Genomic DNA, 140860 nt, shown 5'->3' with positions numbered 1-140860 from the left:
GGTGAATCATTTACAAAAAGACATTACACAGATCAAATTTGATTTCTTAAGTTTATGTTACTTTGGATGTTTTTTACCCATTGATTTACCACTGTGTTAAACATGCAGTTTTGGTGCTTTTGTACATGACTGTATGTTATCATGCTCATACGATACACTTAACATTTGTTCCTGTGTCTCCATGTAATTTGTGTGTGTGTGTGTGCGTGTGTGTGCATGTGTGTGCACATGTGTGTGTGTGTGTATTAACACGCTCTATGTGGTATTGGTGTCTTCTAGGCTCATGTGGTTCAGCGCTGGCTTGTGCATCAGGACAGTAGTTTGAGTGCAGAGGGTTCGCTGGAGGCTCACGGTGGAAAATGGCTCTTTGGTGGAAGAGTAAATATCTTAGTTCTCCTTGCTGTGTTGCCTCTCGACACGTTAATTCTGTTTTTCGCCAGTTGTGTGTGCTAATGTGGATTTTTATTCATTTTTGTTTGTAAACCTCTTGTGTTTGTTGTACAACTGGTGGCAGATCTTGTGTTTGAATGTTGTGATGTGGCTAAATTACTTCAGTTAGCTCTTCCGATGTTCCTCTAGTGTTTTTTCACATTTCATTCCAAATGCATCGTTTTGTGTTGTGTATGTTATCCTGTTCATGTGTATGTTATCGTCCAAACACAAGATTATGTGTGTTTTTATCTGTTCAGAAGGTTTTTATTTAAGATTTTTTTGAAGAATTTTTAAGGGACTTTCCCCCAGCGGTGCCCTCTGATAGTTAAATCAATAAGAATATTAATAAAATTTTCTTTAGCCACTATCGACATTTACTACTGAAATTATAAAAGGTACTATTTATCTTACAATAAATCAGTTCAATTCAATTCAATTTTATTTATAAAGCGCTTTTCACAAAAGTCAATTGTTTCAAAGCAGCTTTACATAAATAGAAGCAGTGAAACGACAGATAGCACAACAAAATAAGATTTGCGCAACATATACAATACATACACTGTACAAATGTTGGGGTCTTGCTGCCATTAGATGCTTTTCTGAGAAAGCATCTAATCAGAAGTCATCCATATATAATGTCATACATAAGGAGCTCAGATGCAAAAGCCGCTAAGTGCCATCAAAAATGAGATAATGATATTAACCAAAAGCTTTCTGCATGTAATATATGTTCTTTAAATACCTTCGCTTCAAATCTGAATAATACCTGCGTCAAGCCATTTGGATGTACGCTTCCAAATTTATTGAACGCCACTTTGATTTTTCCACTAAGTCCTTTAAGTGCATGGAAAAGCTTGCAATTAGAGGGTTTTGCAGCAAAAACAGTCAAATTTGCTAAATACCAATAAAAAGACATTTGTGAAAATAAGGCATTTCAATTACTAACTAATAACCTTTTCATTGCCATTAAAGTGCAATTACTGAACCTCAATCCTAAACATAAGAGCCTGTTAAAAAAACGGCTAATTTACAAGAAAACATGAAAGATGCACTCGGAGGGTTTTGTATCTGAACTTCTTATATATGTAATATTATTAAACAACTGCTTGCGTTTTTATCATCATCTGACTACTAACTCATTGTTTTTAATTATTCACTTTTACTAAAGTATAGTCATACTTTTTGTAAAGATCTTGGTCCATAATAAGCATTTTTTTCAGTATGTCCTTAGTTTGTAGTATCTTTTTATATTTATACAAATCAATCTGTCAGGATTATTTTTTCTAGATTTGCATCAATTTAAGGAAATGACCCAAAACACATCTCACTCAATATCACAGAGTATATTAGTGACCCGCTAGATACAAATGAGTGAGGGTATGCAGTAAGTGCTGGAGAAATAGGAAAAATATGATGAAACAAACTTTATATTTATGTTTGATGACATTTTCAAATACATGGCCCATATACAGTAAGTTAGCAGATGTTTGTATGTACTGTATTTGTGCGTGAGGTATAGGGTATCATTTAGCACAGGGGTGCCCAACCCTGTTCCTGGAGGGCTACCGTCCTGCAGATTTTAGCTCCAACCCCAATTAAACACAGCTGAAGCATCTAATCAAGGTGTTCAGGGTTGCTTGATAATTACAGACAGGTGTGTTGGAGCTGGGTTGAATCTGAAGTCTGCAGGACGGTAGCCCTCCAGGAGCAGGGTTGGGCACCCCTGAGCTAGCAGAAAGGGAAGAAAACAGAGTTAAGAGGTTAATAAGCATTTGTTTGGATGGTCGAAGAATATGTAAGTAATTTTAAAACAAAGATTGTTATCTTAACTGGTGCTAAAACTGTAATTACCAATGAATGTTGAGTCTGTGAGAGATGTTGGAAAGTGCAAAAATAGGTTTCAGATTTTTAGGTGATTCAGCATTTGTTTCTAGTCACGTATGATGTGTATAGTGAGGTCCATAAATCCTTGACACAGTACACACACACACGCACGCATGCATGCACGCACAGAGTTACTGCACAACCGTGATGACAGATATGTTTCGCCATGCTGTCATTAGGAATCTGAGCAAATGAAGTTTGAAAATGACTTCTTCCTGCTCACTTAGTATTCCATCCACATCTTTCATTTGGGGCATACTGGCCTGTCAATCATCTGATGGCGCATAACAAGCCAGAACAGAGCGGGGACGATCGGAAATTTTTAAGACTGTGGATGATCTGACAAATCAATTGACAAGCTCAATATGACTGTGAGGACATCAGAGCGAATTGCATTAATGATCGCAATGGAAAGCCACAAAATATTACTCATGAACCTTACATACTGAGAAGCAAGGTGAGGAGTGAGGAATTGGGTACACTGTCAGAAACAAATTACCATACTGTAACTGAGACAGTACCCTTACAAAGGTCATAATATGTACCATTTACCATAATATGAACCACGTACCACTTCAGTGACAGCAAGGGACCATTTTTGATAGATTTTTGATTTATCTCAAAATAAAGAGGGCAATATAAAGTGGTATTTATAGTATATATCTTTTGCATTTAGAATCTGAATATTATTAGGATAATTGTAAATCTGTATATATATATATATATATATATATATATATATATATTTTTTTTGGAACCTTTATCATTAACACATCATTAGGAGAGATAGATTTAGATAACCTGTTATCTATAGCCGCGGAAAAAATAAGATATGTAGTTAGATGTAGCCTATTAGGTGTTTAAGTAAATGGATTACTGTTGCTTATTACTGTCAACTAGTGAAAACATTTCTGCCAAATTCTAAATAAAAACAATGTTTTTATTTGCATTTATTTACTGAAAATGTAATAAAACATGGTGTACAGTAAATAACAAAAAAGATTAATAAATAACAAAAATAACATAAATTTCTCTACAACAAAATACTTAAGTTTTTACATGTATTTTAGGAAAAAAATCTAAAAAAATGTACTCACATTTTTTATGGTCTCAGTCTTTTACATTTTCTGTTGCATGACTTAATGTCACTCCCGAGGCTTGCTTTTGTTGAAATTCAGCAGAACCTGGAATGAAATAGCCACAATACATCTAGAAATGATGATTAAAGTAAATATTGGAGTGGTCTCTTAATTGTTTCCATTACTGTATTTCACTAAGAAATGAACAGCCGGGTTTAAGAGTTTTTTTCATAGCCAGAAAGCTAAAGAAGTAAAGAGCAAGAGACATAACAGATTATGAATAAAGAATACAGACAGATCAGACTAATATAGAATATTAAAACCGGTTGCATAAACCTTTAAGGCCCAATCCCATTTCTCTGTCTTACCCCTTACCCCTACCCCTTAGTTTTGCACGTTCACGAGAGCGAAAGGGCTATCTCGATTGGTCCTTACTCTCACGTGAACATGCAAAACTAAGGGGAAGGGGTAAGACAGAGAAATGGGATTGGGCCTAAGACTAGTCTCAAAAGTAAGTTATGAACTGTTTTAAGTATGTTACATAGAAAGGTAGATTGGTCTAATTTAAATCCAAATAACAAGACTGATTAGCCCTAACTAAATGCTTGTTAGTCAGAATCATTATTAAGACGCAGTCTTAACGTCACGGCCGGCCACAGATCTAGCAAACAAAAAGAACTGGGTCTGAGATATCTTGTAAGACATGGTTAAGATGAGCAATATTTTTTTGATTTTTACATATAAAAAACTAGCTTGGTATCTAGTTTGTTTGCTGTTATATGGTCCTTAAGCTACTTGAAATTGGATATTCATCTCTGTGGACACGCTACACAGAGTGAATTCCTATTTAGACCTGTAAACCAGATCTTATCAGGGATGCTGTGGTGCTAAACATTAAAAGCCTTGATGTTGGACGTAATTTAGTTGTAATTAAAATTAGTTGTAATTTCCTTTTCCTTTATTCTCTGTTTTTCTCTCTCTCCCGCAGGCGGATACGTCAACCAGTTTCCTTCGTGCCGCACGTTCAGGGAATCTGGAAAAAGCTCTGGACCATATCAAAAATGGCATGGACATCAACACAGCCAATCAGGTGAGAAAAAAAATCCATCGTGCAATGTGACATCGGCACGCATGTGCACGGTGTTTTCCAAATCTAGCTTTACTAAGCTGATTTAAGGTCGTCTGGTGGATGATTAAACTGCTAAAATAATCCCCTGAGAAGTGACCTATATGCCAATTTAGTGACCAGAATAGCATTAACAATACCATACTGTAGCACCTAGAACACCCTAGCAACTCCATAGCATTAAGCTTAAAACTGCTTCTAGGAACACCTTAGCACTTGCGTGGCAACACCCTTGCTTATATAAAAAAGGTAAAAAATATTTTTACCTTTATGCAATACGCCACAATCACAATGCTCTTCTTCATACCTGGTAAGCCCAAGGTGACATTGAAGCCCATTAATAACTTTAGCTAAATTCAGAAATTGCTATTTAGAGCTTTGAATTTTCATCTTTTAGATCCACATCTGTTTTTGTGTGCCAGCATATGTGTGTGTGTATGTGTGTGTTTATGAGTTTTCCTTTATATGTATTTACCCCCCCATGGTTGGACATTACAGCTGTGTTTACAATATCAATGCAAAGATGTCTTCTATGCCTTAATCTCTAAATTGCTGTAATTAATCATGCCAGCATGCTGTCTTCCTCCTTTAACTCTGTCTTGCTTCATCTGTTACTTACCGAGAATAGCATATTCTTCTTTTTGCTATGTTTACATCTCAGATGGGTTAGTGAATGGACCCGACTAGTTGGCAGGCTGCCCACCTTCGAATGCTTTAACGTGAACACCCACTCTTTGCTAGCAGCCCAAAAACACACACACTAAGTACTACACCACCTAATTATTTACGGACAGAAATCTATTGAGAACCTGCCGTGGCCTTTGATATGCGACCCAGGCTAAATGTTAATGCTACTTGCATCTTGGGGGTTTATTATAGTAACATGTTTGGATTATCAGGTGCACATCCTGTGTATGTTACTGATATCACAGTGCGGATGTTTTACTCTCTGCTGCCGCGACACATTTTGCACGGGGCTTAGACCGGCCTGACAGTGAGACAGATTAAGCCCTCGACATGGGTGCTTTGGGACTTGTGTAAATGCGAGAATCAGCTAAATTTATTTTGAAGCCCAGGCTTTTCCCGCAGCCCACCTCGACTCAAAGGAGAGGTACTATTGTTAATAGGATTTCTAGAGAATTGATGATCTTTCCCTAGAGCGCAATATGTCATCATACTAAAGGTGATTAACTAATGGCTGTAAATTGCAAAATAATCCCATCGGCTATTTTTTAACAATCAGCCGATGTCCGATAGTTGGAAAAAAATGCTTTTATCTGCAGATACAGATTATCGGTGCATCCTTAAATGACACATTAATAAATAGGGTTGGCAGGCCTGTTAATGGATCTAAATAAACAGTTGGTTAAGTATAATATACGTAAAATAAAAAAAATGTAATGTAGTAATAATTGGCCTAACCTTGATCATAATAGTAATAAAAATAATTTCTTGATCTAGTCAAAATTTACATACTACAAGGTATATAGTCTTTTATGCTGAAACAATTATTTAATATATATATATATATACACACATATACATATACATATACATATACATATATACATATACATATACATATACATATGCATATACATATGCATATACATATATATATATATATATATATATATATACATATGCATATACATATGCATATACATATATATATATATATATATATATATATATATATATATATATATATATATATATATATATATATATATATATATATATATATATATATATATATATATATATATATATATATATATATATATATATATATATATATATATATATATATATATATATATATATGCATATATATATATATGCATATATATATATATGCATATATATATATATGCATATATATATATATATATATGCATATATATATATATATATATATGCATATATATATATATATGCATATATATATATATATGCATATATATATATATATGCATATATATATATATATGCATATATATATATATATGCATATATATATATATATGCATATATATATATATGCATATATATATATATATATATATATATATATATATATATATATATATATATATATATATATATATATATATATATATATATATATATATATATATATATATATATATATATATATATATATATATATATATATAGATATATAGATATTTTTTCTTGATGAGCAAAAAGACGTATATATATATATATGCATATATATATATATGCATATATATATATATGCATATATATATATATGCATATATATATATATGCATATATATATATATGCATATATATATATATGCATATATATATATATATATATGCATATATATATATATATATGCATATATATATATATATGCATATATATATATATATGCATATATATATATATATGCATATATATATATATATGCATATATATATATATATGCATATATATATATATATGCATATATATATATATATATATATATATATATATATATATATATATATATATATATATATATATATATATATATATATATATATATATATATATATATATATATATATATATATATATATATATATATATATATATATATAGATATATAGATATTTTTTCTTGATGAGCAAAAAGACGTAAGAAAATAAGTCTAGATACAATTTAAGTGATTTTGTGCATAAAACAAGCAAAAAAATCTGCCAATGGGGTAAGTAAATTTTTCTTGAATTTTTCTTGAATTTATTGTTTAAGAAAAATGTTCACGCTTTTTTTGCTTACCCCATTGGCAGATTTTTTTGCTTGTTTTATGCACAAAATCACTTAAATATTTTCTTGGGTCATTTTGTTCATCTAGAAAAAGCATCTTAATTTAAGAATTTTTTATATTTTTACTGAAAACAAGACAAAAATACTTAGTTTTTTTCTTGCAAATATATGTAAGGACAGTGTTATAAATTGGGGTAAGATAAGGACAGAGTTTTAAATACTGATCTTTGTGTGCATGTTTTTAGGTTGTTTTTACCCAGTAACAGGCTACCTTTTATTATGAGGCATATTATAGGCATATTAGGTATATTTATATTTGTATTTATTGCTAATTTGCACACCCGTTGTTGTTTATCTGACATCAGATGCGATTTCTAACATCAAAGCTACAATGTTGTTAGACCATGCATGTGTGATATTTCCCAAAACATTAAAATGCACGCCCGGAGAATATTAATATCAAGCAAGCACGTGTGGATATTTCACAGAGCTCCTCCCAACCGTATGCGAGCATACCGTCATCTCCATCCTCTCTCTCCGCATGGTCTGTGAGGCTGCAGTATGGAGCAAATTAGAGATGAGTGACACTGCAGTATGAAGGGGATTCCAGCCAAGCTAGCCGAGCAGAGCCCCCTCATGGCCACATCAAGCAACACACCTAGCTTTTCGAAAATTGCACATACCAGGCATTCTCCAGTCAGCCTGTACCTCTCCCTGGTTGCTGATAATAATCCTTGTTTTCTTGCAGTGGCATCCACCACTGTATTTATACACCCAGTTTAATGAGACCCCCACAGATCTGTAGACATCTCTTGGAGCTTCACTGTGTTATTTTTAGGCTGCTTCTTTGCAGCGAGTCATTTGACAGGTAGACGGGAAGAAATAAAGAGATATACTTTAGATTTGTCAGGGTTTTTTAAAACAAACTTTTTTCTGTATTTGCAGAATGGACTCAACGGGTTGCACTTGGCTTCTAAAGAAGGGCATGTTAAGATGGTGCTGGAGTTGCTTCACAATGGCATTGACCTAGAGACTACCACAAAGGTAAATTTACATTTTTAAGTTATTCAGATGTCCTCCAGAATGCCAATATGTTTGTGTATGTTTATATAATGTATATTTATATGGCTAAAATAAAATTGGATGAGATGCATTCCTGTCTGCTCTACTCTTAATTTGCAATATTTAGATGTACAGTACTGTGCAAAAGTCTTTAGCCACCATGCTACCATTAGATTTGTTGTTTTTGCAATTGTATAGTGATCATATATAATTATTTCTCAGTCTCTTAAATATAATTCAACCAGAAAATACAGGAAATCTGTATGTAGTATTAAAAACAGTATAAAAGTATAAGCTGAAGTGTCAATTATTTAGGGTAAACTCCTCTTATACCCCTTGAGCAATAGCAGGCAGCTGCAAGATCTCTTAAACCTAAATTAAATTAAATCCTAATTTCTAATTCTAATTGAAAGACTTGAGGACTTCAGTCTCCTCAAAAAAGCTCAAGATGTGTTTCGTGCAAAGGGAGGTCACACTTAATACTGACTGATGCCTGAAGAAGACATTAAGTTCTGAAAATTGTTTGAGTTTTAATTTTGTCTATATTTCCTGTATTTTCTGTTTGTATCTTAAAAAAGAGTGAAAAACAAATATGGATGGACATTAAAACTTTGCTAAAACAACAAAGCTGCTGATGGTGGCCTAAGACTTTTGCAAAGTACTGTATAATGATTTCTATATTAAAGGCGGGGTGCATGATCTCTGAAAGCCAATGTTGATATTTGAAATCACCTAAACAAACACGCCCCTACCACAATAGAATCTAGATCTTTTTTTGATAGACCCGCCTCACACATACGCAACCCAGGCAACAATGTTGGTTAGTAGACTCGACCCTTACTGCTGATTGGCTATAAGTGTGTTTTGGTACTCGGCCCGACTCCTTTTTCCAAAGTGTTTTTCAAAAATCATGCACCCCGCCTTTAATGCACTACGTTGCTTGGCATACCTGCAAATGAACGTACTTTGTAGAAAAAAAATAATTTTTTCTGAATACTACTATTAATAAACATAACTTCTGATTAATGATGAGTCATGTTGCACTCTGCAGTTTTGTCCAATCAGGTGTTTTCAAAAATGTAAAGGCCCCTCCCCCAATACTGCATTTGTATAACAAGGGGCATTATAGTTTAAGGATGTGATGCTGTATAACTATAACATATTAATGGCTATTTAAGTGAGAAACAGCCTATTTAATATTTTCTGTTTCAATAGGTAATACACAGCTCTTACGAAAATTAACAATGGTTTTATTACAGTAAAAGTGAAGTAAACTTTTTTTTTTGCAAATTATTAATTACTGTTTGAATAATGGTTACAGTAGCAAGATTATGATTAAAGGGATAGTTTACCCAAAAATAAACATTGTGTCATCATTTACTCACTCTCAAGTTGTTCCAAACAGATGGAGCAACATTGTCTTTCATACTAGGAAAAAATCAATGGTGCCCCAGATCTGCTTTGTTACAGTATATACATTCTTAAAAAAAATCTTCCTTTGTGTTCAGCAGAACAAAGAAATTTTTACAGGTTTGGGACAAAATAATGCTATAAATGATGACACAGTTTTCAATTTTGGGTGAACTATCCCTTCAAGGTGTGGTAGCCATGATTTAAAGAGCACCAATTATCCGATTCAAGATTTTTCATTTCCTTTGGTGTGTAAGTGTGTATCAATACATGTTAATGATAAGCAAACGGTACCCCAAAGTAAACGTAAATCTCTTTTCTTGGACTACAACAAACACACGGATTGTAGGAAACCGTTTACTTCCTGGGATTGGTGATGTAAACAAGACCGACATTATCATAATTCCTCCCGCTTCGGACTCACAGTCTGTAAGTTAACTCCTGTTAGCATTGCATTTTGACCGAATCTTTCAAACATGGTAAGGAGTGTCACATTTCCAGCTGACGTGAGAGGTATTCAGGCGAATCACAACAAACAGGTTCGCTGGCCAATCAGGGACACAGCGCTTTTCAAATCGATGAGTTTTGTACATGAATGATGGTCTTTCAGGAATTCTGGGGCTACAAAAATGTGCGGTATGTGGAAAATAATGTGTTTTTTAACAATAAACCATGCGAACACATTGTATTATACCAAATACACAAAATAATGTTGTTTATAACAACGAAATAGGTGCTCTTTAACTATTTTGGTTTAATTTTTGTTTTTACTTGTAGTTGAACCATTGTTAATTTTAGTAAAGTAAGGGGTCTCATTTCAGGGGCTATACTATATATATTGTAAGAGTATACAGTAAATTACGGTTTTGTTACTTTTCTGTTACATTTTAAGTTGCTATACAGTCTATAATATGATGCTGTTCTTATTCATCTTGGGCAGAAAGGAAATACCGCCCTTCATATTGCTGCTCTGGCTGGTCAAGAGAAAGTGGTTGCTGAACTGGTCAATTATGGTGCCAACGTCAATGCCCAGTCTCAGGTGGGTCTAAACCTCAAGACATTTGTCCACAAACTAACAAATGCATTGATGATAGTGTTTATTCACTTTTTCTATCGTGTTATCACATATACAGAAAGGTTTCAGTCCCCTATACATGGCAGCACAAGAGAACCACTTGGAAGTGGTCAAATATCTACTTGAACATGGAGCCAATCAAAGCCTTCCAACTGAGGTAAGTGGCTTACCGTTCAGCCAATCAGATAAGAAAGAACTGTGAACTTAAATCTAAATTGCCCCACATCCCGTATAATGTTATTTCCAGGATGGCTTCACACCTTTGGCGGTAGCTCTTCAGCAGGGGCATGAGAACGTGGTGGCCCTTTTAATAAACTATGGCACCAAGGGCAAAGTGCGTTTGCCCGCCCTGCACATCGCAGCACGCAACGATGACACACGCACTGCTGCTGTACTGCTGCAGAATGATCCCAACCCAGACGTCCTGAGCAAGGTATTCATTGTGTGACTACAGAGCTGCATCTCACCAGCAATTATACATCATGACTCACTGAGATCACATTACAGTCGCTCTTGGCTTATAATTGCAGTGATGACTATGCGACATAAACAAAGATAAACAAATCTGAAAATGAAACAAAAATGACTTTGGTAAAGATCCATCAGCGTAGGTGTTATACTATCTATTTAGCTTTTCCGTAGCTAGACTGATTATTAGCCACGCCAAGGTCATTGGTTTGATTTCCAGGGAATGCATGCTCTCATAAAATATGTATGGTTTGAATGCACTGTAAGTCGCTTTGGATAAAAGCATAAGTATAATGTCTCTTTGCAGACCGGCTTTACTCCCCTTCACATCGCAGCCCATTATGAGAATCTCAGTGTTGCACAGCTGTTATTAAACAGAGGAGCCAATGTGAACTTTACGCCTAAGGTCAGTTTAAATGTCATGTTAAATGCTGCCTCCTGCAACACATCCAAAGATTACAGAAATTCAATTTTTCTCATGTTCTCTCCTTGTTTTCTCTTTAAGAATGGCATCACTCCATTACATATTGCTTCCAGGAGAGGGAATGTGATTATGGTACGACTTCTGTTGGACAGGGGAGCTCAGATAGATGCCAAAACCAAGGTACAGTTCATCATGAGGGCAGTCATAGCCTAATGGTTAGAGTTGGGTATGTACTTCATCAGGGTGCGACTGAGGTGCCCCTTATCCCCAATTGCTGCTGGGTGCTGCAGTGATACTGTAGCTGCCCATTGCTCCGGTTGTGCATGTGGGGTACACTGCAGAGGTCACATAAAAATGTCAGATTTCGACTGTTGGCTACCAAACTTGACAATCACGTCACATTCACTTTCATCTGTAGGGCCATGTCTAACTTTCTGGCTGAAAATGTATCAAATAGTCATTTGGTGGACCATCCTGACCTATCCTTAATATACATCCAACCTAACCATTTCACGGCAGCGTTGTTTGCTGGCTGAGATGCAACATTTAACTGCTGAATGTGGTTTATTTAAGTCTGACCCATTTTTCTTCCTTCGGTAAAAACAAGTATTTTCTCAGTGTGAGCACACGCAGTGCTTTACTGATGAAACCTAAAGCTTTAAAATGCGGCTTGTTTAGGATGCAGTGAAACCATAGCTGATAAATTCTTTAAGCTGATCGCTGACTGTTTTCCGCAGGACGAGTTGACGCCGCTGCATTGTGCAGCCAGGAACGGTCATGTACGTGTTGTGGAAATCCTGTTAGACCAGGGTGCCCCCATGCAGGCCAAGACCAAGGTTTGTATGTCCATACTATAAAATATCTTATAATATGTTTCGAAGACACTAAGATGAATTTCCAGCATGTTCATTTCAACCATGTTTGTTGAAGTTTTTGAAAAGGAAAAAAATTTATTAGAATAGATCTAAATAAGGTGTAATGTTTAAAGTCTCACTGTAGTCAGGAACTGTAACTCATCTTTGAGCATCAAAATAGCATATGTAAAAGTTTTACCTGTCACAGTAATTTCGTCATGCTTTAAAACAGCTTGATTGTAACTCTACCCACTTGCCTCATTTAGTATACACGAATCTATTAATATTATTATATAATATTATAAATTTTTTCATGCATATTTGCAATGATTACTGTATGTAGGATATCAATACATTTACAGCAATTAAAAGCCTGCTATTTTTACTTCCATGACTGAAAGAAAGCGGCTTTTAATAATAATTTTAATACAAATAAAAAATATATTTTTTAACATTAATCTTAAACTGATGGTCTTCTTCCACCGCTTAGATTTCCAGTTTACAAATTCCGCTTTCTAAATACGGATTAAGCATGGCGCCAGTGCAACTGGCGTTTAAAGGGGATGAGAGCTGAGACTCTCATTGGTTTTATTGCACATTACGCCCAAAACACACCCATTACTCATTACAAAAATAGGAACAACCCTTTTAGTCCATGCGCTTGGCTCATAAACTATTTTTGCCGTTGTTAAATTAGCAAAAGTGGGTTCCGAAATGCCTGTTTAGACCGTCCCCCATGCACTTTAGACACTGCGCTAAGTTCATTAAAATTGGGCCCTTAAAGCAACACCAAAGAGTTTTTTTTACCTTAAAATAACGTTTCCAAAAAAGTTTCAGTGGTTCATCCACTCAAAACAGGGTGAATGGCACTTTCACATTCGCTTTGCAGCCCCTTTATCGGCCAAAACCGCACTAAAGAAGTTTCCAACCATCGTTTAGTGGTCCTGTAGTTCGAGTGAAAACTACAAAAACTTGCTTTACGGCAGACCTACAATCCAATCAGAGCCAGCTATGCTGCAGTATTTACGACAGTGGTAATGAACAATTACGCTTCTAACCTGTAGGGGGAGCAAAGAGCAATAAGTCTTTAGTGTTGCTTTAATCTGTCAAAACTTTAAAACACATGTAAATAATAAACTTTCAGCATGAGGATGCAATTGTCCGCAATAGATATGTGTTGTATACGCTGTTTGATGGGGATGTGAAGACGAGTCATGCTTCCTACACATATCTCTGTAAAGGCAAAGAGAGAAATCCAAATCTGCACGTCCAACGGGTTATAAAAATGCTCGCATTGTGTACAAATGGTCTCTAATTGCAGCCGCATTCAAGAGCCCTATAATGACAAAAGTAAACAGAAAGATCGGTTCATGAGATTGGCAAATTTAGCGAGTACCGATCGATTCATTTAATGCTGTTATCGTCCGATACCGATCCGCGGCCAATCGATCGGACACTGCATGTGTGAGCAGGAGAGAAGCAGAGCTGAAGCAGCCTTGCTGCAGTTGTTTTGGTGCTGAGTCTATGCGGCATCCATACATAATATCTATACTGTAAAATGAAGAATCTGCAATTATGCTGATCAGTTAAGCTGTTCCTGCTTCTGCAGAATGGTCTGTCTCCCATCCACATGGCAGCACAGGGCGATCACATGGATTGTGTAAGGCAGCTACTGCAATACAACGCAGAGATCGATGACATCACCCTGGACCACTTGACCCCGCTGCATGTTGCGGCACACTGTGGACACCACCGCATGGTCAAGGTGCTGTTGGATAAGGGGGCAAAAGCTAATGCCCGTGCTTTGGTTAGTGAGTCTATTGTATCTTTCTTATATGTGTTTTACTTTTCAGTCGTTTGTCTTATGTTATTTTACCTCTACAGTGGCAAATCCATTAGTATGTTAAAATATTCATGCATACATAATACATTAAAGTTATGTTTTGAACACTTAGTAATACATCACTGACAAGACTTGAACTGTACAGCTGAACACTTGACGCACTTGTTCATTTCTTTGGTGGATCTTTCAGAATGGATTCACCCCGTTGCACATTGCCTGTAAGAAGAACCACATGCGGTCCATGGACCTTCTGCTCAAGCATTCAGCATCTCTGGAGGCAGTGACTGAGGTCAGATTACTCTCTGGCTGTTGCTATGATGGATAGACCGGATTCACGCTGCACCAGCTGTGCTTTTAGCTTGAATCTTGTACATAGTACACAGAAAAATGATGTGCAAATGAGACCTGTTCAGGATATTTAAATACTGTATTACTTTACATTACATTACATTACTTGTTCTGTATGTTGTTTTCTCTTAGTCTGGTCTGACCCCACTTCATGTAGCTGCATTTATGGGGCATCTTAACATAGTGAAGAGTCTTCTTCAGAGAGGAGCTTCGCCCAATGCATCTAATGTGGTAAGAACTGTGTAATTTGTTTAGCACCTCAGAGATACAAAGCAATCAAATCCCAATAGCACAGATCTTCTGCTTTACAAACTGGCTAATGTCTTTAGGAAAGATTATAACAATGATCAAAGTTTTTGATTTACAACTTTTTTAAATGTGCCGTTGTAGAAAGTTGAGACCCCTTTGCACATGGCTGCCCGGGCGGGGCACTGTGAGGTGGCTCAGTTCCTGCTACAGAACAATGCACAGGTGGATGCTAAAGCCAAGGTATGGACATAATACAAACTTTGTTAATATCTTAAAGAGCATCATATTGTATTTCTCATTATGCAGCACCTATTTTAAACATCTGCCTAAAATACCTCCTGTCTCTTTAAAGAGAGTTAAACATTTAATTTTTACTGTTTTGGAATCCATTTGGCTGATCTCCGGTTTTGATGCTACCACTTTTAGCATAGATTAGCACAATCCATTGAATCTGATTAGACCATTAGCATTGTGCTAAAAAATAACCAAAGAGTTTCGATATTTTTCCTATTTAAATTTTAACTCTTCTGTAGTTACATCGTTTACTAAACCTACTATTACCGACAGAAAATTAAAAGTTGGGATTTTCTAGGCAGATATGGCTAGGACTATACTCTCATTCTGGCATAATAATCAAGGACTTTGCTGATGTAACATGGCTGCAGCAGGCGTAGTGATATTACGCACTGCCCGAAAATAGCCCCCTGCAATTGAAAGTTAATAAGGGGACTATTTTCGGCTGCTGTGTAATATCATTACGCCTCCTGCAGCCATGTTACAGCTGCAATGTCCTTGATTATTAAGCCAGAATGAGATTATAGTTCCTAGCCATATCTGCCTAGAAAATCACAACTTTTAATTTTCTGTCGGTTTTAGTAAACAATGTAACTACAGCAATGTAACTCTTTGGTTATTTTTTTAGCGCAATGCTAATGGTCTAATCAGAATCAATGGATTATGCTAAGCTATGCTAAAAGTGATAGCGCCAGACCCGGAGATCAGCTTAATGGTTCCAAAACGGTAAAAATCTAATGTTTAACTCTAGGAAAGCTGGAAAATTAGTATATTTAAAAAAAAAAGTGGAATGTCCCTTTAAACCACTCTTTTGAACGTCCAGTCTGCTCTGTTTGGTTAAATCTTAGATTTCGTTTCTTTGCTTTCACAGGATGATCAGACGCCCCTCCACTGTGCTGCTCGTATGGGACATAAGGAGTTGGTGAAGCTGCTGTTGGAGCATAAGGCCAATCCAGACTCGGCCACCACGGCAGGACACACCCCTCTGCACATTGCTGCCCGTGAAGGACACGCCCAGACCACACGCATCTTGCTTGACGAGAATGCTCAACAAACCAAAATGACCAAGGTTCTTTTCTCCTCGTCTCCTCTCATCTTCTCGCCTTTGCTGAACTCCATTTTAAACTCATTATCAATTCATTATACCTAATGAATCTATTTCCATTTTACCGAAAATCACACTGCATACAGAAATCTCCAATGCATTTTTATGTAAAGTTCTGTATAGCCATGCAAGCAACACTAAACAAGTGCGCATAGGTCATTACATCACATGACAAGGAACTTCCCACCTGCCTTCTGAGTGTGTATTTGTGTTTTCTCACAGAAGGGATTTACCCCTCTACATGTAGCATGTAAATATGGTAAAGTGGATGTGGCGGAGCTGCTTTTGGAAAGAGGGGCCAATCCTAATGCAGCCGGAAAGGTAATACATCAAAACGAATATCTGATGTCTCCTTCGTATATCAGATGACAGACAGAGGGGGTTGACTGAGGCCATGTGTATCCTCTTTGTCCTTACAGAACGGACTGACGCCTCTGCACGTGGCTGTCCATCACAACAACCTTGATGTAGTTAAGCTGCTGGTCAGCAAGGGCGGCTCTCCGCACAGCACTGCGAGAGTAAGATATGCATACAGTACACAGAAATACCTCACGGATCTTGACATTATCTAACAGCTCACAGACTTTCTCTGTTTTCTTACAAGGGGTGGGGTATAGTATGATCAGCTGATAAACGTATTGATCTTGTTTAAGATATAATGTGAAACATTTTCGAATAAATTCACAGCCTAGAGCTAATATAATAGATATGTGCTCAAAATGTTATTTGAATTATGATGAAATTTAATAGTATGTCCTCTATGCAAAGGTGACGGCACATAACTTACGCGCTGATATAATTTCCAAAGTAATTTGTATTTTTGGCCTCAAATGGTGTATTTGTTGCATTTGCAGGTCTGCATCAAATGCTAATCAGCTAGTCCCTATGTTTAATAAGCGTATCTTTGGTTGCTTTGGATAAAAGTGTTTGACAAATTACTACCTAATCCATTCCTCTTTATGGCAGAACGGCTACACAGCCCTGCATATCGCAGCCAAGCAGAACCAACTGGAGGTGGCAAACAGTCTGCTGCAGTACGGAGCCAATGCCAATTCAGAATCACTACAGGGCATTACCCCACTTCACCTGGCATCACAGGAGGGGCAACCTGACATGGTGGCATTGCTCATCTCCAAACAGGCCAATGTTAATCTTGGGAACAAGGTGATATACTGTTTAGTTTCGGATTTAGGACAGAGAAGAATAATTGGAAAAATTAAAGGAATCCAACAACATCCAACCCATTCCGTGAATGCCCAACTAAAGTGACATTTAGTCATTTACTGTTTTCTACATAAAATCATCCTACATAATGTAAATAACAATTCTGTGAAAATATAATCTTGATATATTTAATATTGACTAAGACCAGTGGCGGCTCGTGACTGCTCATCCGAGGTGCACAAATTCATGTGTTCAGAGTGTCATGTGTGTTGCTCGTGTTTTCAAAATATGTGTTTGTTGCGTCATGCGAACCATGTGCATCACGTGTTTTGTCAAAATAAGTGCCTGCTGCACACGCGTCAAAACCATTTATGATGAAAGAGACGCTCACGTTCACAAAAAACACGCAAGACACTCCCTTAACAGTAAACTGTGATTATGCATGAGATTATGCAAGTTTCTGGCAAACACGAGTGTCTCTTTTATGATAAACCCTTTAGACGCGTCTGCAGCAGGCACTTATTTTGATGCACAAACTCAACACATGATGCACATACTGAAAACATATTTTACGAACCACACACATGATGGGCTACATACATGTTGTGACGAACTTCCCATCGAGCGCCCTAGGAAAAAGAAGTCACCGGCCGCCACCGACTAAGACCATGTCAAAAATTTAAACCAGTGCCAATCAAGCCAAATTCTGTTTTGATGCCCCTAATCTCATAATTCGATAATGAGACCTTAGCCGAGATTTCCCAGACAGGGTCACATACAGCAGTGGTTCTTAACGTTATTCCTCGAGGCCCACTGCCCTGCACATTTTGTATGTCTCCCTTATTTAACACACCTGATTCAAATCATCAGCTCATTAGAAGAGATCTCAATGAACTGAACTGAGTCTGCCAGATAAGAGAGACATACAAAACATGCAGGGCAGTGGGCCTCCAGGAATAACGTTAAGAACCACTGACATACAGTATGTTAAGTTTGGCACATATGAAGATACATTTTGTATAAGCAGTTACATTTGACTTTGTTTTATCCTCTTGTGTGTGTACAGAGTGGGTTGACACCTCTGCACCTGGTTGCTCAGGAAGGGCATGTGGGCATTGCAGACATGCTGGTGAAACAAGGTGCATCAGTCTATGCAGCCTCAAGGGTAAGAGACTTGAGTACACACATATACACACATATACACACACACACCATCTGTGAAATGTCCTAGAATTGAAACCCATTAAACTTGAAGCACTGCAGAAAACACTACTTCAAAAGTGACAAATACAACTAGATTTTCACACTTTCCCAAGAGACTAGAGAAATCTAGTAGAAATCCCAATGCTGTAACAGTAGGTTACTAGGGCGTTGCTATGCAGTTGCAAGGGTGTTTTTGGGGTAATTACCTATTGGCCCAAGTTGGAAGAGACTACAAGTCTGTTAACTAAAATATGGACAAACCCAGCTGTTGGGTTAACTTTACCAAGTAAATGGCCATATTTGACACAACCAGAGGTTTAAGCGATCTAGAATTTTGGGGTAAAACAACCCAGCACGTGTTAATTCAAACCCAACAGTTGGGTTTGTTTATATTTTATGCAACCATGGGTTAAAACAACCCAGAATTTATTTAGAGTTTTGGTAATTCTGTGTCTGGTGTATCTCTGTCTCTACTTTGTAGATGGGCTACACACCATTACATGTGGCGTGTCACTATGGAAACATAAAGATGGTGAAGTTCTTACTTCAGCAGCAAGCCCACGTTAACAGCAAGACTAGAGTAAGTCCATAACTTTGGATACAACTCATGATTTGTACAAACAATTCTGCAACTATTTAAAGATTCATTGTCTTCTCTTGCATTTCAGACGGGATACACTCCTTTACATCAAGCAGCTCAGCAGGGTCATACAGACATTGTCACCCTGCTTTTAAAGCATGGAGCTCAGCCCAACGAGATCACCACAGTAAGCATCAGCCACAACTTGAAATATGACCCATCTCTTGTGCCAAAGCATTGTGTATGCTATTGTATACGAGTTTTGATGATTCATGCTGTCAAATTTATTTTTCCTGCACATAGACAGAAAATGTTGATAAAACATTTCAGGGTGGTTTCCTGGACTGGGATTAGCTTAAACCAGGACTAGGCCTAAGTTTAATTAGGAAATATAACTAGTTTTAACAAACATGCCTTACTAAAAACATTACCTGTGTGCATTTTGAGGCAAAACAGGGCACTGATGTATTTTAAGATATGTCACTGCAAGTTGTTTTCAGTTTGGACAGCTCTTACACAGTGGCGGCGGGTTTGTCACAACATGTATGTACAGATGTGGCCTTTAAAAATGCGCGTCTCTGAAAGCAGAATGCCGCGAGCACTTCCGAAATTCTGCGAGATCCCGCAGAAGGGTGATTCGGTGGGGGACGCAGGAAATAAAAAACCTGTAGAGGGCAGTCGTGTTTCAAGTACAGTAGGGCATACTGACGACAATGTGTGCTCGACTTTATGCTTTAAGCATACTATATGATATCGAAGTAACATGACAGGGATTCTTGGTGCATTGGCAGTACTTTGATGTCACATGCAAGCTTTTTGACAAACATTTGGTTGGCGAAGTTTTCTTTTGCCAGTTACATAAACAGTCAAATATTCTTCATAAAAATCTGACTTAAACGCGGATCATTCGTCTTATTTTTTTTGTGTACACTTACAGTAGAAGAGACGTGATGATAACGGTCTTATAACAAAATAATTCGCAAAGACCTTTGAAGAAACCGAGAGCATTTGCGCAATATCATTAACTAGTTTATCTAATTGTACATTTAGTTTATCTTTGCATCTGAACGTTTTTAATAGCTGGAACATGGTTGTAATGCGCTTTTCCGCATTATTGTACTTTTTATATTATCATGTTTTCCTTTACATGGTATGAAACTCGATATAAAGTGTGCAATGATGTTGAATAAATTTCTATAATGTGTTATATTTTGTAGTAAGTAAATAAAATCATGTTGTAAGTGTAAATATTCAATTCGAGGAGTTTCTGAGGTGTTTGTCATCGGCAAAAGGCGCAGTTTCTCTGTTGCTGATTAAAACCCGTTGGCTATATGGGATTTTTTAAAATTAACATTTGTTCTACTTATTATTTTATTTATTTGCCTACATTTACTCAAATAATATCAATGTAAAAATAGTAAGTAAATCATAGTTCAAGTTAGGCGTAAAACGTAAATTTTTTTAAGTTGTTGTTAAATACAAATAATATTAATTTGAAGAAAGCAATTATTACAGGTTTAAAAACTTAAATATATAATTCTGAAATTATCAAATATATTGATTAAAATAATCTGTAAATTAAATACTTATATTATTAAGGCGTATACATCAAATAAAATATGTACATTTTAAACAAAATATCTATTTCTAGTCATTAATTTTGGTTTGTCTAACTAAAAAAAACACATAACTGACATTAAAAGATTTTATTAAGTTACTTTAATCATTTATTTTAGATAGCCTACATTTACAAAGCCACTGAATCATTTTTTACAGTGTATACATTGTGATCTTACGGTATTATTAAATGCATATAAATAAAATATGTAAAACTAAATAAAAGAGATGTCATACACGGACTCCATGAAAGCATACGTTTTCTTGTTCGGTCCACGTGGGTTAAACGGTCACATAGCCTATTCTCCATAAAAATCCGACTAAAATGCGGATCACTTGATTCATTTTTTCTGTGCAATTAGAAGAGACGTGATGTATAACTGAGTCTTATAACAAACCTCTATTCGCGTAGACCTTGAAGAGACCGAGAGCATTTGCGCAATATCATTAACTAGTTTATCTAATTGTACATTTAGTTCATTTTTGCATCTGAACGTTTTTAATAGCTTGGACATGGTTGTAATGCGCTTTTCTGCATTACTGTAGGCCTACTTTTTATATTATCATGTTTTCCTTTACATGGTATGAAACTCGATATAAAGTGTGCAATGGTGTTGAATAAATTTGTATAATGAGTTATATTTTTGTAGTAAGTAAATTAAATCATATTGTGAGTGTAATAATTCATAAATTCGAGGAGTTTCTGAGGTGTTTTTCATCGGCAAAAGGCGCAGTTTCTCTGTTGCTGATTAAAACCTGTTGGCTATATGGGATTTTTTTAAATTAACATTTGTTCTACTTATTATTAATTTATTTTTTTGCCTACATTTACTCAAATGATATCAATGTAAAAATAGTAAGTACATCATAGTTCAAGTTAGGCGTAAAACGTACATTTTTTTAAGTTGATGTTAAATGCAAATAATATTAATTTGAAGAAAGCAATTATTACAGTTTCAAAAACTTAAATATATAATTCTGACCTTATCAAATATATTGATTAAAATAATCTGTAAATTAAATACTTATATTATTAAGGCGTATACATCAAATAAAATATGTAAATATGTACGACTTAAATGCGCATCATTTGATTCATTTTTTCTGTGCAATTAGAAGAGACGTGATGTATAACGGAGTCTTATAACAAACCTCTAATTCGCGTAGACCTTGAAGAGACCGAGAGCATTTGCGCAATATCATTAACTAATTTATCTAATTTTACATTTTTTGTGATTTGTGAATTCATGTTCTGCTTGCCCCAATTCCAAATATTCTGTTGTATTATTATTCCCATTTTTGGTTAAACCGAGTATAACTCCCAAGCTGAACACCTACAAAACTAACGGTTTTGTCCAGTCTTAACAGTGTATGATATTCGTCTTAATTTAATTATTTTATTCCGCCGAATGGAAAAAAATCCATAGGCTATCTGAATGAATGGGATTCAGGAATTAAGTACAATAGTCTATACCCAGCAAGCAATAGCCGTCATTTCAACGTCTCGTTTCAGTATAGACCCGATATAGCCGGGCTGTGCCTAGCCCACTTCTAGCCCAATTAAACTTTAATTTGGTTACATGTGGTTTTTGACAAAATAATTTGTGAGATGGATGCTATTTTATCATGTAAGCAAAGTTAACAGCGATTACAAGGTATTTCTTTTCATTTCTTTAAAGTGTTTTATGCATCGTCTGTACGTAGTCATAATTTAGCTCATAAATAGACCGACTACGAATAAACCACGTTTAGCCCAGAAATAACCATGAATTTAATTACATGTTGTTTTGCCAAAATTATTTGTGAGATGTATGATATTTAATAATGTAAACAAAGTTCAAAGCAATTAAGGTATTTTGTTTCATTTCTTTAAAGTGTTTAATGCACCGTCTGTACTTAGCCACTATTTAGCTTACAAATAGACCGACTACGAATAACCCACGTTTAGCCCAGAAATAACCATTAATTTAATTACATGTTGTTTTGCCAAAATGATTTGTGAGATGTATGATATTTAATCATGTAAACAAAGTTCAAAGCGATTAAGGTATTTTGTTTCATTTCTTTAAAGTGTTTTATACACCGTCTGTACTAGCCACTATTTAGCTTACAAATAGACCGACTACGAATAACCCACGTTTAGCCCAGAAATAACCATTAATTTAATTACATGTGGTTTTTGCCAAAATAACTTGTGAGATGTATGGTATGTCATTGTAAGCAAAGTTAACAGCGATTACAAGGTTTGTTTAATTTCTTTAAAGTGTTTTATGCACCGTCGTACATATAGCCACTATTTAGCTCATAAATAGACCGACTACGAACAAACCATGTTTAGCCCAAAATAACCTTGAATTTAATAAAATTTTGTTTTTGCCAAAATAACTTGCAAGAATTATGATATTTTATCAGGCATGCAAAGAAAACGTGACTTTATGAATGAAAACGTTATTATTCGCTTTGCGTCAAACCCTGTTGCTGAAGGAGACGGACCGGAGCTCCGGCAAGGTGTGTTGTGGACCCGAGGAGGCGGAGCTGCGCTCCGGTGCGCTCCGGCCCAATTTAACCTATTTCTTCCACTAACTGAGGTATCCTTCCTCCTTTGCTGTCTGCCTGGTATGATTTTATGGGTCATCTAGGAATAATTTTCACTTTATCTTACTTAATGGGGCGCAGCGCAAACCCGTTGGCCTGTGACATCCCACTACCGCGAGATCTATTCAAAAGCATACTGTAGGCCTACTGTCTCGCGGTGCTAAGACGTCACATGCCGTCCGATCGGGCTGCGTGGCGCCGCAAGTCGTCAAACGAGCGCTGAGCATTGAGTCAAATAAGACACGCGTCAGAAAATTACCGAGGTCCGGGCGGCCATGCCCTTTTTTGCCTCAAAATGCAGAAAAATAATGTTTTTAGTAAGGCATGTTTGTTAAAACTAGTTATATTTCCTATTTAAACTAAGTCCTGGCTTAAGCTTATAAAGACCCCGCAAAAACCCTGCTACAGCTCCTGAGGGGGTGCTCTCACTATTCACATGTAAATAAAATGGTTAGAAACCGGTTTTTCTGGTTCTCATTGCAGGACTGTGCGGGGGGAGGGCATTCCGTTTCCATGTGGAGACATTTAACAAACACATTTGATATACACCAAGTTCCAGATTACAACACCAAAAACACATCACGTTTGATAGCAGTGCATGTAGGCCCTACTTATTTGAGTATATTGATAGAGTAAGTATTATGTTGGACACTATTTTGGATATCAAATTGTCCTTTTCTCCAGACAAATAAAACACTGATGTGCATGTCTATAGATCTTATCTAAAGAGTCATTGCTATCATTTTCACTTTTGTGTTGGGTTAATTCCCTGACCAGACCTCTGTCATTTTCTTACGCTCGTCTTATAATTTGACTCAACGCTCAGCGCTCGTGTGGCTTCTTGCTGCGCAGCGCAGACCAATCGGCATGTGACGTCTAGCTATAAGCAGAGGTGGGACAAAGTCATTGTTATGCAAGTCACAAGTAAGTCTTTGCCCTCGAGTCCCGAGTCAAGTCATGTCAAAGATGAGGCAAGTCCCAAGTCGAGTCAAAAGTCAAAGCCAACAAGTCTCAAGTCGAGTCCAAAGTCCTACCATTTTAGTTTCGAGTCATGTCAAGTCCTCTTACAACAGAAATAAAATGCATGCTGTGGACAGGTGGAGGGAGGCCCCTATACTGCATTGCATTTTCAAAAGATCAAATTGGCCATGATGCCACCATGGCTGAAAACTCGCTCCACTGTAGCACTAGAAGCAGGCACTGCCAAGGCTACTTGAAAGAGTGAAGGAAGAGTGCCCAAAACAAAATGGCATTCTGTCCTTCTGCCATGTCAATGTAGTGACTTAGCTGCAGTGGTATAGATCTCTTGGTGATGTCAAAGTACCGCGAGAGCGATTCCAGTTATCACGTGGATAAATCCGCTTTGAATCGCTCTCGCGGTACTTTGCTGTCACTCGCCTGTGGGTTTTGTAGCGCCACACCACTCTGCTCCCCCGTCACTTTCGCGCCGCTATAGTGATTTCATATGCCGATCGGATCGCGCAGTTCGGCAGAAAGTCAAACACACCAAATATATAGCCTAATATGTATATGCATTTCAACCCGCTAAAGTAGCAAGTGTAGCATGCTAATGGTCAGTGCTTCACTATTACTAAAAGTTTGAAATGTCACAAAACCATGCTGTTACGCATCCTCACGCTATTTTTAGCGGGTATACGGAAATCCTTTACAATTCCTAGTAGACTACACCACTGCTGAGCTGTACTGGTACGGTCCCAACATCCAAACCAACGTGGGACTGCAGTGATTGGATGTCGTGCAGGCAGCGCGCGTGCTCGCTGCATGCAGGTGGTGCACATTTTTTTCATAGATGCAGACACACTGAGACCGGCGCGGCCGTGTGCATTTTTTGTGTAATGGGTAGGTTGCTTCACTGCTGATTCTTGCCATACCTCCGTTCAGTGGTGTAGTCTAGATTTTTGTAGTGAGTATACTGTGATTTTTCCCTCTCACCCTTATGCTCACTCGTCCTAGCCCATAAGCACCACCACACTCACAGATGCATACAGTATAGATATTCATGTAATTAAGAGCATTCTGAAAGTGTACTCATAAACACATAAACTGAATGTGTTATCAACATGTCAGTTTATTATAAGAAAAAAAAGACTTTAACAGCCAATGGGTTACAGCTGGGGAAACTGGACTGATTTTTAGACTGGTTTAGTGTTAATCAACATCTAACCCAGGGCCAAAAGTTACTCAACTGTTAATTAAAATTAAATAAACTGTTTACAATCTTCAATCCGTGGCAAACACTTGGATTGAAGGAGAAAAATATCCACTCTTTCAATAGCTATTATCTGACAACTATTGATAACATTACCATGTTTAATTTAATGGTGTAAATGTTTTTAATTACCATAATACACATTTAAGATGACCATGAAGTTACTCTCATTTGCATAGTCATTGATATAAAAGCTTTTTTTGCATATAATATAAGCATTGTTTAAAAATGAAAATAGGCTTTTACTTAATTATTATTACAAGACCATAATGTAGCATATTAGACACCCAAACCAAAGTGAAGAAAATGATCTTTAATTTGCAAGTCTGAACTGAACATCAACGCAGACATGAATTTCCTCACAGAAGTTTAAGATCATATACATCTTGAACGTAGATATATAAATTAACACAGAGAAGGAAAGTTTAACACTGTGAAGCACAAGCAAACATACTGAAAGCTAAAACCATCAGGATATAATTACGGGCTTATTTTATTGTATTTGGAGCCTTACCTCCAGATAAAGTAATAAACTGGACTGATTATTTAAATGTTGTTTACTCACATGTGCGTTGTAAACTCTATGGATTTTATGTTGTGCACTGCTCCACTCGTCGTTCTCTTCTCCACATGGACTGTTTGTTTACAGTGTCGAGTGAGCAGCTACACTGCAGGTTCGACTTCATTTGGCGCTAAGCAGACCTCATGGTGATGTCAAAGTACCGCGAGAGCGATTCAAAGCAGATTTCTCCATGTGATAACTGGAGTCTCTCTCGCGGTACTTTGCTGTCACTTCCCTGTGGCGTCACATCAGTCTGCTCCCCAGTCACTTTCGCGTCACTATAGTAATTTGATTTCATAGAAATTCATACGCCGATCGGATCGCGCAGTTCGGCAGGAAGTATATTGCCTAATATGTATTTCAACCCGCTAAGGTAGCAAGTGTGGCATTTAATGGTCAGTGCTTCACATCTATATTATGACTAAAAGTTTAAAAATGTCACAAAACCATGCTGTTACGCATCCTCGCGCTATTTTTAGTAGGTATACGGAAATCCTTGACAATTTCTAGTGGGTATACGGCGTATACCTGCGTATCACGTAGACTACACCACTAGAATACACTTTCCGTTTTTCAGCATGTTTATTAACAACATTCCACGCCCCCCTTTAATTCTTGAAGATATGTTTTTAACTGTATAATGATTAGATTCCCTGTGTTGCACTGGACTTCTGCTAAGCTTGAACTTGAAAACGCGATGCATCACGTGCGCGGTACAACGCTTCATCCACCCGTAGCGCGCGTGCACGGAGTTTAAATGTTCATATTTTGGCTTGAACATTTTATTGCATTCAGTCTTAAAGCCTAATAAACAGTACCTGTTGAAGTCATTAAAGTTAAATAAATAACAAAAGAAGAGAAAGTGTGCAGCAACTAGTGTGCCCAGGATGGTAAAATAATTATTACAATGTATTCCTAATGACCAATACAAGTCTTCTGCATACTGACATGGTTTGAAATCTATAGGTATTTGATTCTTTGGTTTTCTGATGTATTAAAATTCATATATGTAGAGCAGGGAAATAAGAAGCTTTTTTTCCTGGGGTGCATGCCCTGGAAAATACTTATATGGACCTCGGTATTTATAAAATCATGCAATGCGGCGTGTTTGTCTTTACAGTTATGAAATTTATTATTTTAAACACACATTTCACAAAGTATATATTGTAATTGTAAATATTCATAAACTCAACACTTCGGAGGCGTTTTTCTAAAGAATAATGTTTCAACTTTATTGGTGGTGGTTGAGAATAATTCCTCTTTCCATGTGTAACGCATTTTAGCGCAATATAAATGTATCATATTGTTATTCTTAATATATAAGAATACTAATATATTTTTTAAAACATTTATAACAGAAAGGTGTATAAAACAGCTTTAATTAACAATATCTGAATTGGCTCTTTGCACAATTCTAATTTTCTCATGTCATAATTTATAATTATTAATTAGATTTAATATAAATAAGTTTTGAAAAGTGTTGAATGCGAACGTGTAAGATATCTGGAAGGCGATGCGGCGTGTTTGTCTCTACAGCCACATGTTATAAAATTGATTATTTTACACACACATTTCACAAAGTACATATTGTAAAAATTCATAAACTCAACATTTCGGAGGTGTTTTTCGTCCGCAAAAGGCACAGTTTCTCTGTTCGCGTCAATTATTTTGGTTTGACCAACTAAAAAAACACATAAGTGACATTAAGACATTTTATTAAGTTACTTTTATAAATTATTTTAGTGATATTCTATTTTACAATAATATTTTTTACAATTATGAATTAGGTAGAAACACTGACTGCATATGCGCAAGAAAGGTAGCCTATTATTAAAGATTTTATAAATATAAATATGTAAAAACGAAATAAAAAAGATATCATATGCCAACTGTACACCCCGCATGGGTTTAAACGCCTTTTTTTCTAAAGAATAATTTGTAAACTTTATTGGTGGTGGTTGAGAAGAATTCCTCTTTCCATATGTGAAGCATTTTAGCGCAGTATAAATGTATCATATTGTTATTCTTAAAATATAAGAATACTACTATATTTTTTACAACATTTTTAACTTTAAAACATGTCTTTTTTTATACCACATTAATCTGTTTAAAATATTGATACTTTTAGAAAAACTGACAATTATAAATATTATGAACAAACAATGAAACGGTGTCAAAATTCGACAACACAAATAATTAAGATATTCATTGTAAATAGAGTCGCGTTTATTAGGCTCACACTAAATTCTCTGTTGCACTTCCTATAAGTTCGCATTGCACGTATCTTAATAATTGTATGCGCTGTTATGCTGGCAAGAATGGGTTGACATATCACTTTGCTGTTTTAATACAGTAGCAATGTAAAATATTCAGCAATGCCCTTATTAACTTCTGGAAACAACGCAATGCAATGTTTTTATGCGCCACCTGGTGGATATTCTGTGAAGCGAAACACATTAAGGGAAAATGGAAAGTAGCCCCCCCGAAAGCACTTGCAGAATGCTGCGAGACTCTGCGAGACGAATTGGCGAATGCCGCGGGAGAAAACGCGCATTTTTAAAGGCCACATCTGTAGCATGTCATGTGTGTGGTTCGTAATTTTCAAAATATGTGTTCGGCGCTCGCGTTTGCCAGATACTCGCATAAATTCATGGGTAATCAGATTTTAGTGTTAAAAGGACAGTTCGGCAAAAAATGATATTAAACCCATGATTTACTCACCCCCAAGCTGTCCTAGTTGCATATGTTCATTTGTTTTTCAGACAAACACATTTTCAGATATTTTAGAAAATGTTTTAAGTCTTTCAGTTAATTAAATGTGAAGTTACGGGGTGCACGACATTCAAGTCCAAAAAATGTGCATCCATCTTTCACAAACTAAATCCAAACGGCTCCAGTATGATAAATAAAGGTCTTCTGAGGGTAATCCGCGCGGTGCTGTTGTGGAAATATCCATATTTAAAACTTTATAAATGAAAATAACTACCTTCCGGTAGCGCCACCATCTTAGACTCCTCTGTATTCAGGAGAGAGTATTAGCGTAGTGTACGCACTTTTCTTAGTGATGTATGACAAATTCAGAGGGCGGGGGCACAGAGCAGCAGCACAGTAACCTCTGTACGCTGCGTAAAGCTTTGATCTTGAAGGCGGACGCGACTAAGATGGCGGCATTACCGGATGCTAGTTATTTTCGTCTATAAAGTTTTAAATGTGGATATTTCTACCACGAAACTGCGCGTATTACCCTCAAAAGGCCTTTGTTTATCATCATGGAGCCGTTTGGATTTAGTTTGTGAAGGATGGATGCACATTTTTTGGACTTGAAGGTCGTGGACCCCATAACTTCATATTTGATTAACTGAAAGATCTAAAACATTTTCTAAAATAACTGAAAATATGTTTGTCTGAAAAATGATGGACATATGCATCTCGGACGGCTTCAGGTTGAGTAAATCATCGGTTTAATATCATTTTTGACCGAACTATCCCTTTAAGGGAGTGTCTTGTGTGTATTTTGTGAACGTGAGCGTCTCTTTTATCATAAACGGTTTTGACGCATGTGCAGCAGGCACTTATTTTGACAAAACACGTGATGCACATGGTTAACATGACGCAACAAACACATATTTTGAAAACACGAGCAACACACGTGACACTCCGAGCATATATTCTGAATTTGCGCCCCTCAGAAGAGCAGTCACAAGCCGCCACTGCTCTAACATTTTAGTCTAGGACTAGTCTAATCCCTGTCTGTAAAGCTGAATAAATAAGTTTTCCATTGGTGTATGGTTTGTTAGGGTATGACAATATTTGACCGAGATACCACTATTTGAAAATTTGGAATCTAAGGGTGTTTTTAAAGTTTTCCAATTTTTTAAGTTTTCCAAATGAAGTCCTTAGCAACAAATATTACTGATGATAAATACATTTTTTTTACAATTTTACGGTAGGGAATTGACAAAATATCTCCATGGAACATGATCTTTACTTAATATCATAATAATTTTTTATTTTATTATTATGATTTATTATTCATCTTAATAATAAAATAAAAATCTATAATTTTGACCCATACAATCTATTGTTGGCTATTGCTACAGTACAAGTATACCCCTGCTACTTTTGACTGGTCTTGTTGTCCAGGGTCACATTTTGTTTATTATTGGCTTATCAGAGACCGATATGAGATTTTTTGACCTGACTGTGTTATCTGTGGCAGAATGGGACGTCACCCCTGGGTATCGCTAAACGCCTAGGTTACATCTCTGTCATCGATGTGCTCAAACTTGTGACTGAGGAGTCCGTATCTATGGTGAGCACCATATGCATCTCATGAATTTTGCTCTGTCTGGGTTTGTGAAATCAATCTGCAAGGCTTTCCTACAGTAGCAGGTTGATTTATGGTTTTTATGTCACTGTCTCATATCTTCTGTCCATCTGGTTGGCTTGGATTCTTTTGACATCCCTTCCTCCACCTTTTTTTTAAAGACATCGCTAGACGTTTTCATATTATTGCCACCTGTTTTCCTCACTTTTGTATTAAAGCATAATTTTTAATTAATTAATTTTTTTGCAATTATCCCCCAAATATTCTTTCAAAATGAAATAAAACCAAAAATGTTATCCTTGGTCCTCAAAAAGAGAATGTATGCAAGAAATCTAAAAATGTATTTTGAAATTTTAACCCTTTTACATTTAATTGAACCATATGGACACAAAATAATTAACGTCACGTCATTGACCCTTATTCCCTCTTCATCTATCAGATCACCACTGAGAAGCATCGCATGAGTTTCCCCGAGACTGTGGATGAAATACTGGATGTGTCAGAAGATGAAGGTTGGTATGACTGGCTTACATTGGCTTTAGCCTCAAGGATTATACCGCAGTAAATGGCATATTAAAGCTCTGATTCTCAGCTGCTGTGACAGGGTCTCACAGGCCTGAGGATGGTAATAGACTCGCAATTAAAAACATGAGCCAGTAAGCAGATGGCTGGTGGGTCATATCCCAAGAGTGACAGTAGAAAGTAAATCAGCAGCTAGAGTACTTTTCACATTAAAACTCCACTTCTGACTACTTCCTCAGCTGTACAAAAAATGGTTCTCCTGAAACATTCCTGTCAATCACAGGCTAAGATTAAATTCAAATATCAGAAGATCAATTGAAATATTGCATGAGATGAAAGTTGATCCAGCATGATATCTTAAAGGACATTAAGAGAATAGTTGACCTAAAAAGAAAAAAAAATCTGTTTATTCCGGAAAGTTGATGCCTGTTAATGTTCAGCAAAGCAAGTATTTGGTGATATTAAAAGCTTTCTCCAATGGTAAGATCTCCAGCCTGAAATGTTCCTCTTCCTTCCTGCTGTAGGAGTTGCTCAGCTAACATTAGGTAGGAGCATCTCCCTATCTGTGGCTTGGTTGTCAGATTTTCAGTGGTCCGTGAATCGTATGCCTCCATTTCAAGCTCTCTCATTTTGTCTCTGACCTCGCGAGTCTCTTTGACTGCTCTTTTTTTAACCTATCGCTTCGTGTTACTAAGGCAACGCCTCTTCATCATTTTGTGGTCATGACGTTTTTTACTTTAATTGACAGTAACATGTCTGTGGATCCATTATGGACTGGACTGCATCTGAAATGACTTTTTGTTCTCAATACAAAGGGTGTTTTTTCAACTATGGGCACTTTGGCCATGTGGACCTTTTAGAAAAATAATACCCCCTAAAACATGCTTTTATTAGTTTAACCCTTAAATGCATACCTTGGGTCTTTAGAGATGTGGGATGTGATAAGTACATAATTTTTACTTTTTATATTTTTATATAGTCTGTTTGATGACAATTGAAATGTTAAATTATAATAGCATATTATTTATATTATCATTTAATTTTTAAAAGTTTTTTGACTTAATATTAGTTTTATTCTAATGAGGAAGTTTAGATATACATTCCAGGTTGCTAAAGACCCAAATACGTATTGTGATGCATGTAGGTAACTGAATAAACATTTATACATTTAAGGGTTAATTTGTTAATAATGGTACAAAAATTACAGCTTTATTGGAAATTAAGCAAATAAAAATGTGCTAAAAAGTAATAATAAAAGTCTGGGACAAGGGTTATACAGTAAAATCTATATATATTAAAAATTATGAACGTATAAAATAAAGTTTGTTCGATTTTAATTATATATCTAAATAGTTTAAATATAACCACATAATAATACTTTGTAACTGAGCTCCTGTGTCGCTCAGTGGTATAGCTTTGCGTTGGCAGCAAAAAAGGTGTGGGCACCCAGGGAACACACGTACTGAAAGCAATTTGTGTACTTTGTAATGTACTTTAAGTCGCTTTGGATAAAAGTGTCTGCCAATGCCTAAATTGAATAAAACAATTATGAAAAAACACTTATGTCTCTGGACATAAGTGTCCAAATTTGAAAACACACCCATCAATAATTTGTTTCTCTATCCAAACACTCTGGGAGTCACGCTGGGAGTGAATAATTTTACTAATTGACTAATGATTATTATTTGACTCAGCAGAGCTCTCCAAAATGAACTGACAGAGTGGCTGTTTTTACCCATCTTTAAATACATGTAATTAAGCCCCTACAATAACACCCAACAATCTCTCCCATGCAGATTAAGTATGATTTTCTCTGCACTGCTGGGCATGCACCCTTCAGTAACCAATATCATGTGATCTCGTTGAGCGTCTTTATTTCATCATATTTTCCATTGGCTCTGTATGAATGACTTCATTGCTTGGACTTGGTAAATGAGTGAATGTGCTTGATTGAGAATGATGGTGGACTGTGAATGTTAAAATAACATTTTCTTCCCTTCATCTAATCCTCCATTGTCCTGCCAGCCTTTTTTATGGGAGTCTCTGATATATATTGTGCCGTATGTAGGTGATGAACTTCTCGGGATGGATGGGGCTCGGTACTTGAAGCTGGATGATCTGAAAGACCAGGATGATGATTTTCTATCCCCTAAGAAAACCCTCAGAGACTTTGAGAGTGGAATGGGCACAACGTAGGTCAAGGGTGCATTGTGCGACATTTTTAAGAGCGATAACCACTTTTGCAATAATGTCTTAGATTTACAGTCTCCTCTATTCTCTCCAGACCCTACTCACCTGCAATTCCCAGAATTCCATGTGTGTCACCTGAAACTGTCATGCTAGACCAGGTATTGGTATTTTCTTCTTCATTAGCTGAAATCAAACATGCTGGAAAAAACAGATTACAATCAGCTTTAACTGGTAGCTGGTTTGACACGGTTTCTAGCTGGTGTAAGGCCAAGGTCAATCTGTTAAGAGTTGCTAGAACACTTGTTTTTTCTCTCTATTTCATAAGGCTGTCTGTACTTTTTTGTGTTTGTATGTCTTTGTTTGTGTGTGATCTGTGCTACTCGTGTGTGTCTGCAGCACACCCCTGTCCCTTTGCCAAAGGAGTATGACGAGGATTCTCTTATACCCAGTAGTCCGGCCACAGAGACCTCAGACAACGTTAGCCCAGTGGCCAGCCCCATCCACACTGGGTCAGTGCAGTCACTACACACCCAAACAAACTCATCCCGGTAGCACACATGCCAAAGTATTGGCCCTTTATGAACTCAGTGACCTTTCTGATGGCTCTTCACCTGTGTTTTCTACGTATTTATCTGTTGTTCATAAAAAGCTTATTTTTATACCTGTCTCTGCTGTCATAAATGTGTTTAAAGGGATAGTTCGGCCAAAAATGATATTAAACCCATGATTTACTCACCCCCAAGCTGTCCTAGTTGCATATTTCCATCGTTTTTCAGACAAACACATTTTCGGATATTTTAGAAAATGTTTTAGATCTTTCAGTTAATTAAATGTAAAGTTACGGGGTCCATGACCTTCAAGGCCAAAAAAAGTGCGTCCATCCTTCACAAACTAAATCCAACCTGCTCCAGAATGATAAACAAAGGTCTTCTGAGGGTAATCCGCACGGTGTTGTTGTAGAAATATCCATATTTAAAACTTTATTAACGTAAATAAATACCTTCCGGCAGCGCGACATCTTAGACTCCTCTGTATTCAGGAGAGAGTATTAGCGTAGTGTACGCACTTTTCTTAGTAACGTAGGACAATTTCGGAGGGCGGGGGCACAGAGCAGCAACAGAGTAGCCTCCGTAGGCTGCTTAAGCTCTGATCTTGAATGCAGACGCGACTAAGATGGCGGCGCTACCGGAAGGTAGTTATTTTCGTTAATAAAGTTTTAAATATGGATATTTCTACAACAACACCGCACGGATTACCCTCAGAAGACCTTTGTTTATCATCCTGGAGCCGTTTGGATTTATTTTGGTCGTGGACCCCGTAACTTCACATTTAATTAACTGAAAGATCTAAAATATTTTCTAAAATATCCGAAAATGTGAAAATGTCTGAAAAACGATGGAAATATGCAACTAGGACAGCTTGGGGGTGAGTAAATCATGGGTTTAATATCATTTTTGGCTGAACTATCCCTTTAAATTGGATAAATTCTTTAGAAATATTATTCAGTTTTGGTGTGAACAGTTTTAGAAGAAGCAGTGATGTCACAAAAAATATATACATTTATTTACTTTTTATTTAATTGCATTTCTACACTTGTTTTTCTTCATACATATATATAATACATTTAATACATGTATATAATACATGTAATACCATACATGCTATTTTTTTTTAAGGAAGTAAACTAAATAATTGACCTATAGTATTTGTAGTTATTAGTTTTTGTGGATTGTGTAAATGTATGCAGCTGTGCTATTTACTCAACTCATTTGACCAAAATTGACAGATACTCTATTTCTCAAAATGTATTAAATCACACAGATAATGCGGTTGTAGAGTTCAGTGTATACTCACTGTAATGTGGTTGGTTGGTTGCTTGACAGGTTTCTGGTTAGCTTTATGGTGGATGCGAGAGGTGGGTCTATGCGTGGCAGCAGACACAATGGTCTGCGTGTGATCATCCCGCCACGCACCTGTGCCGCCCCCACACGCATCACCTGCCGTCTGGTCAAACCACAGAAACTGACCACCCCACCTCCTCTGGTGGAGGGAGAGGGGCTTGCAGCACGTATTATCTCATTAGGACCTTCCAGTATGCAGTTCCTGGGGTAAGAGTCTGTCTGTCTGTGTGTGTGGGTCTAAAGGTACAGTACTTACTCATATTTGGGGAACAAATTTGTATACAAGAGTGAGCAAAATATGACAAATATAAATAATTAAAATAAGTAAAAGTATTTGTTTCCTATGATCAGCTATCTGTTATTGTAGTTATTTTGAGAAAGTCAAAAAACTAAAAAAAATACTTGTTTAAAAATACTTTAACCAATAAAAAACAACTGTAGAAATAAATTAGAGATAGATTTTCAGACCAGTATAGAACAGAACAGTAAGGAAAAATTGGGGGTTATTACCTGTCGACATTTATTGCATTTGCCATTTATCGTATTTTCTGGACTATAAGTCGCTTCGGAGTATAAGTTGCATCAGTCAAAAATATGTTTTGAAGAGGAAAATAGCACATTTTCTGGGTTAGTCATACCGGACTATACCTTGGGTTTATTTCGAAATGAAGAACATACATTTAATCTGGAAAGGCAAGTTTTTCAACTAAACAAAAGCACAGGAAAGCAGCATGAATAGGTGTCCGTACATGTTAAAGTAACATAAACAGTTATTTACATGATACACAATATCATACAGAACACACCTGGGAGGCTGAATAGGCTAAATTAACACGAGAAGCCAAATCAAGTTCAAAAAGGTGCATCACTGAATCCATTGAATTACATAAATACAGGAGCAGCATAGAGTGGACTCTCGTGGCTGTAGACGGTAATGGGTTCTCTTGGTTCTTATGAAATCATTTTGACGTATAAGTCGCACCTGATTGTAAGTTCCAGGACCTGCCAAACTATAAAAAAGTGTGACTTATAGTCCGGAAAATACGGTAGTTGATCTGACCTCCCATCATCCTTTTCAGGCCAGTGATAGTGGAGATCCCTCACTTTGCATCCCTGAGCCGGGGTGATCGGGAACTTGTGGTTCTGCGGAGTGAGAACGGCTCGGTATGGAAAGAGCATCGCAATCGGTATAGTGATGATGTGCTGGAGACCATACTCAATGGCATGGATGAAGGTACATTTCACTTAGTGGATGTTCATAAACTTTGTTTTGTCTTGTTTTTCAAATTTGTCTTCTAAACCTGCAGTGTTAATAATAAGTATTCACAGATAAAATATACGCAGACCTCATCACCTTTGTTTTTTGACTTCATCAGATCTAGAAAGTCAGGATGAGCTGGACAAAAAGAGAATCAGGCGCATCATTTCCACAGACTTTCCACTTTACTTTGCCGTGGTGTCCCGCGTCCAGCAGGAAAGTGATCTTATCGGCCCAGAGGGCGGTCAGCTGACAAGTAGGCTGGTACCCCAGGTCCAGTCAATTTTCCCTGAGACAGCTGTGACCAAAAGGGTCCGACTTGGCCTGCAGGTGAGATGGAAAAAGTTTTGGATGAAACAATCTGGTTAATTTATATATGTTAATAATTGATACAATTGCATTATGTACATTTATGTGCTCCTCAGATATTTGAACCAAACTAATTTTAAGTACACTATAAAAGCTTGATTATGACAAAAATGATCAATAAATAAATCTATTATTTATTTCTTTAAAAGCAATTCTGTGAAACTCAAAAGGTGATGCTAAATGCCCTTCTCTTTTCTGTTTGTGATTACTATTTGCAAAGTACAGATGCAATTTTTGCACAGATGCAATTTTGCTGACTTGCGTCTGAACCCCAGGGTCTTCTTGCACACTAAACAAAAACCACTTGACCAGCAAATCTAATATTGCCTCTCAAGAAAGCAAGTGCAAGATGCCCCTTATTACCACCCATGATGGTTATAACAAATATTGTTTTATCACGATCACATATAAAACGTTTAAATCAATAAAATATATAAATAAAAGTAGCTGTGGAAATTCACAGAAGGTTGTTTGAGTAGTAACTGAATCTTTATGTTCTATTTTCATCTCTTCTTCATCCAGGCCCAGCCAATCCCAGATGAGCTGCTGACTCGGCAGTTAGGAAACCAGGCCACGTTCAGCCCCGTCGTGACAGTAGAGCCTCGTCGGCGTAAATTTCACCGACCGATTGGGCTCCGCATCCCTTTACCTCCATCCTGGAGGGAGAGCCCACGTGATGCTGGCGAGGGAGACACTACCAGTCTCCGCCTCCTCTGCAGTGTTATTGGTACGAACCAGTCATAATCAATAACAAGAATTATACATTTGTTTGGAGAAGAAGAAGATCATCTTGAATGTCAGTCTTTCCCAGATTTAATGTAGCTACCCTGCTTGGAAAAGGCTGGTGTCCTGCCTGTAGAGGACACAGAGATAAAGATAGACTCATTATTCCAGATGGTGTTGGTTAAAAAAATGGGTTTATAAAAAGCTGTAAACCTTCTGCAGGTGGCACCGCCCCAGCTCAGTGGGAGGACATCACTGGTACCACCAAGCTCATGTATTCTCACAACTGTGCCAACTTCACCACTAACGTGTCTGCAAGGTGAGTCACAGACACACATAAATAGGGCATTGTGTGTGTTTTAATGCAAAGACCTGTGTCCTATTCACTATTCGCCAGGTTACCCGGACACTTAATGTGCTGAAACGGCACTGTGTTGTGAACATTCAAATTAGGTCATTATCTTGCTTTTGAGCTCAATCACGCCTCCTTTCAATGCAAATTACGCTTTGTATCGATAACATCTTATTTGAAACTCAGAGCTGTTTGCTTTTGCGCAATTACAGCAGGTGGTAAATACATTTTACTGAAAAGTAATCTTTGTGAGCGTTGTCTAGATATTAAAGCTGCAGTAATGCATCAGATGATTTATACACATTTAACATTGCCTCTCATGACCCTCATTTTTGTTCCCCTTTGTACTCTCGTCTATTCTGTTTTATTGCAGGTTCTGGCTTGCAGACTGTCCGCGAACGGCGGAGGCCGTGACCTTCGCCAACCTACTGTACCGTGAGCTGATGTCAGTGCCGTACATGGCCAAATTTGTGGTATTTGCTAAGATGAATGATATCAGAGAGGGTCGTCTGCGCTGTTACTGCATGACCGACGACAAAATAGACAAAACCCTCGAGTTGCATGAGAACTTCACAGAGGTGGCGCGCAGCAGAGACATTGAGGTTAGCTGATAAAGTTTCTAGTTATGTTGATTTAGTTTTAAGTTGTGTTCTATATATTTTTAAAATAATGCAATATTCGAAATGCGCTGCAATTATGCTAAAATTTATTTATTTTAATATATTATATGATATAATATTAACTTAAAAATTATATAACCAACATACATGTTTCACATTCTTTCTGATTGTTGATAATTTCCCACACTTCAGAGCATCCACATGCAATCATAAATATATATATTTTAATACTTTTGTCTTACACCGCAGGCTTGAAGGAATTACATTTTAATCCTCTTTGTGTCCTGTACATATAGCAGAATTGACATTAAAGTTGACTTTGACTCATTCACACACCTGCACTAACCATTATGTGTCAGTCTCTCTGCTACTGTATGCATATTTGAGATATTTTGATCATTTATTGTGCAGTGTTTATGGTGTTTATGTATTCCATAATATTTTGATGTTGTGTGATGTTAGCTTGTGATATTATTGGTTAAAGAGGACTTTTCACAAGACTTTTTTTTAAGATGTCAAATAAATGTTTGGTGTCCCCAGAGTATGTATGTGAAGTTTTAGCTCAAAATACCATATCGATAATTTATTATAACATGTTAAAATTGCATGTACCGTGTATAGTTTTTGCACCACTTAACCTCTAACAGAAAGCCAAAAATTCTCTGAAACCATCTTCTCCACTTCGCCAAAGTTCCTGACAAAAAACTGCCGTCATTCATTCAGCAAAAATGTTGGACACTTCAAACACATCAATAGGAAAATTCAACCTATGAATAATTTATTCAACTTGAATAGGATATATATTCTGACATCAAGAAAAAAATATTTTTATAAGAGAAGAAAGATATTTTATACTGATGAAAGATTATGAATTTTATTCTTATTCACTGTTAAAGCATAAAAAAGGCAAATAGGGTTTTTTTGATGACCGGATGTAAAGATTGTCATAAATAATGAAATGCAACCATGTACTGTATACATTCGTATGTGTGCACAACAAACATGACTCACTGCATTAATGCATTGATGTCTCTGACTCATTCTGACTCACTCTTTGCCTTCTGTTTCCTCCTGCAGGTGATGGAGGGAATGCCGCTGCACTTAGAATGCTCCGGAAACTTGGTGCCAGTGAGGAAAGCCACCCAGCAGCCTCGTAGTTTTAGTTTCCAGGCCTTCAGAGACAATCGGCTACCTGTCTCTGTAAAGGTGTGTCTATCTGTCTTTGTTTAACTGCCTGAGTAATAATGTTGCCAAAAGTACAAGGTACCTTACCCGTCCCATTGCTTTAGTATGTGTGTGAACATTATTATATTATCCTTTCTGGTCCAAGCATTTCCCACCAAAGTACTATCTGTCTCTCTTCTCTAGTCGCACCTCATTTATTTTGTCTCTTCACTGTGGAGACTGCACGTCCATTGGTCAATGTTAGATGAGCAGTTCTATGTTATATTTTGGCCTTGGTTGTGTAACCTCATATTGTATTAGTCTTGTTAGCAACTCTTTTACCTTCTAACCTGCCTGCCAGTCTTTCTACCTGCCTGTATGTCTGCTAGTACTGTCTGATCTCACAGATGGCCAGGTAAAAGTGAAGTTTTTTCTGTCTCCTCACCTGCCCATGGACTGCGTCCATTCTCTTCCCCACCTCCCGCCTACCTGTATGAGTCACGTCCGGGCAGCTGCTCTGTCTAATGTGCTTTATTCTTTGTTTTCTCTGCTTCTGTCTCTCTGTATTCATCTTCCCCTTTTGTTCGTATTTGACCCTTCATCTCACTTTTATCCTCCATTCTTCTGTTCTCCTCTGTCCATCTGTTCCCTCTCCCCTCTATATAAACCCTCTCATCAGGTGCGAGACGGCAATAAGGAAGCCACCGGGTTCCTGTCCTTCCTGCGCAAGTCCACCAAATACGAGGACACGCAGCACGTGCTGTGCAACCTCAACATCACCATGCCTCCCTGTGTAAAGGTGCTGATCTTTAAGTCTTTAAATCACGGTGTAGCTGTTCAAGTGGGATTAGTTTTTTTGTCTTGCAGGCGTGCTTTGTGATTTTAATCTTGTCCGCAATGAAGATGTCTGTTTTCCTTGCACAGTTTCGGAAAAATTACAAATTTAATTATCTGGTGTTCTTTTCAGCCATCCTCTGAGAAATCGAATCCTGGCTGATTTATTGATATTGTATTTTTGTCTCCCTATTTGGGCTTTGTCTAATAGTAGGCTAATCTGTTGCTTCTTGGTGACTTTTCATTATAGATCGTTTGCCAAGTTTCTGATAAAATAACAATTAGTGGTACAACCATCAGATGTAAAGAGAACATTACACAGTTGAAAATGCTTTTTTTATTAAAATAAATATACCCTGAACCCATGCTCTTCTGTGCCACACATTCATATAATAGACATATTGGCCTAGCCATTAAATTCATATAACATTGAAAAGTGTTTTTGTTCGAATGTTTCTTTTCTGTTGTTATGTAGAAAACAGTAAATCACAAAAACAATTTTAGTTGGGTTTTCACAGACGAGGTCACATATATGCTCTCTATGCATCACTATGTCTATTCATTATTATTATTTTTTAGGGGGTGGGCAGTGACGAAAGACGGAGAACGTTGACTCCTCTTGCCCTGAGGGAGAAGTACAGCACCCTAAATGAGTCTGGCCCGGGTAAGGCAAATAGTAGTGGCACTATATAACTTTATACCTGTAGTAACTATATACAGTATTAAGGTGGTTGGTGGTGTTCTGGAAGTTGTTTTTTCTATTGAAGCCTTTGTGAAAACTGATGTAATTTCTCTTTAATCCAGCCACTGTGAATGCCAGAGAGAAAACTGAGATGAAGATCGCACTAATATCAGAACACCTGGGACTGAGCTGGACAGGTTCAAATCTGTTTCATTACTTCTTTTCTTCATGGTGTTAATCCTTTAGCTCATTTTCTGCTCAATCTGTGTCTAGAGCTGGCAAGGGAGCTGCAGTTTAGTGTGGACGACATCAATCGGATCAGAGTGGAAAACCCTAACTCCCTACTGGACCAAAGTACAGCTCTCCTCAACCTGTGGCTTAGCCGAGAGGACAAGTGTGAGGATCTATGTAGCTTAATACATTAATTTACAGAAATTAATTTCGTACAAAAATGGTGCTTGACTGGGAAATTAAGAACTTCTCTCAGAACAGTTTTCTAGACATGGCTTATCCTCGTCCCAGACTAAAATGCACGTTTGAGCTGTCTTAGGGTGCTTTCACATCTGCCTCATTTGGTTTGGTTGAATTGTGCCAGAGTTTGATTGCTCACTTGGTGGGGTGGTCTCGGTACGCTTTCAAACAAACTCTAGAGCGGTTCATTTGTGATGAGAACATGATCCAAGATCAAACTGACCAAACTGCAAAAGTACTGCGCATTTTGGACTAAACCAGCAGCCGTAGTCAGCTGCGCAGTGCATTATCGGATGAGGAAGTGTTTGTTGACAGTTTCTATTAGCAATATTAGCACAATGACAGATCGCAGACACACCTGAAGTTGTGAGGAGGTGCGGGCAGAGCCTCAGATATTTGGTGGCTTCCCTGTTTGTAGTGCATTAAAACGTTTTTAAGCTGCATCCGTTTGTCTAGAGTTCTTTATTCAAACTATGTATAACGACCATGTACATATTTACAGTGTGCAGTCGTCTATCCATGGTGTCTGCTGTATTTTCCTCCTTTTTTTACTTCCGGGACTTTGTTGAGATTTTGTGCACGTTGATTCTGACCAATCGAGAAGTAGTTTAGGAAATACATTCAAAGACATGTGGCCAATAAGTGATGTGGATCTTATCACATGACTGAATTTTGGTTTGTTTCAACTGGTGTGGACCAGAGCAATCGGTGTGGTGTGAAAAGGAACCAAAACTGCTAAAAAAGCTATAATGTATCATTTTTTGCTTTTGGTCCAGACCAAATTAAACAAACTACAGATGTGAAAACACCCTTAATTTAAAAACATTTTGCACTGACATATCTTAACATATTAGTACCATTGTTGTGTCTCAAGATGCACACCAGTATTGTTTTTTGTCATGTTTGTTTGTGAACTATACCTAAATGTCCTAATATAATTAGGGCCTAATCTAAACCCTGTCCGGGAACTGCCCCATAAACAAATAACAAATTAAATTAATATTGAATTAAATTAATATCAGTTAAATCTTGCTTTTCCTTTTTTTTTACTTAGTAATAATATTAAATCATCTTTGGCCAAACCTTTGGTTCATGATTTGTACCCTTTACCACAGTTAAAACCAAAATGTACCATATTGTATTAATGCATTCTTTGGCACATTTAACTCTTTCACGTTCTAACCTGCCTGCCTGTCTGTATGTCTGTTCCTCTCTCCCACGGTCATTCTCTTACTACGGGACTAGAGCGGCCATTCCGGCCGTTACAATCTCACCCTATTCATGTCAATATCAGTTACACATCTTGTTAATATTAAATGTCGTTGGCCTGCCTTTTTTGCCTGCCTATTTTGCCTAAAAACACTCTTCACAAACCTAAGGGTGACGTCAAGGACCCAACCATATTTTTTACAGACTATGGGAAATATCCACTCTTTGGTGGTAAAGGTGTGGTTACAATACCTTCACCAGTACCCTAACGGTGGAAAAGTGAAATCGGTTCTACTACCGTAACACTTTTTATGTTCCTCAGTGGAGAACCTGTATGGAGCTTTGAAGAACATTGACCGGTCAGACATTGTGAAGTCTCTGGAGGGTCAGGCTCCACAGGCGGCTCTTGAGACGATGGAGGAAGGAGCCTGCAGGCTGGCTGATCGTGACTCCACCATGCTTTCTCCCAGCATTATCAACGGTAAGAACGGATTGCAACTTGCACTGATCTTCTAATCCTCTGAAACTTTATCAACTACTGAATCTTCGAAACCGACATAAGTAAGCCAAGTCCTAGATTCGTTTGTAATTGCATGGGTTAGCCACTAATTGCATATTAGCGTTAGCCTTCCCAGTAATCCATAGCATGAAATTTGGGATGAAAGAACATCTCAGACAGAACCAGGCGAGATTTTCTTCCCTGGTTTTCCAATTTTTCATCAACGATGATGATGATTCAGGCAACGCCATCATCTCCGCCTTAATCATTCATTATTACGAAATAAAACTCTCGGTAGGGATAAACTCACATGGCGGAGATGTTAAGTATGCTCAATTAACAGGTCGTATGTGCACAGCATGTAAAACAGTAATGCTACAAAAAAAAAATGTGTATTTGGGTACCGGGGTGTGTTTGCAAATATGCCAATGAGGAACAGAGAGGAGTATGCAGGCTCGTATGGGCTTGGAGACAACAAGCCTCCATACTTGTGTCTGCGATCCTCTCTTTCTCTCTTTCTCCAAACATGTCATCTGCAGCCCAGCCGCCCTCCTCTTCCTCTTCACAGTTCTCCTCTTCGACCTCTGACCTCATAATGACCTCCTCTGGGCCTTCTCTTTTCCTCTCATTGTAGTTGTTGTCTCCTTTAATTTTTTGATTTCTTTCTAGTTCCCATTTTGTGTGGGAGCTTTGCTGTGTCTGTATGCACGTGCATGCTGCTTGTCGTTTCTGGAAGAAATTGTATTGTGAGACTTTAAGTAAAGACAGCCTTTCTTTTTCTGGTTCTTTAACAGACTTGTGTATGCATGGCATGCTTTCAACGTACAAAGTTCCTCTTGTGTATATTTCACTAATTGTGTTTCCGAGTGATGGTTCAACTACTTAATCCTTAATAATTTCAGTAACTTCAGCAGTTCTTTTCATCTTTGGTTACTATTGATGTTGTTTTTGTATGCCCTGCTGTTTTGTTGGCAACAGTTTACATAATGCTCTGGAAAATGGATCTGTGAACGTCATGTTGCAGAAGCATTTTTGGGAACGTTATGTCTGAACTGATATATTGCTGTTAGTGTTTCTTGATGGTGTGTGTGTGTCGCACATTAATGGTGTGACACAATTTTTAACTGCAGGGCTCTGTTGTTGCTGATGTAATGGGCTGTATTTACATAGGAAATGTGGCCATTTTGTGTAGCCATTAGAGACACCTAGTGGCTAATTCTAAAATCTCATCAAAGGTCAATTAAAAATGATGCATACAAGCATTATAAACATTGTAATTATATTATGTAAATGCAGCCCTAATCTGTGTGTGTGAGTGTGTGTGCGCATATAAAAATTTAACCCCATATTGTCCATAGTCAATCAACATAAGCTTTTCAAGGATCATAATTTGTGTTTGACTGTGTTTTACATTTCGTTGCACGTATGTGTGAAAGCGTATTCATTTGGGGTGTGTCCGTAGTTTGTGTGTTTTCATATATATACATGTCTGTTTGTGTGTGTGTGTGTGTTATTTTCAGCACATTTTTACACACTGCGTCATGTTGTGTTGCTTTTGTATTCGTATTGGCGTGATTTATGGTGTAGATAAGTAGATTTGTGCCTCACAATGTGCACTGTCTGTCTACCGTACGTGTGTTTGTTCTCATTACTGGGGGCACAGTGAAGGTCTCCATTAATTTATCATTTTCATTCTCCTTCAGTATTTCAGCATTTTCCCATCATTTTTCCTCATGATCTTACCATTTATCCATTTTTCTATCCATCTGGTCATGCAGTTTTGTTGTAGCTAAAATTTTAGCTTACCTGGCACCTGATAGAAAAAAATTATCTAATATAAATAGTTTATTATAAAGCTTTGCCTACACAAATTAATAAAAATAAAGCTCTACTTGACCTTTTTTAGATGATTAAATGTGAAAATAACATTTTGTTAAATGTTGTTTTATATCATTAGAAGATCAAGTCCATGTTATCTTTTGTTATGGACCATCTATTATATAATGAATTACAGGAGCACATAAATACCTGTGAACAAATACAGTTTCTCTTTACCTTGTACCTATTCTGTCTCTTTATCCTTATGAGGCAGATTTTTTCAAATATTTAATAAATATAATGTAATAAATTTTTTCTTACATTTCAGGCAAAATGGACAGTTATGTCAGCTATATATTCAATTTTTTTGTTGATTTAAAGAGTCCCGGTGCATAGCAATGTGAATCCTCCATTATGACCAAACACAAGATAAAAGCCATTGCTGCATACTCATAAAACTGAATGTACTGCTTGGTCATGTACACAACATTCATACATAATCGAGAAAGAAAGATCTGGCAAAATCCATTTTGAATTACTGAAAGTATTGGTGTGTATGTGGATGGGTAGAGTATTTTAAAGGATATTCTGGGTTTTCTTTTATGCAAAATCAATTTACCCTATTAGTGGCATGCTGTGATTACCACAGACAATAATTTTAGAATCCGTGTGTATAAATGAAACAAGTTTAATTACACTTGAAATGAAAGCTTAGCAGGAAAGTGGAAAATTGATCAGCAGGAAAATCTACAGCAGGTAAAATATGATACTATTATCCTGTTTGAAAAAATATAAATTAAAGATTACAACATATTACTTGATAGACTGGTGAGATATAGATAGTTGTTAACCCTGTTGTTGCAAAGTTAAATCCAGTCTTCAACTCACAGTAGGTTTCATATGAGAATATATATAGAAGTGCATGCGTTTAATTTACACTGGAACACAGAAATGACTTTGGAAAATACTTTATCAGACATTTACCAGAAAAAATCTTTATCAATATTTTACTATGTTCTTACCCAAATTAATACATCCCTATCTTTTTTCAATGCGTGCACTTTTAATCTTTGTACAGTGTTTCTTGAATGTGTTAGCATTTAGCCTAGCCCCATTCATTCCTATGGCTCAGAACAAAAGTTTTATTTTGTGCCACCATACTTACTCGTGTATGTACTCACATAACAGTCTTTAAATAGGGAAAACATGGAAGTGTTTGGTGGCTTCTAAATTCATCCCTGTTTGGATCCTAAGGAATGAATGGGGCTAGGCTAAATGCTAACACATTCACAAGGTGCTGTACAAAGATTAAAAGTGCACGCATTGAAAAAAGATAGGTATGTATTCATTCGTCTAAGTTGAGGTAAGAACATAGTAAAATATGGAAAAACGGTGGTGTTTTCCTTTAAAAACATATTTTCGCATTTAATAAAGATTAAAATTTCTGTTTTATAATTCTGTGTAAAAAGATTTGAGGCCCTGTCTGTGAAATCCAGGCTAAAGTATAATTATCTGTTTATGAGATTTGGAGCATCAAAGTTTGATTTCAATCATTGAATTCAATCTTTGACATGACCTTACTCAGTCGATATTAAACATAACAAGGTTATATTTTTACAGAATTTTCTTTACATTATGCAGGATGAATTTATATAAAAGACAAATCACAAAAAAATACTTTAGCTGGTGTTTCACAGACTGGGTTACATTTTGCAAGCTAAGCGCAATAAAAATGCGTCCTCCCAATGAAAAGTGACTTTTTTTACGAGATTTAGCACGGCTATAGGCGACAATGCAACCCTCAATATAGCTGGAAGGTTTTTTTTTTAGGTGCAATTTGAACATTATGGTACAGTTGATGTCAGCTTTGATTGACATTTTTAAGGTTGCATTAAAATTGTCTAAGAATCAACAGCATGCCACAGAGGTGATACATAGATATTAGGTTGTTAAACCTTCCTTTAATGGTGGATGGCTTGTTGTGTGTAAATTAAATGCATTTTTTTTTTCTACAGAAGGACAATCCTATGACCTGCGTTTACTGTTATACTGCTAATAATAAACCTTTAAAGTTATCTCTCAAACAACCCCTAAATACTTTTGCTTAAAAGCACTACACCTTTATACAGTTCAGTATATTGTTGGTCATCGAGTACACACACTGAGTACTGTGTGTCCTGCTGCATGCGCTCTAAAGCTGAAAGCATAGTCCCGTTTTTACACATACGTGAGGGTCTGCGTACAGTGCACGTGACGCAATTTTCGTCATCAGAAAAGTGCACGCGTACTGTACGCGATTTTTGAAACCTTGTGTACATTGTACTTGTAGGTCGCGCATGCGGGTACAGGAGTGTGAAGAATGTAGGCCTCGAGAGGTATTGCAATTTGTCGCAATGCGCATGCGCATGTCAGCGAGTCAAATGAATTATGCTTTGCAAGGCTATGCGTTCGACTGTGCACGTATGTGTAAAAAACGGACTATACCCTGGGTTTAAGAGGGGGTCAGGGCCCCCCAGATACCCCCACTGTGTCTGTATTGTGTTAGCGTTGCCTTTTCTTTCTAGGTTTTGGCCTGGTGCAAGAGGAGCTGCTCTCCCCCGCTTCTATGCAGTACAGCCTGCCCTCCCCACTGAGCGTCGAACCGTACTGGCAGGAGGTGTCCAGCCTTGAATGCGCTCCCATCGCCACCACAGAAGAAGACACAATGATGGAGATGTCGGACGTGCAGGTGTGGCCCGCTGGGGTCAGTCCGTCATTGGTGACAGTCGAGGACTCGTCACTGGACTGCAGCAGCCGCGCTGATGACTCGGAGGCTAACACGTTGAGTCTGCCCTGCAGCAGCTTGGGGAGGCCCAGCAGCGGAGCCAGCGGGGCCAGCGGCTCAATTTTGGAGCTGGAGGAGGGGGAGGAGGAAGAGGAGGTCGATGAAGAGGATATACAGCACGACCTGGCGTCTGGATGCACAGAAAAAAGTTGGGCCAGTGGCGCTGTCCCAAAGACTAACTACAATGGGCAGGCTGGAGGTCAGAGGTCGGAGAGCAAGAGGACAGAGGTGGTGGCGGGCGGCAGTGTGGCGGGTGTAGCTAGAGGAGGAGGAAAGGGTGGAAAGGGGGCAAGTTCAGAGGAAAAGTTTTCTGTTCTTACAGGGCAACAGATCTACGCCCAGTTGTGTGAGCGAACCGGATTGACTAGAGCCTTAGAACACAATGGAGACAGGTATGGGTCAGATCTGTATGCCACTTTTTTACTGCCTGCTTAAGACAGACAAATGAAACTTATACGGTTTTTCTCCGTCCAACCTTTGCAGGCTCAGTGGTGGTGCTTTCCAACCATTTGCACAGGAGATAGAAGGCTTTGCCGATTCCCACCACAGCTGGTCCCAACCCAAAGCAAGGCAGAACCTAGAGGCCATGATGTCATCGACCCAGGACCAAAATCAGTCACGTGTAGCACAGGAGGCCCTGCTTACACCGGTATGTGATACAGGCCATTCGGAGGTCCTCCGTGGACGTCTGCTGGGCACTCAGCCCTTTGATAAAGGGCTGGGCTTCTCCCATCAGGAGGGGGAATTGCGGGCATGGGACCAGGACAGACGGAAGGCACAGGTGTGTCCTCTGGGCTGTCCAGTCTGAGCAAAGTGCATGTTTTGGGCACTGTGATGATTGTTCGATTATTCCCTGATAACAGAAAAATTGAAACATAACTGTTGTTCGCTCCCTGCAGAAGGACGATCCAATAGATCTAACCGGTGATCACCTGCATGAAGAGCCGTTTGCAGATAGGCACGGGAATGTTGTAGCCAAGGTGGGTGTCTCAGTTTGGTTCATATATTAGTATACATCAGGGGTGTCCATTCTCTGTCCTGGAGGGCTGGTGTCCTGCAGTGTTTAGCTGAAACTTCCCTCAACACACCTGGCTGCAAGTTTCTAGTATGCCAATAGGACCTTGATTAGCTGGATCAGGTGTGTTTGATTAGGGTTAGAGCAAAACTTAAGAGAGACCTTGGCTCTCCAAGAGCAATTTTGGACACCCCTGGTATACATCAACCGCGGGATATTTCATATTTCATTTTGTCCACTTGCTTTATCAGTTAAAGGAAAACACCACCGTTTTTCAACGTTTTACTAAGTTCTTACCTCCGCTTAGACGAATTAATACATCCCTATCTTTTTTTAATGCGTGCACTGAATCTTTTTACGGCGTGTCTTGAATGTGTAAGCATTTAGCCTAGCCACATTCATTCCTTAGGATCCAAACAGGGATGAATTTAGAAGCCACCAAACACTTCCATGTTTTCCCTATTTAAAGACTGTTACATAAGTAGTTACACAAGTAAGTATGGTGGCACAAAACGTGCTGATTTTTTAAGCAGATAAAAATGAAAACTATCTATATTATTGCGCCGAGGTCAAAGTGCTGCAAACTAAGTGCTCTTCCTCCATACAGTATAGTTTTCATTTTTATTTACCTAAAAAATTTGTTTTATTTTGTGCCACCATACTTACTCGTGTAACTACTCATGAAACATTCTTTAAAGGATTAGTCCATTTTCTTAAAAAAAAAATCCAGATGATTTACTCACCACCATGTCATTCAAAATGTTGATGTCTTTTTTTGTTTAGTCGAGAAAAAATTATGTTTTTTGAGGAAAACGTTTCAGGATTTTTCTCATTTTAATGGACTTTAATGGACCCCAACACTTAACAGTTTTAATGAAGTTTAAAATTGCAGTTTCAAAGGACTCTAAACGATCCCAAACGAGGAATAAGGGCTTTATCTAGCGAAACGATTGTCATTTTTGGCAAGAAAAAAAAAAATGCACTTTTAAACCACAACTTCTCGTCTTCCTCCGGTCCTATGACGCGCCAGCACGACCTCACATTATTGTCTAATGACATAGAAAGGTCACGTGTTACATATATGAAACGCACATTTGCGGACCATTTTAAACAATAAACTGACACAAAAGACATTAATAGTATCATTCGACATACAACAACGTCGGAACGGTCCTCTTTCTCCACACTTGTAAACACTGGGGCGTAGTTCCGCATACGTCATCCGTGACCTTTTGACGTGATGTCGTATAACGTGAGGTCGCGCTGTCGCGTCACAGGACCGGAGGAAGACGAGAAGTTGTGGTTTAAGAGTGCATATTTTTAATAGAACAGAACTGGGTGTGTCAGTTAAGGGAGATATACAAAATATGCAGAGCTTTGGGTCCCCTAGGACAAGATTGAAAACCACTGGTTTAGAGTACTTTGAAACTGCCATTTAAAACTGCACTAAAACTGTTAAGTGTTGGGGTCCATTAAAGTCCATTAAAATTAGAAAAATCCTGGAATGTTTTCCTCAAAAAAACATAATTTCTTCTCGACTGAACAAAGAAAGACATCAACATTTTTGATGACACAGTGGTGAGTAAATTATCTGGATTTCTTTAAGAAAATGGAGTAATCCTTTAAACAGGGAAAACATGAAAGTGTTTGGTGGCTTCAAAATTCATCCCTTTGGATCCTTAGAAATGAACGGGGCTAGGCTAAACGTTAAAACATTCACAACACGCTAAACAGAGATTAAGTGCATGCAAATAGATATGTATTAATTTGTCTAAATAGTGGTAAGAACCTAGTACAATATTGAAAAACGGTGGTGTTTTCCTTTAACCACCTTATTGATGGATAATGCATCTATCCATGTTTATTGTTTTAAAATATTTGTAGTGAATGTAGTGAAATTTTTTAATGTTTTTTTTATATTGCATACAAGTGCTGTTGTAAAGCTTTTGTTTCCATACTGTTTTCGCTGCAGTTGGGTGTGGATGCGAAGAGGGATGTACAGGCCGTGAAGCGCTCCAGTCTACGGAGAGTAAAGCACTGAAACAAACACATGTTGTCCAGAAGGTACGGGGCAAAAAAAGCAGACATGATTGATGTTTTATATAGCAACCTCAAGCCCAAAGCGAGACTTTAGTGACCATAAGTACAAAACGTGACTTTGGTTGGCTTGCTGTTGCCAATGCGTCTGAAATATCTATTTAAAGCAGCAATCTGTTCTTCCAGGGCCGGACATCCACTGCCAAACCATCCTTCACCTATGTACGCTTGGTAGACAGAACGAGACACTGAACGATGGAGAAAACATAACCCGAGGGATTAAAACAAGCAGCGAACGAGAACAACTACACATCCCGCCCAAAACCAACGACAGTCAAGCGACCACAGAGCATCACTGGAACAAAAAGGAGGACTCCTACCTGTAGTTTTGTAACATTTTTAAACAGACAAAAACAACTAGATTAGGGCATGAACTTTTTTTGTACAAAACGTGAAGAAAACAACCAAAAAAAAGCAACAAAAGTGCTTCCTGTCAACTGTAAACGCATGACTGACTGCCGGTGCATGACCTATGAGCTGTCGTTATCTAAGAAAACTGAAGGGGTACAAGGTAAAGGGCCGTTCCTGGATGGGCTTGGGAGGGGGGTACTCATGGACCTTTTATCTTGAAATGAAGGGGATTCTTCAAAAAAAGAAAAAAACGGAGTCTCAAGAACGCAAACGCCCAAAAAATCAACAGTTCTTTATTTTGTCAAACGGATTGTCAAAACACAGCAGCATAGTTGATGCTAAGCCCGTCACTTCATTTACACAGGCCCTTTATCCTGTTATTCAATGTGATATATGCACTCTATGCTACGTGAATGTGTGTCGGTGTGTGCGCGCGTGTCGGTATCTTATGCATGTGTACTCGCTTCCAGCTTTATTTCTGGATCGGTCAGAGCTAATTTGGTGTTTGCCATGGGAATGAGAATAAGCCTCTGTGCTCTCCTGCTCGTGAATGTCCGTGCGTGTTTATTTCCAGACGCTTTCCGTCCGACTTTGTGAAACGTATTTGTGTTCTGTTCAACTGTTAGCCACCTTTTGCTTTCGAGATGATTTTAAAGGGCCCCCCTCCTCCAAACAGTGTTAATTGATCATAACCAGGTTTTTTTAGACGAAGGTGGTATTGCTCTGTATGTACAACACCCCATGTTTCTGACAACCTACGGAGGGCACATGCTTATATTGTCTAATATTGTGTTCAGACCCTCTCTCCATTTCGACCTCTGACCAACCGACCATCCATTCATTCACATTTGCTTTTTATTAAGCTTCCATGTCAGACCGATTTCAGAGACTAATGTAGCATTGCATGCTGGTTTTTACTCTTTTCATGCTGTTCTCTAGGGCCGGCTTTCACTTGGTCCCTTAGTTTTAAATTAATTTGATATTATTAACCAAGCTGTGCCGGTGAAAATGATCGTAGCTTTGACACCCGGGGCTTGGGGACTATCTCTGAGTAACTGCTTTTGTAATGTTTGGGATTTCAGATCGAGAAACGAGGAAAGAAAGCATTTTAAACTTTGTTGACGCTCTTTCTTTTACCTTTTTCTTTAGGTGTACAGTTAAAAATAGACAAATATACAGACAGCACTGTGACAGTCCACCTTAAAATTGACCCCTGAACTGTGAACTCACAACTGTCTGTCTCACTTTTTGGCTTCAGATGTTTTACTTTTATCAAGTTCCAACATACGTAGTGCTCGCACATACCAACAAGATCCTGTACTATTGCAAGTACATGTAAATGATGTCCTGTTCACATCATTCACAAGTATACTTTAACATTCACCTTTGTTCATTTTGTTTTCTATGAAAGAGCCCAAACATAAACAAACACTTAAAATATAGTCTACCAAAGCAATAATATCAATGTGCTGAACAGTTGGGATACTGTTTTGTTGTTGGTGTGTGTGCGGGTGTGTGTGTGCGCGCGCGTTTGTGTATCATTTGAACTTGTCTACGAGTGCTTGTGTGATCAGTATATCCTGTATTTACCCAACATTTTAGTAGCATTTGTAAGATGTATATGTTTGAAGAGATACTCAAGCATGCACAGGTATCTCACAAGGGTCACACAGTATGCAATTACGTGATATACATTACAATTCAAGTTCATAAAATGGACACCGCGGATGGGTGTTAGGGGTAGCTGTGTTTAACTTTTAATGGGAAAGGCATTGTTTATGAATGGCTGTGGAGTCATGGCTGGCAAGCGTAAGGCTGAATATCAGGGACGGTGCTCAGCATTTAATCACAGCACAGTAGCTTACATATTCATGAGCACACCGTGATATTGGCTCATGCATTCATAAAGTTTAATTTGAGGATTATGAAAGAGATGAGTGAATTATCCTTCAAACAAAGACAAATTTAATTAAGGAATGCATGGACAATTGGACGAATGATTGTACTTTGTATTTAAAAATGTTTAATTAGATCCTTGTGTTTATTTATTTGGGGTTCATTGTGTGCGTTGCAAAACGACACGCGTCCTTTCTCACCAAACATTTATGAGTTTTGCCTCGCACTGTATATTATTTTCTACAGTTCACTCAGGTTTTTGTTGATAAATGATTTTTCTTCCATGTTTCTAGTTAAGACATAATAGTACATTCACTCTCAGGAGTATGAGGATTGTCAGTGAGGGGTGTTGTGGGTAGGGGTATTGACCTAAGCATGAAGGACATGGATACTTAAAACATGTTCAATACCTTATTGCTGCTGTAATGGTTGAGCAAGACTTATATTTAATATTTTTGGTTTTAAAAACAAAGTGGGGGAAAAGTAAGAGAATATATTATGTTTTTATTTATTTGTTTGTTTGTTTGTTTGTTTCGAACTGAACAAAATGATTCATTCATTGCAATTGTTATGTATTAAAGAGTTTATGTAAAATGTTTAACTGTTGCAAAAATTTAGACTTCACCTATACTCCTTTAGAATGAATTAATGACAAATATAAACGCAATATCATATTACTCTGTACTAAGGAATGCAACTGCGCACATGCACAGAAAAGATGTTTTTAATAAAGACTATATGTATAAATATATGACAAAATATATTTAATTAGAATGCTATGCACCCTTATTAGAGTTGTTATGGATGTACTTTAAGCATATTAGTTAGTTAATCCAGTGATACGAACATGCCCATATCATGGGGAATGTAGAGGCTTTGTAGCTATTTGGACATGTTTTCATTTCCTTTTTTTTATTGTAATGGAGAGAGGAAATACGAACATTGAATATGTATACAAGCCTTTATTCAGATTCATTCTGACATGAAGATATGTATAGACCATTTACCCTGCACACCAGCTCAGATCATTTACAAAAGTTAATAAAGAAAGATGTGACATATTGTGATACTGTGTGCGTGTGTAAACCAATTCAGTGCCTTAAAATGCACAATGCATTGACATAATGAAATAGAAAGTTGAAAGGGAGGGGCATATTGAGTGGCTCCTCCCCCTTTTAAATACCCAAATAGTGTTTCTTTTACCCCACAACCTTGAATATGATGAGATGTTGAAGTGCAGAATGATGTCATAAAACCGCTGATATTGGTAAGTTTTGAATACTTATATTTAAATGGGAATTGTATTAGTCTGTTGGAGCACACTATACAACATATTATATTCATACTAAAAGAATACTTAAAGGGATAGTTCACCCAAAAATAAAAATTCTGCCTTCATTTACTCACCTTCATGTTGTTCTAAACCTGTATGAGTTTTTTTTTTTAATGAAGACAAAAGAAGATATTTGGATAAATAATGGTAAGCACACAGCTGTCGTAACCATTGACTTCCATAGTAGGAAAGCACATATTATGTAATAATATTATGGATGTTAAATAAATATATCTTCTTTTCTATTAATCAGAAAAATGAAATTCATACAGGTTTAGAACAACACGGGGATGAGAAAATTATGACAGTATTTACATTTTTTGGGCGAACTGTCCCTTTAAATGTTTACACAAACGAGTTGCGCGCTTGCGAACGATTCGTTTGCGTAAACATTTAAAAAAAACTACAAATCCCATCTTCTTGCAGTTCCGTGACCCACCAGTGAGGGCGACAATACGTCATGACTCAGTTTTAAATAGCCCTTTCCTGGTAATGTTGTGCTGAGTGCGTGTTGTGTGCATGAGGGAGTGAGAGAGAAAACGTGGTCGCTGAGAAGCCTAGCATTTAAGCTAGTTTGCGAGTGTGAACGTGTGAATGAAGTGTTACACAGGATCAAATATTTAGTATTATTTATTTTTGTATGTAGTCAAGTTGGCAAAACTAATAGGGTAACAGTTAAATCTTTACTAAAAAGTCATTTGCTGCTGAGCCTCAGCTAACATATGCGTTTTCCTAACGGGCTTACATTTGCTTCAAGGTGCAGAGACACGATTCGATAGAGGCAGCTTTGTGACTTTGTGGCGTTCAAAATGTCCATGGGCAGTCAGAAGACCACCAGCCAGGCGATTCCGACCACCAGGCGAATCACAATAACTGATGCGGCCCATATGCCTCATGATTACTCCACAACACCCGGAGGGACCCTGTTTAGCACGACTCCTGGAGGTAAATGTCATACGATTTCAAAAGACGAATAATGTCCGTGCATGCTCGTGCATTGTTTTTGTTTTCGCTGGCGACATAGCGATGCATTCTTGAGCTCGTGCACGGCTCGCATTGTCTTTGTGCTTGACAGACTGCGGTGGTGCGCGTGCTCATCCAAACATGACCTCATAATGCACGTCTTTTATTGTTTTACTGTGAACAATAGTTGTTAATGTGTAATAAATGCATGGATTATTTTATTGGGTGTTCACTTGACAGGTGTCACCAAGTTCATCGTGACGAATTTAATGTAAATACGGATATTTAGTTGCTGTAACGTTACAGATGTGTCGTTGCTTTTGTCAGATGATGGACAGTGTAAACAACAGTCGACAGAACGGCGTGACAGTTCACGAGTCTTGTGACTATGTGTTTCCTTATATGAGGCCACTTCTGTTTTTTTTTTCATAAGAAAAGCTCTTCTGCTGTAAAATCACTTCGCATTCATTTAATCAACATTCAGAGTACAATTTATTCAGATATGAAATGTAACACTCATATTACGTCATGTAATGTAATTAATCCGTAAAGTTAAGTATTGCGTCACACGTATGACTTTTTTTTCAATATACAGTTTAAGCATGACATGAATAGTGAATCTTCTATGTATAAACCTATACTTTTACCTGTGTTTAGTAGGCTACTGCTGTTTATACTGTAGCATGCTTGTAATGCACTCAATGACTTTACCTTTTGAAGTTCAAGGATATAAGTGTTGATGTGTGTGAATGTTGACATTAGGTTTAGCTGATAGGACTGGAGTTGTTCGTGTTGTCACTACACAGGTCTGGTTCAGCCTGCTGCCTTTTGTTTGTGCTTTTCTCTTTAACACTTTCCTGATAAAGTGTTTTAGTGCATAGCATACAGATATCTCTTATAAAGAGCTTGTTAAACATCTCAACACTTAAAATGGTGAATGTTGGAAACTGCACAGTCATTGAGACGTGTCTAGACTTGCATGGATTAATTGCAATGCTTTGCAAGTGTTTTTGTTATGGCACTATCTGAATGCACCTGTCTGTCCTTCATGGGCTCATGGTCAGCACTGCATTTGTACCCTGATAATAAGACCTCCCACCTAAACCATAACCAAGTGTCCTTGTCTGTGAAATCCAGGTTAAAGTCTCCAAGGGCCGTTTTCCCGGACAGGGATTAGACTAAAATAAATGTAAGAGCTGTCCAAACTGAAAACAACTTGCACTGACATATCTTAAAATACATCAGTGCCCTTTGTTTTGCCTAAAAATGCACACAAGTAATGTTTTTAGTAAGGCATGTTTGTTAAAACTAGTTATATTTTATAATTAAACTAAGGCCTAGTCCTGGTTTAAGATAATCCCGGTCTGGGAAACCACCGCTTAATTTAATTATAAGATGTGGAGCATCAGTTTGATTTCACTCATTGATTATACATTGACATCAATCTTTGACACATTTTGATATTTTCACATAACTTTCTTTACATTATGTAGACTGAGTCAAATATATGTTATTGGATTAAATGCTAATTACTACTCCACAGGTACCCGGATCATCTATGACCGAAAATTCCTGCTAGAGTGTCGCAGCTCCCCGTTGGCCCGCACACCCCCATGCTGCCTCCCTGACATTCCAGGAGTGACCGTTCCCCCTTCGGTCACCACAAATAATGATAAGGGCTACCCCAAAAAGACTATCATCAATAATAATATCAGCCCCCTTGCTGACAAGAGCACAGGTACATTTCTTTCATCTTAAACCTTCTTTTCTTGAAAATAGGATGCCTATACTAAAATGCAGTTTTTAAAGGAGTTGTTCACCCTGATACCATCCTAGATGTATATGACTTGCTTTTTTAGTTGAACACAAAGAAATAATTTTATATTACTATACAGTTGTGTTATATTCTTATATGAGGCTAAACATGGCGAAGCTCCAAAAAAACATAACTGAAGGTTTTCAAATTCATCAAATCCAAAGACTAGTGGGTTAAAATATGAATATAAAATAAAATATGAATATATATAATGTAAAATATGTCTTCTGAAGTGAAATTATACATTCGTTAAAAGAAAACTTTTAATATTTTGAGCTTTTTTAGCGATTTATTCAGTGTATGAGGCTTGAATATGTTGATAAAAAACATATGCAAATATTTGCACAGAAATGTAATTAATTTTTAAATATAAAACTAAAATTTGGGGCATTTGAATGTTCATCACTGCTGACACACATTGAAAAAATATTTGAAGCATGTTAATATGGTTTTAGTAATATTTTGGTCTGTTTTTTTTTTTTTAAGGAGACGATGCTCAATTTGAGATGGATATCTAACTAAAATAGAGGACTTGCTGCATGAAGGAGGTGACGACTGTAACAAATATTTCCGTGATGATTACCGTTCCTTGAGCGGACGAAGGCACAGAAGAGTCCTCCTTCTTTGTCATCTTTTATTTTCTTACCATTATGTACTGTTCTAATGGCATTTTCCTTTTATGTATTGATGCTGTCGCTCAAGACACGCACAAGCCATTACTCTTGATTCTCTACATCAGCTAACACTGTTGTGCCTGAAAGAGCCACTGTATCGAATGTCAGATCGGTGCATCTCAAGCACATTGATGCAGGCAATCCTGCTCAGCTCTACTTCTGCCTAAAACATGGACAGGTTAAACCACCATGGTTAAAAACCACCATGTTACATTGTTTTGATACAGATTGTTTGTGTAATTTTGAGAAATGAGCAGTAGGGGGGGCAACAGTAATTTTTTGGGGGGTTGTATTCTCATTAAAAGTCATGAGGAGAAAATCAAGAAAAACACACTCAAATAGGAAAAAGTCAAATTTAGCATACTGTGATAAATTTGACCACTTTCCATTATGAATTTTGTAATGATAGAATTCAATTATTTCTGTTGGTCATGAGGAAATTTTTCACCTAAAGTGTCATTCAACCGAATGTTAAATGCCTTTCTTGTTTTTTTTTTTTTTGCTGTGAAGTTCTCTACACTGCCCTGTAATTCCTGAAGAGACATTTAAGCATTAAAAAAATCAATAAACACCAGTTTCCTTATTTATCTTTTGGTGCTGCTTTAAAATAAATAAATACAAAATACAAAGACCATATTTCAAACAATTTTTATTAAATTTGGCAATTTACATTACTATTTACAAATCCGTTAACACAAAAAGTAATAATCTTTCAAAAATAGCTTCACGTTATTCAGGTGCCTCTGTGCAGAATGCCTCAATAATTCCATGGAAAATACCACAATATTGCACAATATTAAAGTTCATATTCATACTAAGATGTTCATGTCCAAAACATTGAAGGAAATTTGCTTTTTCATCCCGAAGTATCATCTTCTCTTGTGCTTTTATATATTTAGGTACATATCCAAATTAAGTGCTGATTTTGAGTTCATTTGGGATTTGGGGAGGTCAGTGGCATCCACATTCTCCTACTACCATCCCTTCATGGTGTCTCATAACCATCTTCCCATTCTCATAGTAGAGCATGGAGAGTGGAGCCAGACGGGTGGGTACGCAGGACAGGCATGGGACCCGGTCTGGGTGGTGCAGCTTTAAAAGGCTCTGCAAATAAAAAAACAAAAGGCAAACATTAGACTCATTAAAGCAAGAAAGCATTTCAATTCATATTTGATTAAAAAATACACTTACCTGCATATAAGCATGGTTTGTTGGGGTGAAGCTCTCATCTACAGGTGTAGGACAGCTACCCTCACAGCGAAACGCATTGTAGCGTTTCGGATAAACAATCCAGTCGCTCCAGCCGATCTGATCGAAGTCTACCCACATGTCCACCTTTCTGCAAAGTGACTTCTTCTCCTCCTCATCATGTGAAGCACTGGCGCTCATGCTAGATCCTGCTCCCCCTCGCAGTCTCTCACCAGATCTGTGGTTCCTCTTGTGACGTCGGGTCATAGATTCACCTCCACCACTGACCCGGTCCAAAGCCACATACTTGGAGAGTTCAGCAGTCTTGATGAGGGTGGATGTCTTCGCCTGGTTCAGTTTGGAGTAGACCACCATCATAACCCTGTTTGCAGTGGAATGGTGGACACTCTTTCCTGCATCCGCTTCCTTATCCACCGCAGACATCTGGGCGTTTTCCTCAACGACCATTGTCTCACCCTGATGCAGCCAGTACTTAAGAAGTGCTGTGATGTTGAAAACCTTCCAGGAGGAATGGGAGCCCGGGTCGTTCGGTTTGGCCTTCACACGGCCGAGGTGAAGCCGCCCTTCGACGCATGGGTTCCGGTCACACTCCCGTTTGGATGAGTGGTAGATATCCACCTCTATGTCGCCGGCGGATGGGAATTCTGGAAGGCGAATCCGAAGTTCAGACCGCTGGACGTTGTCTTTTGTTGATATGGAGGACATGTCAAATGTCACTGCCCATTTGTCACCAACCTGATGGAAACCTGAAAAATATGCAGATGTGAAGTTAGTTCTCCTTAAAAATAAGAAAATGAACACAGATCTTAGGTCAGTCAATTATGAAGTCTAGAAGGATAAGAGATGTGTGGTGCTTAATTAAGTTTTCACACATGGGCCTTTGGGACAAGCAGTTAACAAAGCAGAAAGCCCTTATTGTGATGATGTGTATTGCTACCAAAGCCACTTTAAAACAGACGTCTTGACGCTAATACACACACTGACTAATAAACATAATACGTGACTTGGCTAATAGTAGCAGTTCGACTGCTGCCCAACCACATTAAGCACTTAGTTAGAAAAATATTTTAATTTAATAATAACGTTACTAAAAAAAAAATATTATTCAATATTATTTTCAATAATAATATCTAAATATGATTAATTGGTAAATAAAATGACATAACATAGCCTATACATTTAACCTATACATTTGAACTTAGTTATAAAAATAACGAATATGAACTTAATCTTAAAAAATTTCTTGCATTGGAAATTAATATCTAAATATGAAATATTGCCAAAAATGTATGAATAAGACGTCATCATGTTACATCGTCATAACATACGTTTAAGAAAAGTCATTTAACATATTTTTTTCATGTTATATCTACGAAACATTGCTTAATTTGTATAAATAAATAGTTAAATCATACTAATAATTATTTAAGACAACTACATTTTTTTGTAAAATAGGCCTAATGTCAACACGCTAAGTTACACCTAAAATAAAATATAATAAATAATAGCTACTTACTTTTGGCGACGAGACTCAAGACTGAATCGGAATCGTATAAAGTTGGATTCTCGTGGCTCATGTGTCTCTCGTCTCCAGTCAGAAGGCTACGGTAGAGGTGCAACATATAAAGCGGATATCGGTTCGTGTGGCGGCTGTGACCCGCCTGACCTCCGGCGCTCCTGCCAGCCTCGCGCATCCTATTCCTGAACGCCTCGTGAAATCCAGGGAAGGATGCTGCAGGGCGCACTGAAGCGACCCACAGCGCGAGAATCCCACACACAAACAGCATCATATCTAAAACAGTGAGTTATAATCCAGCACGCAGTAAATCTTATGTCTCGAGATGTTTCTCCCACACAGCTCTCTGCAGAATGAAAGTCATAGCTGACCAACTAAGTTTACTTATAGAAACTTGCAGTCTTTTGATGGTCTATGGGGTATTTGGGCTCTTTGAAGTTCCCCTGTGATCCATACTCGCTTAGGGGGAGTTTAAAGGGGTTCATGTCTCAGCGTCGTCGTGTATCGAAACCAGCGGTCTTTTGTGCGTCAACAGGTGTGAAAACGTTAATTCTTCTGCTTCACACGCTGTGTATTGGAGGTCCATTTAAAAGCTCACTACAACAATAATATTAGTGCACTGCATTTGTTCATCAATGCGACTTTGATTAAAAGGAGAAACACTCCAACTGCTGGATTATTTCTTAGTTTGAATGAAAATAGAGGAAGTCATTTTGTTTCTATGTCCATGCATTATATCAGACGATTACAAGTAATTATGTCATTTGGTAAATCTCCACATTATTTTAACAATACAATTTTAAGTCATTACCTCCTCGTTCAGTTTAATAATTTTTACATCTGTTGGCTCCAAAGATAGGCCTATAATTGTGTTGAACAGTTGTGTTGAACTGGAATTGGCTAAACGGTTTATACATTTTTAAATTACAATTTTTAGCATTGTCAAAAACATTACCAATGCAACTCAGATCTCAACTAATAACACTCTAGGCATTGTAGGTCATCAGCATATATAAAAAAAGACAATTTACTCTCTTCTTTTTACTTGCATTGCCGCTGATTGTCCAACAAGGGGCGCTGTTCTCAAAATTCATCATGGCTCTCTGAAATATGATTTGCCAAATTGTAATCAAAATGATACACCCCAGTAAGGCTCTCTGTATGACAACAAAACATATTGACTGTTCATCCTTGCGTCACTCATTTCTCCCGACACTTCCTGTATGATCCGTTGACAAGCTCTGTGCAGATTTTGAGCACTCAGAGGATTTCGAAACATTGAAGCATATGCCACTGCGAGGTGCACACACAGCACACATCATTATTCTCCCATAGAATTGAAGGAGACCAGCTGTGAATGTCAGCGGCAATCTCACACACAGCAACGCTGATAAGCGAGAAATTGGCACAGAGTCCCCCACCCAGTTACAATACCATATGCAGTCATTTGATGATAGTATGTGAATATATATACACTACATCTTTCTATCCATCTATCCATCTATCTATCTATCTATACCGATTGTAGATGTGTGGCATGATATGGACACCACAAACTACAGTATGTGATGCTGACCTGCCCTGACACAGCGTCCTTGCTTTGGGCAGATGGCCTAATTAATCAGCAGGCACCCTAATTGTTGTGAATCGGTTTGCAAAACAGAGACCTTAGACCTCTCCTGTAGGAAAAAAAACGGGTTTGTGGAGAAGGAAAACAGAATCAAGCCCTTTGTGTGGTGCTGGAAGAAAAGTGCACACTTGCGTTCTAGATGGCAACAAAACAAAAAGGCCATGAAATATGAAAGGGCCGCCTTTGTGTCATTTGAATAATGGGGATAATTACCCTCTGTCCGGCGAAGCACCTGCATTTGAAATAAGCCTTTGATACCAACTTAAATCCAGTGAGATGGTGCTGTTTGATTAAGATTCAGGCATAGGCTATCTGTGCCTTTACAACAGCTGAGAGATGTCAACAGGCTGCCTGCACACATATGATAAATAAATAAACATCAGTGCAATGTATGCTCTGTAGCCGCTTTCCTTTTTTACATTTTTTTCAATAAACCTCATCTCATCAAAGTGAAGATCATGTTTGTCTTATATTAAATTTATTTGCCAATTTCAGCCAGACCTGGCACTTTCAAAGCACACCGGACGCCATACAGATATACAGATATCCTGGCATACTAGATAAACAGGCTCCTTGCAGATATTCTTTAAGCACCTACAAAGCTATCTCTTTTTAATTTGCTTGGACTGCCAGGAATCCATTGAAGAATCGGCATTTCTCATTAAAACACAGTCCTGACATTGTTCGGGATAGATTACTTTTTTCTGCCACTGTGGTAGAAAAAATCACAGGTTCGTTGTAACAAAGGCAATGAAATTCCTAAAAAAGTAGGCTTGTTTTTACTTTTTTTTCCCCTCAGAGCAATAGAGGCAAGAGTGTTTATTGAAAAGGATCATTGTTGATAAGAGCTGGAATCTCACACAATACTATACACTCTCAAATCAAATGTGTTAAAACAACCTATATGTTGTATCTAGGCCAACACATTTAATTTAACACCTCTGTGTTATTATTGGAACGACACACTTTGTGTTGTTTTAACACATCTTGTGTTATCCCTTTTATTTATTTGAGCACAAAATCATCACGAAATTAGACATAATGGGGTGGTTTCCCGGACAGGGTTTAGGTTATTCCAGGACTAGGCCTTATTAATATTAGATAATTTAAGAAGTTTTCACATACCTTTGAAAAAAACTACAGATGTGCATCTTAAGACAAAGCAATTTCAACGAAATATGTTAAAATGAAACAGGACAAGGTGTTTTTAAATCAGTGCTTGGTATCCCAGGGGACCCCAGTGGACTTTTCTTTCATTTTTTAAAAGTGTTACCTTCATCTCAGAGGCATGAAACTCTCTGTGACTTTTCCTAAATAATCTATCTAAATATGCACAAAAAACTGGGCTTGATTTGGTTGTTCTAAAGGTGTGTAAAAATTTTTTTACCGTTTAAGGTGTTTGGGGTCAAAATGACTCCACATTGAAAATGAATGGGAAAATAAAAAAATACTTTTTTTTTCATTTTGTTTGTCAAAAAAATAAAAGTAAATCCATTATGAATATGAAATTTTCTACATATCTAGTCCTGGAGCATAAATTTAAATTGGAACGAACTTTCCATCTCATGCACATGCACACGCACACACACACACACACACACACACACACACACACACACACACACACACACACACACACACACACACACACACACACACACACACACACACACACAATAAATACAGATTTTTTTAATATATATTCACAAAATATATATCATAAAGTTGTGAGAAGTTGAAGTATCAAGAAAAATGAAGGTAAAATGAAATGAGTCCTTATGGACCTCTATTGGATATATGTGGTCATTGCGCTTTTTTATTATAATTTCGAAAGTTTTTCCCACAAATCAGCAGATGTCAGTATCCCTAATACATAGAGCAATGTCCAAAAACAATTTAGATTTAAATAATTTAAGAAATTTTTTCTTATACACAATGTGTGTGTCATGCTATTTAACGCGTTATTTCATGTTAAAATAAATGAAAGGGACAACACAAGTTATTGTAACATCTTAAAACTTTTTGCTGATGACAATTTGCTGTTTCACAAACCTATAAAACATCTATAATATGGCAGGTTACCATTTTGACAACTTACACATCATATAGTCGGGAATGTTGTCACAAAAAGTCAACATTTGGTAAATAAACTGTATCTTTTCATTGGGCAATAATTATTTTTTGCAGACAAGACTACCATGAGAAAATTTACCCGAGCACATTAAGACATAACAGAAAAGAAACAGAACAGGCCGGTTTTGCCTTCATTAGATATTGCTTTGTTTTTCCCAGCACTATAACGGTCACCTGATGCTTGTGCTTTTTCTCCTTACTATAGCCAGTCCAGTGCCAATCATACTGCCATTGTAAACAAAAAGATTTTCAGGACATGGAATTTACAGAAGTTGAGCTTTTGCCTCCAGGACAGGGTGAGTTTTTGTGCTTCACAAAACTTTGCCATAATCTAAAGCTTATTAGATATACCATAACATCTTTAAGCTGTGGAAACACATAACAAATAAAAGTAAAGGTTTTTGAGCACAGATGAAAGTGTTAGGTTTATTTTTCAAATCAAACCAATCTGGAACCAATCTTTGTCATCTTATGAAGTTTAAATCAAAGATTTAAAGAACTTTGTGTAAAGTCCAAATACATGTTTACGCTTTCGGTGTAAATTGCAGTTAGTTCTCTGTGAACACCATGAATAGTAGACAGATAACAGGGTTTGCCCTCTGAAGGTTGAAGTGTGTTGTGAAATCTGTGTGTGCCACAGAAGTGGGTGATAATGCCAGGTCCTAAAGCCAGATAGGTAAACAACCTTATCTCTTTCCCAGCACATACACACAACGGCTCGAATCCAAATAGTTCTGCTGTTTGTAAATGTGGGAATAAATATAGAAATAAAAAAAAATTCAGTGGAAGAGGTTTAGAGAGATGAAATAGGCTCTCTTGGGTAAACTGTCAGTCTGATTTATCATGCTATCAAGTGAGTATTTATTTCTGTTTGTCACCAGATTCCACTCTGATTGATGGTAACAGACTTAAATTTGGAAAGCTCACATTAACACTCAATGTGTTTGGAATGACAGAAATCTCAATTTAATAATATTATGTAATGCTTTGTAACTATATGCGGGTTGCAGTGTAGTTTAACTTTTATAATTTTGTAGGTAAGGCATTGGGAGTCTCTGAACTTTCAGAAATTAAAGAATCATAATGTGCTTTTATTTAGTTAATTTTTGCAGAAATAATGCAGCAAGAATGATTTTTTGCTTTGGGATTTTTGTGCATTTCTATATCAAGGCTCACATTTAAAATATTTTTTCTTGCAACTGATAGTCATGTTCTTCCCAGATGAAACATAACTTTAAAAATCAATAAACATTGCAAAAACACTAAACACACGACTAGAGCCTATGGTAATAGACACTATGAATTTCCGAGTGTGTCTGAAGTTATTTAGTTGGCCTTCATTAGCATTCTCTGTGATGACATCAATCAGACGAAGGGCAAGGTAAGAGCCCCTCATCTGTCGACAATGACAGGTCTTCTCTTAGTTTGATTGCAGTCATCTCATACAAGCACAATAACTGCTATGTGTGATGTCACTGAGCAAATGATTCTTGTCATCCGCAATGATACAATTCAGGGGTCAGTTCTCCAAAATAAAATTTTGGCAGCATATTGCAATTATCAAAGCATCAAGAGGAGGTTGCAAACATAAAATATACATGGATATCAGCTGACGTCACTCACTTGTCTTCCGCCATTTTGAGGACTTGAAGTGGTCGCAAAAGAACTAGAAGCTATGCCTTCATTATGCTGTGAGCATCAAAATTGCTATTTTAACAACACTAAGAAGGCTCAACACAACATGATATTTTGCTCTAAGTATCGCCTATGTCTCTACACGTGAACTCAAGCATTGAGAACATTGTTTGTGAACAGAGAGTTAACTAAAAAGAAGGTTTTGAACAACTGACTTTGGATGATTTAGCGTCCGCTCGCCGCCTTCTTCCCAGTCAAGATGTATCGATCTCCAATTGCGACGTAAGGAGGGAGGATTGTAAAGATCGATATCTCCTAAAGCATAGTTCCATAAAAATGCACGGATAAGTCGTTGTTTTGTCGCAAGTGAAAAACAATATTGACCTTCTAGTTGAAAAAGGAGCCTCATATGAGATTCATTCATTCCCCTTTGGAAATCGATTATTTACGTCTGGCAGAGATGACGAGCGGACACCATAACAGCCAAAGTCAGTTGTACAAAACCTTTCTGTTTAGTAAACTCTGTGTACAAACAATGTGTAGAGATCCAGGGGATACTTCGAGCAAAGTTTCATGTTGTGTCACGCCTTCTTATGTTGTAAAATAGTGGTAGTTCGGTAGCAGCGGACAGCGGCTGGAAGAACGCATCAGGGATCGAGAAGGCATCACACCCTAACCAAGATATATATTTTTTAAAGTAGCGTTTATTTTCATGACAGTCGAGATGCGACATGTTGTTTTTCGTAGCCCTTTACTGTATCCGTAAGAATCATAGACAGTAAAAGATAAGAAATCCCTAAATCGTAGCAAGGTAGCCAATGCTTGTCAAAAGCCTACTGGTACTCGGTAGGTCCTAAAGATGGCGGCATGACGTAAAAGGTGAAATCCATCTATAGGTGGCATAGACGGAGAGTGTTCTTTTAAATAATATGTTGTTTTGTTTCTTACTTAGCACTAGAAATGATTGTGACTCATGCCTTTTATCTTAGCAATCCATGTGAACTTCCTTCATCCAGAAATGACGGCAATAAGGTGAGTCATGCATCTGGAGATATTTGGGTTGAATGCCTATTAGAAAGAGTTGAAGCAAGTCTAATGATTTAAAGGCATCAGTAAAAGCAGAGGTCTGTGAAATTTGTGGCTGAATTAAGGTATTAGCTTCAAATCTCCGTTCTCTAATGAATTGCAAAACAAAACTAAATTGAAAAAAACGTGAAGACATTTGTCTTAGCATGTTTAGAGCCTTCGAATGCAAGAAACACACATACACTGATAAAAATGTACCTTGTAATGCACTGTTAGTTGCTTTAGATAAAAGCGTCTGCCAAATGCATAAATGTAAATGGTGTAGACAGAAGTGTTTTCGCAGATTTGAGTTTGGTTTATTGGATGATGAAATATCTGTTGGTTTGGATAGCCTATCTGTATTCCAGGTATGTGGAAGCCACTGACCACATCATTCAGTGAAGCTGTGAGTAGAAGTGATGTGTACCAGAGGGAAAAAACAGGAGGGCAAATCAATACTCACTCATGTGAGTGCAGAGGTTTGCCAGTCATCATACTGATAACACACATTACACGCAGTTCTAAATGGGCTATGCAGACGTGGGTGAAATAAGGAACGGGGGCGTTTTATTTTTAGAAAAAAGTAATTCAAAATGTTTTTTATATAAAGTATTTCAGTAATTCAATATGTGACCCTGTGAAATCTGAGATAAAGTCTCATAATCTAATTATAATACGAGGAGCATACATTGGAGTCCACATTGATTTCAGTCTATGACCTTACTCAGTCAATATTAAAGATATTACGGTTATATTTCGACAGAATGTTCTTTACATTAGTAGGATGATTTTATATAGAACACAATAAATCACAAAAATGTCTTTAGTTGGGTTTTAAAGATCCATTGTATAAGCAAAGTCTTGTGTAATAAAACATTCATAGCACTGATTTATAATATGGCCTGCCTCAGCAGCAAATAATTTCAATACAACATTTTATATAATCCTCGCTTATATGTAATAATTGTTAAAGCAGCACTAAAGAGTTTTTGTTTTTTGCTCCCCCTACAGGTTGGAAGCGGAATTGTCCATTACCACTGTCGTAAATAATTTTGCCTACTGCAGCAAAGCTGGCTCTGATTGGATTGTAGGTCTTTTGTAAAGCAAGTTTTTGTAGTTTTCACTCAAACTACAGGACCACTACCCAACGGTTGGAAACTTCTTTAGTGCAGGTTTTGGCCGATAGAGGGCTGCAAAGCGAATGTGAAAGTGCCGTTCACCCTGTTTTGAGTGGATGAACCACTGAAATTTTTTTAGAAACGTTATTTTAAGGTAAAAAAAACTCTTTGGTGTTGGTTAGGAACAGTATGTAGGATTGTGGCCAAAACTGGTACTGCAATAACAAAACTTGTGGCCAAAACTGGTACTGCAATCACACAACTGGTGGCCAATAGACAACATGACAACATAAACATCAGTTGAGGGCTGCAACTCCAACTTTAAATGACAATATCCTGACAGGACCACTGTTTTCAGTGATAAAAGTATTTAAAATGAAGATGATTTCTTAATGTCTAGTGACATATCAGGGCTATTTTATGATTAATTGATATAAATTTCTTACATACTGTTCCTTTAAATTTATATTTTTGTGGAATTCTTCAAAACTTAAGATTTGACTTTACTTTTAAGGATAATCTATTTATTTATATTTATCTGTATAATTTTTATTTGCAATATGCTAAAGGCAGTTAATTTTTTAAAAAATGTATTGTTAATGGAAACATTTATAATGTATACATTGGATCAGAATCAGGGACGTGCACAGGAATTTTGAGGGGTAGTTGCTCTGACCTAAAAAAAAAGGCACCCCCCTCAAAAAAACCTCACGGGATATATGAAGGAAAGAGAATAACATAGTCTTTATTGAAATATATATACACAAAGAAGTAAAACACTGAAATACAGCCCTCAATCACCTTAACTACTACTAATAACAACACAGAAAAACATGATGTGTGTCACGTTAATCCCTACATCAATAAATAACCCTATCAATATCCTATCAAGTCACTGATAGGTTTCTCCAAATGTAATAACTGAAAATGTGTTCTTCTGAAAAATGATGGACATATGCATCTCGGACAGCTTGGGGGTGAGTAAATCATGGGTTTAATATCATTTGAACAATCTGAACAATTCATTCAAACTGATTCGCGAACCAATTCAAAACGTTTGGCCCATTTGCTTTGTAAAGAATCGACTCAAAAGACTCATTTATTTGCAATACTTTGTAAGGAATCGACTCAAACGAGTCATTAATTCGCGAATGTTCCAGAAACACGAGCGGCAAATTTAAAAATAAAATATACATTTCATAATTAATTAAAATACAGGAACTAAGGAATGCCGCCCAGTGTAACGAAGTAAAAGTACGATTTATTTTTTTCCACCTCTGAATAGCAAAGTGAGGCGAGAAGGGCATATGGGCAGTTGCCCGGGCAACCCCCCTGTGCGGTCCCTGATCAGAATTAAAGCACAAATTTTCATACTGGAGCTTTTAAAGTTGTGCATGCATTTAGGTGTCACATCTGAAAAAGAGAGTTAAAGACGGGTGCTGCTTTCAGCCTCACATGGTTTCTTGTTTTTTTCCGCTTGGACTGAGCTGGCCAGTCTGGACATATCAAGCTATGTGAGCATGGTTATGTTCTTCTGATCACTCAGCTTGGTCTGCTCAACGACTGCAACACCACAAGAATAGTTCAATCCCCTGAGGAAAAGAACTGTTATATGGTTTGTGAGTCTCTTCATCCCAATGGCTTTAACTATTGGTTGTTGATAGTATAAAATCCAGCACAAACTGCATAACGTTGTGAGTAAATAAAAACATTTGGAGGTGCCTTAAGTAATAGTAAAATTATTTTTTATAAAAAAAATTTATTCCTCCCATGAAGGTTGAAGCTGAAAAGTTGTTAGAATTGTTGAAAATCATATGCATTTAAATGTTTGTTTACATATTTTTGACTGTTTTGAGCATCAATAGCAAAACCAAAAACTCCCACAATGTTGCTCAGGTCTTTTAATACTTAACCTTTAAATGCAAAAAAGTTATTGTTAATATACAGCAACCTTGGTAGCATCCACAAAAAATACAGGTTCTAAAACAAAAGGTCACATAATATAAGTGAAGTGGAATGCCACGATAGACTTCAAGTCAATGTTATTTTTCACTCCAGCAATTGGACTAAATCAGCTACTCCGTGAGTGGATATCAGTATAGATGTAATACGTCCAGAGCCAATGAGCAGGCTGCTAAAACACTGTAATTATCTTGAAAGTGATTCAGTCAGCCTGTGATGAGCACTTATCCTTTTAGTCAATGCATTTACATTTTGCAGTCTTTCTCTGGGCAGCTAATTAGGAAGGTTGCAAATGCGATGCATAATAAGCAGCCGATCAAGAAGAATCATCATGTGCTTAATGGAAAGAAGAATCGTAGTTTTACGTTTTTTTCAAACCTTGACATGCAATTATCCTGTTTACTAATTACTGCACACAATGAAGAAGGTGGAAGTATGCCAAACATCATAGCTTTCAATATATGTTGCAGTGTATGACTGTGCATGTTTAGACCTGGTATGGAATAATTATTAAAAGTGATTCCTGCAAAATTAAAGGAATCCACTTTCTTAAAAAAAAATCTATATGATTTACTCACCCCTATGTCATCCAAAAGCAACCTGTAGGGATGTAAAAGTTCAGAAATGTAAGGCGGTGCAAGGCCATTTAGGCCTTTAAAGGTAAACAACAGAATCTTAAAATGGATCCTTTGCTGTATAGGGAGCCAATGTAGTGAGGATAAAATCGGGGAAACATGTGAAAACTTATGTTTTCCAGTTAGTAAACGTGCGGCAGCATTTTGCACCAACTGGAGCCGAGCAATGGAGGACATACTGACCCCCACATAAAGTGCATTGCAATAATCCAACCTTGTAGTTACGAAAGCATGTATTACCATCTCAGAATTCTGCCTAGACAGAATTGGCTTTATTTTGGCCAATTTTCTCAGATGAAAAAAACTTGACTTCACCACTGACCTAATTTGACTGTCCAGCTTAAGTTCATGGTCAATTTTTACCCCTAGGTTTGTGATTGTTGGCTTAATGTATTGGCTCAAAGAGCCCAGATCAATAAAATTGGTGCCAGTAGAGTCACCAAATAGCATAACTTCAGTCTTACTCTCATTGAAGCTTAAGAAGTTAAAAGCCATCCATGCTTTTATATCATCAAGACACTTAAGTTAGTGGCCAGCAGTTTCATTCTTTTTGAGAGGGATATAGATCTGGCTATCATCAGCATAAAAGTGAAAGGACATACCATGCTTCCTAAGTACAGACCCCAATGGGAGCAGATACAGAGAGAACAGAAGGGGGCCTAATATTGAGCCCTGTGGAACCCCACAAGACAGTGGGGCAGAGAAGGACACAGCATCTCTATAACTTACACAGATAAGACCTTTGTGCCTCGTTAGGGATCATTTAGAGCTTGTTGAAACGGCAATTTTAAACTCCATTGAAACTGTAAACTGTTGAGGTCCAATAAAGTCTATTAAATTGAGAAAAGTAATTTAATCCTTTAAGATGTTTGTTTGTGCTGAAACAAGATGTGTGGTTGTATGTGTTGGATTGGTTAAATGTCAAACTATTTATTGATGCAGGAAACTGATTCGTTTTCTCATTTATCTGCAACTGCCAGCTGTAATTGGTGTGAGTTTTTGGTGTGAGTAATCGGCGTATGCGGTTCAGCAGGTCAAATATTCTTATAATCTAAAATGAAAGTGCATCATTAATAGGATTTCAATGACTTCTTTGCCCTTTGAAAGTTTCTTTAAAATACAAATGAATAGTTCCACTCCATCCGTCTGCTTTTTGGAACTATCCTGTCTTTTATCACTGCTGGATAAAAATGTGGTACTGTGAAGTCGGCGACAGTCGCAAAGGACATCTCCAGAGAGTTTTATAACCTGACCTTGGGGCATAAGTTTTGAATATGGAAATTGCTTTCATTTTAGGCTCTGATTAAGTGGCCTTGCACACAGCACTTTTATGCCTATTAAGTATTTAATGTCTGTTTAATAAATGCTCTTATTAAATACCTCTGATGAGTTCTGAAACCCTAAAATGAATTTGACATGGTGACCATGAGCGGTGGCACAAATTAGCCAATTACTCTAATATTTGATCACCAAATGTTATTCTTCTGTCATCATCGGTTACATGCCCAGCTGTGGTTAGGGGAACTGACCTGTGATCATGTTATGCAATACAGTGTCCTGGATTTCGGCTGTTGTTTTGAATTATTTAAATGTAGGGTTATTTCTGTGTGCTTCCACACACAAGAGTCATGTAGGGTTAATATAAGCCAAACCAGCTGTTGAAACACCCCAGTATCTGGTTTGAAGAAACAATCCAGAATCGGTTTATTTATTACCTAGCGGTTGGTTCTCTCCTGATTTTACCCAACTATTCAGGAGTGTCTAAACTCGGTCCTGGAGGGCCGGTGTCCTGCAGAGTTTAGCGGATATACACAACTAACAGGTTAGAAATGCAAAAACACATAATCTTGCTTTATCTAATGCAATTATTTTCTTGTAGCTCAATATCACACTAGCAGTTAAAAAGGTTATGGGTTCGATGCTTGGGGAACATACATACTGATAAAAATGTATAGCTTGAATGCACTGTAAGTCGATTTCGATAAAAGCGTCAGCAAATCTGAAGTGATCGCTTCTCTCGCTTCTCTCAATTCTCAATGGTAAAGTTGAAAATCTTTTTCTTATTCTCTCTCTCTCTCTCTCTCTCTCTCTCTCTCTCTCTCTCTCACACACACACACACACACACACACACACCTCTTCTATTTGACTTACAAAGGACATAATGACAGTGAGCAAGTCCTTTTGTCACTGATGAGATAAATATTTATAAGCGGGCGTGGAGGTGATTGAACTGACTTTCTGTGGACAGAGGGCCTTCATTAAACGCCTGGGCAAATCAGCGAGGTCGCGCAAGCGAACGAGATCTGTGTCTGCAGTTCACCGCGTGGGCTCTCTGAAGTGCCCATCAGTGGGCTGCTGTGTAGTCATGTAAAAAATATCCTTGTCTTCACATGCTGGTATCTATATATCAAACAGAGCTGATTACCACCAAATATTTCCAATTGCACTTCCCTCGTCCCCTCTTTAGTATAAAGAGTCCCTTCAGTCTTATCAGTGACCCTTTTCTTTATGTACGGGGGCCTTAAGAACATTCAGTGAACTGCTAAATATAGAGAAGACATCTTTAGTGCAATGTTGAAGAAATGACAAGTGGTTCAGTTTTGGTATGCCAACTTGGATATGGTTTTCTAACCAGCCATCGTTAAGCAATAGAAAAATTTGTTTTTGTTGCCCCGACCACTTTGAAATAAGATAGGTTATGATTGTTTAACACAATGAAGAAGTTTCACATATAAAAATGCGTGCGATTATGCCGTTATGACGCTACTAGGTTTTTCAGTAGCTCTGGTAGAGAATTGTTGTGCGCAGTGGCGGCCGGTGACTTCTTTTTTCGAGGGCACTCGATGCGAAGTTCGTCACAACATGTATGAGTGCCTGCTGCAGACGCGTCTAAAACGTTTATGATAATAGAGACACTCGCGTTTGCCAGATACTCGCATAATCTTATGTGTAATCATAGTTTACTGTTAAGGGAGTGTCTTGCGTGTATTTTGTGAACGTGAGCGTCTCTTTTATCATAAATGGTTTTGACGCATTTGCAGCAAGCACTTATTTTGACAAAACACGTGATGCACATGGTTCACATGACGCAACAAACACATATTTTGAAAACACAGCAACACACATGACACTCCAAACACTTATTTTGAATTTGCGCCCTTCGGATGAGCAGTCACAAGCCGCCACTGGTCGTGCGTTTGTATTCCTTGGATGCAATGTAGATAAATGGGTCTGCCAAATGTATCTTTGCAAAGTTTGCAGTGTTTTTTTTTAGATTGTATCCTTGTTTGTGACTCAGTGAAGGTCTTAAGGTGTCCTCCTGTGCTTTGGGCTTTTGAAAAAAAGGCATAGTTGCAGAAGAATTCTTTCAAACAGGTGGGGCCGCGGGGTTTGCCTGTGTTTGGAGGTGATAGCTGGATGACCTTGTCCCGTCCAGCTCCATGTGATAAGCTGATCTGACAGATAACTCCCCTGAGCCCGTAGACATGTGCTGCTTCATAGCGCTCCATCCCAGACAACATCATGTTGCTCTGAGTGTATCCGTCTACTCCTCGGAAAAGCCACGGGGAGGTCTCTTCCTCAGATGAAATATTAACAATACTGTACATGGTGGCATTTCAATTTTGCAAACTACACAGCTGATGGTCCTTTGTGCGCACACAGTTGCTGCTGTTGTTTTAAAGAATTCATGATGTGCAACATCTGAAACTCTTATCAACTCGGTGATGAGTCTCTTGCTGGTAGTGCTCCTTCAGCACAGGAAACAATCATGGGAAGGTTACACACGGATTCAGGGGCGTCGTGCACCAATTTTTTTTAAGGGGGCACAGTGTGCACAGTTCAGAGACATTTGTGCATACACAGACATCAAACGAAATATTATAGAGCTTTCAGTCTTTTCCATGGCACTTACATGTTCTAACAATCTGAGTGCCCCTGCCTTCATGCAAAAACCATCCAAAATTAAAGTGTTGACTAACTTTTATATCACATACTATTAGTTCGAAATAATGACATATTGGCATCATATTTACATCTGAAGCTGCATGTTTTGTTTATTTAAGTTTTGACTTGTTTAATTGTGTAATTAATGCATTTTGCACAACAACTGCTTTATTCTATGAAATGGATGTAATTTTAAATCCATAAATTATATAAACAATGAAAATGACATAAGCTATACAAACGACGTGATTGATTTTAATGTTCAATAATGATTGAAAAAATTTGTTTAGATAAAATTATTAGAGGAACAAATTGTTGCATTAAATTTTACCTCATGAGCATCTGTGATTCTGCGCCCCCGTGAACTCTGGCGAACTTTGGCGTTGTAACAAGAAGATGAATCTAGAACTAATATAACGTCGAAACGGTAACATTTTAAACCCTACATTTTCTACACAGATGAGGTTAACTGCACATTACCGTACTGGGGTTTGGAAATGTTGTGAGCGTTTCTAACACGTTTTAAGTCCTCAGATAGCCAAATGCAGCAGCAACAGCAAAGCGCGCTCAGACGTTGATGACGTCTGCGGCTGGGCTGACTGCAGCGCCTGTCGTCAGACTACAGTAATGTAACACAATCAAAACACTATCAAAACGGCAAAAATCTCTGAAAAGTGACAAGTATGCAATTTGAATGGGCACGACGCCTCTGCACGGATAACACATAAACACATACTTAAAGATGTAATAATACTCTCAGTGTGATGGAGAAGAAGGGTGGAGGCTTTCAAAACAGCACACAATCTGTTATCAGAAAAATAATGTGCATCATTCACAGAGTAAAGAGTCAGTGAGCCATCAGCTCAAGCACCAATCATAACCTGTCACTCAGAACATCTATACAATTTTCTGTGTTTCACTTGTTCCCAAAGGTAGTCTTACTGTACACAACCGGCTATTCAAATTTCCTCTGTGTGAATGTCCATTACAGCTTTTGTTCATTGATTGGATGGCGTGTTGATTTCAATCTTTGTCCATATTAAAAATGTCAGAAACAGAAAACAATAAATCCTTTCACATGCAGAGTCATACATAAAATGCAGGGTTATTTTCAACCAAGCATTGGATAAAAATGGACGAGCTGGTTTGTAATTTCATGCATGCTGTGTTGTTTCAACCCAAAATGTTGGGTTGTTTTAACCCATTGTTGGGTCAAATATAATTTTCTGAGTTAATTTTTAATTGAAATTAAAACATTGGTAATTAAAAAATATATATAACCCAGCATTTTTTAGAATGTTTATGTGTCCAGGTAATGATCTTACAAGAAGTCTCAAGGAGATGTAATATGGTACAAAGTTCCAGTTCAGTTCTGTGCAAATAACTCAATTCGCCTGTAGTGACCTCAAGTGAGATTTTGCACTTTTTTCCATTACTGACCCACCTGTCTGTGGGGAATACACATGAGTGGTTGTGAACTGACTTTAATCTGTCTCGCCACAATGTCTGTGCCTGGAGAAAGCTACAGGTGGCTGAGACCAAAGTGGATCCAAGTCAACAACACAGCACTTCGTAATCCAAACCTTTGCTTTGAGCTTCACCACATGCAGCGCCAGTCACAAAATCTGTATTGAAACTCGCAAAACTGATGATTTTAAGCATCTTTCAACAATTATTTGATCTCTTTTATTGTGTGTGCACACTCGATAAATACAATGCAGTACTGTACTCAAATATTGACATTCAATAGCAAAGTCTCTTACAAGACTGCTTGGCCTTGATAATGCAAACCTTACAAGAAAAGAAAAGTGATTGACAGATAATTTATAAAGGATTGATCGGTATGCCTTTTGTATTATTTATTTTGGTTGTAAGTCAAAGTCTCGTAGAAAAAAGACGAGTTTCTGTTTGTATAACAACAGTACTGTGTGTCAGAAGCTTTTGTGTACAGTATTTTTTATCTATTGTGTGAAATTGCTTGTCTGGTAATGACCCAACATACGCTACGGGTTGGGCCCTGGTCGGCATGCCTGCATTTTTTGATAAGTTTCCTCTTACAAAAAAATTGCTCTGCGACACACACATACATCCTTTGCCAGTTTCCTGTAACCATAGAGATAGTCAGTTCAACCAATCCCTAGTCAGGCTTGTCTGGAATGGTTTCCTGTACTCTCTATGAATTTCCTTCCAGGAGAAGACTTCTTTCCCGCACTGCTAGAGTTAGTCGCTATTATCTTTGGGAATACTTCTATGGGACTTTAAAGCCATGCAGGGAAAAAGTAAGTTTCTTTATATATTTAAGTTTAGTTTCTTTAACTGCGCAAATTTGTACTCCTCTCAGTATGAGATTGTGAGTTCAGTGATTGCAGATTGACACACTTATTCTCGTAGTAGCAGCTCAGTAGTCACACAAATAACTTCAGTTCTGTGGTGAGCGAGAGTCACCGAAGCCTTTTATTAAAGTCTATATTAGAAGAGATCTCAGCAGGACGGCCGGCTCATGCTAGACCGATCTCAGCAGGTTAACCACTCAGTCACATGACGGCTCATTCTGTTTCAATGCTGTTTTAATTGAGCTCCAGGAGTCGCCACCAGGCCTTGATTCAATTCATCGGTGTTCTCCAGAACAGACGTTCAGCGATGGGGGACTGCATTGGACACTTGAAACACGTATGTCGATGAGCATCTCCCCAGTGATGGTCGCTATGCCAACTGAACTAGCCACTCAAAGTACTGCTCTGCAAATTCCCGCTCAAACTGTGGGCGGTTACCGAAACCAGATTGTTTTGGGAATAAGCAACGTGTCGGTTAAGAAGCCGCCTTCTTTGAATCAGTCAGCCGTTGGTTGTAAGACCTCAACTTTGCCCCAGGACTGCTGGGATTTTGAGCTTACCTTGGCTGTTTTGTTGATGGTCTTGGCTGGGCTTTTGATTTTGCTATTACTGTATTGGGTTCTTCTGCTGCGCCACAGACTCCGTGTTGCTCAGGCCGGGAATGCTCTGGAATACTTCGGATTCTACCACATGGCACAGTATGATCTGAAGGAGCCAGTACCTCCTTTGCCACCGCAGGGTTCCTCTTCTGCTGTTGCCATCCCTTCTCTTCCATCCCTACCTCAGCCTCCTTCCAATCATCCTCCTGTCCATCTAACTCCTCCACCACTGCTGTATTTACCCCAACCTATGATTCACACCACCCCACCCAGCCCCCACCCATCTTGTGGGGCAGGCTCGGATGCAGAGGTATACGCACGAATTGGACATCTGAGGCCTTCAAGACCATCAAGTGCGAATCAGGCTCAGGTGATCCTGTTTGAACACTCTGCACTTTAATAGCCAGAGTAAAATGGAAGAGGTGCTTTGTCATTTACATCTATGACCATCCAAAGTGACTTTTAGGGCATAAACTTTTTTCATTAATTATTTTGTCAAAACCTTAATATCGCGAAATAAATAAATAAAATAGACACTTAAAGCAGAGCTATACAGGTGCTTTTTTAAAGGACACAAGTAGGTTTGAATTTTAAATTAGGACAGTATATTTAAAATTGCTTACATATGTAATTTTAAGAGCTTTTAAATGTGTTATGTTAATAAATTGTTAGTAAAAGAGGCTTTTTACACAAACATATACTCAAATGACTTTGTTATTTCCTTTAAAGGGAGGGATTTCCTGAGGACACTTTCCTTTGTTTTTCCTTTGCCTCTTAGGTTTAAAAAAATCCACGCTGTCTTGGCAAACTATAAGCCTTGACTATTTGAAACTGTTAAATATCATGTACTGTATACACTCTGTGGAATCATAAATAATATATAGGTGTACTTTCTGAAAGGATACTATCCCAATGACATCTTTTGTACCTTTTTTCTGAGAGTGAGACTTTGAGTTACTTGTGACTGTCACTGATCCCATAAAGGAGTATTGTTCATACAATCATACAAAAAACTGGTAACACTTTAGTATGAGAAACACATATTCAATATTAACTCAAATTTTTGCCTCAATAAACTTCTAGGGGCGATTTCCCGAACAGGTTTTAGACTAGTCCTAGACTAAAATAAATGTAAGAGCTGTCCAAACTGAAAACATTGCACTGACATATTTTAAAATACATCAGTGCCCTTTGTTTTGCTTTAAAATACACACAAGTAATGTTTTTAGTAAGTTATGTTTGTTAAGACATAGCCCTGGCTTAAGCTAATCCGTGTCCGGGTAACCACCCTCTAATTTACTGCTTATTTAATACCTAGTATGACAGTTGTTGCAGCATTTAAGTGTAGTATGGAGATAAGATTAAGGGATGTAGAATAATGCATTAATATGTACTTTTTCAGTACCAATAAACTGCTAACATGCCTGCAAATATGCAACTTATAGGTCCCCAATATCTGATGAAAAGATAATTTCAGGAAAGAGCCTTTATGAGTTTAATAATTGTGCGCACATTCCAATACTTCGCAAACATTTTAATAAAATTGTAGGCTAGAGTGAACTGATTTTCTATTTCTGTCAATCAAAATAAAAGCTTGCTGGTTTATTTTTAACACATCTTGGGCAGTGTTGGGGAAAGTTGCTTTTAAAAGTAATGCATTACAATATTTAGTTACTACCCAAAAAATAACTGCGCTACTTAGTAACTTTTCATGGAGAGTAATGCTTACGTTACTTTTAAGTTACTTTTGCGTTACTTTTTCTTACTTGGCTGAGGCTTAATCTCTTTCAGGCCTTGCAGGTGTTTTTATGATCGCAAAAATATAATCTCCGTTTCTGACTCAAACTCTTCCCCCTCAGGAGTGCGTAATTCTACATTATATGTTCGGTTTAATTCAGTACATTATTTTATTTTTAAATTGAATTAATTAAACTGAAAAGTAACTTGCATTACTTTTTTAAAAAAGTAATTCAAATATTAATGTGTACATTTATAAAGTAATGCGTTACTTTACTCTTTACTTCAGAAAAGTAATATTATTACGTAATGCGCGTTACTTGTAATGCGTTACCCACAACACTGATCTTGGGGTCTAGCTGTTGGGTAAAATTAATCTAGAAAATGTTTATATTTGACCCAACAATGGGTTAAAACAACTCAGCATTTTGGAAGGAAACAACCCATTATAGGTTGAGTTACATCCCAACGGACTGGGTTCATCCCTTTTTGATCATACGCTGGGTTGAAAAGAACCAAGCATTTTTTTGCATAGTGCATTCCGTGGGAACTTTTTCCTCTCCAAAATATGCCAAACATTTTATGTATAAATACAAACATTTTATAAAGTTATAAAAGTATAATTAAATCATTGAATGGTCCCCTCCAAAAAATTGTGTTTTTGAAGCTTTGATTGTGTTTACAGTGCGCAATATAACATGTGTTCATGTTTCACATGATGTCTTCCTTGTTCCATGATGTCCCTCCTTCAGAAATACTTTTCGAGTTCTGATGGTGTTGTTTGTTTAGTGTGTTTTGATTTGATAGCAGCTTAGCTTGCCGTTAGCTTAGCTGGCGACTAACGTATTCCTATGGGCAGAGTTTGGTCAAAAAACTGTTCTACTGACATCATTAAAGCAGGAAGTAAAGGGCTGCAGTCCAAACCGGCCGTTCGCTGTAGGCTTTGAAAGGTGAATTCTATTAAAGAAAATATATCGCCTGACAGTGAACTTTGAGCATTATCATTTTACAGGTATTATTTATGCTATTATAGCAACATTACACACTAATAGGGTTTAAAAAATGGGATCAGAAAGAACGTGACCTTTAAAGAAAATATATCGCCTGTCAGTAAACTTTGAGCTTTATCATTTTGCAGGTATTATTTATGCAATTACAGCAACATTACACACTAACTATAGTTGGAAAAATGGCACCAGGAAGTAAGTGACCTTCAATGAAAACTATATTGTACTCAGTACAGCTGAAGCCATAATAAAAACTCTATGTTCCTCTCCATAATCTATAATATATTCAAATGAATGAGTGTAGCATTGTACTATAAACCTTGCATGCACTGCTTACGCAATATGGCTGATAAAATGAAAATATTCAGGGTTGATGTATTGATGCTCACATCATTTGATTGTCTGATATGCAAGCACCATAATTCCTGTTATAGGACAATGCCTGTGCATATTTTAAAGAAACATTTTCATTTTATGTATGAAATATTTGTTTATCATGACTTCTAATAAGATGAAATGGGCAGGTGAACTTGTGAATTGCTATTAAAGTGAGCACCACGGATGAAAACAGATGTCTCTGACATGGTATTTATTATTTCTTTGTAATGATTATCTGAAGGCAAAGGAAATTTGTCAATTTGAGAGTTCACATTTTGTGACAAAATAAAGTAATACATCTTCATTTGAGCCTCAAAGTATTTGGAAAAAATGCTGGGTTATTTATATCAATTACTGATTTCTTCTCTATTCAGCCCAGACTCAACCGTCTTTTTCAACACTTAGAGACTTTTATGGCTGATATCACACACAATTAGGAATCTGTCATATTAATGCTGTTCTGGATGGTGGGTTTTAATATTCTGGTCCGTTTTCAAGGTAAGTGTGCATGTCTTTTTTTACACTAGTCTACACATTTGTTTTTACAAACTTGGCAGCCTAGAGGTTTTGATAACAATGCACAAGACAATTGTAAAAATGCTCTCTTGTTAAAGCTGTGGTATAATCCCAATTACAGGCGGCCGACCCACAATCCATTCACTGACCATACAATAACTGTTTCACACTGGAAAGCAATTTTTTCTTATTTCTTATCTGATTTCCTGATATCATATTTATACATGAAAACAAATCAGTATTATGAATTTACCATGTCACCATGAGAGAGAACCAGTCACATTTTGTAATGTTTGCTGTATTGATTCTGGTTCTACTTTACCAACTTTTCCCATAGTTACAAAAGGCCAAAAACATAACAAGGAACAATAATGAGCTGGCACTTTATGGGATCCCACCTGTCAAAACACAAACAAACAAAAACTCACTTCTGTAGTATGTTGACAAATTGTCTTCTGTGCTGATCTAAACTGAAGTAGCTTTGAAGTATTACCTTTCATATGTCATTTTAAATGAAGTTGGGCTACTGGCACCTGGCACCTGTGGGTGAGCTTCAATTGACTTGCACATATATATATATATATATATATATATATATATATATATATATATATATATATATATATATATTACAGTATATATTCTTTCCTGTTGTGAAGATGGCCACTTGTGAATCAGTGTTCAGCTGGCAGGATTACATTGAACTTTCCAGAATATCTTCTTTTTTTGACAGTGTCTCTGATTATTTTTGCCCTGAATGTCAGAAAAATAACTACAGCTCACTAAATGGCAAATGGCCAAATGCAACCTTTTATTTACAGTCACTACATAGATTTTAAATATAAATCTCTTAAAGTTGTATGTATTGTTGAATTTACAAGTTTACTTTCTAAAAAATTTATTTGTTCTCAAGCTATCAGGTCTCAAAAATCTCCCAAGCACTTCTGATACACAACAAAAGACAATTATGTACCTTCACATTGTTTGTTGTTGTCAGTGTTTGTTGAGGGACCAACAATGGTTTCTCTGCGGGGTTCTGGAGGTTTGTCAATGGTAATAAATAGCTCTGGATGCTCAGGTTGCTAAATCATGCCAGCTGTGGGTGGGCACATGGGCTCTATGTATTGTCCGAGGTCTTTGATCAGATAATTGCCCCTCAGACCCAGAGTTTGAAACATCTGAGTGTCGCTATGGTGACCTGGATTACCGTGGCTACTCTCTTGAGTGCTTTTAGTCATACGAACACAACTGGACTGCACTGCAGGACTGCTGCCGCAACTTTTGAATTCAAGACACCAGTCCTACAATCCTTGCAGTTATTAATAGGACAATAAAGATTGTTAAGAAAAAAAATCAGTTGCACATGATTCAATTAGGTTTTCTTAAAATTAAATAGACATTCATTAAAATTAATTTTGTTTTAAGAAAACTTGATTCAATCATGTTGAACTGGTGTAGATCCAACAATTTATTTTAAGAAAAATCATTTTAAGAATCTTTCAGTTTATGACTAATATATAGCAACTTGTCAATTATAAGTTATACCAACTTATCACAAGTCAAAACATAAAACAGGTTGAATTGACTTTCAAAACCTTGCTTTACAGTGCACCATTAGATTAAATCTCACTTAAACTTTCCAGTCAACATTTTTTTAATGACAGCCAGGGGTAATATTATTATAATAATTGACACTGGCACATTCCTCACAACGTAAAAGCCTTGCGATTTGTCGAAAAAAAAAATTACCTGCCAGAATTCAGGTTGCCATTTTGTTGTGAAAACATTCTAGAGCTTTCTTTAAAGTAGAATCTTGAACCATGAAAACCCTCTTCATTGCTTTTTTGTATACATTGTTAAATGCAGGGATTACACTTTCTTCCACCAAGGATGAAAGTGCATGGTAAATGTAATGTTTTAGAGTGCTTTGTGAAGAGAAACACTATAGTCACACATCAACAAATATTATTTTATGTTATGTCATGAATAGAAGCCAAACATTTATAAAAGTTTGTGCTCAAATAGCAATGTAATGTCTAAAGCTCCTGTGATCAACTTGAGATTTTTGATCTGAAAAAATTGAAAAATAATAAGTGCTGTCCTATATACAGAGTAGATCTCCCTCTGAAAAGAAGATTTATATTTATAAGATTTAGATTTATATCACACTTAACACTTAAAGACATGCATATGCCTCCATCCCAGGATAGTAGCCTTACAGAAATTGTGTTTAAAAATAATAACAATTAAATATGTTTGTTGGGTGGGTATAGAGATTTTAAAATGATTCTTTACATAGGCTAACTTTTCTCTATAAAATTATTGATCAGTTTCAATGCTAACATTATGTTTACCAATCATATCAGAATTTCTCTTAAATTATTCTGATCAATATTTTACAATTTGAACACATTAATAAGTACAATGTTTATTTACAAATTTTTGCTTATTATTTAAATTCTTTAGCATTTCTAATAAATAACAAGGAGAAATTCATAGTGAAGCTGTTTTATTGAACATATCCATGTGTGACGCAATAGACATGTTTTCTGTACATTCTGTGAACCTGATATGAACATATATTAATCATGTACATAGCATATACATCTATTAAGATAAAAGTATTCATTTATTTATTATAATATATTGTACTTGAGAAAACACATCAAAATACCATTTCTCTTTTTTCTGAGCAATCAGTACCCTACTGGTTAAAGCTTTCTCACAAATACAAATCAATCTTCCGCTATGGTCTGCAAAAATGGCATTTAATGATTTTCTTGAACGCGCTCTGAAAGTCTTTGTTGAAGTATGCGTAAATGATGGGATTCAATAAAGAGTTTGAATAGCCCAGCCAATTAATGACATCTATAAGCCATAAAGGCATATCGCAAGATGGACAGAAAGGCATCACAAGCGCTTTAATAAAGAATGGCAGCCAACACAGAATAAAAGTGCCCATTATAATGCCCAGAGTCTTTACAGTTTTGCGCTCCCGTGCCAGGGCGAGCTTCCTTTTCGCCTCGGTGTTTTTCTCATGTTTGTTCTCAAACAGAGGGACAGAGTTTGGTGTGTTGGGTAGAGGAAGGTTGTTTTTGGAGTTGCTGTGAACCTCAATGATCTCCAGAGACTCGCCGTCCTCCGCGTGCTTCACCGCGCCGTTTACGCACGCAACGGGCTTGGGTTCGACTGCGCTTTTCCAGTTCTTTCCCAGCTCGCCGTTTGTTCTCTTGAAAAGAGCAGGTGACACAGTCAAACATTTGACCCTCTTCTTTTCTGTTTTCCGAACTGTTTTGCGAATGCGAAACCTCGCTGCTTTAAATATACGTCCATATAAGACCAACATGAGAATAAGAGGTATGTAAAACGCGCAAAAGGTAGAATAAATAGTGTACCACGGGTCGTGGCTAATCATACAAGCTTCGGGATTTGCCATGTCTTCGGCTTTGCTCTTGGGTTGGGATTTCAAGATCAACATGGGTGGAATGGATATCGAAAAGCCGACAAGCCAGGTGACGGTGATCAGAAAAGCTGCGCGTTTTAATGTCCTTTTCTTCATGTAGTCTATGGGGTTGGTGATAGCCCAGTATCTATCCAAAGCTATAGCGCACAGGTGCAGAATAGAGGATGTGCAGCATAAAATGTCCAAAGAAATAAAAATATCACAAGTTACCTGTCCAAGTGTCCACTTGTCTAAAACTTGATAAAGAGCAGCCATTGGCAATACAAGCACCGACACCATGAGGTCCGTGACCGCAAGTGATCCGATCAGGTAGTTTGCAACATTTTGAAGCGATCTCTCCAAAGCAATAGCCGCCACAACACACGCGTTTCCAAAAATTGAGCATAGGATGAGCGCACCGATCAGCAAAGACGTAGAGATCTGATAACTTAGCCGAACCTTGACGGGTACCGTAACATTGTCATTTTGGTGATCTACACCAGTGTCATTCTCAAATAAGGAGAATGTGTCGTTGGTTTCTTCCATGTCGCGGTACAGCGTAACATTTACAAAAGGAGCTTCAGTGCGCATCATTACTCCATTCAGAGGAGCTGACACATTTGAATGTGATGACTATCAACATTGTTTCTGACGAGTTGTGGCGAGGCGGGTCCATTTATATCAGCAGTGGACCAGACGTCAGTTACCTACGCAGGTGTATCGGGCTCGCACGGAATATGCACAGCACGCGTTTTCCCAGTAGTACTCTTCACCATATGTGTAAGTGGAAGCAAGAAACATTACCACTCGGGGTGAAATTAGCAAAAATTCCCAGAAAGAAAGCTTAAATTCACTGAAAGTATGAGGGAGGCCTGAAATGAACTGTTACTTCATTAATGAAACTTTTCTTTTAGATATGAACATGGCGCGTTTAATCGATTCAGCACCACAGTCAGCGACTCCATGTATCCCATAGAGCTGAAAATTGTATTGCTGTTGCTGCTGCCACCTGCTGTATCTTCTGCTGCTGAGAAACCAAAATCGTAATATGGCACAAAGTACCCTCTCTTGTCACACGCACCAACTACATTACAACTGTTTCGAAACCAAATCTCAAAATCTCCTAAATCTCCCAAAAGCTTTAAATGAAGTAGTCAGGCTACACTCTTAATAATATATGTGCTGTTTGTTGGGTAAAATATGGACAATCTCAACGTTTAGGTTAAATTAACCTACTGTAGAAATTGTCCATATCTGAACCATATGGGCGAAAATAACGCAGCATTTTTTTATTTATTTATGCACTGATGCATTACAACCCAATACTTGAAGAGTGCCTGTAATAGTTTTGAGGGAAATAATTAAAATGTTTTCTCGATTTAATATTTGTACATTCGTGTGGTTGGAATGTGATATTTTAATAAATGATGGATGAATAACTAACGAATGCGTAAACTGAGCTATGCGGAACTTCACGTGCAAGGTTTATTGTTCTTTTTCGGCCTCCGTAGTAAAGGCCGCCCTAACTCGACAACTAGCCATTGATCTGTTGTTTTTAGCTGTTAGCTAAACAAATAATTATTTGAACTGTTTAGGAGTCGGAAATGGCTGCGTCTTTTGAGGTAAGACATATTTTTGTACATAAATGACTCAAAATATTAAACTGAGACAACAAACGGCAAATATTTGCATGTTAGCGATATTGGCTAGCAAAGAAACTAACCGGTAAAGGAAACTATATGGGCTTAAATGACTCCTGCGGAAACCGCAATTTTTACATTTATGGGCAAGCTAGTACAGCTAGTAAAACATTGGGGATTTTTATGTTGTTTGTAACGAAGAGACTGTGATTTTGTATTGCTTTATTTTTAATTCAAGCAAGTTTAAAAAAAAAAATCCACTCCTCTGATGTCCACAAAAGTTAGAATATTAATAAACATTGATGACAACCACGGGCATATACCTTAATAGTCAAAATAGGGGGACATATTTTTGTGTCCCACTGCATTATGCACTATAAAAATAACTTGATACATTTATGACACGTGTCACTTTATTCTATAAAACATATTTAGTTAAAATACATGTCCAGTAATTTTTTTTATAGTAAATAGTAGTTTTTGTTTTGGTATCTCAAACATGTAAAATTGCAGGCGGGGGGCAACTGTCCGCACAAACTGTAAAAATGCTTTTAAAATTTTAAAAACTTTTTGCATTATTTTATGTTTGAAAGTTTTCCTGTAAATAATTATCAGTATATCAGTAGGATTTTAGGATAATTGTAAAAAAATTTTGTCCAACAATTTTGATGTTCAGAAATGTCAAGGTAGTACAACCGCAATTATCAGCCTTTTATTAAGTAGTTAACAAATATAAACAGTAACCCTGATATCACATTACCCAGGTGATCTTTATGGATAATTAACAAGTTTATAGATTTCTCTCAGTTGCTGAAAAATAGCTATTTCAAGGGTAGGCTAGTAAACTTTTTGTGTCAGGTGGTACAAACAAACTAGAAAATATGCTATTTTATCAAACACATTTTGCAGAGGTCAGGTGGTGCAACCAGAAAGGGTGCAACAAAAGTCAAGATATAAAAACATTAAGTATTTCAATATGCTAATAATTTAGCTTTATTTTGGTTGTTAGTAAATGCAAGGGAACATTGTCTATAATTGTAATTATACAGTTTTTTTTGTCCTTAAATGTATAGTTCTCAAATGTTAGTTTATGGTAAAGTTGTTTTACACTTTTTAATTTTAAATGCCAATATCAAATAAACAAACAAGCAGCATTAAAACTTATCTGGCAAATAGACAATAATTGGTTGTATTACCTGACTTTTTAAATGGGGGTATTGTAAAAAAAATAATTAAAATGTTGTTCAATAAACAAAGCTTTTTAAACACATTGTTCCTCACTCAAAAATATACATTGCTTTTATTTTTAAAAGATATAAAAAAAGTTTCTAGGAGCTTGTTTGATCATTGACCTTATGTCATTCGTATGTGGTATTGTTTTACCCAAAGATATAAAAAAGAAAATATGACATGCATTTCAAACAGACTAAAGAGGAGGATCTGTCAGAACCATTAGAAGAATCTACGAACCTTCGCTGCAAAAAATGTCGCAGATGTCTCATAGACTCAACCAGCCTACTTAAGGTGGGTCAAATCTGATGTTTTTCAAGCTTACAAATGAAAGAATGCTTTCTTTGCTTCCACATAAAACTGTATTCAAACACTGATTTCTGAAATATTACAAACATTTGTCCCATTTTATTTAATAAGAGCAATGTTAATCAATGATGCAGATTCTGTGATCTTGTCTGATATTTATTTTAATATATAGATAGTAACATCTGGGGAGAATGCAGCCGTGTGCAATGTGTGGCATTTGAATGTTGAATCTTTGCCAGACTGGATTCTGGCAAGTGTTAATCAGGTATTGAGTTTTCATATCTTTATTGTGATTAATATGTTAATTTGGACATTTATATTCAATGTAGGTTATTGACATTTATCTGTACGATTGACATATAATGATCTATTCTGATGAATATGTACTTTTCACAGGTCCATTGGACAGTGGGGAAATTAAACTGCCAGTACTGTGGAGCTCGATTAGGGGGCTTCAATTTTACGAATGGCTCCAAATGCACCTGTGGACTTGATACAACTGTGCATCTCAATAAGAGTCGTGTTGATCAGGACATAAAACCTCAACTTCTCTTGACCAGACCGGCAGGCAGGTTTAGGAGGCAAACTGATAGAAAGGAGGATAGGGTAGCGTCTCTTCCACAAACAAACAACTTGATGACAGAACTACAAAGTACAGAAATACAATATTTGCCCTCTTCTTCCTCAACCTTCAGCTATTCCTGTACTGTGTTCCCTGCAGTCACAGCCGGTGATGTAGATCGAAATGAACTTGAGTTTGCATCCAGCGAAGAACCACACAGTCTTGGGAATGTTGAAGTGGGCACAGATGTCACTTTACCTTCTGAATTGCTACACCCACCACAGCTATCTGATTATCAGGAAAACTTAGAGGAACGTCATGTGGATTCTGCTTCCCAGATGAGAGCCTCTCTGGACCTAGCAGTGGATACAGAGGGTGTCAGACCCAGAGTAATAGAGGTGCCATTAAGAAACATCTTTCCCAGCCTGCAACCAAAGCTCTCCAAGAAAGAGAGAAATCGCCTGAAAAGCTTGAGAAGGAAGCAGAGAAAGAAGGAACGTTGGATTCAAAGCCAACAGGAGGTAAAAGAACTGGTGAGATATCATAAATATTGAATTTGAAATTGATTAGTCCATATAATACACATATTGATCTATATCCATAATTGTTTTAAAAAATTCATAGTCCATTCATTCTGTGGTAGTTTTCTACTAGTGATCTGGCAATTCTTGATTTAAGGATTTATTGGCATCCTTGAAACTGAGCATAATTTTTTTTTTAAATGCATAATATAACAAAATAATGTTTTTCGTGTTTATAGGTAATCCATTTTCAAATATGTTATTAACAACTACACTTTAATATACTGCATGCTGTTTGCTACCACAATTCAAAGTCAAGAATTGAAGTGGAATCTTAAATTTAGTTTGTTTAATGTATGAGGTAGCAGACAAGCAAAACTGGATGTGGGTTATTAGATGAGGAGCTGCGTTGTACTGAATTCGGGCATGAAGCCAAAAATAGATCCACGGATCAGTACGGGCATAAATCCACATTCTGGGCGGCTGTAAAATCCACAGGCTCTAAATAAGCCATTCACAGTAGCACTTGGCTCCTGCAGCAGGTGTTATTTTTATTGAAAATCTTTTTTATTCTGTTTTGGCTTTATTGGGAAAAGAATAGACAGGAGATGGTGGGGAGAGAGAGTGTGAATGCAAAATATTACAAGCATGATAAAAACAAAATTATACATGTACATCTGCTTTTTCAGTGCATTTCTAAATCATCTTGGGATTAAGAGTTAATTTATGTTTATTTTTTTTTTACTTCAGGCTATGAAGTGGGACCTCACGAGCAGTGATGAGGAGGAGAGGGAGGGATACACTTGTGCTGTGTGTTTGGATGTGTATTACAGCCCCTACAAGTGCCATCCTTGCAGTCATGTGTTCTGTGAGCCCTGTTTGAGAACGTTGGCTAAAAACCGGCCAAGCAACACGCCCTGCCCCCTCTGTAGGACTCTCATATCCCATGTGCTGTTTCAGGAAGGTGAGTAGAACAGATCTCTCGCCCTCCCTCTCTGAGCACCGTTACTCTTTTTTTCATTCAAAGGTGTAGTTTCTGGGGGGATGGGGTGAGGTAACCCCCCCTCCAATAATCAAAACTAGCAATTACATCCACCCCCAATATTTAATCACTGATTGATTATTAAAAACCTGCAGTAGGTACATTGGAGCCTTCAACTTCACCCATGTTCAAACCAAATCTATACACTTGTAGTCCATTTTCTTAAAAAAATCCATATAATTTACTCACCACCATGTCATCCAAAATGTTGATGTTTATCTTTGTTCAGTCAAGAAGAAATTATTTTTTTTGAGGAAAACATTCCAGGATTTTTCATTTTAATGGACTTTAATGGACCCCAACGCTTAACAGTTTTAATGCAGTTAAAAATGGCAGTTTCAAAGGACTCTAAACAATCCCAAATGAGGCATAAGGGTCTTATCTAGGGAAACGATTGTCATTTTTGGCAAGAAATAAAAATGCACTTTTAAACCACAACTTCTCGTCTATCTCCGGTCCTGTGACGCGGCAGTGCGACCTCACGTAATTGCGTAATGACGTCAAAAGGTCATGTGCTATTTATATGAAACGCACATTTGAGGACCATTTTAAACAATTAAGTGACGCAAAGACATTAATTAGTATCATTCAAAATACAACAACATTGAAATGGTCCTCTTGCTCCACACTTGCATTGTAAACACTGGGGCGTAGTTTTGCATACGTATTACGTGAGGTCGCACGAACGGAGGAAGACAAGAAGTTGTTGTTTAAAAGTGCATATTTTTATTTTTCTTGCCAAAAATGACAATTGTTTCGCTAGATAAGTCCCTTATGCATCGTATGGGATTGTTTAGAGTCCTTTGAAACTGCAATTTTAAACTGCATTAAAACTGTTAAGTGTTGGGGTCCATTAAAGTTCATAAAAATGAGAAAAATCCTGGAATGTTTTCCTCAAAAAACATAATATCTTCTCGACTGAACAAAGAAAGACATCAACATTTTGTATGACGTGGTGGTGAGTAAATTATCTGGATTTTTTTAAGAAAATGGACTAATCCTTTAATTTGTTTAATTTCTGTTAGTTATATTGCCTTAGAAACGATACTAATGAATGAATCTTTTCTTTCAGAGCTCAATCAAACTACAAAGACTTGCTTCCCAAAGGTGTATTGGTCAAGACACGAGACCTTTAAAAAAACCAACTATTCAAAATGGCCACTGCCCAACTGTCCAAAGCGTTTCCGGATATTTTGGGGTTTGTACATTTGGTATTACTCTGACACTTTCACTTCAAATATTGGAACATAACAAATACGTTACAGTTGCATTTTGAATTTTTTGTTGTTATTTCAGGGTTTCAGAGACATGGAGGTCCTGCTAGCCGCTGGCAGTTTCCACACAGAGCGTTTGGACTGGATGTTTTGGACTTGGGGGATATGTGGGGCTGGCCATTTGACATTGACTTTGTGATCATCTCCATTTACTCTCTGCACTGGGTGCTTGCATTAATGATCTTCTGTGGACTCTGTTACTTCTTTCTTCTCTGATGTGTGAAGGGGTTGGTTCCACTTTTCTCTTGCTGGACGATGAATTTAGATAGTAGACATCTCATCAAGTGCCTCATTCTTTTATTACAATGTAGCTTTAAATATGAAATATGATTTGTGTGTTTGAGGTCTTACAGGGTTTGTGCAATTTTATGTAACATCGCCAGCCTACACTTGACATGTAAACAGTATTTTAAATAGAAATCTATAAAAAGCAATAACGCTTAATTTGCTACACGCTTTAATAAGTTGCCTGCTATAACATTTGAGACTGTTAGATGCTTGTTAATCAGCAGTGACGTGTAACTTTTTGAATGGATGTTATCTGCCTTCTGCAACAGATGTGTGTATTAATAGTTTCAATGGCTTCTATTACACAGTTAAGTGTTTGAGCTTTTTTGCTGATGCTTTTTTTTCAGGTTGCTTAAGCTGATGATGTTAAAAAACGTCATGATCGTGTCCCATACACTGTTTATAATAAAGGTTCCTTAATAAAGGTTCTTTGTTGCACTGTGTGGTCCCATAAAGAACCATCCACATAACCTTTTTGTGGTTTACAGACTATAAAAAAAGAGAAGAAATTGTTCAAATACTTAAAAAGGTTCTTTGTGGAACAAAAAAATTAATGTATATGTCATTGCAGCGAAAACTCCTTTATGGCACATTAATTTTTAATGTATATGAGTTCGTGTTACGAACATTGAAAATGTATGCAGATATTCATTTTAGAGATGCCCACACAAAAGCGCATTGAATTTAAGTCTTCAGCTGAGCTCCGTCGGCGCTCGGCCCTCAACAGGGGTGAAGGTGACTCTCCTGCTCGCGGAGGACATGCAGAGGAAGCGTCGCGGACGCTCGCTTGCTCGCACGCTTCGCGTCTCATCACTCATCTACGACAGCTAAGAAACGACCCGCATTCGAGCATCTTCACGCGCAAACGGACTGAGAAGAGCTTTTCTCTGCGGGTTTGTTGTATCCGTGGATGCGTATGCATGTGTTCTGCACCGAACGGGCGAAAGCACCGCCCCAGATCCGCAGCCAACATCTTTCACATCGGCAAGCCTTCACTGCGGGACCCGGAGCGTCGAGAGAGCACCGAGAGCGCGCGGAGAGCCCAGCGAGCGATGGATGACTGTAGATTGGTGAGTCTGTTGCACAACGGCCGCGTTAGGAATGTTGTCACCATAGAAGCTGTGTTTTTGTAGGAGCTAGAGGTGACAGGTGCGAAGGCTATTAATGGATTTTTAGTTACACATTGGTTAGATTCTTGCGCAAAGTTCACAGGTTTAAAGTGGCGAAAACCCATCATTATATAAATGTATTACTGAGAGTCGCACGAACTGTTATTTATTGGAGATTAATCTGATAAATAACTCAAGCAAGCTAAATTTACATTACCGATTTTTATTATTAGCAATTATATATAGGCATTATATTTTCTTATGCAACAAATGCTTGCCATCCATCCAACAATTGTTGCATAGAATAATATATATAAGGAAGGGAAGTTTGTTTATATATCACATTTTATACATAAAGATAATTTAGCGTGATTTACACAGACAAAACAGCTCATTTTACTGTGTGTTTTGCATGAGTGCAATTCTATGTGTTGCTATGTGGCCGCTAGCCTAGGTAATGGCAGCTAAATTCGTGTTTACACGCGCACATGCATATTTTCTAAAAATAAACTGAGAGGTAGGCTACACTGATGAGGGTTTGTCTCAATTTTAGACGGTCCAGGAGTTCAACACTCTCGTGGCCCTCCATCGCGAGCAGGTCATCTCTATTGGTGAAAATACAGTTGACTGTCCTGCTTTAAGGGCACAGATGAACAAGACTCGCATCAAAGGATGCGCAGTAGCCCAGTGCGCCTATCACAACCTCATCGCAATATCTGGGTAAGCATCTCCGTTTGTGAATGATGAGAGGCTGTCGTGATGTGATGATTCATTTTTAACCCGTTTTTTTCTCTCTCTCTATGCGTATTTCGTCGTAGGCCAGAGGATGGTGAAATCCACCCAGAAATATGCAGGTTATTCATCCAGCTTCAGTGCTGCCTGGAGATGTACGTTACAGAGATGCTCAAGTCGATGTGTCTGCTGGGTGTGCTGCAGCTTCATAGGAAAGGTGTTGTGTCAATGACAGCCAGCAGAGGGCAGCAAATTCTTCAAATAAACAGACCCGAGTACATAAAGCTAATATAGCTTACTGCATGGTGAAATACTGCTGTTGCACTTTATTTGACAGGGTATTTACGAAACAACACTTTAAATATTAAACAGCCCTCATTGAGTGTATATTTTGTTTTGTGTAAGTCCAAACAACGTGTAGTTTTATAGCTACACGTCATTAACTATAATAAACTTTTCTTTGCTTATACTGTAGGAAATGACACGTGTCCTGAGCCAAATACGGACTTCAGGGTGGATGAAAGCTCTGATGTACCGATGCTTGAAGACAGGTCGTCATCACCTGTAGATTTCCCACAGGAATCTTGGCTTGTGTGTACAGACATTGAAAACATAGAGAGGTAACAACATTATATTTATGGATTTGGAAAGATATAGTTTGATGTGTTTTATATCTCATGGCCTGAGAGTTTTAGGTCATGTTCTGTGCTGTGAAATTTGAGATGTGAAATTTCTTTCAGTGATATGCGTGAAATGAGGAACCTATTAAGCAAACTCAGGGAGACGATGCCTTTACCATTGAAAAACCAAGGTGAGTCTAAATTCAAAGTATATATGAAGAATTTGGTTCCAAAACGCAATAAATCAATTTTTAATAATTTTGGTAAAAATGTGTTTTCTATAACAAAAAAGTTACAAGATGAAAACCACTATTTTTGGTTACAAATTTTCACATAGCATCTTTAGGTTATAAAACACAAAACAATTCAAATCCATAATTAGATTTTCAAAGATTTATTATTAAAAAACTGTTTTTTTCCACAAAAAAATTAATTGAATTAATATATAAATGTGCATTCATCTTTGCCATTTTATACTAATTTAGTTGACTAGTGGTATACACTGGTAAAAAATAAACATTAATGGCATTAATTAAAACACTTACTTTGTCATATTAAGAAAACTGTCATTGCTGCTGTCATCCTTGGGACGTCGTTGCTTAACTTTTTGACAGCAACAGCTGTAAAATGTTTTGGTCCTGCTCGATTTGCGTTGGCTTTGAGTAAAATAATGGAAAGTTTTTCATAAGATCTGGGGTCAATGTTTTAGCATGACAGAAGCTTGATGCTGTCAGGAGAACAAGCAACAGCTGGCATTTTTCCATCTCCCGAGTGAAAACCACCACAGGTTTATCAATGCCATCATTATTTTGTTTTTGTTTGTTTGTTGATCACGAAGTACAAAGTAGATAAGGAAAACTAGGATTACGTGTGTATTCAAAGCACCGCCATTGTTGTTTACAATGTGTGGAATGGTGCACTGTGATTTGTTGAGCGAATTTATTGCATTCTGCAGAGAAGGAGGACTGACGTTTTGGGAAAAAAGGAGAAAAGATGATAAAATAACACGGCGGATATTGCATTTTGTGTAAAATTAAGAATTTACTTTTAATACTGACCTGATACAAAACTGATTTTGGTGGTAACTAATGGCGTTTATCACATATTGGAACCAAACTCTTCATATGTAGCCTATATTTTTAGAAATTTACCTTTTTTGTCATTGCACAGTTGTGCGACAGAATATTAGCTCTCAGGAGTACACACATACACAGGCACATACAAAAATATGATATAACAATGTAATCAGCTGAGTACAGAATATAAGCAAGTAAATACGGTGGTAAACTAAATATTTACAGCATATGGACGAGTGCAATGTAAATTAGCCTACTTTGTGCAGAATGTATAGAATAGGTCAAGTTCGATCTAGGCCGATATTTACAAAAAGACAATATTACACAAAATTTTATATTTTACTAATATAGCACGAAGTTGTTACCAAGTGCATACGGTTGCTCATAGATATTATCACTTATTTTTACTCTAAAAATGCGCATGTATTTACCTTTAAATGCATTAAGTGACTAAATTCAGTCTGATGGTTTACTTTGTAGCATTTAGTAATTGACAAAAATAATTTTCACAATTAGAATGCGATTCTTCACGATCAATCACACAAAAATGATGTGATTAATCTGTTTAAAAGGTTAATCGGTTGACAGCCCTAGTTTATACATAAATAATTTATAATTTTTTATCTTGTGGCTTAATTTAATAGTGCCCTTTTATTTGTGTAGATGACAGCAGCCTGCTAAATTTAACTCCTTATCCCCTGGTGAGGCAGAGGAAGAGGCGATTCTCTGGGCTTTGTTGCCTTGTGTCTGGCTGAACCTTCAATATTACTGTCAAGTCTTCTTTTCTAATCATTGATCAGTGCTTCATTCATCGCTTTCATATCTCTTGACATTAGTTTGGCTAATGTAGTTTTCCCTGGAAAGTCTCAAAACTACTTTCTCCCTTGTGTTGGCGGACAGAATCCAGTTGAATCAAAATGAAGTTCCTATCAGTAAAATCAAGTAGAGTCCATTAATATTTACCAAAGGGTTTGTTCTCTGCGTCATTTGTTGTGAAACCATATGATTGTAAACTGATAATGAAATCTTTATATCCACAAATACCAACATCTCTCACATTTTTCTTATTTTATATAATTGAGTAAGGGAATATAGGCTAATATATTCTCTTACAAACATATAGGGGTGGTTTCCCAGACAGCGATTAGCTTAAGCCAGGACTAAAATATAACTAGTTTTAACAAACATTACTAAAAACATAACTGGCGTGCATTTTGAGGCAAAACAAAGGGCACTGATGTATTTTAAGATATGTCAGTGCAAGTAGTTTTCAGTTTGGGACTAGTCTAATCCCTGTCAGGGAAGCTGCCCCTTAGTCACTGTGCAATGCTTTTAATTTAGTCTTCCATACAGAGGAAATGTTGAAAGACTTGTATTAGTTTTAAGGGCACAGGAGCGCTCTGCACTAAAGCCATTGCTGTTTTATTCTAAGCTTGAAACAAATGTAAACACAATAAAATAAATTGATGTAAATAATACAAATAATTGTAAATAAAACATTGTATTTATTATAATTAATTTTAAAGATGTATTTTTCGTTTATCCATTCAAAACACCATGTTTGTATGCATATAACAGTTTAAGAAGAGTTTGCAGCATGTTTTTTTTTGTTTGTCAGGAGTTAAAGCTCATATCAAGCTATAAATAATTTTTTAATAATAATAAACACATTTGTTTTATGTATTGTTTTGTTTAATTGTATAATTATTCAGCTTTTTGTATAAATATTCAAAATAGTTTTTGTTAAAGTATAGGCCGTTGTGTTTCGTCCTTAAAGGGTTAGTTCATCCAAAAATGAAAATAATGTCATTAATGAATCACCCTCAGGTCGTTCCAAACCCGCAAGACCACCGTTCATCTTCGCAACACAGTTTAAGATGTTTTAGATTTAGTCCGAGAGCATTTTGACTTTCCATTGAAAATCTATGTACGGTATACTGTCCATGTCCAGAAAGGTAATAAAAACATCATCAAAGTAGTCCATGTGACATCAATGGGTCAGTTAGAATTTGTTGAAGCATTGAAAATACATTTTGGTTCATTTTTGGATGAACTTACCCTTTAAAAATCAGTGATGTTTATTCTTAAAATGACATAAATAAATAAAAGTACCAACAACCTTTCTTTAGTGTTAAACTGTCTCATTGTAACCGCTCCCACATTCCCATGTTCTAGTTGGGGGTTGTCTTGTTGTCAAAGTGAAGACTTCCAGCTGCAGCGATTTACTGGAAACAAAGGGGATGGACGAATTGTGAAAGAGAAGGAGAATTTAAAAGGAATTCACCCAGTTAGTTCAAGAGAGAGATAATATTTCTTCTGCATTTTATTGCATGTTGATATTGGGAACACAGACTGTAAGTGATCTGGTGTGATTGTGCATACATATTTTGGAAGGGTCTGAAATTGACATGTAAGTATTATTCAGCAGCTTCAAATGCTTTTTTAGATTTCCTCTCAAAGAATTTGTGAGGTCAAGAGTTAACTAGAAATCTAATGTCAGATGGGTAGGGTACAATTTAGCAGTTTTTATTTGGTTTAAACATTTTTATTATAAACATATTTAACTGTTAATTCAGTTTCTAGCATAAATGTTGAAAGTTTTTATTGATTTAATGACACAATACATTAAGAAAATATAACTTACATGTACAGTATGTCATGTGCAAATAGAAAAAACAAAACATCTGTGGATATCATCAAAGCTTCAATAGTTTCAATTCTGCTCAGTCCTAAGCTGGTAAGTTCAGACAGTCCATCTTCTCCATGGATCGTACTACAGGACCTTTAGTCCTACTCTGCATCCTTGCTTCAGTCACCCCCATCATGGGGTGTTTCTGCGACCACTATCCATGGAGCTCATGGTCATATTGCACCAAAACATGTAACTCTGGAACCCAACAACGTAGCAGGTAAGCTTTATTTAACATGAAATGTAGCTTTCTCTTTTATAATTTATGTTACTGATGGACTATACGTTTGCTGATGCAGGGCTGTTCGCCATGATGAGCACTGGTTCAAAGCTAATTGTGCACAGTACTGTCAGACATATGAGAGCAGAGTATGCAATGTTGAGACTTGTCCAATAAACTGCCAACTGACTGAGTTTGGAGATTGGTCAGAGTGCTCACCGTGTGCCAAAAAATCGGTGAGTAAAACAGAAATGAGTACTTAAAGCAACACTGAAGAGTTATTGCTCTTTGCTCCCCCTACAGGTTAGAAGCATAATTGTTCATTAGCACTGTCGTAAATACTGCAGCATAGCTGGCTTTGATTGGATTGTAGGTCTGCCGTAAAGCAAGTTTTTGTAGTTTTCACTCGAACTACAGGACGGTTGGAAACTTCTTTAGTGCGGCTTTGGCCGATAGAGGGCTGCAAAGCGAATGTGAAAGTGCCATTCACCCTGTTTTGAGTGGGAAACGTTATTTTAAGGTTAAAAAAACTCTTTGGCGTTGCTTTAAAATTACTCAGACTGTGAAAACCTAAGTAAAGTAATTTTTTGGGATTTACTGTTTTTTTAATAATCAGCCTAAACATTCTGATATAAATATAACATTGATATTTTAATTCTAAGGTAATGTCAAAGATTGATATCTATGAGTGAAATTAATCTTTGATGCTTCTCATGTTATGCTATAGTCTTTTAGCTGTGTTTGTGTGTGATTTAGCTCAGGACCAGGTCTGTTTTGACGCCAGCTCAGTTTGGTGGGGAAGACTGTAGTGAATCTCTTACAGAGGAAAGACCTTGTCACCCCTCCACGGAATGCAGGATTGAGCCTGTCAATTGTAAAGACAAGTTCAAGTGTGACACTGGTACAGTATTGACCTTTAACATCCCTCATTACTTTACAGGACATGCTATAATATTTGCCACCTATGTTATAATATGATAAGTTTAATAGTTTGCTTATTTACAATACCCAAAACTTTGCCACCAAAGGAAGATGTATAAACTCTACTTTGGAGTGTAACAAGCAGAACGACTGTGGTGACAACTCTGACGAGAGGGACTGTGGGAAATTAAAGCCAGTGTGTGCACGTGACAATTTTCAGCCTGTTCCTGGAGCAGATCTGATTGGTTATGGGTAAGCAAACACCAGATTAAAGGGACACCTTACTTTTTTTGAAAATATACTAATTTTCCAGCTCCCCTAGAGTTAAACATTTGATTTTTTTACCGTTTTGGAACCCATTCAGCTGATCTCTGGGTCTGGCGGTATCACTTTTAGCATAGCTTAGCACAATCCATTGAATCTGATTAGACCATTAGCATCACACTAAAATATAACCAAAGAGTTTTGATATTTTTCCTATTTAAAACTTGACTCTTCTGTAGGTATATCGTCTACTAAGGCCGACAGAAAATTAAAAGTTGTGATTTTCTAGGCAGATATGGCTAGGAACTCTACTCTTATTCTCGCGTAATAATCAAGGACTTTGCTGATGTGAGATAGCTGGAGCAGGCGTAGGGATATTACACACTGCCCGAAAATAGTCCCCTGCCATTGAAAGTTACTAAGGGGGCTTTTTTATGGCTGCTGCTGAGTAATATAATTGCGCCTCCTGCAGTCATGTTACAGCAGCAAAGTCCTTTATTATTACGCCATTTTTAGAGTATAGTTCCTAGCCTTATCTGCCTAAAAAAATCGCAACTTTTAATTTTCTGTCAGTCTTAGTACACAATGTAACTACAGAAGAGTCAAGTTTTATATAGAAAAATATCAAAACTCTTTGGTTATTTTTTTAGCGTGATGCTAATGGTCTAATCAGATTCAATGGATTATGCTAAGCTATGCTAAAAGTGGTAGCGCCAGACCCGGAGATCAGATGAATGGATTCCAAAACGGTAAAAATCAAATGTTTAACTCTAGGGGACCTGGAAAATGTGTATATTTAAAAAAAGTGGAATATCCATTTAACCTATCAAATTAACAGGTGTGCGGATTTGAGATTGTGTCCCTTATGAGTTTATTTCGATCAGATTTGATGCTGTGGCAGAGAAGATGAGGGGTGCTGTTCTGGATAACACATTCATGGGTGGGCAATGCACAATAGAGAAGCAAGGTCCTAATAGGAAGTACTACCGGATCCCTGCCAACATTGAGAAGTTTAACATCAAGGTGGGCTTTTGTGTGTACATTTTGCTGGCATTACTAACTACAGATCATTTGTGCATAGAGCATTAATGCATTTTTTAACAAATTTCTTAAAAACAAATGAAATATTTTGATCACAGTGTTTTACTTAATTCCAGGTTGAATATATTGAGGACATTAAGAAGGAGATTGTAATCAAACCTGAGAAAATCACCTTAGCCAAAGATTCACAGTCAGATCCATCTAAAATTGCAAAAGATATAACAGATATTCATAGACTGTTGCTGGCTATTTTTTCCGGGTCATTAAATCGCAATTTCAAGGAGGCAATCAAAGCATCTCAGCAAAAGGCAAGGAACCTTTTCAAACTGCAAATTATACTGTTATATTTTTAAAACAATATTTTTAACCTATATAATAATATGGTAAGAAAATACACTTGTTTTTATTTCTCATTGATATACTTTATGTTTTTATGCAGGACTCTGAGTTTTACAGGGTACATCAGGTTGTTGCCACATCGACATTCAAAACTAAATCATCTGACCTTTACTTGTCAGATCCATTCCTTGAGTATCTAAACGGTCTGCCATTAGAGTACAATTATGCCCTTTATAGACAAATCTTTCAGAAGTTTGGGACACATTATTTCAGCTCTGGGACATTAGGGGGGAGGTATGACCTCCTGTTTCAATTCAATCGAGAAGAACTAAAAACATCTGGTGAGGAAATGTTTTTTGCATAACATACACACAAATCTTGGACATGCAGAATTCATTAAACACGTGAAAAGTGTGCTAAACCTTTGTCTTCTTACAGGACTGACAGAAGAGGAAACAAAAAACTGCCTAAGTCAAGATAACACCCTCTTTACTATATTTTATAATAGAGAATCACACAGTTCCACCTGTGGATCAACTAAAATAAACACTGAATATCAAGGTAAAACATTTTATACATTCACTATTAAGCATTTATACAATTCTTCTGCTTTAAGATACGTAAACGCAATTTTGAAATGAGAATTTTTTTTCATGCTTGTCAGGGTCGATTGTTAAAACATCAGAGAAGGTTTTAACATCAGTGCAAGGAGGTAAATCTCAATTTACAGCAGCGCTGGCCTGGGAAAAAAAAGGCGTATCACCAACCAGCACTACTTACGACAACTGGGTCCAGTCTGCAATAGAAAATCCAGTTGTTATAGATTTTGAGGTTAGGAGGAAAAATAAAAATGTGTGTGATCTAAAAATGCCACAAAATTACCTGTCAAATACTGTGGATCTTAACTTTTGTTTACAATTTTTAAAGGCCTAAGACATGGTACATACATGTGTTTTGAAACTTGAGTCTTGAGGCCTCCTAAGACATTTTTGAGGCCCCTATGTCTCCCGACCCCTGGTTGAGATACACAATGATAATAAAAAGCAATACATTTTTGTCTTTATATGTCTTGACCAGCTGTTGCCTATAGTGGATTTGGTGCGAGGTCTTCCTTGTGCAACGACAAAGAGACGGCATCTTCATAAGGCACTGATAGACTATCTGACTGAATTTGACTCTTGCAAGTGTGCTCCCTGCGCTAACAACGCACGACCAGCTCTCTCTGGAACCGAGTGCATTTGCATTTGCCAGACTGGGACCTATGGATCAAACTGTGAAAAACGAGCCCAGGACTACACTTCAGGTTTACATACGTGCATATAAATCCATATGCATAATTATGGTTAAAAATTTTGGCTGGTGAGGTCAAAGGTTTAATCCTACACTCTCAGAAAAAGGTAAAAGAAACTACAAAAGTTGTCACTGGGGCGGTACACTTTTGTACCTAAAAGCTGCATATTGATACCTCAAAGGTACAAATTGGTCCATAAAAGGTACATACTGATACCTCAGATATATCTGTACCAAAATGGTAAAATTTTGGACCTTTTTAAAAGGTAGTCTCCAAGCAGGGTGGCCATTCGTGCCAGTTCCGCCGGACACGTCCCGAACATGTTTTCGGTTCAAGTCACGTTGATTGACCGCATACGTCATCGAGGTTCTCACATTTCAGCTAAAATACATTAAAAAAGTATGATTTGTTTCTTTTAAGACATACAATCATTCTAGTTTCATTCTTACCTTGAAATGTAACGCTTGCTTTTCTGAAATTGAACCCGAAATATTAAACCTTGATGACGTATGCGGTCGACCAACGCGACTTCCGGAGAACCCACCCGAAAACATGTTCGGGATGTGTCCGGCGTAACTGGCACGAATGGCCACCATATCTCCAAGTGACAACATTTGTACCTTTATTTCTGAGAGTGTAGGTACTAAAGACTAGGGGTGCATCAATAAATGCCGAAATACACTAATAATACGTGGCCGATAACTATTCTGAATCGCAAAACGTTAATATTCACAGCTATTTCATGTAGTCCTTATCGATCAAATCACTAAATCACTGTTAGTTTGAGTTGTTTATAACATGCATTTGAAAAAGCAACACACTTCAAACATAATTTTTATACATGTTCTTTATTATCATAAAAATACCTGAAAAGGTTTGAAGAACAGCAATATAAATATATCCTTAAGCCATTTCCTGGAGCTGCGTGTGTATGGTTCTTCGTCTACAGCGCATGCTGAGTTTCTGCACGAGAGCGCCCCCTGGCTTTTGGATGTAACGGCATTTCAACGTAATTTGCATAGCAAGAATCATCGGACGATATATTGGTGCACCCCTAAAGAACCAACTAGGATTTGCTAAGATTCTGGGAAACTGATGACCCTTCTACCTTTATGAAATAATGATTTAAAGAGTAAATGGCACATTAAAAAAATCTGACATTTGACAGTTCACTGTTAATTGTTAGTTAAGTGGTGCACATTACACATTGACTAAAGGGTGGGAAGTAAAATTTCAGTATGTTCTGTTCACTCCTCAGAGGCAGTTGATGGCCGTTGGACATGTTGGAGTCCCTGGAGTACCTGTGACGCTACCTTAAAGAAACATCGTTCGCGCACCTGTACCAACCCTGCACCTCAGCGAGGGGGCAAACCGTGCCAAGGTCCAGAGAAAGAGGTGGAGGAGTGTACCATCTCTATTTTCCAGGAGTAAGTGCCTATATCTTTACACAATTGCAGTCTTTGAGATCACAATGCTCTTCATTCTACTCCCTATTTCTCATCACAGGCAAAATGTGTGTATTAATGACGATGACTTTGTGACTGAAGGGGACAGTGAGAGTAAGTTGCCTCCAGGAGTAACTGGGTGTCCAAAACCCAAACCACCTGCCAACAGCCACCTTAGGGTGAGGAGACATTTGCTCTCCCTAAAAAAGTCCCAAAAAAGTCCTTCAAATGTTAATGCTCATATTCTTCCACATTTCTCTCCTAATTTCAGATTAACAAACGTGTATACGATTATGGGGATCATGAGGAGTTTGTTTGCTTTACTGGTTTCGAGCTGGATGGATACCAGCTAATTCATTGTCTTCAGAGTGGTTCCTGGGAGACTCCGAAGGGAAAGTGCATTAGTAAGTCATAGTAAATGCCACCATTCATAAAGTAAACATTGTGTATTTTCCATGCAATGTTCACCTTGAACATTTTTCTGTGATTTCAGAAAAAGTTTGCCCCAAACCAACAGTGGCTCACGATATGATGCTATACCCAGACAAAAGCGAGTATACAGTGGGAAGTGCTTTCATGTTGACCTGCTCAGATAGCGGTATGAGCCCATCAGGTCCTCAGTATTACACTTGTGGAAACAGTCTCACCTGGCAACCAAGCATTCCAGAGGACATACACTGCAAAATTGGTACCCTGACCAAATACATTATTATTTACTGTGCCATTTTGTGTACTTTTCATTTATTTGTATTTTTTAAATGTAAACATGGTGAAATTAATAACACACATTTTTTTTTGTCCTATACAGATAAGCCTTTCGTGCCAGACACCAACTGTAAACCTGGAGAAATACATGATGGGATTAAATGTAGCTGTATGTCCAAAGACAACTGCAAGTATGTTTGTGATAAGATTTGTGTTTTCTGTGTCAAATTTTGCTTGATCGTTTTTATTTGAGTTTATGCTGCAGTCTGCTGGGAACCTTATATCATTGTGTGCCTTTGTATTTTTTGCAGAGGTTATAGGGCAGATTTGTGCATTTTTGATGCTTCGAAAGAAGCTGCCTTTATGATGTCCTCCTGTGCCTTTCATGCTAGCCGATGTCACGGAGACAAATTATACTTTATGAATAATGGACCATGCAAAACTGACGCACACAGCCTGGACTGGGCCAAATTCAGGGCCCGTGTATCCGAGCAGAGCTCAGTACAGGAGTCCTGTGGATCAGACACCTGTTACGAGTGGGAGACATGCTCAGGTATAGCTTTTATTATGAATCAACTATGCTTTTACATGGAGTATAATATCAGCATCTAAGCAACAGAAAAACCACGCATAACAAAATACACTTGGGTCTGGGTTTGCAAAAAAAGTTTAAATATGGTATATAGAGGCTGCTTTTTCTTGTCAAGTTGAACTAACATTTGGCATATGGCATTTGTGTTGCTGTCTTTTCTTTATAGTGTCAAATAAATGTGAGTGCAAACTCCCAAAAGATTGCTCAAAAGATGGAAAACATTTCTACTGCCTGAATATCATAAGGGTGAAGAGCACACGGACCATGAACCTATGCTTTACGGCTGCAATGAAGTGCAACAAGATGGAATTTGACATACTGAATGAAGGTCCTTGCTTGAGTGCTTAATTGTAAATCTTTTTTTTTTTACATAAAAATTTTAACAGACGCAAATATTGCATAAATATAAAACACCAGAAAAAAATTTGACTTAGTTTTTGTATTTAAACTCCATTAAACGTCTTAATAAAATTTAACTGTCTTAATATTTTTTTAGTCTTTTTTAGACACCATGTAAGTAATATAAACTTATTTACAACATTTTTATAAAAAAAATAATAAAAGAACAACAATACATTTTTAGTACATATTACAACATCATACAAGGCAGTTACAACACTGAGATAATGAGAAGTCTTTATATCTGACAGTCTCCAATGTTGAGTATTGTGATCTCTTTTCCTTTACATCTCCAAGCTCCCGCCTCACACTCTGAGATCATCTCAGAAGCTCCGCCCATTACAGACACACACAGGTGGGCGGAGTCAACAGTGCAGTCCTCAGGATCTTTACATTCACATTTCATCCCTAGAGATACATGTTTAAGAATATTGTATTATCATCATTGTTTATATAAAACTGATGGCTGTACACGTACTGTATATTAAAGAGGCCTACCGTCACATGTCTCCCATTGATGACAGTCTTGACAAGATTTAAATGGGGTTTTTGGCCAACCGCATGCATTGTCCTGTAGCAGAGAGGGTTTTTGTCCCAAACACTGCATAGCTCCAAGCTGGCAGACGCTCATTCGGGTTACTCGACCGGGACGTACCGAGGCGCAAACCTGGAGTGACGCCCTGGTTGACATAATATAGAAATTTATCATAAATGCTTAAAGCCTTTGTTTTTTTATCATTTAAATGGTCATTATCTTATCCTTGCCGGACTTACTTGCATTCATATGGCATTTTGCAAACACACTGACCCTTTCCCAGTTTCTCCCATGGTTTGCACAGCAGGCTTGGTTGGGTGGGAACTGTTTCCACTAATCGGACATAAAAGTCACAACAACAAATAAGAAATGTTTCCAAACCAAGTACCTGATGTTGCATTAATGCATTTAGGATATTGCACTATACCTGGTTGACATCTGATATTCTTAGGTGCTGGATACCAGCTAAGGCCAAGACGGCACAAGATTTCTGCTTCCCCTTCTCGTTGCATCCCAGGTGGGCATGACAGGGACACGCTCTCCCCAATCAAATAGGCTTGTTTTGAGGGTGTGGCAATGATATTATTCAGAACGGGTGGAGGGTCACATGCAGTTTCTGGTGAATGTGGATTAAGGAGAAGATAAAAGCACATATTCGTTTGACAGGCAGGTAGTTTTTGCATGGGCAAGCAACATTATAAAATACAAAATCACAAAATATAATTTAATTGATTACTTTTGCACTCCATAGGAAATGTCTTCCAAGTCAGGTTCTCTGTACATTCGGCAATCGGGTCCCCAATGTGATCATGTCCATCTGTACAGGTGTACTCAATCTTACTGCCCACTGGATAGATGTCTTTTGGATCCTAAGCACACAAATGACAATATTGCAACGCTATTGCAATGCTATTTGATCATTAACTAGTTAAGCAACAGGAACACTAATAGCTAAAAAGCATTAAATAAGTCAAATCAATATCACTTACCAAAACAAATCCATTCTTCAAAGGAGGTGGACTTTTACATGACTTTACTGGTGTCAGTGAGAAATCAAAGCAGTGGGGCTCCATCATTCTAGAATATTATGTCATAATACTAGGTCAAATATCGGTTTCATATTATAAAGAGATAAAATACAGAAATGATTGATTCTTACTTTAAATGTTCAAGATCAGGGTCTTCACAGCGTTTGTGCTCTGTGGTCTCCCCTATGCAATGCTTGCCTCCATTTCTAGGAGCAGGATTATTGCATGAACGAGTCCTTGACTTTTGACCCTGAGAGCAGCTGCTCCAGGCAGACCAGCAGTTCCAGCCACCTTCAATCACTCCTTAAACATTAACAGTTTTATTCATTATATATTTGAGACTATGACAAACAACAAGCATGCACTCTCAAAGAAAAGGTAGAAAAGTTGTCACTGGGACTGTACCTTTTAAAAAGGTCCTAATATGTACAATTATTACCATAAAAAAGTTAAATACAGGTATATGCTAAATACATTTTGTAGAAAGTAAGGCTTAATAAAATATATTTTTTAACCTCCATAAATTAACATACATTTCTAAATGTCTTTTCATACCCGTTATGCTTACAGGTGTGTAACACACAAAGTTTGTCTTTCAATGCGACGTGAATACAAAAGGCTTCAAAATATATTTATTGTTTACATATATTTCAAAATATAAAAAATGGCCAAAAATATATTGGTGAAAAATACATGTTTGTAAATATAATTTTTTATTTACAATTAATCTGAAAATATATTTTTTGCTGTATGGGTTACTAGTCTTTTCTTCATAGGTTTTAACATTTAAAACGATGTACACACATTCCAGTTATATTAGTAGCCCAATAAAAGACGACATTTTACATTAATTTATTCAGCAATAAATGTAATGCTCATCAGCTTTACCCTAGTCTCGCGTAATTTTTTCGCTGCTTTTCTGGACAAAGCCCGCCCACGAGCTGTTTGACCGACATGTCAAACAACCAATCACAGTTTGTTTCGTCTAGCGTCACGTTTCGGACTCCCCACAATAACAAGCCGGCTAGCAACAAGCCAGCCAACCGAATAGCATCTAAATAAACAACATTACTCACCATAGAACAATGTTGTGCACTTCATCAACAGCCACACGAATGAGACGCTCCCGTTAAACATCTGTTTAAAGCATATCTCTCCACTTTTTAATACATACAAGCAATTCAGGAGAACCGAACTTTTGGACTAACTGCCTCAAGCAAAACTCTTGGACTTCTTTTAGAGAGTCTATGCCGCGAACTTTGCATATTTGATAATGATAACTGGTCATTATTATCTATGTGAAAACGACTGATTCTCTTTCTCAATGGAACGTCAGAGCTTTTTTCCAGGGACCGAAACTAATCGCGACACTTGCGTCTCCTTTGACAATCTCACAGGGTTTCCAGAAAAGTGTACGAAAATCATCAGACGTTTAGCCAACAGTCTGTGGGCGTGACGTCTGAGGCTGAGACTAGCTTTACCCTAACAACTATCAAGTTCAACTCTAATATCAAGTTGGTCAAGGGGCAACTGCTTGTGCTCTATATTTAATGATGAGAACTATGGGTGCCTTACCTGGTTGTCCTCCAATCACATGACCGTTCTGGCAGGCATTTCCACTGGTGCCCGGCTTACACACACAGGTACACAGGCCTTCGGTAAGCACAGGCCTACCATTGTTTTGACACGGCCTGCAGTGACAGGGGCTCTGCTCCTCCAAATAGACTTCTAGGGCCCTCTTCAGGTGAAGTTTTTTCAGTCCAGCACATGTCACCTCTTTGACCAATTCATACAGTGGTCGCAACTAAGAATATATACAATAATTCTTACTTATCATAAACTCTAACTGTGGATTCACACCAGCCGCGGAAGAGGCGGCAAGCGCGGATGATTTACATGTTAAGTCAATGCAAACACGCGATTAGGCATCCTGCAGCGCGGTACACGCGGTAGCCGCGGCGCGGATGTCGCGGAACGCGCGGAAGGCGCGGAGCGTTCCGCACGAATTGAGCGTTGCAGCGGGAAACGCGCGAGTTCAAAAATCTGAACTTTGGCGGAATTCCGCGCCGCGTTAACCAATCAGGAGCTTGCTGTAGTAGTGACGTGATTACAGGAAGCGAGCGGAGTGGTGTAGTCTCCGCGGAGTCGCAGAAGCCCCTCCCATGACGCGGATTTCCGCGTGAATTTCTCGAATGACTAGAATTTCACGCGCGGATTAAGCGAGTAAACTCAAAATGTTCAAGCGGCAAACTGGACGCGGTTCACGCGTTTTTGCCGCCTCTTCCGCGGCTGGTGTGAACCTACAGTAACACTTTAAATAAATAATAAACCATAACCTGTGCCAGGTAGGATATTTTTACATATATGCATGCCCCTAAAGATTAGTAGTAGTAGTACCTAGTACCTCAGAGGTACATGTTGGTACAAAAGAGTGCATATTACATATTGGTATCACCTAAAGGATTATTAGGAACACCATACTAAAACTGTGTTTGACCACCTTTCGCCTTCAGAACTGCCTTAATTCTACATGGCATTGATTCAACAAGGTGCTGAAAGCATTCTTTAGAAATGTTGGCCCATAATGATAGGATAGCATCTTGCATTTGTTGGAGATTTTTGTGGGATGCACATCCAAGGCACAAAGCTACCGTTCCACATCATCCCAAAGATGCTCTATTGGGTTGAGATCTGGTGACTGTGGGGGCCATTTTAGTACAGTGAACTCACTGTCATGTTCCAGAAACCAATTTGAAATGATTCAAGCTTTGTGACATGGTGCATTATCCTTCTGGAAGTAGCCATCAGAGGATGGGTACATGGTGGTCATAAAGGGATGGACATGGTCAGAAACAATGCTCAGGTAGGCCGTGGCATTAAAACAATGCCCAATTGGCACTAAGGGGCCTAAAGTGTGCCAAGAAAACATCCCCCACATCATTACACCATTGCATTAATGAGAAATTGAACAGGTGTTCCTAATAATCCTTTAGGTGAGTGTACATATCAGTTGCCAAAATTGTTTCACATACCTTCTGTTTAATAATTGTAGGAAAGTCCTTCACTGAACCTGCCCATTTTGAATACATCTGTTTGTTATTGTCAGGATTCTCCAAGTCTAGGACACTAAGACCACCAATATACGCAGTATGCCCTCCAATAATGTCTGTCTTGACTTCCATCTGACGATTATTGTTTTCTGAAAAACATTTAAAAATATGATAATTGAACAAAAAACTTCATGATTATTCTGATCCCAAGACTCAAATGTGATCTAAATGTACATTCATTTAGACTTACTATTGAGATTCTCAATTGTGTTCATCAGTTTCACACACTTGGTTGTTCTTTTCTTATAGAAGAGGCGTCGCTTCACACGTGTAATACACTGGTGGAAATCAACATCTGTTCTACCTGCAATAAAAGGAAGCAACTTTAAGCAAAACAAAATGTCATGGGAAATGTTGACAGATGAAAAGTTATTGATACATACTCATCTCCATCATAGAATTTGCATCCAGCTCCAGCAGGGCTCGGTACTGGCCACCTAAAGTGCCCTCTTCCATGTAATGGGTACCATAGCGTTGTAAAAAGGAACGATAGGCCGCTGGGTCATATGTGCTTGGCAGGGCAGATAAATCTTTCCAGAAGTCTTCAGATAGAGGGAGATACTGAGGAGCACTATTCTGAAATTGAGCCACCTCTACATCATTCTTAATGATTAGCAGGTGATATGCCTTTAAGACAGAAGATATGTTTTAGTAGATGTCATATTAAATTCAGTACATTTAATTTGAATGTGTCTACTTGAACTTTACCTTATCCTGTTTGAGTTCATTATGAAAGGTTTTATGGTCGTGGCCTCCCCTAATTTGCTTTCTATCCTCTTGATGTCTTATGTAGGACCAAGAGCTGTCATAATACTCTTCACTGAAATCATTTTCAACACTGACCTAAAAAAATGTAGACACTGTTAATAATTTGGCAAGCAAAATCGTCTTATACATCGCAAAACATATATAAAATTAACTTAAATATTTTTAAGTTACTTTCACTTTAATAAAATTTTTTTACAGAGTAGCTTTTATTATAACATTGCCTAAACTCTATTGTTCACCTGAAACGTATATCTGAGCATACTCTGTGGAAGTCTGAAGAAATCTCTGTGGTCTCCACTGAACACTTTTCTGCACAGCCCACCAAAGCTACGAGTGTTAATGACTCCAGCTTTCAGCTCACCCGTCAACACATCAAACCTTTTCAGTGCCATTATTATGTGAGAAAATAATTACATTTCTGGTTAAACTTTTGCTTTAATATGATTATTTCGCTTATTATGAAAGTAAGAGAGGTATATTTTTACCCTCGTCCTGTAAGGTCAGAGTTGGGCGGTGACTTTTGCTCAGTGCACACTATAGAGCCACTGCATCGCTGTTCATCTGAACCATCCTCACAGTCATGATCACCATTGCACACCAGAGATTCACTAATGCATTGACCTACAGACCCATAAACACTGTTTAACACTCTGTGATGATTTTTTGAGACTAATAACAAATAGATTTATTTCACGAGCACATGTGTGTCATTGACAGGTATGTGATTTCCTTGCATAAAGTCATCCTACATCCTTTAATATTGATTAAGGTCATGTCAAAGATTGAAATTAATGAGCAAAATCTATCTTCAATGTTCCTAATCTTATAATTAGATAACGAGACTTTACCCTGGATTTCACAGGCAGGATCACATATGACAGTGTTTCTCAACCTTGGTCCTCAAGGACCCCCTTCCAGAATGTTTTAGATGTCCCCTTTATTAACGCACCTGATTTAAATTATTAGCTTGTTAGGGAGACATTCTAGAAGGAGGCTGATAAGTTAGTTCAGGTGTTTTAAATTAGGAGACATCTAAAACTTTCTGGAAGGGGGTCCTTGAGGACCAGGGTTGAGAAACACTGACATATGACACATGTAACATAATCCAATTCAATATTTTTGTCAGACATTACATACCAGATGTACAACGAAACCTGTTTCCACATCCCTCCTGTAAGGGACAGCTTTTCTTTGGAACGCAGTTTTGTCTCTGAATGGCATCCCCTGTACAAGAACTGCCTCCGAACTGAGAGAATATCTCTATATGACGTGTTCGAACCTGAGAAAAATGCGGGAGTCATCATTTAGTTGTGGCAGATTCATCCATATAAATAACCTTGAAAACTTAAAAGACATAAACCTGTGTCTTGGTACAGCCGTCACAATCTGACCATTCCCCATAAGGTCCCCATCTGCAGTTTACTGGCTGTTCACACCTTATAGTAAAAAGTAATCAGTGCTGATAAAAGAAAATAGTACTGTTCACTGGCAAGAATTTAGTTTTCATTAAGCACTTACCAGATATACGGCAGAACCGTAAGCAGGACTAATATGCTGGACGGAGCAACAGCTGTGCACATCTGAAAACATAATCGGCCATAACTTCAGTACAATACTTGTTATTATCGCTTTCTGCTCAGTATATAACTGTTCAGTCCTAAAACCTGACTCACTGTAATAAAGACATGGATTTGGATTTATTATTAAAAGTGTTTGTGTGGTTAACTTAAACACACTTTCCTTGAGACACAAGTTTAGCACTTTGCGATTGTTTTTAACTTTGAAAAGTGCTTTCCAAATAAAATACATTATTATTACTATTACACCTTAATGTAAATTATGTAAGTTAATTGTGCATGCATTAAATGATTAATTAATGTTAAAATATGTTTACTACAACAGTTTTCCTATTTATTGTGCAAAAATGTTAAGTTTGTTTTAGTCATAAAATTAGTTGCTGCTATAAAAAAACAGGCGATGACTGAAGCAATGTTTACTCCAGACTACAATTTTATGCCTGTATCTGCGTGAAGTTATCCTTACCTTTATTCTGTAGAAGTCTGTACTGTAAAGGCAGGTTTGAGGTTTGTGCTATACCGTGGGAGTCCTGTTCATATACTGCAGCTCTTACAGAGATAATGACATCAGCAATTTACTGTTGGACAGGAATTCCCAGCATGACTCAATGCCATTGTCCGTGAACATTTAGTGCTGCCTCGCTTGGCAACTTTTGTTGGGAATATTTGTTCACATTTCACTGTCTGACCTAACGTACTCTTCAAAGCTGTAGGCAAACTACAGTCAAAAGTGTGTACATTTTGCCGCTACTACAATGTAAAAAACAAACAAACAAGGGTATTAGTATTGTGAAATAGTGTTTTATAGAACACACCGACCCCTATCTTTAGAGAGTTGAGCAATGTTTGTTGTTCAACTTCATAATACCAGAGGAACACTGGGGTCAAAATTCTATGAGCTAAGATCCACTAAATATAACGGATCGTTCTAGAATGTTTTTCACACAGTCATTTAAGTTGGCTACTTACTTTGTTTAACTGAAGATGCTTTAATTTTCAAAAGGATTAGAATAATGCAGGCATAGCCTACACGATGGGAAATATCACGTCTTTGGCCGACTTTATTTACTGACTCACCGAGCGTTTGTCTCATGGCGGCGCGCCCCTTTCTGCGCATGCGCAACAGCGTCAATTCAACATCCCAGATACCCATAAACATTCACACTTTTCCAAATCATGCCTGCTTGAAATTAACTCTCATACACACACTATAAGGCTCACAAGGTAAAACATTTAACAAATCATTGTTTATTTCAAATTGTGTCATTTAAATAAAAAAATGGTCACACTACGCAAAATTATGTATACATATTCCATTACGTTTTTTCTTAAGACTCATATCTACTAAAATGGATATTGCTGTTGTTTCATCACAAAGCAGTGTGTCAACTCATACATTAAAAAGATAATTTTTTGCAATGAACACGTGCCAGTCTAAGGATAAAGATGGGTCGTTCATTTGCATAATGTGTTCATATCGGTCTATGGTTCATATGCCACATCCCCAAAGTAACAATTTGCATGAAGAGTTGATATTAAGGCAGTCCAGTCCTCAGCAAACTGACTCATATCTGCTGCATTGGTTGTAAGTGTTGAGACACCTAGCAAACATCAAATTGAGTTATTATGTAAGATATAGTTTTACATCTTTTTACAAAACAACCTCGACAATCACAATAGCTGTCTATATTTTTAATTCTTATAGCAGTTATTTCTCTGGCACTTTTATTTTGTAATATCTATATCATATTCAGTTTATCCATTAATTAAGGTACAGTTTACAGTAATAATATAATGTTTGAGTCTTAGGCGCAGAGTGTTTTAAAAGTTTATAATTTTCTGAATGTATGATTCATATTCTATTTCACCTATCATTTCAGCAGTTAATATGTTACCAGAGTTTATCAGTCACCGACTCATTATGACACAGACTTACCTGAAACTCTGTCCCAGTACACGCTCTGATGTCATCTGGGGTCAGCCCTTCCCAAATCTCGATCAGGGTTAAACCTGTACTCCTCTCTACATCAAACACAGCCTAAAAACAAATGATGTTACAAATCAGAACGTTTCTGAAAATGTGCGTAACATTAAAATGACTATTTTTAGATGTCCTGACCTTTTCGGTGATTATACGATCAACACATTGTTTTCCAGTCAGAGGAAGAGTGCACTTCTCAAGGATTTTGTGTTTCCCACCCTATGAATTTAAATATGATTTAAATATAAAGTGATATGAAATACTAAAACAACATCCTTGAGTGAGAATCAGACAGTAGCATATGAAGCTTATTGTACCTTAGCAGAATGTTCCATAGTAACCACTACTTTAGTGGCAGAACTAGAAACCAAGTCCATGGCCCCACCCATGCCCTTAACCATTTTACCCTGACCAAAATGAAAGGTACATGTCAACACATGCAAACACCATTACGATGTATAGCATGATATATAGACACATGCATGGACCACATACTGGAATCATCCAGTTTGCCAGATCTCCATACTTGGAAATCTGCATTGCTCCCAGCATGGTCAGGTCAATGTGACCTCTAAACAAGGTACAGAGGTTAAAAGGAAAAAAATGGAACATGAAGAAGAATCATGTAATCACATAGAACTTATCCATATACAAAATTTCTATTAAAAAATTCTTTAATCATACAGTTTAATCACAGATGACTGATGAGTTTAGACACAAACCCTCTAATCATGGCAAAGGATTCATCACTGGAAAAGTAGGCTGCTCCCGGACAAACGGTAACTGTCTCCTTACCTGAACACAGGTACCATGATCTGAGCTGTATAGAAGTATTTTCTTCAAATGTACAGTTTCTCACAATTTTTCCAAAGCATTATTTATTTGTAATGTTTAGGGGAAAAGTGTTACAGCACCAGCATTGATTAAATCGGGATCCACTTCATTCTCTGTTGGATAAGGACCCTGAAAGATAAAGATTAGGATTAGGATCTGTGAAAATATTTTTTTGTAATTTATCTTTAATATTGACTGAGTAAGACCATGTAAAAGATTCAAATCAATGTGAAATCCATGAGTGAAATAAAAGTTTTAATGCTCCTCGTCTCATTATTAGATTAAGATTTTAGCCTGGATTTCACAGAAATGATCATAATTGCTCAGGTTATTTAATAACAAATGCTCACCAATCCCAAAATCCCATTTTCACTCTGTAAGTGAACTGTAATTTCGGGGCTTATATAATTGCTGGCCAGCATAGGGATACCAATGCCAAGATTTGCTTGAGGGTAGTTAAGACACATAGAGGACACACTGTATGTTCCACATTATGGTCATTTCATCCATTCATCTAACAGTTGGTAAAGCCACTCAAGGATACCATACATCCCATCCTTAAATTCCAGTGCTGCTCGCCGGATGATCCTCTCACGAGTTATATCTGTGTCCAGCTCTGCCTGTTTACACTGAAGCTTTCTTTTCTGTAAGTGGATGAATAAGAGGCTAAACATGACTTATTTATTCTTGTAAAATTCAGATGTCGTTGTAAATGTTCTTTGCATCTGTCTCAGTCACCTCAATTCGCTTTTCATAACTGGCTCCTTTCACTATCCGATCTACATAAATGCTGGGGACGTGAATGTCTTCCGCAGCAAAACTTCCAATGTCAACAATTTCCTCAACCTGTGGGCCACCAATCAAAGCAAGAAACTGTATCTTCTTGTTCACAGCATTAGGCACACAAATTTCATGAATAATAAATTTACTAACCTCCACTATGGTGACTTTGGCTGCTTTACACATTGGCTGATTAAAATTCCTGGCTGTTTTCCTGAAGAAATGATCACATGCATCAGAGTTTTATTAATTTGGATGTTTATCAGTTTGTGATGTTATACTTCATTAAATAATCAAATATATTTCTTGGAATTAAAATAAAGGGGAAGACTGACACCTAGTGGACACTGAGTAGAGACATCTAATTTTGTAAACAGCTCTCTGTTTACAATGCATTACAACAAGATGATAAAAACATTTATCTTTCATTTTATTATTATTTTTTATTTTACAGATATGTCTTATACAATATCCAGCAAATCATTTAATTTTGTGAATCTCTACCTGAAAACAAGATTTCCTGCTTTGTCACATTTCCAGGCCTTTATCAAAGCAAAGTCACCAGTGATGGCTTTCTCCATAACATAATGCCTGCCATTGAATTCTTTAACCTGAATCGAGCGAGAAAAAATCTTTGCTATAAAGGTATACTTTAATATAATACAAGCATTTCTCTTTTTTAATGTGCATCTGTTGAAGTCCTGTGTGTTTCGATAAACTTAATTTCACATAATTTATCCCAAAATATGGTAAAATGTTGCCAGAGTACTATAGTGACACACGGTGAAGTGTACATTCTTTTTCCAGTATTGGTTGTTTTTAGACATGCCTTAGCAAAAGGTCAAGTGAAAATGAATGTCACCATACATTGATATATAACCACACCTCTCTTCTTTCACTTGCAATGGCAATGCTGCCATCCTTGTTGTATTTAATGGGTGTGCCACCCTCCTGGATGAGGGTTCCATATCCGGTGGCAGTAAAGAAAGCTGGAATGCCGGCACCACCAGCCCGTATCCTCTCTGCTAGTGTGCCCTGTAAATGAAACATCATGATAGAGGACAAAATCAAAACACAGCCTAGACTGTACTTTGCTTAAAGCTAAAGAAATGAGACCATTAATCCTATTACAGGTATCAGTCTTAAATCGAAAAAGCTTTACTAGTTCCTAAAAGAGAATGATGTGAATCTTTTACCTGAGGGGTGAGCTCTACTTCCAGTTCACCTGACAGATATTGCCTCTCAAACTCTGCGTTTTCCCCAACGTATGAAGAGATCATGCGTTTTATCTGTTTGGTTTTCAAAAGCAGGCCAAGGCCAAAGTTATCAACCCTGTAGTCAGAAACAATCAGACATATCACATTATAACCAGTTATTCTTTCAAACTATAATTAAATGCAACTTTGATTCCCAAGATCCCAAATAACCCAATGCATTTGGTCACATATGGGAATTCTCTGGAAAAATTTCTGCCTTGAGATTATTGACTTATTAAATGGTGATCTCTCTCTCACCCGGCATTGTTGCTCACAGCTGTGATTCCTTTCACTCCTGTTTTCAACAGGCCACTGATTAAATTCTCTGGGATCCCACACAATCCAAAGCCTGCATGGGACAGAAAAGGAGTTAAATAAGCACACACAACAATATCGCTTGGGGACTCATTATATTCTGTCTGAGGAAAGGATATCAGGAAAGGAAATACCACTTAACTGCAAGAACAACTTATCAGATAGGACTGTGTGCCAGATAGGCAGAAATACATGTAGGCTATAGAAATCACATTCATCTTGATGTGGCATTATCATTAATATCAGAGTTAGCTCTTATACCTCCGACAAGAAGCTTGGAGCCATCTGGAATGTCTCTGATGGTCTCTGTGGGATCCGTAAAAAAGCGTGCATGCCATGACTGAGAAGTTGAGAAATGGCAGCTGTTGCATGCCTGTGGATTTCAATCATTTACTTTTATGTATTTGCAAAGTTTTATCCAGTACATTCAACATATATATTTTATAATTTTCCCAGAAACTCACAACATTGGCTTTGCAAGCACTATTCTACCATATGAACTTCGGGACACTGATCCTGTCTATTGGCAGAGCATTGGATTGGCTGTGCAAAGGTTATACTTTAGGTTTATTTCCCAGGTCAAAATTTAAATGTACCTTAAATGCATATAGGTGCTTTGGATGAAAGCATTTGGCAAATGCATAAATGTTAATTGAACATGTGAAGGGCAATATGCAACTTTAAGTCATGGCTAAAAATAAGTGCATGTCATTGTCTTTAATTACCGGATCTTTACAACAAAACATTGCTAAAATTATACAACACTGAGTGTGAAGTTATTGTCTGTAAGAGTTGTTTCCTGCTACAGAGGAAACTATCGCTCTCTAAGGAAGGTTTAAAAATATTCAACATAAACAAGAACCACCTCTGAACAAAAGTTCAAAGTAAAATTGCATAATGTTGTCCAAGTGTTTCTTTTATAATCTCAGAAGCTGTTTTAATAAAATGCAGGGTTTTTCATGTGAAGTAAAAATGTGCATATCTGAATGTTTGCACATACTGAGAACATCGCTGTTTAAACAAGGAATCAATACTTTGAATTAGCTTAAACATTAAAAATGTCCCTCTTTATATGAAAACAGTAAGATTACTACAAGGTTGTCACACTTTGATGTCTCTTAAATCATAACTATAAACAAACAGTTAAAGAGAAAGGATAAACTTTTAAAAATGTAAAAAAAGATTTTTTTTTATGTAGTTTTGTAGGACTCCAATTATACTGTTCTATGATTTTACATGTTCTCATGTTACTTACCTCACCATGCCAAACAGAAATGCATCCCCGACGTCCTAATGATATTAGTCTGCCTCCAAGAAAAGTATCGGATCTAGATAATAATCTCTGAATTGACATTTTCATAACAACTTAAACTTATTACAGGAGAGCAGCCACTGTCTAGCACAGGACCTGCATCGATCCTGCTTAGTTTCAGAGGTGGGTAAAGGGCAGGTTTTCAGGGAATTTAAGGACGGTTCTGTCATATATAGATAGATTTTGGAAACATGGATGCAAAAATGATGTTATAACATCCAGGAGTTCATAAGAGCTCCAATAGCTTGTATATTGAACCAATGGACTGATACAGCAGAATTATTATTTCTTTAAATTAAAGTACTGCAATATAATTCAAGTAGCTCATGAAGTTCCTACAGACTGTATGCCTTTATTACACTGACAGTACTAAAAACTTTTTATAATATTACAGTTCTGATTTAAGTCATTTTGAGTATGTAAAGGTGCCCCCATTTATATAATCACATTTGAATGTACGTCATGCCACCACACTATTGACCAGCAGGGTCAAATTTCAGTCAGGTTTGAGAAGTTTGATAGCTGTGTACCTTTCCAGTGTTCCAGAGTAACAGCACTTAGAAATTAGGGTTACATTATGACATTGGACACAACAGATCCTGGTTCAGTAGCTGTATGAATAATTTCCTTTTTTATTCAATTGTATAAAAACATGTAAATGACCTTCTTTTGTAATGTATAATTAATAGTATGCTTGTTCCCCAGGAAACAGACTTTTATTAACAAAGATGGGGGGGGGTCTTCTTTGCTATACCTCGGCAACAGAGATTAAGTGAGTTAGTATATCATTCATACATTTACATTTAGCAGATGCTTTTCTCCAAAGCAACTTACAGTGCATTCAGGATCTACAATTTCATCAGTATGTGTGATCATTAGGAAATGTTGAACCCACAAACCTTTGCACTGCTAACACAATGATCTAGCAATTAAGCTACAAGGACACATTATAAGCCTATATTTTTTTTCTCATTAACCCTAATACAAAGATATGAATTGATACATTCATGTAACAACAGCATTTGGAGAAAAGTCAGAAGGCACCAGCTGTCACTTGTTTAATGTTTTAGGATTTTATATTTGACCCTGTCAATATCAAGGTTATAGTTTCACATAATGTTTTTTACATCATGTAGGAACATTTTATATGGAACCAGTAAATTACCAGAAAATGACTTTAGCTGGGTTTTTACCTTTTTACAGACAGAGTCATAATTTAAATGCCCGCTATGGGGGCATGTTGTCACAAAAGGAAAATGGTTACATAACTGCATTTTTCTGTTCTGTATTGGTGGAAATCTATGAATGACAAACCAATGGTGATCTGCTTTCAGTCAATAAGTTTTTTTTATCATTTTATTTTATGTCCTCTGGCCATATTTAAATGTAGGTTGAAGACAGGTATTCTCCATAGCCTTTGATGATCTTGTTAATTTAATGTTTTATTATGTTTCATTAATTTGTCAAGTTCTTCAATAGCATTTCTGTATCCAAATCCTTAAATATGTGAGCATACAGAATTTGACTACGCAATAAAATATTATTTGGAATAAAGGGTGCTGCACAGTTTTAATATAATAAAAAAGCAAAGATCTGACATTTAACTTAATTAACTTTGTCCTCCACCTTTCCCCCTCAAACTTTTTTTTACCACATGCTTGTGTTTCTCAGTATTCTTGTAGTGTCTCACTCGGCTAGTGTTCACTGCAAGACCACTCATGCACGTGCTTCACGTCTGTCACGTGTAACCATTATGTTCTGCGTTGTTTATCTTATATATACGCGCCTATTGAACCCACATCATAAATCTGATAGCTTGCGAAAACACAGTCATAAATGAATTTTAACGGTTTGCACTTACAGGGGTTATACATTGCAGCACTGACTGCCTGGCTGCGAGGATTCGTTTTACCCGCCGCATTCTTCTAATAGCACGCAGTAAATATAGATAAACATGCACGTGAACGAGAGAGTCGAGTGTGAACGCGCATTAGTAGTGGGAAAATTGACGCCTGTTAGGGCGGAGTCCAATGTACATTTATGTTTCGACTGCGAAAGTACGTAAGAGTAGTATACTGTTGAAGGTTTGGAGCCTTGCTCGTGGTACTTCAAGGAAAAGTGACGCCATTCCTCGAATGTGTCCTAGAAAAACTAGAACGGATGCTGTTGGAATATAGAGTGCAGGCAGATGTCCAGTTATAGGATCGGCAGTGGTCTACATGTCAAAAGCAGAAGTCTAAAGGGTCGAGGACTTTTTGCGAGATTTCTGGAAATTCCAAGGGAATAGAAATTTATCCAAGCTGTGTGAATACTATGCGAGAAACTCGGTTCCCTGAGGAATACTGCCATCTAACTTCAGGATCTATACTTCAGTTTACTATAACGATTCACAATCACACTCTTTAAAGAGGTGAGTTGACGTAACGAGTATTTCTGTGATGTATATATTGTATAAATAATTGTTTATGTCATTGATTGCTGGTGCAGTGGTTTCAGTCAGTTGAGTCATTTGCCTTCTATTATTTGTGTATTCGTGAAATAAAATGAAACACTACATTGTGGATTTTCAGTGCAAAGGTTTTAAGTAACGTAACTGCATTAAGTCAATTTTTATTGTGATTACTACGTTGTGATGAACGCTTGGTTGCATGATGAAATACACAGAAAACATCAGAATGCATTTATAAAAATTGTGATGGTATTAAAATCGATTTTTTTCCTGATGTTGTGTTTTAATATGGATGACAAAAGTCTGTTTGTAGATATAAAAAAGGTGGATAGTATTCCCACAAAAATACTATAGTAAACTTCTACTATAGTAAAGTGTACTGTAGTAAAAAACCTAGATGCTGTAGCGTTTTAAAAACCTTACCATAAAAATATTAAAAGATTATTAAAGTATTTACTACAGTTTGTCAGTTTACTATAATTAATACTACAGAATAGTGTAGTATACATTAACAAGTATTTGTATAGTATAGTACACAATTTTACTATAGTAAAAGTTTACTACAGTATTTTTTCATGTAGGTCATTTCACACAGATCTATTTAGTGGAAAAGTGATATGTGACAGTTAACTGTCTGATAGTTGCTATATGTAATATTAGGTAAACACTGATCACCACTGTAGTTTGTTTTGTTAGCTCTTTGTGATTGTATTTTGGGTTTTGACTATCTCAGGCTCCTTTCAGGAAAACCATATCAAACCCAGTGTGGCAGTTGTCAACACTCTAATGATGTATTTTGACAAAAGCACAGGCTGTACCCAGTGTGAATGTGTTATCTCTGGACTAGCCCTCTGGGTAGTGGGTATGAAGGCCATTTAAATCTTATAAAGGCTGTGATCTGTATGCGGCATGCAGTCGTTAGGATTTCTGGAAAGATGTTTCTGAGAAGATGTTTTCCAGAAGAATATTGGACTCGAGCCATTATGCAGACGGGATATATTTCACAACCACTGGCTGGAGCCTTGGCTTTAAATGCATGTCGTGTCCCACAGAGCAGTGATTTCGTAATGCTACCAGTATCATAGACTGATTGACATTTGATAAGTACTGTTTTTTGCAACAAAAAAAATCAAATTCATAATTTTATTTTTTTTGTCAGGACTTTGTCAGGAAAGGAAATTTCCTAAATCATTTAAATAAACTTCAAAACAGAGAGCCTGAGGATTAACTGTATGTATGTCTGTTCTCTGCTGGTTGTTTGTGTTATTTTCATCGTTGCTTGTTAACTGATTTATGTTTTGGGTTTCACAGGGACTCTACCATGGAGCTCATCCTTTTCATCTGTATCTTGTTTGCCACTGCTGTGGAAACACAGACCGTGCCTCCTACAGTGCAAGGTTTGTGAGTTTATATACGCCATGTCTTCATGTACTAATCCAACTTAACATGTCTATTAGAAAATAATTTGAAATGTTTAAAACTGTCTGTGGACATTAATGCACAATTACATCCATTCCTTTTATCTAATCATGTCCTTAAAATGTTTGCTGTGGAAAATTGTATGTAAACAACAAGTAAACTGGATGTTTTCTTTGGAAACCCACCCATTGTTGCACCCTCTCTGAATAGTTGTGACCCTGGAACACAAAACCAGTTATAAGTAGCACGGTTATACTTGCAATGAAGCTAAAAATACATTGTATGGGTCAAATTGATCTGTTTTTCAATTTTTTATGCAAAGATTATGTTCCATAAAAATATTTTGTAAATTTCCTACCGTAAATATATCAAAACTTTATTTTTGTGAATGGATGAAATTGCTAATGACTTAATTTGGAGAACTTTAAAGGCGGTTTTCTCAATATTCAGCCATTGATTGTTGTAAGAAACACTGATTTGGCTTTTTGCAAATGTTCAGAAAGTCTAGTAGTATGTCTATAAGTGTTTGCTTTTTGTTATAACGGGCATTCGGCAAGGTCGTCAAACCAAAATGCATGCAGAAATAAACTGATTCATGTTTTGCAGAAAGTGTTTGAACAGGAATCAGTATATTAACCGTAGTTTATTGGCTTTGAGAATTAAATTAATTTGTTGGACTACACTGTGCAAATTTAATTTGGCTTTTAGCCTGCCAGGTCCCTACTCTTTGCATGGCCAATTCTGAATTATTTTATTTTTAAGTGTCTTCTTTTGAACATGACTGTCATTACGAATTCAAGCAAATGAAACGCTTTCTGTATAACAGAGAGATCGTAGGAGTAATGCATGCTGCTATGTTTAAATTGCCTTACATTAGTTTCTATGGGAACTAATATGTCTTTGCAGGCAGTACATTATCATTTTCAATTTACAACTATTTATGTAGCATAATGAAATTAATATGCACATTAGTGCTGGGCAAAGATTAATTGCGATTAATTGCATACAAAATAAAAGTGATATATATATATATATATATACATTTCTGAAATGCAATATGTATATGTGTGTGTTGAAATATACATAATAATTACACACAGCACACACACTTATATTATACAAAAATTTACTTTTATTTTGTATGCGATTCATCGCTACTTTTCCCAGCACTAAATCATTATTTGTGTTGAATGCAAATAAATTTGGTACATTTGTAGGTTAATGAATGAAACTACTATTGACATATTAAAACACTCACACTGCTGCATACAAACAAGCCCAGTTCACAAGCATGCTCACACCTTCCTCTAGTCTGGTAATCACAGGAATAAAAAATATTCGACAGAATTTACTGAGAAAACTTCCTACAAATTACAGTGTTTGTAACCAACCAATCTGAATGCGTAGACCCATAGTTGCTTATCTATATGACCTCAATGCAAAATGGGATTATACTAAATGTAATTTTAGCCATCAGAAATCATCAGTCAAGGTTTTATTTGTAATTCAGTCTTAACGCTGACAACAAGTAGCTCATGCGAGACTGCAGGCAGTAACCACACACTGCCACTCAAATGTTTCTACATGTGAAAAATGCCTGCACACATTTCCAGGAAAACACAGCTGACAGCCTCACAGTTATTATGGCCCAACTGGGATTTAAGTTACATCCTGTTAGCTGGTTTAGACATTCATGGAAGTGGCTTTATGCAGAGCATTACTTCATATCTTAATGATTTGCTTATTTAAGAATAAAAAACTAATACGAAGTAAAGAAGTCAATTAATTATTGCAGATTATACGGCACTGGTAGTATATAAAGTTGCATGATTGAAAGCAAATGACTCACATTCATGTGTTTCTTATGAAGTACCATTTATAATTGTCAGTGATCCACAGCATTTAGCTTTATTGTTAATATTGGCATCAATGCAGTAAAGCATATCACAATAAAAAAACCTTGATAGTCCTGTTTTTATTCTGTTCCATCAGACTTCTTGGAAAACGTTTATGCAATATTGACAAAGGTGCACTTTTTTTTTAGGTCTGGCTTTCAAATTGCCTCATCTGACGACCTGCTTCTCCCGAGAGTTGTTGACTTTCCGTTGTCAATGGAAGGTTGGATCTTTCCAGAACCTCACAGAACAAGGGGATCTAAGACTTTTCTACATATTAGACAAGTAATATAAAACAAAAACAACAACAACAACAAAAAACGATATGGTAACACAGTTGTTACCCAGCTTGTGAAAACCAAGTTAAAGTCATTTTTGTGATATGTAAAGAACATTCTGTGATAATATAACCTTGATATCTTTAGAGTAAGACCATATTATAAATTGAAATTAAAGTGAAATCAAACTTTAATTCTCCTAATCTAATACTGTAATTAGATTATGAGACTTCAGACTGGATTTCACATGCACGGTCACATTTTTAGCACATGTAAAGTGAAAGAGATTTAAAATAGTTTGAAGTAAAATACAGCAGCAGTTACACTAGTGACATTTATCAGGCTGGGCAAAAAGCTAAAAAATATTCAGTATGTGAACTTATTTTTCATCCTTTAAATCATTGATTCACATAAATGAATCAAGCACCATTTTTACAGTACAGTAAATTAAAGTTATATCATAGACACTATTTAAAAAACATCTCACTCAGTCTCTCATGTCTTAGAAATGAATAAAAAAAGAAATGTACCATTGCCATGTCATAAATACTTTAATTGTTTAAATTGATGAAAAGCGGTTTTGTTGTCAGACAGAAAAATTACTGTTCTGTCATTTTCTGACTACTGTTGTCTTCCTTCATCTGCAGGGATTCGAAGAAAACTGAGAGGAAATGGAGTGAATGTCCAAGTTACAGTTCCTTAAGGAAAAATGAATGCTATTTTAACTCCACCAATACCGTCATTTGGAAACAATATACGATCCAGCTGCGTTCGCGCTCTCTTGATGTTGTTTACGATGAGATTTCCTTCACCGTAGAGAACATCGGTAAGCCATATCATAAACATAAACTATGACCTTTCTGTTGTTTCCTTATTGGCATGCTTTAAAGTCATAGACTCTTAACCCTAAAGATACCCACCACCAGCCTTTACAGGATTTTAAGCATGTCATGACTGTTTGTTCATAGATGTTCTTGAATTCTTTAGTGTTTCCAGACCCGCCCGTGGGACTAAACTGGACTGTGCTGAGCATGAGCGCCTCTGGGTTAATCAGTGATGTTGTTGTGAGCTGGGATCCGCCCCCTTCGGCAGCAGAGAACGTGAAGACGGGCTGGATGTCGCTGGTGTATGAGACGCAGTACAGAGAAAAGGATTCAGAAAAATGGATCTCAGTGAGTCTTATGCAACCTTGTGCAATCAATGCATCCGCACTGTATTCACTCCTAATAAGAAACAGACAAGTTAAATGTGTTTTTCTGCTAGAGTTCCTCATAAAAACTCATTTCCGAGAAAGCTTATGAGTCATTAAACCAGTTCACTGTAGTGATGACTATATTCAGACATAATGAGTTCCAAACATTAAGATTGTTTTGCTTCCTGTGCAGTCAATTAGCCTTGTATCTCGCTCTCTGTATAGCTGAATAATGGCAAAATCACACAGGCGTATATCTACGGTCTGCGCAGCAACTTGGAATATGAAGTCAGAGTGAGATCACAAATGAGAGGTTACAACTATGGGGACTTCAGTGAATCCATCGTCATACTCGTTCCCTACAAAGGTCTGATTTTAGATGATATCAGTAGGTGTTTATGAAGTTAATTGTATTTATTCATTGATTTGAATGTCCTATTTTAATGGCAGAATCAAGGATTATGATTACAGCTGTGTTCATCTTTGTGGCCATCGGTATTGGCGTTACCTTGATGGTGTTTATAGTTTCACGCCAACAAAAGTAAGTTTCTACTCTGTCCATACATTCCAATGTGAAGGAAATCTGTCAGAAAAAAATGGTCAAAAATGGTCCCTAGCTGTCATAGGGGCGGTACCTTTTTAGAAGCTACATCTTTGCACCTCAAAGCTACATATTGGTACCAAATGTTTACACATCTGTACCTAAATGGCACACATTGGGACCTTTTTAAGAGGATTTTTTCCCCAGTGACAGCTTGGGCTCATTTGGCACCATTTTCTATTAGAAGTGAAGGATTTCAAAGATTTTTGTTATATTCATGTTTGAGCAGCCACTGGTTTAACCCTTCGTATTGCTTTCGACTTATATAATAATGGCTATTCCACTAAATACCTAGTATTTAAGTTTTTTTTATACGTGGCATGTGATTTCTGTTCTAGACTGATGGTGATATTTCTGCCACCTGTACCTGGACCAAAAATCAATGGCATTGATCCAGTGCTTTTAAAGGTTTGACACATACCATGATTTTGCTATTCAGAGTGAATTCAGGTTGAAAAAGTATTTCAAAAGGTGTCCCATTTGACCTGAATTCACCCTATATAACACACAGTGCTTAACAAATCTATTAGTCCACCTGTTTATTGATAGTTTTCAGTCACATGACTTAACATTGGGGTTAGCTGTCAAGAAAGTGGATTTCTACGAAGAGGCATCATAAGGCGGTCAATTTTCCTTCGGTTTCGTGCTAAGATTACCGTATTTTCTGGACTATTAAGTCGCTCCGGAGTATAAGTCGCATCAAAAAATGTGTCATGAAGAGGAAAACCATGTATAAGTCGCATTTATTTCGAAAATTATTATTCTTTTGGGGGCTTTTTGTTTGTAAAGTCTTTCTACCGTTGTCTTTAAGTTAATGGTCGTTTCTCAATGTCAAGGATACTTCCTTGGCAGGACTATTCCTTACAAGTCATTTCTTTCTGAGGCTAGGCGAGGCTCCTCTTTAGCATTCGGAGAACACGTAAAGGGAACAGGCTAGCAAGTGCACGTCATTGCGTCATTATGTCAGTAAAAATGTGTGCTTTTGGTGCTGCGCGCATAGGATTGTGGGTGATTTGAGAGCGCAAAGGATACACATATGCATCCTTTCCTGTATATGGGATATTTTTCGAACGAAGGACTCAGTCCTTGGTTGCAATTCCAAGGATCCTCGACATTGGAACAGTCCTTCGACGGATATCGGTGACGTAGCATCCTCGAAATTCTGGCTTCCGAGGATCCTTGCTTGACATTGAGAAACGGCCAATGTTTCAGTTAGCAGTTTTTTTCAGGGGTAGGCTACAGGAGCATAGACTGTAAACAAAATATGTCCGACCACGGTCGCCGCCATGTTACGTAAAAACGTCAGTTTGGAGCCAAGGCATGCGCAGAAGGAATCGTCCGTGGAACCAGAAGCGGAGCCGCGGTATCAAACTTCCGCCCAAACGACCAATTCAACCATGCCAATCATAACGACACGTCTCATTTCTATAGCATCAAATTACTAGCTAAAAACCTAAAAAATACGGTATTTAAATGGCCTCTTAAAAGAAACAAAAATTATGATATAAACAAATACTACATGTGTAGGGCACTTATATACATTATATACATCACCCGACTCCATATTTTAGTCACTAAAAACCATCAGATTAATGCCAGACCTTCACATTGGCTATATGCTTACATGTATTCCATAAAAAATTCCTGGCCTTATTACTGCAGTCAGGACAATATTTATATTAATATATCATATTGCATTGTATTATAATATATTAAATCATATTAATTAACTCTTTCACCGCCAGCGTTTTTAAAAAAAGTTGCCAGCCAGCGCCAGCGTTTTTCATGATTTTCAGAAAAGTTTAATATCTTCCAGAAAATGTTCTTCTTCAAATATATAAACATACAATATACCAAATGAAAGAACAGACCCTCTGCTTTCAAACAAAAAAAAACGTTTCATCCTACCTTCAGTGGTTCTTTTGTAATCAGCTTTTGAATATGGGTAGGTTTCTGCAAAAACACCACATTTTGAGCAAAAAGTAGAGATAATTAAATTTTTGTGACTGACTTTTCATAGAGATCCCATTCAGAGCGATCTTTAAAACAGACACGGACATGCAGCAGCTTGCCATTGGGCAATACTTCCAGGTTTAAAAAGTTGCGGATAATAGTGGATAATAGCGGTATTGCGGAAATACGGAAAAACTCGTCATTGGCGGGGAAGCATTTTCTCTTGATTGACGAGATATCTCGTCAATGGCAGTGAAAGAGTTAAAAACAATGAAGTTCAGAATGTAAAAAAATACATGGATTGATATATGCAGTGTTTACCTTTGATGAAGTGGTCACTGTAAATACGAGTGTATATTGACGCCTGCCATTGTTTCCCCTCACTGGGGACCGAGGCACATTTATGGCACAAAGTTTACAAATTCCTTTCTGGGTTTTTGTCTCTTAAGGAATTTACTAAAAGCATAGCCCAGGCTTGTCTCCTCGTCGGCTAGTGCATTTTATTGCACAACAACTATTCAGTATATAAGCTAAACTAATCACTCACTAATCACCTGCGGACAACAGCAGATGGTGCTCTCTTGCCCATGGGGCATTTCAAGTGCGTGACGACACATGAAAACTCAGTTTGTCTCAAAAACCATCCATCATCGTGAAGTGCCTGTAATGTGGACTGGACTCTTTCTATTTCACAGAGTTTTTGACGTTTCACCATTTTGAACAGGAGTGAGGAATGTTACACTGAATTAAAAAATGTATATCTATATTTGGCCCATTCAAGTTCTCTCAGAGTCAGAAATTAATCAAGCAAAATATTAAACTATTAAAACCTATTTTTCTATTGGGCATCTAAATAAAAAAAAAAAGTTTTTCACTATTTTTTCTGCTCTTCTTGTAGAACATTGGGTGGTGGTCCTATAAATTTGCTAAGCACTGTATATATAATTTGAAATAAACAAACAATTTTCTTTACATTTCTATGTGCTTGTTTCTCCACAGAAAGGCCAGCTGATTGAATTTACGTCAATTTTAGGCACCCACCCAAACTTGCGTCCAGAACTGTACAGCAATGATCCATGGGTGGAGTTTATAGAGGTGGACTTTGATGAACCACATGAGAGTCAAGAGGAGCTCCTGATCGCAGACTCATCTGTCTCTAACTCGCCTCAAATGTCCAGTGGGTTTAGGGATGATGACTCCGGGCGCGCCAGCTGCTGTGACCCGGACCTGTCCGATCATGATCAGACCGATCTTCATCATCCTTCAGCCAGTGGACACGACGGTTTCCACTCCCTGTCTCACACTCAACCTGCGCCTGTCTCTCCACAAGAAACTACCTGGCCAAACAGTCTTTACTCTCAAGTGAGTGACATTACACAGCGTGGTGAAGTAGTTCTGTCTCCAGAAGAGCAAGAAATCGCCTGCTGTCATAATGAAGCTGTGAAGGATAATTTAAGAAATAAGAGAAAAGAACTTCAGTGGTCGACTGTAATTCCTGATGAAAGAGGCTACACCTCCGAGTTTACCGCCAGTGCCATCAGTGACCAACACGGTAATCCAAACCCAAACACAACAGACCAGTCTCTCTTCACAGAACAGTGTCAAGAACCACAGATGCCATTCAGAGAACCTCAAAACCTGAGCACTGACACTTCGCCTCTGTCCGCAGCATTTCCCATCCTTGCAAAGCCTCCCAGTCCAGAGTACACAGTGGTAGATGGGGTTGACTGGAAAAACAGTCTCCTCCTAAAACCAAATAAACAAATGTCCCCACAGAAAACAGTTGTAAAGACTATTCCAACTCCTGGAGGATATTTGACTGCTGACTTGCTAGACAACATTACTATTTAACTACAAGTGGAGGAGCATCTCAGGATGTATCACAGAACAGAATTATGTTTGCTTTTATGTTTGTGGGATATCTGACATGGTTGGCCGACACCAGACAAGCTTAAAAGAAAAACAATCGGCCCATAATGAAAAAATACTTTGGTTTAAAGTTAAAAAATGGTTGTATAAGGCCTGGAGTCATTTTTATACTGATCATTATCACGATTATCACAGCTTTCCTCATATAGGTTATTCTGAGCCGACATTGAAAATTGTATCTGGATGTTTACTGTCATGGGAAAATATACCAACATTTCATGTTCTCACATTTTCACTGCTTATAAGGCATGTAAATAATACACGTTCAGTGCACTAACCACTGTGTCTTTGTAAAGTGCCTATTTTGGATTTTGCTTCAATATCAGTGTTATAAAAAAGTATGTTCACATTTGGGTTTGAATCATGGAGATTGTATGTGTTCATGTAAATTATACAGGCTTTTGTTCGATGAAGGACTGAACAGATTTCCATGCCACAATGATGTAAATACTGTCAACTTGTTATAACAAACCTGTCTCCGTGCTGCATTAGGGCCTTGCTTTATCAGTATTGTTTAACAAAGCACATAGTGTACATTTCAAATGGGACATTTTTGAAATATTTGCCTTTGTAATATAAAATACTTCTTTAAAATAAAAAGGCAGCACTTCTCAGATATACTGCTTTTGTACAGGTTTTGTACTCTGACATACCACTCCTGTAATCATCAAACAGCTACAGAGATCACGTGATATTTCTAAAACAAGTGGGATAATAAAATAAGTGACGAACTCTTAACCTCTTAACTATTAATACTATATAAAAATATTAATGGACTTTGTAGCAGGCCGTGTGAAACGCCCTTTAGACGTGTTTGGCTTTATGCTGTGCTGCGCTGTCTGATCAACGCGTCTGACATAAAGTATCGCGAGAGCAATTCAAAAGTTGTGATCTCGCGGTACTTTTTTGTCATATGCCGATCAGACTGCCAAACTAATCTGCTGACGGGTACTTTAATTTAAAAATAAAAATAAAATAGAGTTTTAAACGTCGCCTATTTAATTACTTGTTACTTAGACCTCCATCATGAAAAAGGCGACTTCCGTCGACCTGGATAAAATTATTACAGATTTCATCCAGCTGGAACATGTGAGACATTTAAATGTAACGTTATACGTAAAATTGCATCAACTACCCTATCTGAAAAATATGTTCTGAGGTAAATGACTGTGTGTTTAAGAAAATAATCGAGATGAAAGGGGGAAATACTAAACTTGAGATACAGCTGGACGAGACTAGCAGACTTTTAAAACTGGCCCAGAACAAGGAGAAACAGTTAATTGAAGGTAAGGATTACGATGGAATAAAATATAACAGTGTAAAAAAAAGCTTTAAAGTGCTACATTAATATACATACGCATTAACGCACAAATTCCACGCGTTGTAAAATAAACATAACATAAACGTAATGTAAAAAAATTTAATATTTGAATAAATGCTTGTCTACAAGATGAACCTGTTTTAATCTCTGCTGCCCTCTAGCGACGTAATGTAGAAAATGTGGGCAATTTATTTTGTTTTATTTAGGTTGTGGGTTTCTGTATCTATCTAATTTAAACTCTCTCAGTTACAGTGTACTTACAATGTTTTATTGTCATGATGTTGTTTGTTTTTCTGCAGAGAAAGATGGACTTTTAGAAACTGTCAAAGTTCTTCAGCAAACCGTACAACAACAGTGCGACCTCAGAGGTAGGACCTACATAAATCATCATAATCCGTTGTATCAATATTAATGTAAATAATTGCCTTTTGTCGCAGTCCCTTATGGCAAAAACAAGCGTGCATTGTTTTGTTGACACCTTTGTAGTTGAAAATCAGAAACTGAAGAGTGCAGCTCTTCAGATGAAGAAAGAAAATGAAGTCAAACTAGAGGTAGATGTTTTTTCTTTATTGACAGTCGCATATAATGAATAAACAAAACACAAATCACTTACATCTCAAATGTTTTATAACAATTTGTTGAACAAATACACAACAAAAGCAATAAATCATTAAAATAAAATAATAAACTGCTATGAGATCATACTATAAATAACCTAAAAAAATTATTCAACGTAGTATTGTTTTAATGTACTGCTGTTGAAAAAGCACTTTGCGCGTGTTTGTGCTCGATTCCGCCCACTTGTGGTTGTAGGAAAACAAGGCTCATGTTCAGAGACTGGAAGCTGAGATGCGAGCTTTGAAAAATCAACACCAGAGGGAGTTAGCCGACTTTGCAAAAGAAACACAGAGGAGACGTGCGTGAAAAGTCCCAATTCATATCTTTCTTATATTATCCATAAAACTGACACAGCCACTATAGTTTAGTACTGTTACACATTTTGCAGAATTAAATTAACTTTTTACAAACTTTTTTTGAAAGTGGAAGCTAAAGATGCCGAAATGAAAGTTGCTCTTGAGAAAAACAGATGTGCTTTGGAGCAGATGAGGACGCAGATCAGGGAAAAAGAGACAGAAAAGCAAAGTCAAATCATTAAACTTCAAATGGAGGTAAAATAAGTGACACTCTTTGCCCCGGAGCATGAGCTACTTTCAATTGTTTGTGTGTGTGGCTGTAGAAATCTTTTATCCTTTGCAGTTTGGTGCTAAGCTTGCGAGGGCCCAGAGCATGACAGTAAAGAATCAGACACATACACAAGCATCCAGCCCTCTCCCACAAAACATCTTTAAAAGAGTAAGTCATACTGCAGCCTATACTGCAAAATACTGTCAGTGGCAGAGCCTTTTTTGTCGATGCTTTTGTGTTTTCAGAAGCTCCAGTTCATTCAGGAGGAGAAAAACAAAGAGATTGAGGCCCTGCGTCAGAGGGTGCGAGAACTGGAACAGCAGAGCCTCCATGGGGTGATAGGCTCTCATCAGAAGAGAAGGAAAAACTAATTTGTTTGGATCTGCCCATTGTGACATGTTATGGGCCACTTTCATTCATCCGTTTAAGTTTGCCTGTTTTTTTGAGTTTTAAAATGTTTCTCCCTCAGAATATTTCTGAGTATTCTTAAATGTAAAGTTGTTAAATCCATAATCTCTCAGTTAATCCTTCATTTAATTTCAATGTTTTGGCTGCCGTTCTTTTGGTTAACATTGAAAATAAAAGTATATGGCTGCGATTACAGGAGAGGTTATTCAAAAGGAGGTGATCTGGCAGGTGACTCGGACTTCGAGAGATTATGGCCTGTGTGCTCTTACTCGTGTCCTTAAACAATAAAGCTAGTTCAAGATAAAGCTTTTAATCTCATCAATAGAAACGCTTGGTAAATCTGACTCTACTTTATGCTCACACACACATGCCCACGCCTACAAATGCACAAAGTCTCTCACATGACATCAAATAAAATGCTGACTTAGTCAGATAATCAAACTAGTGGTCATTTTTTGACTGGATTTATAACATTCTTATATTTTTAACTCTAAACAATTATTAAAAGCATGCTTATGATGAATTAAAAATAATTTATATAGATGAGAGAAAATGCACAGAAATATAGGGCTACACAAAGAAAACCACTGATAGCACCTTGCACATGCTGTCTTTTCATCACAAGCGTGGCACATTTGAAGGTTGGCAGACTAGTAATAATCATATTATCAGTCAAGCCCTTTTGTTTGTCAGAGAGGACTGTACTAATCTCATTTAGTAATGCTGTTACATAACATCTGATCCTATACTGTAGAGTCAGAGATCAGACAGGTTAAGATCACAGGCAGTCTCATCTCTGGGGTCTTCAGACCTTGGCAACTTAATAATATATAAGGAAAGGATCAAAAGGATCAGTGCTTGCCATTTATTCATTTTTGCTTTTCTATGGATTTTGCCTTTTGTGTATAAATGCCATTGCCTCGGACAGTTGGGAGGATTAAGGAAGCTCTAAATAAAGCCGGTAGATTAAGAAACATGATACAGGCGTGTTCTGCCTCACTTTGACAGAGTGGAAGGCGCTGACAGACACAGCTGAAGAAAGAGGAGAATATTTTCAGGAGAAAATCCAAAATTATGCCTAAAGGAAACTGAAGACACATACCTTATAATCATGCTGTTATGAAGAAATATCAAAGTCAGATTTTCTGCAAGTTTTACATTATGTGACAAGATGATCACCTGTGAAAAACAAAACTTTTTTACTCTATATTGACAATATTTCAGGAATCTAAAAAATGTGGACATATTCTTTGACTGCTAATATTATAAAAAAGAAAAGAAGAGATGATCTTGATTCCAGAATGGTGTGCCTCATGGTAAGATTTGTTGTTTTACATGTCAGTGTTTGCATTTTATAACATTGTTTAACTGTGTGAATAGTGGGCTATTATCATATGTTACAAACAAAATCACATGCACTATAGTAAAAATGCATGCCCACAATTTTTATAAAATGTATTTTACACACATATGTCTTAATATTATTTTGTAAAATGCTTTTTGTCAATGGAAAAACGAACAGATGTCCACATGCATTACTTTTAACATTAAAGTGATTTCTATAAATTGTACATATGATAATCTGATACAAATCAGTGCTTCTTGGTTCTTGTTTTCATTTTAGCCTTAAGCAGCTACAAAATGCCTTCAAGGGCAAGTCAGGTGCGTCCACAGGTGCACCGGCACAGCCTCTACACCCTGACAGACAGCTCAGAATGTGGTTCAGAGAAAGAAGATGTGGACCCTTCCCTTCACCTGACACCCCTAGAAAAATTAACACTAGAAATGTGCAATAATGAGAATGTCATAAAAGAACTGACTGTGGGCAGGCGGGTGGGCTTCTACAAAGTCCGCGGTCAGATAGGATGTGGAAACTTTTCGAAAGTCAAACTGGCCCTCCACGCCCTTACCAAAGGTATAAACCTTTACAGGATGACATCAGACTGAAAGAGAAACAAGTAAAAAAAAGGATTAATTAGTTACATGTTAGTGACATCATCCTGTGTTTGTGTGTCTTGCAGACAAGGTTGCTCTTAAGGTCTTGGATAAGATGAGGCTTGATCTGCAGACCCAGAAGATGCTGAGCAGAGAGATATCCAACATGGAGAACTTGTATCACCCAAACTTACTGCAACTCTATGAGGTTTTGGAGACTCCAAGTCGGTTGTACCTGGTTCTGGAGTTTGCGGAGGAAGGGGACCTTCACACCAGAATCAGCACAGCAGGAAAACTCTGTGACCAAGAAAGCAAGATTATATTTGCACAAATTCTGTCAGCAGTCAAATACATGGTAAAACATGTGCCAACAGCAATACTTTGTAAAACTTTTTTTTAAAGTTGTAAACAAATAATTTGTGTGTTCATTTCAGCACGAGAACAACATCATTCATCGAGATTTGAAGGCTGAAAATGTTCTTTTTACCAGCAACACATGCGTAAAGGTGGCCGACCTCGGCTTCAGCACAAGGGTCAATAATCGTAACCAAGCCTTAGATACATTTTGTGGTTCTCCTCCTTACGCCGCTCCCGAGCTTTTTAAAGATGAGTCTTACATCGGGCCACCTGTGGATGTATGGGCTATGGGCATCCTATTGTTTTTCATGGTGACTGGCACCTTGCCTTTCCGTGCTGACACTATGCCCAGATTGAGGCGTGCCATCCTTGAGGGAGCCTACGTCCTGCCGACCTGTGTATCAGCTCCTTGTCAGAGGTTGATCCGGGGCATCCTGAAGCCAGAGCCTTCTGAAAGATGTGCGCTGGACCAGATGCTCGGCTGTGAATGGCTGCTGCCAGTGGAATTATTCCGACCTGTTCCTCCCTTATACCAGCTCAATCCCATCCATCTCCTAGAGGGGGAGCTAGACAGAGACCAGGTGGAGGTAAAAGCTATTATGGAAAAACTGGGAATCACTCAGCAACTTATTCTTAATAACCAAGGAAAGAGAATTCGCAGTCCTATTACAGGAGTTTATCGTGTATTGCTACACAGAGTTCGAAAAAGCAGGGGGGCCGAGTCTGCACCAACAATTAGTGGTGTTGTCAAAGATCCTAAAAGAGACAGCCTGCGTGTTTACAGGAATCTACGGCACTCTTCAAAACTATGTGTTCTTTCTTAATCAGCTTATCTTTGTGGGACTTTCTTTTTTCACAGACAATTTAATGCTAAAGCGCACCTATTTCATTGCTAAAAAACAACGTTATTTTGTGTAATTGGTATAATACAATGTGTTTGTGTGGTTTATGGTTAAAAACAGACTATTTTCCACATATCATACATTTTTTGTAGCTCCAGATTTTACTCTCTTGTAACGCACGGATTTGAAAAGCTCTGTGTCTCTGATTGGCCAACTAATCTGTACGTTGTGATTGGCCTGAATACCTTTGACGTCAGCAGGAAACGTGATGCTCCTTACCACGTTTGAAAGATTCGGTTGCTAACAGAAGTTAACTTACAGGCTATGGGTCCGAAGCGGGAGGATTTATGATAATGACGGTCTTGTCTACATCACCAATCCCAGGAAGTTAACTGTTGCCTACAATCTGTGTGTTTGTTGTAGTCCAAAAATATTTATGTTGGAGACAATAACTCGCGTCATTGTCTACTTTGGGGTTTGTACCTTTTGCATATTGTTAACATGTGCTAATACACACTTACACACCAAAGTAAATTTAAAAACATGAATCGGACCATCTTAAACGTGTTATATTATTGCATTTAGCAGACGCTTTTATCCAAAGCGACTTATAGACGATTTCAGCAGTAACAACATAAACAAGCGGCTGTCGCGGTCCGCACGTAACTTCCAGTAAACTCTGCTGAAAATAAATAACAACAAAGTTCTTTAAACGTAGTTTATTTATATAACAAGCAAAAAAAAAAAACATAGATTTCTAGGAAACCAAAACATTTGTTATTTTCGATGAGGCATTTGTTCAAGAGATCAGTTTAGCAACTAGTCAGACCATTAAAAAAAAACGAAACCGGAAGTAAAGTTCTGATCCAGACGTGTATTGCGTCAGATGAAACCGTCTATAGTGCATAACAAAGCATACATTTTACCAACATGTGTTTCTTGGGTTCGAACCCATGACCTTTTGAGTTGCTAACGCAATACTCTACCACTGAGGTATGCAGGAGCACCTTGTATAATGTGTTATTATTACTAGTCAGTCCTTTAAGAAATTCATTTAAGAATTAAATTCTGTGGTGAGTTGTAAGACTAGTGTACCTACATCATGGGTCTTTTACAGGGGGTCAGGGGACCCTTGGGGGTCCGTTGTGATATTCCTGGGGGTCTTCCAAATATGGTTTTAATACAAAAGGTTTTTTTTATTTTAAATTAGATTATGCATGTATTAAATATAAAAAATGTATTATGTAATGATTTTTTAAAAATAATTATTTAATAAAAAATTCAAACTTAGAATGAAGAGTAGAGTGTTTTCACAATAAAATATTCGACATTAAATTAAATTAAAATGTTATCACTGTAAAAAAAACAATTGTTGTTGCACTTAAATGTTCAAAGTTTAGTCAACTTGAATTTTAATCAATTTAAAATTAATAAATTCAACTTCTTTTTAGTGAAGAATTGCTATAAATTATAAAAATTAAGTTTAAGTAGCTTATTAACTCACTAGTCAAAAAAGTTGAAATTAATTGTAATTTTAAATGGATTAAACTTAAACATTTAAGTTCAACAAGGAATTTTTACAGTATGACAAAAAGTATTATTTTATTGTCTTTATTTCATAAATGTACTGGGGGTTCCTGCTCATCAGGGTCCTTGGCTTAAAAAAGATTGAAGACCTCTGTGGTACATTTTAACAAAAAGACATTCTTATTGTGTTCACAGTATACTTTATATTTTCCTATATATATTTTTTAAAAGCGTAAGTTTTATAATCATTATGTAATATGTAAGTGTAAATATTTGAGTTTTATCATATCCACCAGCTGTTTTATATTTTTGTAAATAAAATATCTAACATTTGCCTACTCTTTATTTAAATCCATGCTCTTGCCTAACACAGCTTGCCCCACTTTCCTCTACAAACTTTTCACTCAGTAGGCATACATAATCAGTTTCCAGCCTCTGTGCGTTTTCATTAAGGCCCTCTGTCAACGATGCGAGCTGCAGCAATCCGTGCAGAAGCCACAGGCGGTTTGTAACAATACAGCAACTGACAGGGAGCAATACGAGTGGCAGCCCAACACTCACCGCCTTCACCTCCCATCTGCGCAGCCTGGCAGATGGAGCAGCGTCGTAGCTCAGACATCTGCCGGGGGAACAATGACTTCCTTGTGCTGGGGCCCCCAATTTAACGGGACAGCGCGTTACCATTGTGTTGTAGCTATACACATGCAGATCAGTGATGGCTGCAGATGGCAGCTGACACTATGTGCTGCCCCCATTGAGATACTTTAGAATGACAACTTTAATACCATAACCTCACAGATATGTGCGTGCAATGAAGTTTTTCGTCATCTGCTGCAAAAGTAAATGTGACACAAAATGTTTTTGTTTTTAATTATTTATTGTATGTATACATAATTTCTACAATGAATAAATTGAAAAGACATATTTAAATATTTTTCTCATCACATATTTCTAAAGTTAAACCTTTAGAGTGTTAAGTTAACTTTTTTTTTTACTTTTCTTTGTCATGGTTATTTTTCTAAAGTGAAACCTTTAGAGTATAAGACAATTCTGGAAAGTGGAAAGCACATTGCTGACAATAAGGTACGTTATATTGTGCAACAATTACATTTTTAAAAACGTCGGTGATGTTAAAGTCCATTTTTTAAAAACGTTGCTTCGACGCACCGCCGCGTCCTCTGCGTGTCCAACGCATGCGATATTTGCTCTGTAATAAACAGAGGCAAAACTCGCTTCTCCTTTCTCTCCAAACCTCATCCGCACAAAGAATGAGGGCCATTGTGTCGCTCTCGTGGCATACCTGACCTCATTCACATAAAGAATGAGGATCATCTTGGCATGGACGTGACGAGAAACGACGTAGAACCGCGAGGGCCACTCGGGCCTGACTCGCGCTGCCTGGACTGATAAGCCTCCTCAGGAGCATCCAGGGATGTGGAAACATCATCATCCTTGATTCAAAGGATGAGCAGAGTATTCCTCAAGGTTTACAACATCTCAGCAAAGAAGTGTAAAGATCAACGCTCGGGCAGGGTGATCTCAGGAACCCAGTCGTTATAACTGCGACTTTCCTCGCAGAACAGGTGGAGCTTTTCTAAAGCAGGATCTTCCCACGAACCATCAGCTGGGTTCTGTTGTGAAAAATAAAGCGCAATTAATACCACAGCAAACACAGATATTTTGTGTTTTACTTTTAAAATAAAACTGTTTAATGTAGGCTACATACCGTGATGAGCACGCAGTGCGCATCCTCAAATTCTCCTGACTTGTCGCCAACAATTTCAGCTAGACGCTGCATGTCGTTAACCCTGACGATGCTGATGTCGTTGTCAAAACAGAAGGCTTGGATGAGAGTAAAGTGGATCTGAAGAGCGATGTCACACTCAAAGTCCTCATCTATCGCCAGGACGCAGAAAGACACGCTGTCTGGGTCACTGAAACACAAGAAAAACAAGACATAAGTATCACTTTAAAAATGACAACACTTAGCATGAAAGTTAAACGTGTTGCATGAGAAAATCTATGAACGGAATACTTACACATTCATCACTTTAGCAGATTCATAAACACCAACGGTGAGGCATTCGTTGTTTTTGGCAAAAACCAAAACTTCTTCGAGTGCTTTCCCAGTGCACTGAGCTCTCTCGATGGGCTTCTGGATGACAACTTCCTCAAGAGTCATGATGCTGGTAAGGATAGGTGATACGTCCACAAGGGAGATGATAGCAGGTCTGCAGTTGGAGATAATCCGAAAGGATTGGTGCTGGAGTAGCGCGTGCTTGGTCTTTTTATACTCATCGGCTCGTGGTGGCTATGAAAGAGGCGTCTTCTGATTGGTTCATCCTGAATGGTGTATTGCTATGCTAATGTTATTGTCACACTCCGGCTCGTGGCAGATTGATGAGGGCTGTAATGTCACTTTTAGGGCTTATACTTTAACTGTTTTTGTTGTTTTGTGAAATAAAACTAAAAACTGTGTTCTCAAAAATTTGGCGTAAAGCTTGAATAAGAGGGTTGTTTGATTAAATGTAGTCTTATATTATTAGAGAAATGTACTATTCAAAGAAATTGTTTGTATGTTTATGCACAAGTGCTTTAACATTTTG

General features: G+C 37.3%; 14 protein-coding genes across 27 annotated transcripts in view; 9 read left to right on the top strand and 5 right to left on the bottom strand.

Annotated features, from left to right (window-relative positions):
* The window catches only part of ank1b (ankyrin 1, erythrocytic b), an 85441-nt gene extending 30871 nt beyond the window's left edge, over positions 1-54570 (top strand). The window contains exons 3-45 of one of the 5 annotated variants that reach the window (XM_065286810.2): positions 280-378; positions 4384-4485; positions 8252-8350; positions 10719-10817; positions 10912-11010; positions 11101-11286; positions 11629-11727; positions 11827-11925; positions 12483-12581; positions 14209-14406; positions 14633-14731; positions 14923-15021; positions 15181-15279; positions 16205-16402; positions 16661-16759; positions 16858-16956; positions 17405-17602; positions 18669-18767; positions 19287-19385; positions 19474-19572; positions 30609-30701; positions 31156-31228; positions 31763-31783; positions 33307-33430; positions 33523-33586; positions 33825-33937; positions 35312-35536; positions 36409-36563; positions 36706-36917; positions 37479-37683; positions 37902-37998; positions 38405-38633; positions 39729-39857; positions 40495-40614; positions 41229-41313; positions 41454-41528; positions 41605-41727; positions 43334-43492; positions 48475-48544; positions 48636-48933; positions 49052-49132; positions 51140-51231; positions 51391-54570. In XM_065286810.2, the coding sequence (XP_065142882.1) occupies positions 280-378; positions 4384-4485; positions 8252-8350; positions 10719-10817; positions 10912-11010; positions 11101-11286; positions 11629-11727; positions 11827-11925; positions 12483-12581; positions 14209-14406; positions 14633-14731; positions 14923-15021; positions 15181-15279; positions 16205-16402; positions 16661-16759; positions 16858-16956; positions 17405-17602; positions 18669-18767; positions 19287-19385; positions 19474-19572; positions 30609-30701; positions 31156-31228; positions 31763-31783; positions 33307-33430; positions 33523-33586; positions 33825-33937; positions 35312-35536; positions 36409-36563; positions 36706-36917; positions 37479-37683; positions 37902-37998; positions 38405-38633; positions 39729-39857; positions 40495-40614; positions 41229-41313; positions 41454-41528; positions 41605-41727; positions 43334-43492; positions 48475-48544; positions 48636-48933; positions 49052-49132; positions 51140-51208 (5187 nt within the window). In that variant the 3' untranslated portion in view covers positions 51209-51231; positions 51391-54570. Of the gene's footprint in view, positions 1-279; positions 379-4383; positions 4486-8251; positions 8351-10718; positions 10818-10911; positions 11011-11100; positions 11287-11628; positions 11728-11826; positions 11926-12482; positions 12582-14208; positions 14407-14632; positions 14732-14922; positions 15022-15180; positions 15280-16204; positions 16403-16660; positions 16760-16857; positions 16957-17404; positions 17603-18668; positions 18768-19286; positions 19386-19473; positions 19573-30608; positions 30702-31155; positions 31229-31762; positions 31784-33306; positions 33431-33522; positions 33587-33824; positions 33938-35311; positions 35537-36408; positions 36564-36705; positions 36918-37478; positions 37684-37901; positions 37999-38404; positions 38634-39728; positions 39858-40494; positions 40615-41228; positions 41314-41453; positions 41529-41604; positions 41728-43333; positions 43493-47892; positions 48545-48635; positions 48934-49051; positions 49133-51139; positions 51232-51390 lie in introns of all 5 variants that reach the window. The other 4 variants (XM_065286809.1, XM_065286806.1, XM_065286807.2 and 1 more) reach the window with 4 other exon arrangements.
* Positions 54571-55334: 764 nt separating this feature from the next.
* eif4ebp1 (eukaryotic translation initiation factor 4E binding protein 1) lies at positions 55335-58868 on the top strand. Of its 2 annotated transcripts, none has more exons than XM_065286804.1 (4): positions 55335-55512; positions 55602-55789; positions 57351-57545; positions 58110-58868. In XM_065286804.1, the coding sequence occupies exons 2-4, from the start codon at positions 55654-55656 to the stop codon at positions 58139-58141; spliced, it is 363 nt and encodes a 120-aa protein (XP_065142876.1). In that variant the 5' UTR covers positions 55335-55512; positions 55602-55653; the 3' UTR covers positions 58142-58868. The 2 variants fall into 2 exon arrangements, with proteins under 2 accessions (XP_065142876.1, XP_065142877.1); XM_065286805.2 differs by having other exon boundaries at positions 55339-55426.
* A 123-nt stretch (positions 58869-58991) lies between these two features.
* Positions 58992-61938, bottom strand: ndr1 (nodal-related 1). Its single transcript, XM_065286803.2, has 3 exons — positions 61023-61938; positions 59489-60252; positions 58992-59401 (listed from the first exon to the last, which is right to left on the bottom strand). The coding sequence occupies exons 1-3, from the start codon at positions 61294-61296 to the stop codon at positions 59249-59251; spliced, it is 1191 nt and encodes a 396-aa protein (XP_065142875.1). The 5' UTR covers positions 61297-61938; the 3' UTR covers positions 58992-59248.
* Positions 61939-77130: 15192 nt separating this feature from the next.
* Positions 77131-81472, top strand: LOC135776239 (uncharacterized). 2 transcript variants are annotated; one of them, XM_065286800.2, is made up of 2 exons: positions 77131-77425; positions 77723-81472. In XM_065286800.2, the coding sequence occupies exons 1-2, from the start codon at positions 77303-77305 to the stop codon at positions 78476-78478; spliced, it is 879 nt and encodes a 292-aa protein (XP_065142872.1). In that variant the 5' UTR covers positions 77131-77302; the 3' UTR covers positions 78479-81472. The 2 variants fall into 2 exon arrangements, with proteins under 2 accessions (XP_065142872.1, XP_065142874.1); XM_065286802.2 differs by having other exon boundaries at positions 77132-77425; positions 77729-81472.
* A 2786-nt stretch (positions 81473-84258) lies between these two features.
* Positions 84259-86164, bottom strand: htr1ab (5-hydroxytryptamine (serotonin) receptor 1A b). The gene has a single exon (XM_065286799.2). It carries the CDS (start codon positions 85750-85752, stop codon positions 84463-84465), a length of 1290 nt encoding a protein of 429 aa, XP_065142871.1. The 5' UTR covers positions 85753-86164; the 3' UTR covers positions 84259-84462.
* Positions 86165-86622: 458 nt separating this feature from the next.
* On the top strand, positions 86623-92461 carry rnf180b (ring finger protein 180b). 2 transcript variants are annotated; one of them, XM_065286795.2, is made up of 7 exons: positions 86623-86780; positions 88224-88322; positions 88510-88602; positions 88734-89420; positions 90171-90384; positions 91535-91660; positions 91759-92461. In XM_065286795.2, exons 1-7 carry the CDS (start codon positions 86763-86765, stop codon positions 91950-91952), a joined length of 1431 nt encoding a protein of 476 aa, XP_065142867.1. In that variant the 5' UTR covers positions 86623-86762; the 3' UTR covers positions 91953-92461. The 2 variants fall into 2 exon arrangements, with proteins under 2 accessions (XP_065142867.1, XP_065142866.1); XM_065286794.2 differs by having other exon boundaries at positions 88734-89432.
* A 207-nt stretch (positions 92462-92668) lies between these two features.
* On the top strand, positions 92669-97684 carry rgs7bpb (regulator of G protein signaling 7 binding protein b). The gene is made up of 6 exons (XM_073812633.1): positions 92669-93094; positions 93687-93853; positions 93952-94082; positions 94341-94485; positions 94606-94676; positions 96225-97684. The coding sequence occupies exons 1-6, from the start codon at positions 92684-92686 to the stop codon at positions 96314-96316; spliced, it is 1017 nt and encodes a 338-aa protein (XP_073668734.1). The 5' UTR covers positions 92669-92683; the 3' UTR covers positions 96317-97684.
* Positions 97685-97820: 136 nt separating this feature from the next.
* On the top strand, positions 97821-105553 carry c6.2 (complement component 6, duplicate 2). 3 transcript variants are annotated; one of them, XM_073812630.1, is made up of 18 exons: positions 97821-97971; positions 98289-98470; positions 98550-98706; positions 99227-99371; positions 99499-99643; positions 100540-100678; positions 100813-101004; positions 101136-101376; positions 101474-101596; positions 101700-101866; positions 102113-102338; positions 103585-103753; positions 103833-103950; positions 104043-104175; positions 104265-104459; positions 104580-104667; positions 104788-105029; positions 105235-105553. In XM_073812630.1, the coding sequence occupies exons 2-18, from the start codon at positions 98325-98327 to the stop codon at positions 105414-105416; spliced, it is 2808 nt and encodes a 935-aa protein (XP_073668731.1). In that variant the 5' UTR covers positions 97821-97971; positions 98289-98324; the 3' UTR covers positions 105417-105553. The 3 variants fall into 3 exon arrangements, with proteins under 3 accessions (XP_073668731.1, XP_073668733.1, XP_073668732.1); XM_073812632.1 differs by having other exon boundaries at positions 98232-98470; XM_073812631.1 differs by having other exon boundaries at positions 98214-98470.
* A 43-nt stretch (positions 105554-105596) lies between these two features.
* Positions 105597-113219, bottom strand: c7b (complement component 7b). The gene is made up of 18 exons (XM_065286786.2): positions 112952-113219; positions 112427-112488; positions 112269-112344; positions 112046-112187; positions 111394-111529; positions 111148-111286; positions 110849-110983; positions 110524-110767; positions 110331-110444; positions 110063-110229; positions 108606-108834; positions 107162-107333; positions 106992-107079; positions 106739-106871; positions 106430-106618; positions 106242-106335; positions 105966-106147; positions 105597-105875 (listed from the first exon to the last, which is right to left on the bottom strand). Exons 2-18 carry the CDS (start codon positions 112486-112488, stop codon positions 105706-105708), a joined length of 2472 nt encoding a protein of 823 aa, XP_065142858.1. The 5' UTR covers positions 112952-113219; the 3' UTR covers positions 105597-105705.
* Positions 113220-113712: 493 nt separating this feature from the next.
* On the bottom strand, positions 113713-119103 carry LOC135776233 (succinyl-CoA:3-ketoacid coenzyme A transferase 1, mitochondrial). The gene is made up of 17 exons (XM_065286792.2): positions 118907-119103; positions 117913-118024; positions 117595-117685; positions 117277-117412; positions 116966-117115; positions 116585-116691; positions 116234-116294; positions 116039-116146; positions 115845-115944; positions 115651-115745; positions 115381-115429; positions 115189-115261; positions 114962-115037; positions 114784-114873; positions 114605-114685; positions 114422-114523; positions 113713-114086 (listed from the first exon to the last, which is right to left on the bottom strand). The coding sequence occupies exons 1-17, from the start codon at positions 119009-119011 to the stop codon at positions 114051-114053; spliced, it is 1572 nt and encodes a 523-aa protein (XP_065142864.1). The 5' UTR covers positions 119012-119103; the 3' UTR covers positions 113713-114050.
* Positions 119104-119525: 422 nt separating this feature from the next.
* Positions 119526-131295, top strand: ghrb (growth hormone receptor b). Of its 5 annotated transcripts, XM_065286787.2 has the most exons (10): positions 119526-119576; positions 119669-119735; positions 122724-122809; positions 124876-125011; positions 125652-125830; positions 125992-126176; positions 126422-126563; positions 126647-126737; positions 127136-127205; positions 129750-131295. In XM_065286787.2, the coding sequence occupies exons 2-10, from the start codon at positions 119692-119694 to the stop codon at positions 130599-130601; spliced, it is 1785 nt and encodes a 594-aa protein (XP_065142859.2). In that variant the 5' UTR covers positions 119526-119576; positions 119669-119691; the 3' UTR covers positions 130602-131295. The 5 variants fall into 5 exon arrangements, with proteins under 5 accessions (XP_065142859.2, XP_065142861.1, XP_065142863.1 ...); XM_065286789.2 differs by lacking the exons at positions 119526-119576; positions 119669-119735 and adding an exon at positions 120679-121373; XM_065286791.2 differs by lacking the exons at positions 119526-119576; positions 119669-119735 and adding an exon at positions 122124-122516.
* Positions 131296-131426: 131 nt separating this feature from the next.
* On the top strand, positions 131427-134695 carry LOC135776236 (coiled-coil domain-containing protein 152). Its single transcript, XM_065286797.2, has 8 exons — positions 131427-131768; positions 131860-131965; positions 132300-132368; positions 132487-132551; positions 132814-132916; positions 133042-133169; positions 133258-133353; positions 133431-134695. The coding sequence occupies exons 1-8, from the start codon at positions 131706-131708 to the stop codon at positions 133554-133556; spliced, it is 756 nt and encodes a 251-aa protein (XP_065142869.1). The 5' UTR covers positions 131427-131705; the 3' UTR covers positions 133557-134695.
* Positions 134696-134697: 2 nt separating this feature from the next.
* nim1kb (NIM1 serine/threonine protein kinase) lies at positions 134698-139022 on the top strand. The gene is made up of 4 exons (XM_065286796.2): positions 134698-134909; positions 135218-135508; positions 135615-135883; positions 135963-139022. The coding sequence occupies exons 2-4, from the start codon at positions 135235-135237 to the stop codon at positions 136707-136709; spliced, it is 1290 nt and encodes a 429-aa protein (XP_065142868.1). The 5' UTR covers positions 134698-134909; positions 135218-135234; the 3' UTR covers positions 136710-139022.
* A 130-nt stretch (positions 139023-139152) lies between these two features.
* Positions 139153-140592, bottom strand: gadd45gb.1 (growth arrest and DNA-damage-inducible, gamma b, tandem duplicate 1). The gene is made up of 3 exons (XM_065287770.1): positions 140294-140592; positions 139981-140188; positions 139153-139885 (listed from the first exon to the last, which is right to left on the bottom strand). Exons 1-3 carry the CDS (start codon positions 140434-140436, stop codon positions 139772-139774), a joined length of 465 nt encoding a protein of 154 aa, XP_065143842.1. The 5' UTR covers positions 140437-140592; the 3' UTR covers positions 139153-139771.
* Between the last annotated feature and the right edge of the window lie 268 nt (positions 140593-140860).

This window comes from Paramisgurnus dabryanus, chromosome 18, assembly GCF_030506205.2.
Source record: "Paramisgurnus dabryanus chromosome 18, PD_genome_1.1, whole genome shotgun sequence".
Classification (NCBI taxonomy): domain Eukaryota; kingdom Metazoa; phylum Chordata; class Actinopteri; order Cypriniformes; family Cobitidae; genus Paramisgurnus; species Paramisgurnus dabryanus.
Note: the sequence above shows the minus strand (reverse complement) of the source record. Positions and strands in the feature narration are given on the sequence as shown.

Bases quoted from the DNA above. Each gene is read 5' to 3' on its own strand.
- eif4ebp1 (XM_065286804.1), top strand. From the start codon at position 55,654: ATGTCCATGGGCAGTCAGAAGACCACCAGCCAGGCGATTCCGACCACC. The intron at 55,790-57,350 runs GTAAATGTCATA...ACTACTCCACAG, and splicing joins GTTTAGCACGACTCCTGGAG to GTACCCGGATCATCTATGAC. The intron at 57,546-58,109 runs GTACATTTCTTT...TTTTTTTTTAAG, and splicing joins CCTTGCTGACAAGAGCACAG to GAGACGATGCTCAATTTGAG.
- ndr1 (XM_065286803.2), bottom strand. From the start codon at position 61,296: ATGATGCTGTTTGTGTGTGGGATTCTCGCGCTGTGGGTCGCTTCAGTG. The intron at 60,253-61,022 runs GTAAGTAGCTAT...CATATTTTTCAG, and splicing joins CTTGAGTCTCGTCGCCAAAA to GTTTCCATCAGGTTGGTGAC. The intron at 59,402-59,488 runs GTAAGTGTATTT...TTTTATTTGCAG, and splicing joins CAAACCATGCTTATATGCAG to AGCCTTTTAAAGCTGCACCA.
- LOC135776239 (XM_065286800.2), top strand. From the start codon at position 77,303: ATGGTTTCCTGTACTCTCTATGAATTTCCTTCCAGGAGAAGACTTCTT. The intron at 77,426-77,722 runs GTAAGTTTCTTT...GTTTTAATTGAG, and splicing joins TAAAGCCATGCAGGGAAAAA to CTCCAGGAGTCGCCACCAGG.
- htr1ab (XM_065286799.2), bottom strand. From the start codon at position 85,752: ATGATGCGCACTGAAGCTCCTTTTGTAAATGTTACGCTGTACCGCGAC.
- rnf180b (XM_065286794.2), top strand. The intron at 88,603-88,733 runs GTATTGAGTTTT...TACTTTTCACAG, and splicing joins TTCTGGCAAGTGTTAATCAG to GTCCATTGGACAGTGGGGAA. The intron at 91,661-91,758 runs GTTTGTACATTT...TTGTTATTTCAG, and splicing joins GCGTTTCCGGATATTTTGGG to GGTTTCAGAGACATGGAGGT.
- rgs7bpb (XM_073812633.1), top strand. From the start codon at position 92,684: ATGCCCACACAAAAGCGCATTGAATTTAAGTCTTCAGCTGAGCTCCGT. The intron at 93,095-93,686 runs GTGAGTCTGTTG...TCTCAATTTTAG, and splicing joins CGATGGATGACTGTAGATTG to ACGGTCCAGGAGTTCAACAC. The intron at 94,677-96,224 runs GTGAGTCTAAAT...TTATTTGTGTAG, and splicing joins TTTACCATTGAAAAACCAAG to ATGACAGCAGCCTGCTAAAT.
- c6.2 (XM_073812630.1), top strand. From the start codon at position 98,325: ATGGATCGTACTACAGGACCTTTAGTCCTACTCTGCATCCTTGCTTCA. The intron at 98,707-99,226 runs GTGAGTAAAACA...TGTGTGATTTAG, and splicing joins CACCGTGTGCCAAAAAATCG to CTCAGGACCAGGTCTGTTTT. The intron at 101,005-101,135 runs GCAAGGAACCTT...GTTTTTATGCAG, and splicing joins TCAAAGCATCTCAGCAAAAG to GACTCTGAGTTTTACAGGGT.
- c7b (XM_065286786.2), bottom strand. From the start codon at position 112,488: ATGTGCACAGCTGTTGCTCCGTCCAGCATATTAGTCCTGCTTACGGTT. The intron at 111,530-112,045 runs GTATGTAATGTC...ATGGGTCTGTAG, and splicing joins CAGGTTTCGTTGTACATCTG to GTCAATGCATTAGTGAATCT. The intron at 106,619-106,738 runs GTAATCAATTAA...CACATTCACCAG, and splicing joins ATTTCCTATGGAGTGCAAAA to AAACTGCATGTGACCCTCCA.
- LOC135776233 (XM_065286792.2), bottom strand. From the start codon at position 119,011: ATGAAAATGTCAATTCAGAGATTATTATCTAGATCCGATACTTTTCTT. The intron at 115,038-115,188 runs GTTTGTGTCTAA...TACCTTGTTTAG, and splicing joins TCCTTTGCCATGATTAGAGG to AGGTCACATTGACCTGACCA. The intron at 114,874-114,961 runs GTATGTGGTCCA...CATTTTGGTCAG, and splicing joins TGGCAAACTGGATGATTCCA to GGTAAAATGGTTAAGGGCAT.
- ghrb (XM_065286787.2), top strand. From the start codon at position 119,692: ATGGGGGGGGGTCTTCTTTGCTATACCTCGGCAACAGAGATTAA. The intron at 119,736-122,723 runs GTGAGTTAGTAT...TGGGTTTCACAG, and splicing joins ACCTCGGCAACAGAGATTAA to GGACTCTACCATGGAGCTCA. The intron at 122,810-124,875 runs GTTTGTGAGTTT...CTTTTTTTTTAG, and splicing joins CGTGCCTCCTACAGTGCAAG to GTCTGGCTTTCAAATTGCCT.
- LOC135776236 (XM_065286797.2), top strand. From the start codon at position 131,706: ATGAAAAAGGCGACTTCCGTCGACCTGGATAAAATTATTACAGATTTC. The intron at 132,552-132,813 runs GTAGATGTTTTT...TTGTGGTTGTAG, and splicing joins AAAATGAAGTCAAACTAGAG to GAAAACAAGGCTCATGTTCA. The intron at 133,170-133,257 runs GTAAAATAAGTG...TATCCTTTGCAG, and splicing joins TCATTAAACTTCAAATGGAG to TTTGGTGCTAAGCTTGCGAG.
- nim1kb (XM_065286796.2), top strand. From the start codon at position 135,235: ATGCCTTCAAGGGCAAGTCAGGTGCGTCCACAGGTGCACCGGCACAGC. The intron at 135,509-135,614 runs GTATAAACCTTT...TGTGTCTTGCAG, and splicing joins CCTCCACGCCCTTACCAAAG to ACAAGGTTGCTCTTAAGGTC. The intron at 135,884-135,962 runs GTAAAACATGTG...TGTTCATTTCAG, and splicing joins TGTCAGCAGTCAAATACATG to CACGAGAACAACATCATTCA.
- gadd45gb.1 (XM_065287770.1), bottom strand. From the start codon at position 140,436: ATGACTCTTGAGGAAGTTGTCATCCAGAAGCCCATCGAGAGAGCTCAG. The intron at 140,189-140,293 runs GTAAGTATTCCG...CTTGTGTTTCAG, and splicing joins TCTGCTAAAGTGATGAATGT to TGACCCAGACAGCGTGTCTT. The intron at 139,886-139,980 runs GTATGTAGCCTA...TTTTCACAACAG, and splicing joins CGCACTGCGTGCTCATCACG to AACCCAGCTGATGGTTCGTG.